The 140,732-nt window shown below is 41.1% G+C and overlaps 3 protein-coding genes and 1 long non-coding RNA gene across 5 annotated transcripts in view; 2 read left to right on the top strand and 2 right to left on the bottom strand.

Annotated features, from left to right (window-relative positions):
- Positions 1-15,264, bottom strand: part of LOC311256213 (uncharacterized protein) — a gene marked incomplete at its 5' end in the record, with an annotated part of 16,557 nt that extends 1,293 nt beyond the window's left edge. The window contains 5 exons of the mRNA XM_084351063.1: positions 1-1,807; positions 10,920-10,944; positions 13,634-13,791; positions 14,509-14,865; positions 14,961-15,264. The exon at positions 1-1,807 is cut by the window's left edge and continues 1,293 nt beyond it. Coding sequence (XP_084207189.1) covers positions 1-1,807; positions 10,920-10,944; positions 13,634-13,791; positions 14,509-14,865; positions 14,961-15,264 — 2,651 coding nt within the window. The remainder of the gene's footprint in view (positions 1,808-10,919; positions 10,945-13,633; positions 13,792-14,508; positions 14,866-14,960) is intronic.
- Positions 15,265-30,966: 15,702 nt separating this feature from the next.
- Positions 30,967-33,850, top strand: LOC311256040 (uncharacterized protein). The gene is made up of 2 exons (XM_084350791.1): positions 30,967-33,148; positions 33,233-33,850. Exon 1 carries the CDS (start codon positions 31,061-31,063, stop codon positions 32,864-32,866), a length of 1,806 nt encoding a protein of 601 aa, XP_084206917.1. The 5' UTR covers positions 30,967-31,060; the 3' UTR covers positions 32,867-33,148; positions 33,233-33,850.
- Positions 33,851-36,432: 2,582 nt separating this feature from the next.
- LOC311256436 (NACHT, LRR and PYD domains-containing protein 4A-like) lies at positions 36,433-64,955 on the bottom strand. The gene is made up of 15 exons (XM_084351518.1): positions 64,921-64,955; positions 59,483-59,641; positions 59,042-59,161; positions 58,134-58,247; positions 57,682-57,801; positions 57,461-57,573; positions 54,619-56,422; positions 52,905-53,081; positions 51,720-51,893; positions 50,386-50,562; positions 49,114-49,287; positions 45,998-46,171; positions 45,134-45,307; positions 38,188-38,361; positions 36,433-37,280 (listed from the first exon to the last, which is right to left on the bottom strand). The coding sequence occupies exons 2-15, from the start codon at positions 59,620-59,622 to the stop codon at positions 37,271-37,273; spliced, it is 3,645 nt and encodes a 1,214-aa protein (XP_084207644.1). The 5' UTR covers positions 59,623-59,641; positions 64,921-64,955; the 3' UTR covers positions 36,433-37,270.
- Positions 64,956-77,060: 12,105 nt separating this feature from the next.
- Positions 77,061-113,070, top strand: LOC311256068. 2 transcript variants are annotated; one of them, XR_014622437.1, is made up of 4 exons: positions 77,061-77,127; positions 108,545-108,862; positions 111,654-111,790; positions 112,091-113,070. It is a non-coding gene; the product is annotated as an uncharacterized lncRNA (long non-coding RNA). The 2 variants fall into 2 exon arrangements; XR_014622438.1 differs by lacking the exon at positions 77,061-77,127 and adding an exon at positions 101,389-101,439.
- Positions 113,071-140,732: the final 27,662 nt, after the last annotated feature.

Genomic DNA, 140,732 nt, shown 5'->3' with positions numbered 1-140,732 from the left:
CCACATGTTTGGCAAGAATACGGCTTCTCACCTGTGTGGGTTCTCATGTGGACTGTTAAGTGAGCACTTCTTCTGAAAGTCTTCCCACATGTTTGGCAAGAATACGGCTTCTCACCTGTGTGGGTTCTCTTGTGGACTGTTAAGCCAGCACTTGTGCTGAAAGTCTTCCCACATGTTTGGCAAGAATACGGTTTCTCACCTGTGTGGGTTCTCATGTGGACTGTTAAGCCAGCACTTGTGCTGAAAGCTTTCCCACATGTTTGGCAAGAATACGGTTTCTCACCTGTGTGGGTTCTCATGTGGACTGTTACGTCGGCACTTTGGCTGAAAGCTTTCCCACATGTTTGGCAAGAATACGGTTTCTCACCTGTGTGGGTTCTCATGTGGACTGTTAAGCCAGCACTTGTGCTGAAAGCTTTCCCACATGTTTGGCAAGAATACGGTTTCTCACCTGTGTGGGTTCTCATGTGGACTGTTAAGTGAGCCCTTGTGCTTGAAGCTTTCCCACATGTTTGGCAAGAATACGGTTTCTCACCTCTGTGGGTTCTCATGTGGACTGTTAAGTCGGCACTCTGAGTGAAAGCTTTCCCACATGTTTGGCAAGAATACGGCTTCTCACCTGTGTGGATCCTCATGTGAACTGCAAAGTTACTTTTGTCCCTGAAAGCTTTCCCACATGTTTGGCAAGAATACGGCTTCTCACCTGTGTGGATTCTCATGTGAACTGTTAAGTCATCACTTCGAGTGAAAGCTTTCCCACATGTTTGGCAAGAACACGGCTTCTCACCTGTGTGGGTTCTCTTGTGGACTGTTAAGCCAGCACTTCTTCTGAAAGTCTTCCCACATGTTTGGCAAGAATACGGTTTCTCACCTGTGTGGGTTCTCATGTGGTCTGTTAAGTCGGCACTTTGGCTGAAAGCTTTCCCACATGTTTGGCAAGAATACGGTTTCTCACCTGTGTGGGTTCTCATGTGGACTGTTAAGCCAGCACTTTGGCTGAAAGCTTTCCCACATGTTTGGCAAGAATACGGTTTCTCACCTGTGTGGGTTCTCATGTGGGCTGTTAAGTCGGCACTCTGAGTGAAAGCTTTCCCACATGTTTGGCAAGAATACGGCTTCTCACCTGTGTGGGTTCTCATGTGGACTGTTAAGTGAGCACTTCTTCTGAAAGTCTTCCCACATGTTTGGCAAGAATGCGGTTTCTCACCTGTGTGGGTTCTCATGTGGACTGTTAAGTTAGCCCTTGTGCTTAAAGTCTTCCCACATGTTTGGCAAGAATGCGGTTTCTCACCTGTGTGGGTTCTTAGGTGTACATTCAAAAGGGACTTAAACTTAAAAGCCTTTCCACATGTGTCACATTTGAAAGACTTTTTACCTGGGTGAGTGTTATGGGGAATGTCTGACGAGGTAGAGTTTTTTGCATTATCACTGTGACTTTTGCTTCCGTGATGTCTTTTCTTTTGTTTTGGCTCTCCATCTCCAGCCGATCCTGAATCTCCATGTTGTCCTCCTTTCTGATCTTGGCTCTCAGCTACACGAGAGTTGTTAGAGAGGCGCTGGTGGTCACTTTTTGGTTCTGCTTCACTGTGGTCACTTTCCTCATGAGTTGGAGTCAACATGACAGTATCTGTCTCAACCTTCAGAACAAGCTGCTCTCCCTCCCGACTGGTGCAGAGTTCCTCCTGTTCCTCTTTAATCTCTGGAGGCTCTGGGTCCTCTTGGTCCAGACTGGAGCTCCTCTCCTGGTTACAGACCTTCTGGTCAGCGAGAACCTCCTCCTCCTTACAGACATGTTGCTGTGGGAGCTCTGGAGGGACAGAGAACAAAAGGCAGAGATTATCTAATCAAACAATCAACCTTTATTTGTAGTAACTTGTATTATGTAAACCTGAGCACATTTCAATTCATCCTCAAATATGCATGTTCTTCTTCAGGAACAGTAACTGAACAGCATGCTCAGAGGTGAGTGCACTTCTCTGAGTGGTGATTAGCACCAGTATGAGTCTCCTGCATCCCTCTTGTTTGTAGTATGTAGGAGTGTGTTTCCCACTCGTTGTCAATAAAATGGGCAGTCCTCCTTGCTTCACGTAGGACTCTGTGGCCTGTGAAGTCCGTCCATCGCAGGTGAGCACAATTCTCTCTGCAGACTGGAGCGATCCTCCGCCTTTCCTCTCGTGTCATCATAAAGAGCTGGAATATCTTCTTCTGTAAAATATTTTCTGCTCTGTATTTCATACCTTGGTTCCAGTGTATGTACAATTTGTCAAAACATAATTTTCCTTGTTAGTAATGTTTTGAATGTAAAATCTACATTTTCCCAATAGTTTCCAGCTCATCTGACCCACTGACTCAAAATCAGTGCCGACATGTCTTCATAATAGGTTCAATGAGACACACATCTTTCTGTTGAGTTTTAGTGCTCCTCATATTTTTCTGAACGTTTTGTGTGTAAAATCAGCATTTTTTGAGTGGAGTTTCGCTGCGGTCTTCTATAGACCGGAGCCCAGCCGTGCAGCGGGCACTCAGAACCTCCGGAGTCCCGGAGTGGAATGAACCAAACGAGGGAAACAATCGTATGTTCGCTCCATGTAGTGAAACGTGGCTGCGATGGATATCTCCCCTCTATGGCCACTCCAGGGCTCTGAACATTAGTGTTATTAAAATAAGAAACTTTTCCTCACCTATCCTGTGTAACTTTACTTGGGGTTTCCAGCAGATATCCAGCATGACGCGCTGCCGATCGATCTCTTCCTCGTACTGGACGATAGTTGTTTTAAAAACTCGGAATATTTCTTCAGCAGCAGCAGTTAGTCGCTCGTTGACAAACACTCTCAAATTCTCAACTGAACTCATTGTTCTTTAATCACTAATTCAATAATGAGCTGCGCTGTGACTCAGTACCGTCCTCCACTTCGTTCATTACACACAGTCAGCTAATGCTACTAGCTGCTACTGTTTACTTCTGCTGGGTGTCACGCTGTTAAGCTCCGACAGGGGACGTGCGGAGGCTTTTAGTTCCGCTTCAGACTCAACACATTTTATTCAGAACTTGTTTAAAACATATCTGACTACACTTTTAAACTTCAGTAAATAATTTGGACAAAAAATGTTGTCCAGTTGTGAAGCAAACTCCAAAATATTTGTATTTCATTCTTTATCTTTTTCCATTTCTTACATTTATATATATTAATTTAATTAACTATGTTTAACACCATTTTTATACTGTTTTTACACCGTGTGTTTACACTGTTTGTTTTACTCTTTGTATTAAGTTGTAGATCTACTCTGCTTAATTCCACAAATAAATGTGCCACTCTTTTCTAAACTGCTGCTTTGAACTAACAGCGTACTTCTTGGTTACTTACATGGAAGCTACTGGAAAAACTACAAGTGTTTAACATATACAGTACAGACCAAAAGTTTGGACACACCTTCTCATTCAATGAGTTTCATTTCTTTTCATGACTATTGACATTGTAGATTCACACTGAAGGCATCAAAACTATGAATTAACACATGTGGAAATATGTACTTAACAAAAAAGTGTAAAACAACTGAAAATACGCCTTATATTCTAGTTTCTTCAAAGTAGCCACCTTTTGCTCTGATTACTGCTTTGCACACACTCTGCATTCTCTTGATGAGCTTCAAGAGGTAGTCACCTGAAATGGTTTTCACTTCACAGGTGTGCCCTGTCAGGTTTAATAAGTGGGATTTCTTGCCTTATAAATGGGGTTGGGACCATCAGTTGTGTTGTGCAGAAGTCAGGTGGATACACAGCTGATAGTCCTACTGAATAGACTGTTAGAATTTGTATTATGGCAAGAAAAAAGCAGCTAAGTAAAGAAAAACGAGTGGCCATCATTACTTTAAGAAATGAAGGTCAGTCAGTCCGAAAAATTGGGAAAACTTTGAAAGTGTCCCCAAATGCAGTCGCAAAAACCATCAAGCGCTACAAAGAAACTGGCTCACATGAGGACCGCCCCAGGAAAGGAAGAACAAGAGTCACCTCTGCTGCGGAGGATAAGTTCATCCGAGTCACCAGCCTCAGAAATCGCAGGTTAACAGCAGCTCAGATTAGAGACCAGGTCAATGCCACACAGAGTTCTAGCAGCAGACACATCTCTAGAACAACTGTTAAGAGGAGACTGTGTGAATCAGGCCTTCATGGTAGAATAGCTGCTAGGAAACCACTGCTAAGGACAGGCAACAAGCAGAAGAGACTTGTTTGGGCTAAAGAACACAAGGAATGGACATTAGACCAGTGGAAATCTGTGCTTTGGTCTGATGAGTCCAAATTTGAGATCTTTGGTTCCAACCACCGTGTCTTTGTGCGACGCAGAAAAGGTGAACGGATGGACTCTACATGCCTGGTTCCCACCGTGAAGCATGGAGGAGGAGGTGTGATGGTGTGGGGGTGCTTTGCTGGTGACACTGTTGGGGATTTATTCAAAATTGAAGGCATACTAGGGTGACCATATTTTGATTACCAAAAACCAGGACACTCGGCCCAGCAACGAGATATGATACTCAAAATTCACTTAAAGATGCCTTAAAATGAACATACTGTACATTTAAAGTATGCCTCCTCTGTATGGATAGAAAATGTATATATTACAAACAAAATACTATCTATAACCAAAGACACACATTCAGACATGCTTCTCAGAGGTTACTTAACATGTTTTATTATATTATTTATTATTTATATTTATTGTTTCAAAAACAACAAATTAAATAATGATAGAAATAATGTCTCTTCTGTATTAGAAAAATAAATAATAATAAATAACTGAAAAATACCTCTGCATCAATCCAACTACTACACTCACCTCGCACACTTTTTTTTTATGTTTTTCGGTGTCCATGTGGGCTTTGAGGTCCCTGGCACCCCCATTGGACACCGAAAAATATGTACCGGGTTTGCACACGGTGCACAAAGCCTCCCACTTGCCCCGACCGGGACGGTAAGTGGGGAATTTCTTTTGTAGCTCATCGTTAAATGTGCATTTACGCTTCGGCATGATGATGCAGGCAGGAGTGCTATGGCTGTCTGCTCGCTCGTTGTGAGCGTCAATTTAATGGCCCAATGAAAAACAGGACATTTCACCATTTTATAAAAATCTCCCAGGACGGCCAGGACAGGACGTGAAAACAGGACATGTCCTGGGAAAACAGGACGTTTGGTCACCCTAAGGCATACTGAACCAGCATGGCTACCACAGCATCTTGCAGCGGCATGCTATTCCATCCGGTTTGCGTTTAGTTGGACCATCATTTATTTTTCAACAGGACAATGACCCCAAACACACCTCCAGGCTGTGTAAGGGCTATTTGACCAAGAAGGAGAGTGATGGGGTGCTGCGCCAGATGACCTGGCCTCCACAGTCACCGGACCTGAACCCAATCGAGATGGTTTGGGGTGAGCTGGACCGCAGAGTGAAGGCAAAAGGGCCAACAAGTGCTAAGCATCTCTGGGAACTCCTTCAAGACTGTTGGAAGACCATTGCAGGTGACTACCTCTTGAAGCTCATCAAGAGAATGCCAAGAGTGTGCGAAGCAGTAATCAAAGCAAAAGGTGGCTACTTTGAAGAACCTAGAATATAAGACATATTTTCAGTTGTTTCACACTTTTTTGTTAAGTATATAATTCCACATGTGTTAATTCATAGTTTTGATGCCTTCAGTGTGAATCTACAATTTTCATAGTCATGAAAATAAAGAAAACTCTTTGAATGAGAAGGTGTGTCCAAACTTTTGGTCTGTACTGTAAATGTTTGTAGAAAAGAATGACACAAGGAGCGATAATAAGTGGGACCCATGAAACCGATTAACTCGAGTTTTTAATCATCATTTTCACAAATATGGACAAATCAGTATGAAGATATTGACACATGTGATGTGATCCCACTTCTTTAGGTAGCTACTTTAAATGAACAGTTCTGTAATATAAAATAAAAATAAAATAAAATAAAATAAAATGGGGTGGGGGGGCAGTACTGTACCATTGCAATTTGATTGTTCATTTCACAATCATGTTCATTTCTTAGTCATTTTCGAGTTAATTTACATGAAAACAAGGTGACAATGTGCCTTACTGTATCCCAACAAACAAATGAGAGGACAAGGAGAGAGTTCTATCTTCAGCATAAGTGACACTGAGTGGACCACATCCTCACAGAAGGATTTAACTGCAGGACATTGCCACAACATGTGGATCAGAGTTCCTACTTGACCACACCCATGCCAACAGAGGTCAGAGGAGCTGAGGTCTATTTTTGTTTTCATTCTTGCTGGTGTGATATATGCTCTATGATGAATTTTCATTTGTATAACTCTAAATCTGACCAATTTGGAAGTGGCTGCAGGGTCCCTCCATATTCTTTCCCACTCTGTTGAATTTAATGAGACCCCTAAATCCTGTTCCCACTGTAACTGAGTGTGGGTGTTAGGAGTTGAGGAGGAGCATATTAACCTCTCAATTTACTATCTATTTCAACATTGTACTCCAAATAATAATTTTGACAGTATTGATGTTAATTGTGCATATTTTAAGAAAGCATTGGCATTCAGACTACTAGACCTCTTTCTGAGCGCCTCAAAAGACAAAATCACCCCATTTTCTCCAATTTGTGAGATTACATTAATGTTGTGATGCTGCCATGTAAGGTCAGACAATAGATTCCCTGCTGCTTTAAATGCTGCATTGTACCATAATGGACATGATGCTAAGGCAGTCTTTGTTATTCCCAATTTTTTATGAACCTTTTTAATAATATCACAAGACAATACAATTGTCTATTTTTGGTAGAGCAGGATGGTACCACAGTGATGACAATGAAAATAATTTGTTCTTGTCCCTTATAATGCCTTCTTCCAACCACTCCCAACTACCTTGGATTCTTTTATGTTGATATCCCCACATTAAAGGGAATCTGGCATTAAATGCTAAATAATACAGGTACACATCTGGGATTCCCAAGCCCCCCTTATCTCTTGGCAATGATAATTCTGTCATATTCATTCTGGGCTTCTTTGCTTTCCACAAGAAATTGGAAAACAATTTATTTATATTATCATTTAGATGTATGTAAAGGAATGGAAGAAATTAAAAAGATTAATCTTGGCAGAATGTTCATCTTTAGCACCTCTGCTCTGCCCCATAAGGACAAAGGCAGGTTAGGTTTTAAGGTCTTCCTTTATGGAATTTACCAGAGGTTGAGCATTTAATTACATTTTTTTACCGATAGGTGTTCTAATCTTAATGCCCAAATATTTCATCCCCTCTCTTTTCCATATAAATGGAGCGGGTCCCAGATCTGTAATGTATGTACACTGATTTAATGGTATGGTTTCACTTTTGCTCCAATGTTACCCACCTTATTCCTAGCCCCATGATGCCTTGCGTAAATTATGGACGCGACTTCCGGTCGCATTTGTTAACATGGTAACAGTAGATGCTAATCCAGTTTTAATGAGGGTTAGAGAGGTAAAACATGTGGGAACATCAGCTGTCAGAGCTTGAACGAGACAACATTACAATCCCGTTGCCTACTCATATAGAGGGGTGGGAGGAGGACATGAAGTGGCCTAAGATAACATACAGTTGCATTTTTAGCTACTTTCTTAACTCTGACGCTTCGGACGGGGAGGCAATAAATAATCTGAAAAGCTCTGAGGCGTATCAGTGCCTGCACAGTAATAAGTAAGTATTAATAATTCATAATAATATTATAATATTATATACAATATAATATCTACTATAATACCAAGGTGAAAAAGTATTACACTTAATTATATTAAAAATATATTTGTATCAAGTTTATTATAAATTAGTATAAATATACTTATACTTTTTGTGCTTAATTTGTAGTATATTTAATATATACTTTTAGAAAGTGTACTATATAAATATATGTGATTAAGTTCATCTTCAATATACTAAAATTAAACATACTAATTATGCAATAATTAAAGTTTAAAGTATGAAGATCAAGAATGAGATCAAGTCATATTGAGGCAGAAATAACTTTTCAATAACAGTATTTGGCCTTCAATCAATTTTTGGCAGGTGAAAACATACTATTTTTTACTGTAATGTCCTTTAAAAGAATTTTAAGCTGTCTCTTGAGCTCAGATCTTTATATTATGAAGATCAAGAATGAGATCAAGTCACATTGAGGCAGAAATAACCTTTGAGTAACTGTATTTGGCCTTCAATCAATTTTTGGCAGGTGAAAAGGCAAATTTTGTGTTGTAATGGTCCTTTAAAAGAATTTCAAGCTGTCTCTTGAGCTCAGATCTTTATATTATGAAGCTTAAGAATGAGATCAAGTCATATTGAGGCAGACATAACCTTTGAGTAACTGTATTTAGCCTTCAATCAGTTTTTGGCAGGTGAAAACTGTTCGTTATTTTATAGGCTCATGTCTTTATGGTCTTGTCTCCAAATAGTAGGCATAAACAAGAATATTAGATATACAAGACACATCCAAACATGGGAAGCAAATGTAGAGCCCAGATCAGATAAAAGATAATGCAGAGTCACGAGGATAATTGTAAAAGTGATCATGTCTTTATTGAAAATCCACACCTATAAATCACATTCATTACAGTAATTTATAAGACAGGGCTAAACAAAGGCATCATACATACCAAGCACATAGAGACATTTCTATCATGTAATTGTCAGGCCTGATTTCACTACAAAATTTCTTATTTTTCACATCAATGAATTACTATAATTTTTTCTAAATGAATTTAAGGACCTTTTAACTCTTGTTTCTGAGAATTAACTCTTTGAAACCACCTGCACTGATGTGCTTGCTTTTAGAACCACAATGTTATATAAAGCCTTCAGAAACATCTATAAAAACAAATAAAATGAATGGGATCACAGTTCGCGGTTTTGTGTTGACAAACGCAGTCGAGAGCGTGGCTACTTTGGTGGTATCCTTATGGGGAGGGATGACGTATTTCCACTTTTACGTAGATCCCAGTGGAGAGCGTGCACTGTGATAGGTTCCCTTCTTTGACAAACACAACAAACACAGCTTGTGTCCAATAGTATTTTAGAAAAAAAAAAAAAGAGCAGACCTGAAAGTAACACGTACTTTTCAGCCTTCCTAGAAATTAACTCAATTAACTCAAGTAAGAGTAATAAGTACCAAAGAAATCTAATACTCAAGTAAAGTACAAATCCTCAGGATATGTACTTAAGTACAGTACTCAAGTAAATTTACTCCGTTACTGTCCACCACTGGACTTGACACACACACGCACTGTTCTACCCCTTAAAGAAACCACACCACTCTTCATCATGTAATAATATTACACTGTGCTACTGAAGCACATACACACAGGCGTAACTGCCGCTACCAAGAGCAGTAATAATAGCTTAACTAACAGTTACAGTAGCTGGAAAGCTGAAGTTAGCTAACGTTAACGTTGGTTATCTGGCTAGCTACGATGACTGAAGTTGCTGAATCACGTCATGACTCGCCTACGAAATCATAAAATTAGCCGGTGTGACGAATGGAAATAAAATGTATGACCATTCAATCAGAAAATAAAAACACTGAATGTACTTACTGTGAATCAGAAGTAGGCTTGTGCTTGCTTTGCCTCACGACGGAGACATTAGCTGGTCAATGTCATTCAACAGCAACGTGACCAGAATGAAGCGCCGTGAATGGTGGAGCTCAAAGCGGCGGAGCGAGCGCAATGCGCTGATTGGACGGCAAAGATGCAAACGTTGCTATTTGAATTAGGCGACTTTCTTTCCAGGGCCTGTACTATAGACTGTATATAAAAAGGGCCTGTACTCAAATGTGAAATGCATATACAGTATATATTAAAGGTATAGTTGGTAATCCTGTTCAGAAACACTTTTTGTTATACCGGGTGAAATGGTCTTCCCACCCTGAGAGTAGTCCATACATAATGTGTTCAGAAAAAGGAACGAAATAAATCAGACCTCTGTGGCAGCTGCAGGCCTGTAAAAACTCTGACCAATCCCTCCCTCTCAGTCCGAGTTGAAAGAACCAATCAGATGCCTTCATGTCTCGTCCTGCCTGCACCCCCCTCTGTCCCCCCCTCCTCCATGCGCGCACTCATCACGTGTCACGTGTTGCCGGATATATTCAGCACACTGCATATGGAGTTAGCAGCATAGACATATATACATAGACGCCGCATGACGTGCTGGAACGTAACCCAGCGTCGCCGCCATACTGGATGGGTCTCCTCACTCTAGGCTAGCACCATAGTCAATCGGAGTCAACGGAGAGCGAGCAACTTTGCCGGTATTTTGTGCAGCTTACAGTTGCAATAACCGGCGTAGTATTGACACCAGATCACAGGGGATTACCTTCACAAGTAAGATTGAACAATAATTTTGGTTATTTTACCATTTATAACATTTTGTCATCGTAACTAACGTCACTGACGTGTAACGTTATTACAGCAGGAACTGATACTCTCTCTCATTGTCTCTTGCCGTTATGTTTTTTCTTCACATTTTGAAGGTTTCCCAGTGATACAGGTTTGAGGAGGTAATGGGAAGTTGCTATAAAACGGGAGGATTTTGTTGTGACCAAGTTGTCAAAGCTCTGTAGTGAGCACTTCAAGCTTGATGATTTTGACAGGACGGGTCAGATTGTCAGAGATGGTGCGACCCCATCTGTCTTCAACTTCCCATCTCATCTTCTCAGAGTAGGTGTATTTTTACTCTACATGCTAACAGAGATGTCTATGAATCATATGTAAAACAAAATGTAGCGCACTGAAATAATATTCTTTATTTCTTTCTCTTTTCATATCCAGTTATGTCCAGTTAAAAAATATGTCTAAATAAGTGCTTTAATTCATTCATTGTGTTTTTATCACGATGGTTACAAGCATCATTTGTTTATACTTACCTGTGAGGAAGTTGGCGTACTTACCCTTTAAGAGGGAGAGACTCAGAAAAAGCGGTGTTAAAGCAGTAGAGCATATTGAGGCTAAGTTGTAGTGCTTGATTTTGAACCGTGGACAATGTTAATAAACGTTCATAAAAAGCAGAAGAATGCGTTGTCGGCCCGTCATTTTTGAGGGTGCAACAAAAAGTTAATATCACACTTTGCTAAACATGGTTGTTTGTTTTTTTTGTTTTTTTACCGTTAGTTCTTTCTACATGTTTAGGAATTAGTGATTTATTGTGTATTACAATACACGATGGGATACTAAAACATTTTCAAGTGTTTTTGATGAAGTTGTTTTTAAAGAATAACTACCGTTTTTTACAACCTGGACCTTATTTCTAGCAAAATATATGATCATTAACTCACCCAGATAACTTTGGTGTCATTTGAAGTTGTTCGGACGAAATTAGATCCAGTGTAGCGCCGATATATCCATATAATGCGAGTGACGAGGCACTGAAGCGCAAGCCTCTATGTAACGCATTATCTGCCACGAAACTAGTTCATTTCACTAATATTTTGTCATGATACGCTAGCGCTATTCCCCTCTGAGTCCGGGCTCGTCTGTTATCAACATCCGGGGTCAAACTAGGAATAGCACTAGCGTATCATGACAAAATATTGGTGAAATTAACTAGTTTCGTGGCAGATGATGCTCATAGAGGCTGCGCTTCGGTGCCCCGTTACTCGCATTATATGGATATATCGGCGCTCCACTGGATCTAATTTCGTCCGAACGACGCCAAATGACACCAAAGTTATCTGGGTGAGTAAATGATCATATATTTTGCTAGAAATAAGGTCCAGGTTGTAAAAAACAGTAGTTATCCGTTAAGTATTACGTTTCTTATATTTTAGCCTGTAGTGACAAGGAGCACAAAAACTTCAAGAAAAGCTGAAGAGAGCCTACCAGTGGACCTTCCTTGTCCTTTCTACCAGTGGACCTTTCTTTCCTTTTCACTCTCTGAAATCAACGTGTGTGTGTGTGTGTGTGTGTGTGTGTGTGTGTGTGAGAGAGAAATAAATTCAAATGAACAATCAAACTTGTTTCTTTATTAAAATATAAAATGAATTAATCTATACATTTTTTCAATATGCCATACCATATGTCTTTGTTAAAGAGCATAATACAAAGTCTTTCAGCACGAAAGCATGTATTTTTAATGTGTGACAGCGTTCTGTATCATAATTGAATCTTTGCCGTTCGTAACAAACAAAACCGTGTGAAAATCGGGTAAAAAATCATGGAGTTGTGATTAATTTAGTCGGGGTTTACACCTTCCTCAGTAGAAGTAAATGCACTGGGGTCGCATTAAAGACCCAGCCAAGATGGCGGCCGCGCTGATACGTCCGCTCCAATAGGCAGCATCAGTCAACGAGGCGTCTACGTATATATGTCTATGGTTAGCAGGAGATCCACATTCCAGAGCTATTTCTCAATATGTGTTCTTCTCTGTACCTCTGTTCTTGTGGACTTGAGAAACATCATCAGCGCCGGACCAAGTACTGTTCCAATTCAAAGTTCGCATCTGATCAAGTACGGTTGAATACCCCGGATGTGTTCTTGCCCTGCCCATTTCATCGAGGATGCATTGGTGGAGACTTGTGTGGACTTTTTGAAGTTACGTATCATTGCATTCGAAGAATGCATTTTGTGATAGCAATGGCCGAGGAGCGGATTCACAACTGTAAGTTACAAGTTTTAAACGTTTAGAAATTATACTGATTTAGGGTCACGAAATGTAAGTTTTAATTTTTTTGTACGAGAATGTAATTGTTATAACAGCAAGTTAGTGCTGTGGTCGATTCATTACTGCCGCACGTAGTTTTTGCCTCAACGTTTTCGGTGGTAGCCACTCGCTAACAGCTATCGTACTCCGCTAGCTGCTAGCAAATTGGCCCGGGTGCTTAGCATTACTTGTACCCCGCAGATTACAGCCGTGTCCCGGCGTGACCCTCTGAAATCAGCCGCCCGCTGGTTCTGTATCGTTGTAGTGGTAAAACGTGACCGTTCACTTTGCATTTAATGGGTAAGTGTCTAAAACGAAATACTTTAGGGTTTTTGATACCGGATAAATTGGTCTGTCTGGGGTTCGAGGGTTTTATTTAAGTTTTATATTTCATTTAACATGAAGCACTTGTCGCCAACCAAGACGTGTAACGTTATCCGCTCATACTCCCTGTTGTTCCCTATTAGCTTGACTACTTAAACACATCAGAAGTGTAAAAATGTACGGTATTGTGTATTAAATCTGTCGACCGTAATTTCATTCAAGGGACAGCTGAGGAGACCCGGGCCCTGATTAAATGGCGCTCATCATAGCCTGTATATCTGGGGAAGGGTTCGACTTTGCCAGTCCTAAACCATATTATGGAGGAGTATGCAATTTAATGTATTTATGTATTTTCCAAGGGACTTTGTTACAATCTGTGGCCTTTCCATCACTGCCAAACAGGCATAAAAATGGAACAACCTGAAGGACAAGTATAAGGTACCAATTATATCTTTGCGTTTAAAATGGTGATGGAAAGCTCTGTTGGATTTTTAGTTTTTTTGAAAAAAAATACTTGATTTTAATTTTTTCATGTCATAAATTAAACCAAACAAAGACTTTCAGTGTCACAATGTAATGATTAATAACTTATTTATAGGAGTTTAAAGACCCGCCAACTGGGAAAGGGATAGAGGCCGGGAGTGTGACCGCTGCCACCTGGCAGTGGTACAGCCTGATGTACGCAGCACTCCAGGGGCAGCATGCCATCAACCCGCCCCTGGTTGTGGCCAGTGCCACGCCAGGTGGCGTAGTCAGCAGCACCCCGGCCTCTACCTCTGCAGAGGAAGATGAGATGAGAGAGGAAAGAGAGGAAAGCAGGACAGGACGAAAGAGGAAGAGAGAGAATGAACTGTTGGACTTTTTAAAAAAACAAGCTGAGAGAGAGGATCAGAGAGAGAGAGGCCTTGGTGAGGGAGGAGGAGAGGGAGAGGGCAGCAGCTGATAGGGCCGAGACGTACCTCTCACTGTTTGAGAGGCTTGTAAATAAGTTTTAGTTGTAATATTTACTTATTTTTTGTTCAGTGTTCTTGTGTAACTAAATTTTGGAATGTTTAAAATGTGTTTGAGACAATTCATATTTAAGCGATACTGTACATATTCAATATGTGTAATTATTTACATTTATCCAAAAAAGAACATTGGATAGACAACATATATATACTATTATTAACAGTTGTGTTTAAATTAGAATGAACCAAAAAAACAAAACCAATTACATTGAAAAGAAAAAATATTATTTACAGTGATTTCATTGAATTTAAATTTGGGCTAACCAGAAAAAAATACAATATAAAAAAATACATACTACATATGTACATACAACATATTTACATAGTTTAGAATTTACACCTATACAATCTATATTCATCTGATTTACACAATATATACATTGACATCTTACCATATTTACATATTTGCACACTCCCAAGTGAACATGACTACATCTAAAGAGCGCAAGTGAATATTTACTCTCTAGATGTAGTCATGTTCACCCAGACATGCAGGCAGGTCCCGAGGAGCAGAGAGCTGGGCAGCCAGACGTCCCCGGACCTCCCCCCCTGCCAGGCCCCTTTCATCCCCCTCTCCATTTCCTGGGTCAGCCTCGCTGCCGGGGACCTCCACCATCTCTTCCTCCTCCTGCTCCACCTCCTCCTCCAGGATGTCCTCAGCTGCAACACATATGTTGTGGAGGATGCAGCAGGCACCAACCACCTTTGGGGCAAACACGGGCCGGATCTCAAGGGCCCTCAGGAAGATTGAGCGCCACCTTGTCTTGAGGATCCCAAATGTGCACTCAATGACATTCCTTGCCCTTGCATGGTGCCTGTTGTAACGGGCTTCAACTTGGGCTATTTAAGGTTAGAAAGAAATATTTATATGTAAAATGTGAAAACGTATAGTGTATTTCAAACTCACTAAATTATCTGTGTGTGTGTTTTCTTACTTGCTACAGGCTGGCGATACAGGGTCATGATGGCCACAGGGCACTGCAGGCATGGGTACCCTCCATCTCCCAGCAGAAAGTATCCAGCAGGTGGATACGGGGCCTGGTGGTACAAGGGTGACCTCGCTCCACAGGCGAGCCAGTAGAGCGTCACCAGCACCTCCAGCTCATGGCTCCATCCATGGCTTTTCTCCCGGGGCAACATCTGGAGCAGCATGGTGATGCTGTCCCTGGAGAGCCTGAACGCCGGCTTCACCTCAGCCCCAGAAAAGAATGTGGCCAGGATAGGCACCTGGGGCCTCATGTACTAAGACTTGCGTGGATTTCCTACTGAAACATGGCGTACGCTAGAATCCAGAAACGGTCCTACGCACAAAAAAAATCAGATGTATCAAATTGTGCGTACGCATCGATCCAAGCACTTTTCCTTTGTACATCCCAATCAACGTGGAATTGAGCGCACATGTAGACGTGCTAAACTCCTCCCCATGGACGTCGGAACTATTTTTTGAGAGGGGGGGCGGGATTTTTGTTGGGAGGGGCGGGGGAAGCACGCACACGTATCAATGATTAAGGATTTGAGTTGAAGTTATTTTATAATAGCATGCAGTTATAAGAGAACTAGATGGATGAACACGGCATCGTTATTGTTAAGAAAATGAAACTTTGATAACTAAATCAAGTCATTTAGGAACATAACAGCATTATTTGTACCCTTGAATGAAAAAAAGTCTGTGCTCCTGACTCAGGGCTTTCATGCATTTCCAAAAGTGGACCTTCTTCAAACAAGTCAGTTGACCGACGGATGAAGATTTTAAGCAGGGTCGAGACATCGTTTTCATCCATAAGGTCACTGTGAACGTTCATAACGGTCAAATGTGTTAGTCTCTCCTGCGTCATGGTGCGCAGCCAGGTTTTCAGCTTGCACAAGGCTGAGAAAGAGCGCTCGGATGCTGCGACAGATATTGGCAGGGCCAGACACAACATCCTGGATGGTGCTAACTTCTCGTCCCCTACACACATCCCTCAGTATGTCCAGCTCAAGGCTTAGCCGCTCTCGTGGAAAGGGGGTCAGTTCCGGGGAACCCACATCCACTCGTTTCCCCTGAGCCGCCTCAAGAACTGCCTGCTCTCGCCCTGCAGCTATGCAGAGTCCCTCCTGATCAAATTGCGCTCCACTTCGGAGCGCACCAGGTCCAGATGCAGCCTGACTCCTATGCCAGATGCCTAGGCTACTGTATGTAGTCAGGCAGGCTGCACATCAAAAGCTTAGATCTATGCATTAATTATATGAAAGAGATAAATGTAAGTCAGACAAATTGAGTTTAAATTCAGGTTCTTTATTTTTTTAAAGCGTAATGCAGTGTGTAGGGAGGCTGATGGGGTGCGGGGGGGCGGATGGGAGGGGGTGCGGCTGCACCCCCCGCACCCCTAGTTCCGACGTCTATGCTCCTCCCTGTCCACGCCCTCATTTAAATATGCAAATTAATTTAAATAGGGCCTGCACCGGGGATTCCCCTCTCTGCACCATCAGATTTACAAAATGAGTAAAGGGAAGAAGCGCAACTTCACCGAGTGTGAGCTCGAAACGCTATTAAATAAAGTCGAGACGCGAAGATCTGTATTATTTGGTAGCCTCTCGCCAGGGATAAACACCAAAAAAAAAAAAAAAAGAAAAAAAAAAGAAATGTGAGTGTGTGTGAGGCAGTGAACGCTGTGGGGTCGGAGCAGCGCACACTCACTGTAATAAAAAATGAAAAATGGTCCGATGTGAAGGTGGAGGTGAAGCGGAGGATTTCTGCCCAATAACATGTGAAATAGATTTAGTTTCCTTCGTTCATGCACCACTTGATTGAATCACTTACTTTTTTCAAAAGAAATAATATATATAAGTGCTACCGTTAGTGGGAAACAAACAGAGGGACAAAACAACTTCATTACAAGGACTGACAAGACGGATCACACTTATATTAATGACTGCAGAAGTGCGCCGTGGCTGCTGCAGTGTGACATCTCCAACTTTACGCACGTGTTTAATGACACAAATACTGAACACAAGGAGACAATAAAGGGCTTGTTAGATAGCTCTGCCGCTCTATTTTCACCAGGGAAAAACAAATGCACATATTTGAATGCACGTGCCCAAATGGGCATTGTGCTGGTTTTACATTCGGGGCGCAATTAAACGGATACATTATTTACTCACCAAGAAGCCACCCATCGCGCACCGTGCCAGCCTCCAGCCTGTTACCAACCATGCTATTGGTAAGCATGAACGAGTCATGCGTTGAACCAGGCCACCTTGCCACGATGTTGGTGAGCTGCATTTGCGCATCACATATTAGCCTATTTGAACATTAATTGAATGAAAATGTTTCCTGTTGACGAAAACAAATTCTTCCTGTGATGGCGCTTTTATAGCAACATGTGTGCAGTCAATAGCTCCGATTACATTAGGGAAACCGGCTCTTGCTGCAAATTGCGCTTTAATGTTGGCCTGTTCAACAGCATTGTATGGGAATTTGATGTACCAGGATGACATTCTTATGATCCCGTCCCACGCAGCTGGCATGGCTCGGCTCAGAGTGGACTGGCACACTCCTGACCGGTCGGCCAGTTCCCTCTGGAAGGCTCCTGTTGCAGGAACCCCAGAGTGGTCAGCACCTGTGTGGGCAGGGACAACCCCTGGCTCTGCTGTGTGTCGTTCTAGGGCCGGCCGCAGCTCTGCGCACAGCTCCAGTAACACTGGCCTCGGCAACCTACAACGACTCATGAGCCAGTTGTCGCCATTTGCCAACAGATCTTCCCGTTCTCTAAACACCCTCTCACGTCTGATGTTACCATTTGCGATGACTTCTAACAAGGCCAAGGCTGCCATTGTTAATGGCATTTTTTCATCACTTTGCGCATGCTTTTATGATTTATGATCCATATGATTGCAAACACGTGTGTTAATTGTCCATTACCGTGTCTCTGATGTGCACATTACTCTGAGGACTAATTGTTTTCACATAATTAACAGTTTCCCAGCATCACCTCAAAGTGTCGCCAAAGGAACAATAGCTGTAGAAACGTGCGTATGCCAGCCATGAAGCTGGCATGGGGCACCGCACATTTCCACGGTCATTTCACTTTTGATACATCTGAACGTTGGCGTGGAAAATGATGTACGCCACGTTTTTGTGCGTACGCAACATTGATACATGAGGCCCCTGGTCATTCAGCTGTGCATACATACGCACAGGGCCTTGGTCCTATATCAGAGGAAATATTTGATTTATTAGTTATTTATTATGATATTGTATGTAATCATCTATTTATTATTATGAAGTCTGTTTTTAATCATGTATTTATTATAGTGAATTCCCTTTTTTAATCATCTATTTATTATGAATTCTGTATTTAATCTATTTGTTATTATGGTTTTGTATTTAATATTTATTGGATATGTATTTATTAAACTGTGTTGAATGCCAAATGTCAATCAAATGTCTTAAAGACATTTATATGAAGTTTGCTTAGCTCCATATTCAGTTGCTGTATTTCCCGTTTGAAAACCATGACAAAAAGCTGTACAAGATCTTTCAGACTGAATATCAATATCTTCATGTTTGAGTGCTAAGACAGAGGACAGGTAAGTGTGTAGGGCCTAGGCTGAGGGTTATTATTAAGTAGTTAAAGTAGTTGAGTTAATTTGACAGGGACCACATACAATAAACAAACTGTTAGACTTGAAATTGTATGCATTATATAGTTAAGTGAATAAACCTATAGGTGTTGTAGTTAAACATAACAGCAATTTTCAAAAAGGTTATCATGTCATCATTTTTTAAAATTAGGACTAAGTGAAATATTATGATTACACAAACTAACCATTCCAGAGAGACATGCCAGGATGGCACGCCTCCTCTCTGTCCGTCGCCGAATGCCGGCTCTCCTCCGGCGGATGCTCCTCCTCAAACAGTCCCCTTCCTATTCCGCTTCCTTGTACATCGCCCCGGCGATTAAAGTAGCGACCAACTGTGCCATATGTCGTCAATTTGACAACAACAACCACAACAATATTAACAATAACTGTCAAAAGTCCCCATCTAGAGGTCACCTGATCTCACTGAAGGCAGGCAGTATATATAAGCTCTCATCAGGTGAAATGATTGCACCTGAGGTGGGTGTGTCCTTCTCAGGTAGGAGCGCTTGTATTTTCCTCCCTGCCTTCAGTGAGATCAGGTGACCTCTAGATGGGGACTTTTGACAGCCGCCACCAAAACTGATGTTTTGAAACACAAAGTCACCATTAATCATCCTCCTTGATCTCCGGGAGAGTCACCAGGCGGGCAACTGGACGGTGGTAAGTCCGATCCTTTACTTTGATCTCGGCGGTCCTCACACGGCCATCTGTTCCCGGATGGGTCTTCGTTACTCGTCCCACAGGCCATAGGGAACGAGGAAGTTGCGGATCGACAACCATAACCACTTCTCCCACTTTCAAGTTCTCCTTGTCAGCGTTATATTTTGATCTGGGTTGCAAGTCTGGAAGGTGATGCCTGATAAAGCTTGTCCAGAAGTGATCAGCTAGGATTTGAGTGTGGCGCCAGCGTCTCTTCCCAATCAACTGATTGTTAGCATACACAGCCTGAGGGAGTGATGCATCCCGCCGCCCCATCAAGAGCAGATTTGGGGTGACAGGATCTTCATCGGCGACATCTGAGGATATGTATCCAAGAGGCTTTGAATTAAGGATCCCCTCCACCTCCACTAGGACAGTGCAGAGGACTGATGCAGGTACAGATTGGCTGCCTACAACCACCCTGAGAGCATCCTTCACAGACTTTATTTCCCTCTCCCAGGTTCCACCGAAGTGTGGAGAACTGTAGTCCATAGTTTTCATTCTGTAAGTGCCGAGATATGGTTTGATGGACAAGGGGTACAGAAGCAGTGCCAAGTAAATAGTTAAACTCTTGTAAAAGTTCATCAACAGCAACGCTGGAGACAAGATAGATATGTTCAAGCTTCAGTAAGAGTGAAGCAACTCTGAGCTCTGCATTATGTGCCAAATCATTTAAATCAAAACTTGAATCATCCATGTCCTCTCTACTTACATCTGAGGGCTCAATATCAATCTGGACACTGTCATTGCTTTCGACTGAAAGACCTCCGCTTGACCCGTTTCACAAGTATTTCAGGCTTTAAGTCAATTACTGTGTAATTCTTATGATTTCTGCTTCTGTGAATCTAAATGAAGCATAAATATTTGTTCTGTACGAACAACCCTCAAACACACAATCAACCGTTTCACTGTTTTACAGATGCTGAGCTATATGTTGAAAATAGTCTGTTAAAGTTGAACGTTCATTGATGTGGCATAAGAGACATTTAAATGTGGTCAAGTCAGTTTGTGATGATGGCTGATGAGATCTTGACAAGTGGGTCAAAAGTGCCTTCCAAGTTTTGCAGGTACATCCAGTTTAAATGGATGCATGGGTAGGAATGGTGGCGTCCATAATGTCTGTGTTCAAGCTTGTAATGTTTAAGAAGCTCAGATCTTCGTGAGACACAGGCGCCACAGTCTTTGCATTTCCACATTCATTGGAAGTCTAGAAAAGAAAAAGAAGACCCACCTTACCCATTTACCACTTAATGCAATTGATAAAATGTCACATGGTAGATGGTTCATTTGCATTTAATCTAACGGAACAGTTGTTTGTTAGCGAGTTACTTCTTCAGAATTAAAGCAACACCCCTAAAAGCTAGTAGTTATTCATTTCATTATATTAATTCAGAGTATTTTAAAAGTAGTATTGAAATGTAAATCTTATGAATTAATCACACCATCCCGAAAATCTGCAGACAATGCCATAACTCAAAAGCTGGCGTAAGTGCGTGGCCATAGTGTATGAGACACAAAAAACTATGATTTATTTCTTGCCACAATAACTGCAATCAATCTTTTAACTTAAATATTTTACTTCCATTTTTAACATTATTTCAAACTGTATGAAATTATTTTCCTTTTTTATTGTTATTGTCTGATGAAATTTAAGTTATTTCTGTTTGCAATTAGTGAAATATAACAAATAAAAAAATGTCAATGACACTAATGTCACTTAAACATCCATTAAAATAATTTCCACAGTTGTTCATTTACGGACTTACCAACTGCAATCTTTTCAGGAGCAAACCTGTAAACAGAAATGAAAGATTTTACATTTATTTTTTTGTGAGGACAGTTAGTATTGTCCATGATTGTCACTACAGACTCCAATTTATTAGACCTTAGGCATTCTGGAATGTACTATACTAATGACAGATGAGAATGGAATTATAAACCCTTCTTATAATAAACTCCCTCACAATATCACTCCGTCTCCGTCTCCCGGCCCGCTGTCCCACGCGGGGGGGGGGGTGCCATGGAAAACCCACAACTGGTAGATGATCATATAACCTTCTACACCAGGTTTGAAAGGAACTCTTTCACACCCCTCACCATTCAACACAATCACCGACCTGCCCTACATACAGGACTCATACGACTAACACAGAGATGGTTTCTTTCCCCAGGCCATCACTCTGATGAACACTTCACAGTCAGTGTGAGAAAACTACTTTGCAATAACACCAGAACTCCATGCACCTTTACACATGTTTTTTTGTTCTTATTGTGAAGGAACAGTAAACTGCTCTGTACAATATAATAGAATTTATTAATGTTAGCAAATTGAACAAATGAATAATACTCCAATCAACAATATCCATCATTCAACTACAGCAGCTAAACTATGAAACTGAAACACTGTGACAAACTCAAGCAACAAACAGGCAGGTGTGTGCGTGTGTAAGTGTGTGTGTTTGTGTGTGTCAGAGAGACAAAGAAAGAGAGCCAAGATGGCGGGCTTAGAGAAAGAGAGCCAAGATGGCGGAGAGTCAAGAGTCAAGATGGCTAACGCGATCTCTTGGAAGATGACGTCACGGAGTGTTCAAGCAGCAACGCCATTTTCTCGCATGCTCTTTTGAAAACACACAAGACTGTTCCAAAAAGGTAGTGCTGCTACCACAGGACAGCCGTATCTAATGTTGTATCCGTTACCACGGGACACACTGTTCCATAAAGGTAGTGGTGATACTTCGGGACACACGTATTTAATGTTATAGCGAGGTCATCAACCAAATGTCTCCAACAAGTCGCTCATAAGATTACATGTATGTGTTACTCCGAACATGTGTGTGTACATGTAGGTTAGTGGAGAGAGAGAGAGAGACAAAGACAAAAGAGCTAATGCTTGGTAAACGGGGCAGTTTTGCCTCATCCAGCGAGGTTAAAGACCGCGGCCTAGGCGGGTAAAATCCAAACGTTTGTGTGCTCCCTTTCAGTAGAGCTGATGCTTCCTGCAACACGTTACGATGGGACTGCTATTAAATGGGCGTGTAGCTGTTTTTATCTTCTCCGTGTATCCAGTTGCTGCGGAATGGACGGTGCGTTCAGGTGGGCTCACAGACAATGGGAGATATGTGTTATCAAACCTTGGGGAACTGTTACAATCGGGCGACACCTACTGAACACCTACATTAGGGTCGGTGCACTTTCCTTTGCTTACCAGGCTTTGTTAGTAATTTGGTCTACACGCCGGGCGCTCTATTGTCAGAACCGTGTGGTGAGGGTCCCAACATTATGTAAAAAAGTTGCTGGAAGTTCTGCACTCTTTACATATGCACTATTTTGTACATATTAGTCTTAATGTTTCAAAATGTACATACATTTTTGGGATTCAATGTTTAAAAACTGTTCCCTGCACATTGAGGGCAAACTTACCCGGAGTCAGATTCCTTGTTTGTGTACACATACTTGGCCAATAAAACTGATTCTGATTTACAAACACACGTCATGACATTTTCAGCCATTCTGAGAGTTTTACATTTGTGTGTATGCAACAGAAGGACCTCTAACATATTCTCAAAATCTTGTCTTAAACCATATACACAGACATAAACATAGTATATCACTTATCTCTTTCTATCATGCATATATAAACACAGTCAAACAGGACTAGGGGTGTGACAAAATATCGATGTGGCAATATATTGTCGTCCTTCCACGTGCGACACCCGATACGCTGGCGCCAAATATATATATTTTGATTTTCAAAAAAGCCACTCTAAACAAATTTCCCTGCCAATTTGACTCCCCCATGTCGCTACTTCATGGCTCTTCCCAGTGGCGCTTATCACATGAATGAGGGAAACTTATATGGAAGTTAATTGACTGAAGAGGAAGTTTACAGTGGGATAATTGCAAAAAACAGCAATGTGAAAAAAGTTACGTTAAGAGATGCCCCAGTCACCTTTTAATTACACACAGAGACAAGTCACCACTCCCAGGTACTTGTACTCGTCCACCTCTTCCATCACCTCCCCCCTGATCCGTAGTGGCTGTGAAGGCATCTTCTTCCTCCTGAAGTCAATCACCATCTCTCTGGTCTTGTTGACATTCAGCCTCAGGCGATTCTGTTCGGACCACTCAACAAAGTTGTCTACCAGTGTCCTGTACTCCCCCTCCTCTCCCTCTCTTATACACCCGACAACAGCTGAGTCGTCAGAAAACTTCTGCAGGTAACACGCCTCAGAGTTGTACTGAAAGCCAGTGGTGTATAAAGTGAAGAGGAAGGGAGAAAGCACAGTTCCCTGTGGAGCTCCTGTATCACTGACCACCACATCAGACAGGACACTGCCCAGACGGACAAACTGTGGCCTGCCTGTCAAGTAGTCAGTAATCCAGGCGATCCATGCGTCGTCAACACCCATCATCTGCAGCTTCTCACCCAGTAGCAGAGGTTGAATGGTGTTGAAAGCACTGGAGAAATCAAAGAATGTGATCCTCACAGTGCCTCCTCCACCATCCAGGTGCATATGGGCTCGTTGCAGCAGCTAGATGACAGCATCATCGACTCCTAAATGGGGTGTTGCTGTTGCCTCAGCTCGGCTAAGACCAGTCTCTCCAGGACCTTCATTAGAGGCTGGAATCGGGTCGGGTACCCGCCCGGATCGGGCAGCCCGCCCGGGTATCGGGCCGGGCCTGGCCGAGTTTTTAATGAATTAATTCGGGCTCGGGTCGGGTCGGGCTGCACGGCGGACTGTGATGAGATAAATATTGACGTTGTGTTACGCCCGGAGAGGAGACTCCTCCTCATGAGCGCTAATTAGGCACACTTCATGAAATGATGGATGGCTGTTTTTCAGTTGGTGAATTAAAACGATGGACGGGTGGTAGCCTACCTCCTCCTCCACTACCGCTTCCCATTTCAAATAACGGAGAGGGAGGGAGAGAGAAGAGAGAGAGAGAGAGAGAGAGAGAGAGTGTGTGTGGGATTCAGTGTGGACAGAGAGCTGGCTCGCGTCTCATCAGGAGAAGCTGCGCTGCCGCTGTTTGTCGTCATTGAAAATAACGTGAATTTTGCATAATAATATTTCAGGTATCGGGCCGGGTCGGGCCTAGTTTTTAATTAATTAATTCGGGCTCGGGTCGGGTCGGGTCGGGTCTGAAAGTCTCGGGTTCGGGCCGGGCACGGGCTTAATTTCCAGGCCCGATCCACCCTCTAACCTTCATCACATGAGATGTGAGGGCGACTGGTCTGTAGTCTGCCGGGTCGGATGGTGTCGACTTCTTGGGGACTGGAACCAAGCAGGATGTCTTCCACAGCATTGGGACTTTCTCCAGACTCAGGCTCAGGTTGTACAGATGTCCCAGTACAGGAGACAGCTGGCTGGCACAGGTCTTCAGGATCCTGGGTGTAATGCCATTAGGGCCTGCAGCCTTTCGCTGGTGTAATCTTTCCAGCTGCCTCTTTACCTGGCCTGTAGTCACCATTGGGCGGGGGTTGGTGCAGATGTCTTCAGTGGAAGAGGGGGAGGTGGATGTGGGGGAGAAGGAGGCAGGGCAAATGGAGAGGTGCTGTACAGGAGAAAGCTGGGGGGTGGGACGAGCCATTTGGGACAGTGTTGGTATGTGGGGGGCAGGGGGTGTCGGAGGGGTGGCAGGAGGTGAGCTAAACCTGTTAAAAAACTGGTTCAACTGGTTTGCTCTGTCCTAGCTCCCTGATGTCTGCCTGTCTTTCCCCTTCATCCCCGTGATGTGCTTCATTCCTGTCCACACATCCCTCACACTGTTCTGTTGGAGTTTGGCCTCCAGCTTCCTCCTGTAGTTGTCCTTGCACATCCTCAGCATCTCTCGGAGAAGGTCAGAGAGAAGGTGGAGGATCGCTCCATTCTGCAGAGAGAATTGTGCTCAACTGCGATGGATGGACTTCACGGGCCACAGAGTCCTACGTGAAGCAAGGACTGCCCATTTCATTGATAACGAGTGGGAAACCCACTCCTACATACTACAAACAAGAGGGATGCACGGGACTCATCCCAGTGCTAATCACCACCAAGTGTGAATTTGGGTCTCTATTGATGAGCTTCTGTCTGTGAGATCTCATGTTTTGATTGTCGACAATTAAACATTACTGCACTCAGCTTTGGAGGAGTCCTGGAGATTATTTCCTTTTTATTGGTGACTTTTTGAAAGTCTGAAAAAACTTTTTTAACAATCAAAAGAAATCAGGACACGACAGGGGCTTTCAACTGAAGTGCAAACTTAACAGTCCACATGAGAACTCACACAGGTGAGAAGCCATTTTCTTGCAACACAACAGTATGTGATTCATCTAGTTTGAAAAGGCACATGAGAATCCACACGTGAGAAGCCATAATTTTGCAAGACCTAGAGGAAAAGTTACTCCGATCAGTCTGCTTTGAAGAGACATTTGAGAACACGTACAGGCGAGTAGCTTTTTATTTGCAAAATATGTTGGAGGTGATTCAGTTCTAGTGTTTCATGCATACTTGAAAAATCCTCAGAGGCTCAATATACACAGGAGAAATTATGAACTGAAAACTGAATGTGTACAATTTCCCTTTGAGACGATGTCACAATATGTTTATGTGTCAATATCTTCATGCTGATTTGCCCATATTTGTGAAAATGATGATTAAAAAGTCAAGCTAATCGGTCTCATGTGTCCCACTTATTATCGCTCCTCGTGTCATGCTTCCATGCAAGTAACCAAAAAGTAAGCTGTTAGTTTAAGTAGTAGTTTAGAAAAGAGTGGCAGGTCCGTGTACGTTTCGTTAGTTTGATTTTTCCTTTAAACCGAACTGTCAGAAAACGAAAGTAAGCTGGTAATTTGGTTTTCTGTTTCAAACCAAAAACCAAAAAACCAAAATTCAGGCTGGTTTTTTCGTTTTTTGGTTTTTGGTTTTAAAACGAAAAAACGAGGAAACCAAAATCAAATTACGGTTAAATTTTGATTGTCTTTTCGTTTTTTGATCTTAAACAGCACATTAAGGCCGATGACTGACCGGAAGTGTCTGAACTTCAAAATAAAAGCCCAGTGAATTAAGTTTTAGCCGTAGACAGATGAATGGCCTATAAAAAAAAATTCTTCTTTGTAAATGTTGTGTTTTGAGCACATTAATACATATTCAAAGCTGTGTTTATTTTTACACATTAGCGACAAGCTCATCGTTTAGTTCATCTTCTCCTCGCTGCGCTGGGTCTCTGTCTCCGCTGCGCACGCTGTAGCGCTTCGCTTCCATTCAGTCAGATCTTTTTCACAGCGTGTTCTGCCGCCCGTCTCCGGTCCCAACCGGGCTCCGGACACGGAGCAGAGACTGTCCGACAGGCTGTCCCTCTTTGAAGCAGAGGATGAGGTCAGCTTCACTCCCGCTTCTGATCTTAAACAACACTGAACTTCAAAATAAAAGCCCAATGAATTGAATTATAGCCATAGACTGTGCCGACTCAATCCGACCCTGAGATCTCCAACCCCGGGCATATTTGGCAGGTGGCAGCGGCCCCTTTATGGTTCTTTTCTACTGTCCTGATCGTCCCAGCTACACCCAGGCGCAAGAGGGCAAGAGGACTTCTTGTCCCACCACTCTCAGGAGTTGTAGTGGTAACTGTTAAGTGTAGCCTAATTGGCAGCTTAGATGAGGGGATCACCTCCGCCGTGCGTAATAGTCGCGCGTAATGACAGCTCTTCGCCGGTTACACACAATAAACTGCGCGACTTCTTGCATGTTTGTCTCATGACATGGTGGAACCTACACAGAGGTATACAGACAGGTGGATCAGGCGGCAAATTGATATGACAGCTGGTTCAGGACGTCTTCGTCCATTTATGGATAAATATGGAGTGGAAGTTGGTTCGTAGCTACATTAACTGAGTGTTAGCGTCACACAGCATTATTATATGCCGAAAACAGTGTAGGCTATTACTGGCTTTGTGTGTGCCTGACAGTCTTATCAATGAATCTACAGTTATCCCACTAGCCTACAGTATGTCCGCCCATTGCGAAACTCATTCCGTCGCCAGCAAGCATACAAATCATAATAGTATCATTGTTAAGATTATGTCAGTGACAGACTTCGTTCCAGTGTGATGTTTACAGGACATTGAGTGTAAATCCTCTCTCCACACTGGAGATCCAATCACAACCTTTATTTTCTCCTTTTAAAATCCATGTTGTTCATTTACCAAAAAACACCAGCAGGTGTCGCACTGCGAGCATACCCTCAAGGTCATCTCATCCGAAAAGTTTCATAATTTTTATCCATACTTTGTGCTAAACAGTTTAATTACTACACATGTGGAAGTCTGATTAAGTGTCATAATTCCTCTCTGTAAAAAAAACCAAAAAAACCAAACCCACCTCCCTCCACCTCACATCCATTGAGTCTGGAGTCTATAGGCAGCCAGCTCACCTGTGAGGCCTTTGCCATAAGAACAAAGGAGCTGGCTGGCCTCATCCACAATTGTTGAGCTGTGTATTTGATGTGACTTACCCATTTCTGTTCCACACACACTTAGTATATTTAATAGTTAAAGAAGATTATTGATGCTAATTTCTACCCTCTGTCATTACGCGCGACTATTACGCACGGCGGAGGTGATCCCCTCATCTAAGCTGCCAATTAGGCTACACTTAACAGTTACCACTACAACTCCTGAGAGTGGTGGGACAAGAAGTCCTCTTGCCCTCTTGCGCCTGGGTGTAGCTGGGACGATCAGGACAGTAGAAAAGAACCATAAAGGGGCCGCTGCCACCTGCCAAATATGCCCGGGGTTGGAGATCTCAGGGTCGGACTGAGTCGGCACAGTCTATGGCTATAATTCAATTCATTGGGCTTTTATTTTGAAGTTCAGTGTTGTTTAAGATCAGAAGCGGGAGTGAAGCTGACCTCATCCTCTGCTTCAAAGAGGGACAGCCTGTCGGACAGTCTCTGCTCCGTGTCCGGAGCCCGGTTGGGACCGGAGACGGGCGGCAGAACACGCTGTGAAAATGATCTGACTGAATGGAAGCGAAGCGCTACAGCGTGCGCAGCGGAGACAGAGACCCAGCGCAGCGAGGAGAAGATGAACTAAACGATGAGCTTGTCGCTAATGTGTAAAAATAAACACAGCTTTGAATATGTATTAATGTGCTCAAAACACAACATTTACAAAGAAGAATTTTTTTTTATAGGCCATTCATCTAGTGTCTACGGCTAAAACTTAATTCACTGGGCTTTTATTTTGAAGTTCAGACACTTCCGGTCAGTCATCGGCCTTAATGTGCTGTTTAAGATCAAAAAACGAAAAGACAATCAAAATTTAACCGTAATTTGATTTTGGTTTCCTCATTTTTTCGTTTTAAAACCAAAAACCAAAAAACGAAAAAACCAGCCTGAATTTTGGTTTTTTGGTTTTTGGTTTGAAACGGAAAACCAAATTACCAGCTTACTTTCGTTTTCTGACAGTTCGGTTTAAAGGAAAAATCAAACTAACGAAACGTACACGGACCGTGGCACATTTATTTGTGGAATTAAGCAGAGTAGATCTACAACTTAATACAAGGAGTACAACAAACATAGTGTAAACACACTGTGTAAAAACAGTATAAAAATGGTGTTAAATATATGTTACCGGCCTCAGGACTAGGGGTACCTGGGCCAGTAGTTATTTTGCTTCACAGTCCTGGATGACTGTGGAGCAGTGAGGAATAAGACAAGTTTGCCAGTATGTGTCCAGCTCAGTCGCCATTTTATTCTGCCTGTATTCAATTTCAGTCATTACTCAAATATGTTCTGTATCAAAAATAATAGAAAAATAAAATGACATGCCCTTTAACACCACTTCCTATAGTGCCTTCAATTCTCACTCAAAGATAAAATTATACTCCAGTCACATAATGCACATTTCACATTCACAGTATTGTTAACTGTTCCTCTGACTGTCACATAAGTTACTTCAATTACCAGTATGTGAGTATTTAATGAACTTCTATCTAACTAGACACTTTTACATAAATTCAGTGTCAAAATGTATGAAAGTGTTGACACAAAACAACAAAATTAACAATAAAACAATAATACATATATTTCTCTTCTCTCTAGAAACTAACTTACTTCAGTCTATTTACATGACCAACATGACCCGATGGCCGCCATTACAAAACAACGACGCCATTAATACTCTTCCGCGGTCATTTCATCCATAACTTATGAACTCAAAACTTGCTTCGCAACTGGACAACATTTTTTGTCCAAATTATTTATTCAGGTTTAAAAGTGTAGTCAGATATGTTTTAAACAAGTTCTGAATAAAATGTGTTGAGTCTGAAGCGGAACTAAAAGCCTCCGCACGTCCCCTGTCGGAGCTTAACAGCGTGACACCCAGCAGAAGTAAACAGTAGCAGCTAGTAGCATTAGCTGCCTGTGTGTAATGAACGAAGTGGAGGACGGTACTGAGTCACAGCGCAGCTCATTATTGAATTAGTGATTAAAGAACAATGAGTTCAGTTGAGAATTTGAGAGTGTTTGTCAACGAGCGACTAACTGCTGCTGCTGAAGAAATATTCCGAGTTTTTAAAACAACTATCGTCCAGTACGAGGAAGAGATCGATCGGCAGCGCGTCATGCTGGATATCTGCTGGAAACCCCAAGTAAAGTTACACAGGATAGGTGAGGAAAAGTTTCTTATTTTAATAACACTAATGTTCAGAGCCCTGGAGTGGCCATAGAGGGGAGATATGCATCGCAGCCACGTTTCACTACATGGAGCGAACATACGATTGTTTCCCTCGTTTGGTTCATTCCACTCCGGGACTCCGGAGGTTCTGAGTGCCCGCTGCACGGCTGGGCTCCGGTCTATAGAAGACCGCAGCGAAACTCCACTCAAAAAATGCTGATTTTACACACAAAACGTTCAGAAAAATATGAGGAGCACTAAAACTCAACAGAAAGAGGTGTGTCTCATTGAACCTATTATGAAGACATGTCGGCACTGATTTTGAGTCAGTGGGTCAGATGAGCTGGAAACTATTGGGAAAAATGTAGATTTTACATTCAAAACATTACTAACAAGGAAAATTATGTTTTGACAAATTGTACATACACTGGAACCAAGGTATGAAATACAGAGCAGAAAATATTTTACAGAAGAAGATATTCCAGCTCTTTATGATGACACGAGAGGAAAGGCGGAGGATCGCTCCAGTCTGCAGAGAGAATTGTGCTCACCTGCGATGGACGGACTTCACAGGCCACAGAGTCCTACGTGAAGCAAGGAGGACTGCCCATTTTATTGACAACGAGTGGGAAACACACTCCTACATACTACAAACAAGAGGGATGCAGGAGACTCATACCGGTGCTAATCACCACTCAGAGAAGTGCACTCACCTCTGAGCATGCTGTTCAGTTACTGTTCCTGAAGAAGAACATGCATATTTGAGGATGAATTGAAATGTGCTCAGGTTTACATAATACAAGTTACTACAAATAAAGGTTGATTGTTTGATTAGATAATCTCTGCCTTTTGTTCTCTGTGCCTCCAGAGCTCCCACAGCAACATGTCTGTAAGGAGGAGGAGGTTCTCGCTGACCAGAAGGTCTGTAACCAGGAGAGGAACTCCAGTCTGGACCAAGAGGACCCAGAGCCTCCAGAGATTAAAGAGGAACAGGAGGAACTCTGCACCAGTCGGGAGGGAGAGCAGCTTGTTCTGAAGGTTGAGACAGATACTGTCATGTTGACTCCAACTCATGAGGAAAGTGACCACAGTGAAGCAGAACCAAAAAGTGACCACCAGCGCCTCTCTAACAACTCTCGTGTAGCTGAGAGCCAAGATCAGAAAGGAGGACAACATGGAGATTCAGGATCGGCTGGAGATGGAGAGCCAAAACAAAAGAAAAGACATCACGGAAGCAAAAGTCACAGTGATAATGCAAAAAACTCTACCTCATCAGACATTCACCATAACACTCACCCAGGTAAAAAGTCTTTCAAATGTGACACATGTGGAAAGGCTTTTAAGTTTAAGTCCCTTTTGAATGTACACCTAAGAACCCACATAGGTGAGAAACCGTATTCTTGCCAAACATGTGGGAAGACTTTAAGCACAAGGGCTCACTTAACAGTCCACAAGAGAACCCACACAGGTGAGAAGCCGTATTCTTGCCAAACGTGTGGGAAAGCTTTTACTCAGAGTGCCGACTTAACAGTCCACATGAGGATCCACACAGGTGAGAAACCGTATTCTTGCCAAACATGTGGGAAAGCTTTCAGCCAAAGTGCTCACTTAACAGTCCACAAGAGAACCCACACAGGTGAGAAGCCGCATTCTTGCAAAACATGTGGGAAGACTTTCAGAAGAAGTGCTCACTTAACAGTCCACATGAGAACCCACACAGGTGAGAAGCCGTATTCTTGCCAAACATGTGGGAAGACTTTCAGAAGAAGTGCTCACTTAACAGTCCACATGAGAACCCACACAGGTGAGAAGCCGTATTCTTGCCAAACATGTGGGAAAGCTTTCACTCAGAGTGCCGACTTAACAGCCCACATGAGAACCCACACAGGTGAGAAACCGTATTCTTGCCAAACATGTGGGAAAGCTTTCAGCCAAAGTGCCGGCTTAACAGTCCACATGAGAACCCACACAGGTGAGAAACCGTATTCTTGCCAAACATGTGGGAAAGCTTTCAGCACAAGTGCTGGCTTAACAACCCACATGAGAACCCACACAGGTGAGAAACCGTATTCTTGCCAAACATGTGGGAAAGCTTTCAGCCAAAGTGCCGACTTAACAGTCCACATGAGAACCCACACAGGTGAGAAACCGTATTCTTGCCAAACATGTGGGAAAGCTTTCAGAACAAGTGCTAGCTTAACAGTCCACATGAGGACCCACACAGGTGAGAAACCGTATTCTTGCCAAACATGTGGGAAAGCTTTCAGCCAAAGTGCCGACTTAACAGTCCACATGAGAACCCACACAGGTGAGAAACCGTATTCTTGCCAAACATGTGGGAAGACTTTCAGAAGAAGTGCTGGCTTAACAGTCCACAAGAGAACCCACACAGGTGAGAAGCCGTATTCTTGCCAAACATGTGGGAAAGCTTTCACTCGAAGTGATGACTTAACAGTTCACATGAGGATCCACACAGGTGAGAAGCCGTATTCTTGCCAAACATGTGGGAAAGCTTTCAGGGACAAAAGCAACTTTGCAGTTCACATGAGAATCCACACAGGTGAGAAGCCGTATTCTTGCCAAACATGTGGGAAAGCTTTCAGGGACAAAAGTAACTTAACAGTTCACATGAGGATCCACACAGGTGAGAAACCGTATTCTTGCCAAACATGTGGGAAAGCTTTCACTCAGAGTGCCGACTTAACAGTCCACATGAGAACCCACAGAGGTGAGAAACCGTATTCTTGCCAAACATGTGGGAAAGCTTTCAGCCAAAGTGCCGGCTTAACAGTCCACATGAGAACCCACACAGGTGAGAAGCCGTATTCTTGCCAAACGTGGGAAAGCTTTCACTCGAAGTGATGACTTAACAGTCCACATGAGAACCCACACAGGTGAGAAGCCGTATTCTTGCCAAACGTGGGAAAGCTTTCACTCGAAGTGATGACTTAACAGCCCACATGAGAATCCACAGAGGTGAGAAACCGTATTCTTGCCAAACATGTGGGAAAGCTTTCACTCGAAGTGATGACTTAACAGTTCACATGAGGATCCACACAGGTGAGAAGCCGTATTCTTGCCAAACATGTGGGAAAGCTTTCAGGGGCAAAAGTAACTTAACAGTTCACATGAGGATCCACACAGGTGAGAAGCCGTATACTTGCAACACATGTGGGAAGACTTTCAAATCTTGTACTGAATTAAATAAACACATGAGAATCCACACAGGTGAGAAGCCTTTTACCTGTGACATTTGTGGGAAGGCTTTCAGCTTTCGTCCTCACTTAACTCATCACATGAGGGTCCACACAGTTGAGAAGTTGTATTCTTGTTAATTAATGTCAATGATTTAATGATTCATGTGATTTGTGTTTAAGACAGTCCACATTAAGCCATGGTGACATTCTGGGAAAGGTGAAATACAATTTGAAACATTAAAATGTTAGTTTAGTTTTAGTTAGTTTCTGTGAGTTCTAGACTTGGATTCTAATAATATTAAGTTAAAGTAGTTCATCAGATGTGGCTGAAAAATCTTAACTTGAAAATTTTCAAGTTAAGATTTGACAGGTGGAAATTTGGTCACAAGAGGAGGTTTTTTCTAACACTACTGATGAACTGCTGGTGTGACACTGGTTTAATACACTGTGTTTCTTTTAAGACACTATCATGTGGCTTTGTCTGTTGTTGTTATGGCACGTGTTTTATATATTTTATGTACAGTAGGCCTTTAAATGTCCAGACAGCTCCACGTAATGACTTTATAAAATGGTATAGATGTTTTCTGAACATATCACTGCCATTTGGTTGTAAAGCTTTATTTTTTTAATATGTTTTTTTTTTTTTTGTCCCGTTTTGAAAATAAACAGAAAAAAAGCATTTGAGTTCAGCTGAGTCCCGCTCTGCAAACACTCCACAAGCTTGTCGTCTTATTATGACACAGTACTGGCTCAGACAGATGGTTTTACTGACCTCTTCTGGAGGAGTTTCATGCCTGCAGCCTCTTCCAGCAGGGATTTCACCTCGACATGACTGCAGCGAGGTGACAAGTTCAGCCACCAGAGGTCCAAACAGATTCACACGTCTGACACACCCAGTGAATTCACAAAACACCACTGATTAGATGCTTAAATTAATGCACAAATTCTGTTTATAATTAAGACATAATATAGTAATATATTATTATTATTATTGTTAATAATAATAATAATAATAAAAAAAATATGCTACAAATCATCAGTAAAGAGGGAATCATGCTATTCTTTGTGGATTTTCTGCTAAAATGTATCATATAAAACATATTTACATATTTAAAATCATATTACATAATCAGATACAAAAAAGGTAACTGTATTCGAGTAAAGTTACAGAAATAAAATATGTAATTAGATTACAGATACATTCAGTAACAAAGGGGATCACTAACAAGATTACAATTTCAAAATAAAGAATGATATACTAGTCTGTAACTATGTATTCTATAAGAATATACACTCGTTATTAACATTAAATAAAAGTCATCTAATTGATTTTTCTTTTCTCTAGTCTTTATTAGCATAAGTAAAGGAAAGACATCAAGTTACATTACTTTAATATTGTGATACCTGGATTTCGTCCCTGAGTACATTTTTAACAGGTCATTAGTGACACTGTTGGAATACATTTTTAGAGTAACCAAACATGGACTCCATGTTTTGTTTTGTATTTGTTCAAAAGGTCCCTCAGAAAGAACCAACAATGTCATCAGTCAGCTGAAGTTAAAACAGGAGCTGCAGTCTTACACATTAACTGTGTGATATATAAAATTACTGAATTGTGAGAGAGTAACTCGTAAACTTTCACATGGTCTATTTCACACAATTACCTGTAATACATCATGGGAGTATTTTTTGAAAAAAGTGAGAATATCTGAGAAAAAATTGAAAATTCTGAAAAAGTCAAAAATTATAGAAATAGAGGGGGAACATTGCGTCTTTATTCCTCCTCGCCGTCAGTGTGAAAGTTACAGAGGCTGAATGGGGGGACAGTTTCATTCTGCCTCTGATCCACCAGTGGAGGTAGTATGTCACACTTCAACCCACAACACAACGTTATAGGACCAAACAACAGTAATGTGTTAGCAGGTCGTGCTAAATTGCCAGATTTATATATGGAACAGTCTCTGTCATCCTGTCCTACCGACTCTTCGTCACACTTTCACCTGAAAAACAGCGTCTGTCCCCGTCACTGAGAGAAAGGCAGCTCCTGCTGTTTGCTGGTGGTGATTATGTGACGGGATTGCAAACAAAATTAATTTAACTCACCATGTTTTTGTCTCCTTTCACTATTGTGTTGTTGTAGTTACTGTCTCTGGCAACTTATAGGGAAAAAACCCACTGCGACGGTCAGCCCTCCCTACCAAGACTTCAGTGAACTTCGCCTGGAAAACCGCCAAGGAGCAAGTAGCAGAAGTAGTCAGGGGTGGAAAGTAACTGAGTACTCAAGGACTGTACTAAAGTGCAACTTTGAGGCACTTGTGCTTCTTCTGAACATTTAAATGTCACTGTGCCTTATACATTTACTGCAGGACCTTTACCTGACGGCTGTTAGCCTACAAGTTATTTTACATGCACAACATGATCTCTGCTCCAATGTTTTTCATCCGGGATTAGTGTACTCTTTCCATTTAGCCAGCAGCAGGAGTTTTCACAACAGCTGCCAATCTTATAAAAAAACAATGGATTGTTAAAAATTCAACCAGTCGTTCCCAACCTCTTTGGTTCGTGACTCCATATGAAAAAGCAGAATCTAGTTGGGGCTCCTTGTCAAATATCAGAGGTCTGTTAGTTGTTAGTAGCCCCTAGAGCATGACACGGGAGTGGATTTTCACTCCCGTCCCATCCCACTCCCAGAGAAAAAATCCCATCCCATCCCAATCCTGTAGAATGACTCCCGCTCCCATCCCGCTCCCATCCCACTCCGTTTTTTAGTGGCCGGCCCGGCCGGAAGTCAAAGCACTGTTGGATGTGTAGTTCTTTTGACTTGCTAACACAAGTCAAAATAGTTTTGGCTCACTGAAAGATGACTACAAAAATGGATGTGTCTGTCCTTTTGGTTGTTTAACACGGCTGAAAATCATCATCTATTAATGGCGTTCCCGCTCCCGTTGATTTTTATTCCCATCCCGTCCCAATCACGGTATTAATAAAACTTTGACTCCCATCCCGCGGGAATCCCACGGGAATCACGTGACCCGCGGGAATTCCCGAAAAATGTCATGCTCTAGTAGCCCCCCTCTGAACCTCTGATCAACACAAGTGGAACCATCAAAATATTGTTCAATACATTTTTTGCTCATTACAGAAATATAATCATTTGACTTTAAATACAATTTTCATTTAATTCCATGCATTTTTCAGGGATTATTAGAATAAAAACAGTAATCCCACACACGTAGAAGAGATGCATTGTAATAGAGTTAGTAGTTTTTTCCATCTGCAGTCCAAACAAACATTAATTACTAATATTTTGAACATGTAACATTTAGAGAAAGTGATCCCATTCCATAACAATTGTTAGTGTTGTAACATTCAGTTGTAACACAGTAGTGCTTTCTACAAACAATGCAATCTGTCCCAGAATATAATGAGATTCATATGAAATAAAACATCTAAACATACAGAATAAAGAACACATCTACAGAAATAATCTTGCACTGATGAATATTATACTGCAGACTTCTGCATTCTGACATCAACCTCCATTTTACAGTATAATATGAAAATTAACAGGCGTTCTCCATCATCCAACAACCAGTAAGTGTAGAAACACAGACTGACTGAATCAGAAAAGAAAGACAGAACGTGATGCAGACTCACGTCCAGGTTCCAGGTGGAGGAGGTGCTTGAGTGTGGAGCAGAAGGAGTGGAGGAGTGTCAGTGTGTCTGCAGAGACTGTGTAGAAGGACAGAGCAGCAGCAGAGCAGTCCAGATACACTGATGATACTCTGTCACATCCAGAGGAACGCAGGGATGATGCTGGACTGGACATTGTGTGTGACAGTGGAGCTGATCTCAGAGCAGTTCACACTGCAGCACTGACGGTCGTCTCCACTTGTTGTGATTGGTCCGTCAGTCACTGCTGGATGAAGCTCTCCTCTCTACTCCACCTCCCAGTAACACGGCCCAGTCAGAGCCTCTCCACCCACCAGCTGATGGTGCTGCTTCAACCTCTCTGGATCATCAGCTGATCCTCTCAACACCTCCACCTTTCTCACCACTCTGACAGAGATCACCTCCATCTGATGAGAGAAGCAGAGAGACAGTAGAAGTGATAAATGAGTGTTTACAGAGACTCCCTCCATCAGCTGTCAGTCAGTGATATAAAGACCAGCAGGACTTCAGTCCTGTTCAGACAACAAGTGGAGCAGCTGTGTAGCGTAGGCAGCTTCCTTTCAGCTCTCATGTTAACGTGTTGGAGTGAAGCTCACAGACCTGCAGACACTTTGGACATCAAGTCTGTTTACTCTGCAGGTTTCACTGAATGACACAGTGGAAATAAATTGCTGACAGTCCCTGAATGCATCATTACTGCAGGAACACAGCTATTCACTGCTCTCTTTAGTGATGTTTAACTGCTTTCCAGGTTCAAAGCTGTTATAAACCAGCATCTCTATTTATTATGTTCAATATCAGCTGTGGTTTGTGGACTTCAGCAGAGGTTCTGGTCTGTATACAGACCACATGGTTAGTAAATGTAATGATGGTTCTCTGAAATAAGCGCCAGTGAGTTTCAGGCTTCAGTCGGACTGATCTGAGAGCTGTGACAAAGATGAACTGATCAGTTGTTCAGTGATGAAATGAGAGAACAAACACTTTGAGATCAGATTTGATGCTCCGACAGTTGGATGAATGAGGACACTGTCTCTATACATCCTGTGATGCTGTCAGCTGTGATCCAGCTTTACTTCCTGTAGACATGAACACAACAACAACAATGTCTTCACATCAACTCAAACACATGATCACAACAAGCTTCTAATCTGACTGGCTGACTGCTCTCTCTTTCTGTCCAATCATGAAGCCTGTCAGCGTTCTCCTCTCACAGCTTCACTGAGGAAAACAGGAAATACTGGATCTTTACTTTGATACTGTGTTTAGTACAATACTACTGAAACCAGCATGAACTGACTCCAACCCTCTACTGACCTCAGAGTCTCCAGTCTACAGTCTGGACTCTCCTTCAGATCAGACAGCAGCTTCATGTCTGAATCCTGCAGGTTGTAGTTACTCAGCTCCAGTTCTCTCAGATGGGAGGGGTTGGACTTCAGAGCTGAGGCCAGAGAAGCACAGCTGATCTCTGACAAACTGCAGCCCTTCAATCTGAATAAAGAATAAATGATGTAAGTTTAGAAGACAATGTTCCTGCTTGAAATCATTCAGTGATTAATAATGGAAAGTTCAAACATCTGAACCCAACAGGACGCAGGTTAAAGCCTCTAAAATACAAAAGGTGACAAAGTTACTATTACTACTCATTACTATTAATGACAACGTGCTGCTACTTCAATAAATAAAGACTAGATTCAATTCAAGATCACAAAGTTTCCAAAGCTGCAAATATGTCAGGATAAATTTTTTGTGAAACAAAAGTAATTTTTATTCTGGCTGTAGGGGAGTGATATAAGTTAAAAATAGAATTACTGAGCTGTTAAAGCCAAATCTTTGCAATCTCTGTAGTATGTTGTATCGATATGGGTCTGTATGAACTACACTCAGATTTATCTTATAATAACTGGGGGCTAGTTTGACCGTGGTTTTCGGAGTGGAGGTGGGCTTGACTGCAGTCGGGTCTCCCAGGAGAGCTCCTCCAGGTGTCTCATCTGCGCTAGCCCGGTGTGTGCCGACAGGTGTTGAGCCCTCGGTGGTTTGTCCATCAGGTGTTAAAATCCCCTTCCTCCACATGTCCTCCGACGCCTCTTTTGCGTTGTTGTATGTTGTAGGTCCTTCTTCAGAAAAGACTATGAGCTTTGCGGCGCCGGTGTCTGGAACCTGAGTCCTTTTTCCTTTAGCACCTTCCTCAGCGGTGCATATTCCTTTCTTTTCTTCATAATTTCTACTGGGTAATTGTGGTCGAAATAAACTCTTTTTCCGTTGAGGTGTACCTCTTTCTTTCTCCAAGCGGAGTTCGGCACCAGTTCCTTGGTTCTGTAGGCGAGGAAGCACACCATCATGGATCTTGGGGTGGCTTTGGTCCAGGTGATCTGTGACAGCGTTGTATTTTAAAGTTGATGTCAGGGAGCGATAACTCGGACTTGATCAACTTCTCCACAAACTCACATGCATTGTCTCCCTCCCCCCCTCGGGGATCCCAAAGATGGGAGGTTATTTCTGCGGGCGCTGCTTCTAAGTCTATCAGTTTGGACAGGACGCACTCTTGTTCCTGCAGAGTTTGTAGAAGTTCGTCTTTAGCATTAGTATTCCACTCTTTCAACTCGGCCACTCGGTTCTCCACTTCATCCATTCTGGCCTCCATATTTTCAGCTCTGCCCCTATCTCACTTAGCTTCTGGTTAACTCCTTCTTTAAAGTTCCCAAACTCTTCCTTCATGTGTCGTTTGATTGTCTCGCAGAAACAGTCTAGTTCCTTCTTCATGTCCTTGTGTCTTGTCTTTATTTCAGCGTGGACAGCGCTGATGCTGCAGCCAGAGTGCACATGTCCACGTGCTGCTAGCTTCACTTGTGCCGGCAGCTTCATCAGCGTCTCCTGCCGGCATTTCTTCGTTTGTCGTTCTGTCCTGATTTTTTTAAATTTTTAAATTTTTTTTTTTACTATTTTTCTAGAATTTTACAAATAGAGTACAAATAGTATCGCAGCAATGAATAGGTACATCAGTAAAAAGTTCACTTTGTAGAAAGTCACGATACATCTCAGTGATAACACTAGTGTAGACTATGTAGCCCTCTAGTTAAGCTAGAGAGAACAGAACAAACCAAAAAAGAGAAAAATACAAAAGACAAATGGAAAACAAATAAAAAAAACAGAAAACATTTGAATGGGGGGTATGAGCAGGCTGCCAGAGACTATAAGTTTTCCCTAATCAATGTATTTCAAGTGCGGGATAAGTTATCACCACTTTGTGTAAGGTATGTGTCCCATTTTTCCCAGAAGGCATCACCTTTATCCTTTTGCATTCTTAGACTGAGTGTCATATGTTCCATGCATTGAATGTTTTTAATTATAACTACTCATTGGTCGATAGTGGGAGGTTCTTCACAGAGCCATTGCCTTGTTATGGCCTTTTTACTTGCTGCCATAAAGATTTTTAAAAGGTATCTGTCATTTTTTGGTAAAGGTAGAAGGATAGACAGGTGAATTTAGTAAGGTAGCTTAGGACTTAATAATACTATGAACACCCTCCCAGAAGGGTATGAGAACTGGACAGCCCCAGAATATGTGTGCATGGTCTGCCACGCAGTCGCCACATCCTCTCCAGCATTTGGGTTGTGATCCGGTCTGTCTGGACTCTTGCTTTGGTGTCATAAAAAATCTAACACAGTTTTTCCCAAAAAATCCCTCCACAGTGAGGCTGTGGTAGTGATTTGTGTGTTAATTATATTTGTCCATTCCTCAGAGGTGATGACAACTCCCAATTCTTTTTCCCAGTTTACCTTTATGAAATTTGTTGAGTGGCCTCTTAGTTCAGTTATGTACTTGTAAAATTCAAGAATGATATTTCTAGACAATTTTGCATTATAAGCCCTAATAAACATTTGGGTGATGCCTGATACGTTTCTTGGCATATGTACTTTAATGGTCTTATCAGAATAACATTGGAGTTGGAGGAATCTATAGAAATCTTGTTGAGCAAGGCCAAATTTTTCTGACATAGTTTTGAATTCTTTAAATTCCTGGGTATCAACCAACAGACACAGTGCTGCAAGTCCTTGTCTCATCCACTGAATGAACCCTGTGTCATTCACAGCTGGCTTAAAGTCTGGGTCATGGGCTGGCCACATTAAGATTCGTATTTCATTCTGAATATTGAGTTGTTTCACTATGCCAGACCAGATATCTATAGAAAATCTAACCAAATGACTCTGGATTTCATATTGTTTAGCAGCCAGTGGGCATCCTAAAAAACGCTGTAAAGGTCTGTCCAACCGTGACAACTCCTTGGCTTTCCATTTTGCAAAATATTCTTGATTACACCAGAGCAGCAGTGGTCTTATCTGTGCTGCTAGATAGTAGTCTTTGAGGCTTGTTAGGCCCGTCCCTCCACTGCACCTTGGCAGTTGTAGAGTTTTGTATCTCACCCTAGGGGCTTTGCCATTCCAAATGAATTGAGATATCACTTTATCCCATTCTCTAAATTGCTTATTAGGAATATGAATGGCTAAAGACTGAAACAAGTAAAGGAGTCTGGGTAAAATGTTTGTTTTAATAGTCATTATTCTGTCACCAAAATCCAGGGCCAAGGAAGCCCATCTATTGAGAACCTCTTTTTTCTTAGAATCTATATGTTCATAGTTTTCAGAGTACAACTGAGATATGTCCTTTGTTAATTTCACACCTTAATATCTAATAGATGTAGAGTCCCAATTATATTTACTTATTTTTAAGATCTAATGATGAGGTAAAAATTGAACACTAGGGCTTGTGTTTTATCAATAGCTGCTTTTACACCACATTTGCAGCCAGGTAAAGGCTGCAATCTGCCGTCTTGTCTACGTGAAACGGAGGTGTAATATTCCTCCTTTTCAAAAAAGCTGCCACTGGGGTAGGCGTAAACATGTGACGTGACGTGAAGCACGAAGTTGGGCTGCTTCTTCTCCCGGCGAAAGCCACGTCGGCGAAGCTCACTCGGCGACCTTTTCATACAAAATACCATCTTTCACAGTCCCTGTGATCTGGTTATTGACGATTCTCTCGGCTGTGATGGTTAGCATCTGCGGATGAAGTGATGAACTGACTGCTGTGATCAGCTGTTTCCTGCTTTTAAAACTCCCGGCTGTGGCTCACACAACAGTGCACGTCTTTGACACCTCCGCCCATGTCACGCAATTGCCGGCACATCGACTCCTTGGATTTACATAGCAATGGAGGTAGCAAAAAGTGTACCCTCCGAGGCGTCATACTGGCGGTAGAGGGTGGCACGGGAGTGGATTTTCCCTCCTGTCCCATCCCACTCCCACAGAAAAAAATCTTGTCCCGTCCCAATCCCTCCAAGATGGGGGGAGGACTCCCTCCTTCAGAGTGTAGTTGAAACTTTTGTGTAATATTGGAATTAATTGCTCCCTCAGTGACTTGTACCATTTTCCTGGAAATCCGTCTGTACCCGGAGACTTGCAGGATTTCAAGGAGGAGATCGCTATATCGATTTCTTCCACTGATATTTCTTTTATCAATTTTTCGTTATGCAGTCTACCCAGAGAAGACAGGTCCAACTGGCTCAAAAACTCTTCAACCTTACAGGCATCAAATGGTTTGGACTGGGTGTACAGGCCCTGGTAAAATTTCTCAAATGCTTTTTGAATTCCCTCTAATTCATTCGTAATTTTTTTAGAAGAAGGGTCCCTTATTCTATAGACTGTATTTTCGGATTGCTGTTTTCGCAGCCTCCAAGCTAATAACCTAGAAGCTTTAGCGCCTGTCTCATAATATCTTTGTTTTGTAACGTTTTTTCTCCACTTCATCACAATAAATCTTATCTATTTCTTGTTTAATTGGTCTCATTTGTGAAAGTATTTGCGGTTCCTTAGTTTTGCTATGTTGCTGTTCAAGATCAAGAAGCTGTTTTGCAGATCTAAGAGTCTTTCCCCTTCTAACATAGGCCGTTTTCCGATTTTTCACTGGGTTCACATTTCCATCATCATTATCCTGCAAGTATGTTTTTAGTTCATTCTTTATTCTTTCCTTGAATCCAGTATTATTTAGCACACTTATATTTAATCTCCATGTTGTCCCTTTAGTTCTACTATCTAAATGTAATTTTAAGTGGACAGTGGAGTGGTCTGAAACATCTCTCTGGCTTTTTTCACAGTCCTTTATCCTGTGCCTCTCCGAATTGTGCATAAATAAATAATCGATCCTTGAATAGGCATCATGGCGGTTTGAGTAGAATGTAAACTGTCTACCCTGGTAGTTAAAATCTCTCCAAACATCTATCAAACCTAGATCCTGAATTCTTCTTTTAATCCATCTTCCAGTGGGGGTAGTTTTCCTTTTTTGATTAGTTGTGTCAAGCTCTGGGTTCAAAATCATGTTGAGGTCTCCAGCACAGATCTTTACTCAAGCAGATTGAAATGCAATTAAATCAAATATTTTCTTTATAGAATACCTTGTTGCTACCTGGAGGTGCATACAGTACACATTCAACAGTCACCTCTTTGTCATCTAATTTACCTTTGACCATGATGAACCTACCCTCCTTGTCTTTAGTCTCTGACATAGGTTCATTTTGAAATTATGTCAGAGACTAAAGACACGGAGTATCAGAATAGCCATACCGCTCTTGCGTCCTGTTCTAAAGGATGAATATTAAGTATGCCTAAAACCATATTCTTTATTTTTTGGTGTTCTTCACTTGTTAAATGGGTTTCTTGCCAGAATATAATTTGCGCCTTTTCCTTTTTTACCTTTGATATCATTTTACTCCTCTTGATTAGGCTCGTCAAACCGTTCACATTAAGGGTGATAACCTTGAATTATTTGTTATTCATTGGTAAACCAGTTCTCTTAGACACTCACTCGTGATCCCCCACAACAATGAACAAGAACTATGAACAGTAAGCATTGAACAGCTATAACAAGAACTACCAGTAAGTAAAAACTGGGCTTCCATCAAAGAGGTCTCCCCTTGACCTCTTGTGTAGGGGGATGCGCCGACCACAAGGTGGCCGGGCCCCATCGGGATAGTTGTGTGGGTGGCTGTCATTCAAACTCAAAAGACTGACTACCTTAATCTCAAATTAAAAGTAACATCCTCGGCCAGAGAAAGTCAGACAACGTCCTCCAAAGGGCAGTGGAGAGCTGATTCCCTTCTCTTTCAGCACCCTCTTAATTGGCAAATATTCTCTCCATTTATCCATCATACCTGTTGCGTAGCCGTGGTCAAAAAACACCCTTTTCCCATCAACGGTGATGGGTTTTTTCCACGCTGCGCTGATAATCTTCTCTTTGGTTGTGTATTTCAGGAACCTCACAACCGTTGATCTCGTGGTGGCAGTCTCAGCTGGTTTTGGCCCGAGTGGTCTATGCCCAGTTCAGTTTTTATAAGATTCTCTACAAAGTGAACCATTGAGGTCCATTCCGCCCTTCCTTAATACCATAGATCCGGATGTTATTGCGATGCGAGTGTCCTTCAAGTACGAAAACTCTCTCTCGCTCTAGAAGTCATATAGTTGGTTAGAGATGTTATTTTTGAGTTCAGACATTACTTTGGCCATGGTTTCGTTTATGGCGTCGTGAACGGAGGCTAGCGAAACTGTTTCTCCTAGCATAGCTTTGTCACTGCAGCCTGCACCTTCCGTGTCTGTGTCCTTCTTTTTGCTTTTAATGCCTGCCAAGGCCCCTTTCTTCTCCCCCTGGTATAATCATGTGTTAATAAGCACTTTCAAAGTAAATCTCCTTGATTAAAGGGGGGTTTCTGGTAGTTCAGTCGAGAGCTGAATTTTTTAGCGGGCATCTTCATCTTTCGCCACTGGAAGTTCCTTCCCCATATCATTTATGATAATATTGGTGTGTAAAATACTCTAAAATGGGGAAAGAACCGGACCCTTCTTGGAGCTCTCAGATTATGCTACCGCCAGTCTGGCCACCATAACCCGAAGTCTCACATCTACTGTATTTTTTATTCATTTTTTAGATTTCTTTTAGGAAAAGTGGAGTCAGAAGATCAAATCATCTTCAGTGTAAACTATTCAGTCAGTATAAGCATCATGTAGCTTCATAAATCTATCATTATCATTGATTTAAAAAAAACATGAAATCCAGTGTAGATTTTTCTTGTTATATGAAGGTTTTAAATGTGCAGCTCAACATTAAGATACTCAGTGAGGATCAGTATAATATCAGCCTTATGTCTGCAGTTCAGTGTCACCACAACTTTCACATCATCTTAATCTGAGCACAGAAGTAAAAAATGTTGTCTGACCTCAGAGTCTCCAGTCTGCAGTGTGGACTCTGCAGAGAAGCACACAGAAGCTTCACTCCTGAATCCTGCAGGATGTTCTGCCTCAGGTCCAGCTCTCTCAGATGGGAGGAGTTGGACTTCAGAGCTGAGGCCAGAGAAGCACAGCTGATCTCTGACAAACTGCACCACCTCAATCTGAATAAAGAATAAATGATGTAAGTTTAGAAGACAATGTTCCTGCTTGAAATCGTTCAGTGTTTAATAATCTGTTCAAAACGAAAATGAGAAAATGGAAAGTCCAAACATCTACAAAACCTCTAAAATAAAAAAGGTGACAAAGAGCTCTCATTAATATCAATGACAACGTGCTGCTACTTCAATAAAGACGTCATGACTTCACCTCTTAAACTCTGCAGCTCCACCAGTGGCTCCATCTATACAAACTCATGTTGTGAAGCCAAACAAATAAAAACTCACGAAAACTGATTTTAGATTCAATTCAAGATCACAAAGTTTTCAAAGCTGCAAATATGTCGGGATGGATTCTGGGGAAGAGTAAACAAAAGACATCTACTGTAGTTTTTATTTATTTAAATTTTTTTTTATAGGAAAAGTGGAGTCAGAAAATCAAATCATCTTGAGTTTAAACTATTCAGTCAGTATAAGCATCATGTAGCTTCATAAATCTATCATTATCATTGATTTAAAAAAAACATCACATCCAGTGTAGATTTTTCTTGTTATATGAAGGTTTTAAATGTGCAGCTCAACATTAAGATACTCAGTGAGGATCAGTATAATATCAGCCTTATGTCTGCAGTTTAGTGTCACAACAACTTTCACATCATCTTAATCTGAGCACAGAAGTAAAAAATGTTGTCTGACCTCAGAGTCTCCAGTCTGCAGTGTGGACTCCGCAGAAAATCACACAGCAGCTTCACTCCTGAATCCTGCAGCTTGTTTTTACACAGCTCCAGCTCTCTCAGATTGGAGGGGTTGGACTTCAGAGCTGAGGCCAGAGAAGCACAGCTGATCTCTGACAAACTGCATTTCCTCAATCTGAATATAGAATAAATGATGTAAGTTTAGAAGACAGTAATAATAATAATTGTTTTAGATGCTCAACCAATGTCAGTTGTTGAAGATGAGGGCCTCCGTCGCCTACTGGAATACTTCGAGCCAAGGTACTCTCTTCCATCACGCAAGTATTTTTCCCGAGACTGCACTGCCAGAACTGTACAAAAAAGTGTGCAAACACATCTCAAAAGAGATTAAAGATATAAAGGCAAAGAGCTTCACTACAGATATATGGAGCTCTGCTGTGTGTCCAATGTCGCTTTTAAGTTTAACTGTCCACTAGTTGGACACGAGCTGTACACCGCACAGTGCAATGCTTCAAGCTAAAAACTTCCATGGTTCACACACCAGCGATACCATTTCAGCTGCAATTAAGGAGATGCTTGACCAGTGGCACATTCCTTTGAATAAAGTGCATGTCATACTCAGGGACAATGCAAGTAACATGAAAAAGGCCATGGACAACATGGGGGTGCGGAGCTTAGGCTGCTTTGCTCACACATTGTAGCTTGTAGTCAATGAGGGACTACTGTCACAACGGAGTGTGAGTGATGCCATTGCAATCGGTAGACAAATTGTGGGATATTTTAAACATTCTCCACTTGCATATTCACGGCTTCAAGATATCCAGCTCCAGATGCAAATGCAACCTAAACGCCTGCAACAAGACGTCAAAACAAGGTGGAATAGTCCCTACTTGATGATACAGGGGGAGTCAACAAATACCGATTACCTTTTCTTGCTGCCACTGCCACAAAATACCTCTGTGCCCCCTGCACTAGTGTAGAAAGCAAGAGAGTGTTCAGCACAGTTTCCAACATTGTGGATGAAAAGAGAATAGACTTACAGCAGAGAGAGCAGAAATGCTTGCCTTCATGATAAAGAATTTGCCATTGCTGATTAAGTGAGCATTCACAGGTTAAGTGGGCATTCACAGTTCATGAGTGGTGTAACACTGCACTACATGTTTACAATGTTTGGTTATTATTTGTTCGTGTGACCAAGTGGTTGTTATACGGTTTATTATTAATTCAACAACGGTATCGGATCGGTGTCAACAGATACACAAAGTCCAGGCATCGGTATCAGGGCTCAAAAAGTTGGATTGGTGCATCCCTAATCAGAAGCTCCTCATATTGTGTTTATTTTTACGTTTGACTAATTTTTCACACAATTGAAATGCCACGGCCAACATCTTCTAAGGCTTCAATGTGATCAGAATTACGATGGTAAAATGAATCATGTAAATAATCAATGAATGAATTCCTTAAATGCTCAATGAATTAATTAACTAATCGATCAATTAATTCATCAATTAATTAACAGACCGACTGACTGAATAAATGTGAAATTTCATTCATAGGTTGGTGCTTTTATTTTGAATTCTGTTCTTGCACTGCATTACCATAATATCTACTATATACAGGCACCATAACTGGGGGCTATTTTGACCGTGGTTTTCGGAGTGGAGGCGGGCTTGACTGCAGTCGGGTCTCCCAGGAGAGCTCCTCCAGTCTCCCGCGGGGTGTCTCATCTGCGCTAGCCTGGTGTGTGCCGACAGGTGTTGAGCCCTCGGTGGTTTGTTCATCAGGTGTCAAAATCCCCTTCCTCCACATGTCCTCCGATGCCTCTTTTGCGCTGTTGTATGTTGTAGGTCCTTCTTCAGAAAAGACTCAGAGTTTTGTGGCGCCGGTGTCTGGAACCTGAGTCCCTTTTCCTTTAGCACCTTCCTCAGCGACGCATATTCCTTTCTTTTCTTCATAATTTCTACCGGGTAATTGTGGTCGAAATAAACTCTTTTTACGTTGAGGTGTACCTCTTTCCTTCTCCATGCGGAGTTCAGCAACAGTTCCTTGGTTCTGTAGGCGAGGAAGCACACCATCATGAATCGCGGGGTGGCTTTGGTCCAAGTTATCTGTGACAGCGTTGTATTTTAAAGTCAATGTCAGGGAGCGATAACTCAGACTTGATCTACTTCTCCACAAACTCACATGCATTGTCCCCCTCCTCCCTCTCGGGGATCCCAAAGATGGGAGGTTATTTCTGCGGGCGCTGCTTCTAAATCTATCAGTTTGGACAGGACGCGCTCTTGTTCCTGCAGAGTTTGTAGAAGTTCGTCTTTAGCATTAATATTCCACTCTTCCACCTCGGCCACTCCGTTCTCCACTTCATCTATTCTGGCCTCCGTGTTTTTCAGCTCTGCCCCGATCTCACTCAGCTTCTGGTTAACTTCTTTAAAAGTTCCCAAACTCTTCCTTCATGTCTCGTTTAATTGTCTCACAGAAACAGTCTAGTTCCTTCTTCATGTCCTTGTGTCCTGTCTTTATTTCAGCGTGGACAGTGCTGATGCTGGCGCGCAAAGCACACATGTCCACGTGCTGCTAGCTTCACTTGTGCCGACAGCTTCATCAGCGTCTCCTGTCACCATTTCTTCGTTTGCCGTTCTGTCCTGATTTTCTGTGGTCTAAGCCTTCCTTAGTTTATATTTCCCCATATCATTTATGATAAAATTGGTGTGTAAAATACTCTAAAATGGGGAAAGAACCAGACCCTTCTGGGAGCTCTCAGATTATGCTACCGCCAGTCTGGCTGCCACAACCAGAGGTCTAACATCTACTGTATTTTTTATTTGTTTTAATATTTTTAGGGAAAGTGGAGTCAGAAAATCAAATCATCTTCAGTTTAAACTATTCAGTCAGTATAAGCATCATATAGCTTCATAAATCTATCATTATCATTGATTTAAAAAAAACATGACATCCAGTGTAGATTTTTCTTGTTATATGAAGGTTTTAAATGTGCAGCTCAACATTAAGATACTCAGTGAGGATCAGTATAATATCAGCCTTATGTCTGCAGTTTAGTGTCACCACAACTTTCACATTATCTTAATCTGAGCACAGAAGTAAAAAATGTTGTCTGACCTCAGAGTCTCCAGTCTGCAGTGTGGACTCTGCAGAGAAGCACACAGAAGCTTCACTCCTGAATCCTGCAGCTTGTTCTGCCTCAGGTCCAGCTCTCTCAGATGGGAGGGGTTGGACTTCAGAGCTGAGGCCAGAGAAGCACAGCTGATCTCTGACAAACTGCACCAACTCAATCTGAATAAAGAATAAATGATGTAAGTTTAGAAGACAATGTTCCCGCTTGAAATCATTCAGTGTTTAATAATCTGTTCAAAAAGAAAATGAGTAGGCGAGGAAGCACACCATCATGGATCTTGGGGTGGCTTTGGTCCAGGTGATCTGTGACAGCGTTGTATTTTAAAGTTGATGTCAGGGAGTGATAACTCGGACTTGATCAACTTCTCCACAAACTCACATGCATTGTCTCCCTCCTCCCTCTCGGGGATCCCAAAGATGGGAGGTTATTTCTGCGGGAGCTGCTTCTAAGTCTATCAGTTTGGACAGGACGCGCTCTTGTTCCTGCAGAGTTTTGCAGAAGCTCGTCTTTAACATTAGTATTCCACTCTTTCAACTCGGCCAGTCGGTTCTCCACTCCATCCATCTTTAAAGTTCCCAAACTCTTCCTTCATGTCTCGTTTAATTGTCTCACAGAAACAGTCTAGTTCCTTCTTCATGTCCTTGTGTCTTGTCTTTATTACAGCATGGACAGCGCTGATGCTGGCGCGCAGAGCGCACATGTCCACGTGCTGCTAGCTTCACTTGTGCCGACAGCTTCATCAGCGTCTCCTGCTGCCATTTCTTCGTTTGTCATTCTGTCCTGATTTTCTGTGGTCTAAGCCTTCCTTAGTTTATACTTCCCCATATTATTTATGATAAAATTGGTGTGTAAAATACTCTAAAATGGGGAAAGAACCAGACCCTTCTGGGAGCTCTCAGATGATGCTACCGCCAGTCTGGCCGCCACAACCAGAAGCCTCACATCTACTGTATTTTTTATATATTTTAATTTTTTTCAGGAAAAGTGGAGTCAGAAAATCAAATCATCTTCAGTTTAAACTATTCAGTCAGTATGGGCATCATATAGCTTCATAATAATACATGTATCATTATCAATGATTGAAAAAAACATCACATGTAGATTTTTCTTGTTATATGAAGGTTTTAAATGTGCAGCTCAACATTAAGATGCTCAGTGAGGATCAGTATAATATCAGCCTTATGTCTGCAGTTTAGTGTCACAACAACTTTCACATCATCTTAATCTGAGCACAGAAGTAAAAAATGTTGTCTGACCTCAGAGTCTCCAGTCTGCAGTGTGGACTCTGCAGAAAATCACACAGCAGCTTCACTCCTGAATCCTGCAGCTTGTTGTTTCCACTCAGCTCCAGCTCTCTCAGATGGGAGGGGTTGGACTTCAGAGCTGAAGCCAGAGAAGCACAGCTGATCTCTGACAAACTGCAGAGACTTAATCTGAATAATGAATAAATGATGTAAGTTTAGAAGACAATGTTCCTGCTTGAAATCATTCAGTGTTCAATAACACTGAACATTGAGAACACTGAGAAAATTTAAACTCCAAACATCTGAACCCAACAGGACGCAGGTTAAAACCTCTAAAATACAAAAGGTGACAAAGAGCTCTCATTAATATTAATGACAACGTGCTGCTACTTCAATAAAGACGTCGTGACTTCACCTCTTAAACTCTGCAGCTCCACCAGTGGCTCCATCTAAACAAACTCATGTTGTGAAGCCAAACAAATAAAAACTCACGAAAACTGATTTTAGATTCAATTCAAGATCACAAAGTTTCCAAAGCTGCAAATATGCCAGGATGAATTCTGGGGAAATGTGAGCAAAAGGAAATCCATAAAACCAAAGTATCTTCAGTTTGAACTAGTGTGAGTATCATATAGTTTTATAAAACTGATGGAAAAAGAAAATACTGAATATTTGTTGTTGACTGTCTGTTGAAACAGAGATAACTTATTTATTAATTGTGTTTATGTATTTTATTATCACTTTCTTAAAAAACATGATGTGGAATATAAGATGACAATCAAGAGTTGAAGAGGATCACAGTGAGTTATCCAGTGTAGATTTTTCTCTTTATATGAAGGTTTTAAATGTGTGGCTCAACACTGCTCTGCCACAGTCAATGGTTAAAACCACTGTAAAAGAAAATAGACTTTATCATTGAGATAGTCAGTGTGGATCAGTACAATAACAACTTAACATTTAACTCAAGATCACAAAGTTTCCAAAGATGCAAATACGTCAGGATGGATTCTGGGGAAGAGTAATCAAAAGACATCTACTGTACTTTTTATTTATTTTATTATTTTTTTTAGGAAAAGTGGAGTCAGAAGATCAAATCATCTTCAGTTTAAACTATTCAGTCAGTATAAGCATCATATAGCTTCATAAATCTATCATTATCATTGATTTAAAAAAACATGACATCCAGTGTAGATTTTTCTTGTTATATGAAGGTTTTAAATGTGCAGCTCAACATTAAGATACTCAGTGAGGATCAGTATAATATCAGCCTTATGTCTGCAGTTAAGTGTCACCACAACTTTCACATCATCTTAATCCGAGCACAGAAGTAAAAAATGTTGTCTGACCTCAGAGTCTCCAGTCTACAGTGTGGACTCTGCAGAGAATCACACAAAAGCTTCACTCCTGAATCCTGCAGGATGTTCTGCCTCAGGTCCAGCTCTCTCAGATGGGAGGAGTTGGACTTCAGAGCTGAGGCCAGAGAAGCACAGCTGATCTCTGACAAACTGCAGTCCCTCAATCTGAATAATGAATAAATGATCTAAGTTTAGAAGACAATGTTCCTGCTTGAAATCATTCAGTAATTACTAATCTGTTCAAAAGAAAATGAGTTTATGGAAACTCCAAACATCTGAACCCAACAGCAGCAGGTTAAAACCTCTAAAATAAAAAAGGTGACAAAGAGCTCTCATTAATATTAATGACAACGTGCTGCTACTTCAATAAAGACGTCATGACTGCACCTCTTAAACTCTGCAGCTCCACCAGTGGCTCCATCTATACAAACTCATGTTGTGAAGCCAAACAAATAAAAACTCACAAAAACTGATTTTAGATTCAATTCAAGATCACAAAGTTTCCAAAGCTGCAAATATGTCAGGATGAATTCTGGGTAAACAAAAGACATCTACTGTGTTTTGTATTCGTTTTTATTTTTTTTAAGAAAAGTGGAGTCAGAAAATGAAATCTTCTTGAGTTTAAACTATTCAGTCAGTATAAGCATCATATAACTTCATAAATCTATGATCCCTCTCAGATGGGAGGGGTTGGACTTCAGATCTCTGACAAACTGCAGCTCCTCAATCTGAGTAAGAATAAATGATGTAATAAAGATCTGTTCATATTCTAATCATTGTTCAGTTGTTTAATGTGCAGTTCAACATTACTGTGTCCTAATCAATTAGCTGTATTCTAAAATGATTGAGTGACTTTGTTATTGTGGATCATCATGTTGTAATGTCAGCCTTCTACAGACATAATCTAAATGTCACCACATTCATGTCAACACATTATCAACATGCTGCTGAACTCTACACCCTCTTTAACACCTGTCCAAATACTACAGTATCCATAACAACATGAATCCAATTAGAGTCCAGACTGAATTCTACTGACAGACTAAAAAAAGAGCTGTTGTGAGTTGTGTTCAGACAAACACAGAAAACAAGAAAAGCAAAGGATATTTAAAAGTTCTGTTGTGGATTTAAATTAGGTAGATAAACACTGCACAAGAGAAAAATACATGAACTGACCTCAAGATCTCCAGTCTACAGTTTGGACTCTTCAGTCCTTCACACAGAAGCTTCACTCCTGAATCCTTCATCCTCCTGCTGTAACTCAGGTCCAGCTCCCTCAGATGGGAGGGGTTGGACTTCAAAGCTGAGGCCACGACTTCACAGTCAGTCTCTGGGAGTTCACAACCAGAAAGTCTGTGATGACAGAGAAAATAAAACTGAAGGTCAAATAAAATCTGACACTTCATCTAAAAAACAGACATTTGGCTGTAGCTCAGGTGGTTAGTTGTTCAGCCTGAGCTGGTCAGTCATTGATCACAAGGTTTGTGGTTTGAAACTTGAGCTCCTCCTGTCCACATGCCAAAGTGTTCTTGAGCAAACTAGTGATCCCTCAAAGTGTCTCCCAAACAAGGTGATGTGATTTGTGTCTGTTAAACTTTATTTGAACATGATGTCCACTGAATGCTACAATCACTGGAGCTTGTAACAGCACTTGTATGTATTTACCTCAGTCATGTGCTTGTATGTAGTCTATACATCTTTTAATATCACTCTGCTTTTCGTCAAAGATTGTTTTATTATAATTTCATAGTTAATAGTTTTACTCAAGTGGAGTTCAGCTGTTTAACGACATCATTTCTTCTAGTTTGGTGATAATAAAATCTCTCCACCGAACTAAACCTGCTGAGTTCTCCTTCACTGGCAGAATGAACCCTGATGTTTTCCCAGGAGCTGAATGTGTGATAGCTCTGGAGTATACCAGTACACCAGTCCATTCAAATACTACCAGAGAGAGAGACAGAGAGAGCATCCTCATTGTTGATGAATCAAACTCATTTATAATATAGAAACACATGAGAAAAGAAATTGATTATAAGGAAGTAAACAATGTAAAGTTGCTCCTTTTATTTAATGACAATGGAGAGGGAGATTTTTTTGCTTTTCAAGAAACATGTCCTCGATTGACATCCTCTCAAATCAAGCAAAAATAATAGATATGTTAAATACTGTCAGAATGGACAGATCAGTCCTTCATCCTTCCGGCTATAATACCCTGGTCTCTTCACCACTCCTGTGGCAGATTGTTCCGTCACGTTCGGTGATTATACCTGTGCTCTTGCTAAACCTCAGTACATTATGTCAGTGTCATCTAGTGTTTTGTTGACTACGTGTTTTGTGCTCCAGTGTTTTTTCTGCCTGGACTCTCTCCATCGCTCTATCCTGCCTGCCTGTCCTCCTCGCTCCCAGCACCAACTTGTTTACCTCAATAAATCACCTTTGAATTCATCTCTATCTCAAGTCTCTGCATTTTGGGTCCAACTAAAAACCTCAACCCTCACAGATCCAGCTGATCACAGATATTACATGTCTGTGTGTCTGTATATAATAAGAACAATAAACAGACACATTATAGAAACAAAGTGCAGAAACTCTATCCACTGTAACAATAAGACTGTTGTGATAAAATGACTGTAAAAACATGTTTCAATCTTCCATCACTTGAAGAGACTAAGAAGATGATAGAAGATACTTTTTTCTTTTAGATATTTATAGTGCAAAACACAAACAGTACTAACATTTCAAAAAGCAAGTTCTACTTGTTTGACTTTTATAGAGCTGAACTTTTAGATTGTGCATGTGTGTAACGTGTGGATCTTTAATACTGATGACGTCAGCTCAACATTGTTTTATAATGTAATAAACACACAATGATAATCTTATCTGGACTCACAGAGCCTTCCTGCAGTTCCTCACAGCTGGAATCAGTCTCCGTCGTCCCTCCTCTGATGTTTTGTACTTCTTCAGGTCAAACTCATCCAGAACCTCCTCTGACATCTGCAGCATGTGGGCCAGAGCTGAGCAGTGGATCACAGAGAGTTTCTCCTCTGATCTGTTCTCTGACTTTAGGAACTCTTGGATCTCCTGATGAACTGAGTGGTCGTTCATCTCCATCAGACAGTGGAAGATGTTGATGCTTCTGTCAGGAGAGATATTTGTCTTCTTTATCTTCTTCAGGTTGTTGATGGCTCTCTGGATGATTTTTGGACTATTGCCTCTCTGACCCAGCAGACCTCCTAAGAGTCTCTGGTTGGACTCCAGAGAGAGGCCATGAAGGAAGCTGACAAACAGGTCCAGGTGGCCATTTTTACTTTCAAGAGATTTTATCGTTACTCTGTTCAGGAAGACATCCAGGGATGATTTAACTGTTTTTTTCTCCAGAAAAGCCTTCAGTACCTCTGTGTTCCTGCTGGTGTGACAGTGGAACACGTAGACTGCAGCCAGAAACTCCTGAACGCTCAGATGAACAAAGCAGTAGACTGTTTTCTGGAAGATCACACTCTCTCTTCTGAAGATCTCTGTACAAACTCCTGAGTACACCAAGGCCTCTGTGACATTAAGACCACACCGCTCCAGGTCTTCTTGGTAGAACATGATGTTTCCTGTCTTCAGATGTTCAAACGCCAGCCTCCCCAGCTTCAGAAGAACTTCCCTGTCAGCCTCCGTCAGCTCCTGTGGACTCTTCTCATGTCCCTCATCATACTTGTTCTTCTTCCTCTTTGTCTGAACCAGCAGGAAGTGTGAGTACATGTCTGTCAGGGTCTTGGGCAGCTCTCCTCTCTGGTCTGTAGTCAACATGTGGTCCAGAACTATAGCAGTGATCCAGCAGAAGACTGGGATCAAACACATGATGTGGAGGCTCCTGGAGGTCTTGATGTGTGAGATGATTCTGCTGGACAGATCTTCATCACTGAACCTCCTCCTGAAGTACTCCTCCTTCTGGGTGTCAGTGAAGCCTCGTACTTCTGTTACCCTGTCAACACATGAAGGAGGGATCTGATTGGCTGCTGCAGGTCGGGAAGTTATCCAGACGAGAGCCGAGGGAAGCAGCTTTCCCTCGATGAGGTTTGTCAGCAGCACGCTGACTGATGACTTCTGCGTGACATCAGACACAACCTCATGGTTCTTGAAATCCAGTGAAAGTCTGCTTTCATCCAGGCCGTCAAAGATGAACAGAAGTTTACAGACAGCGAGCTTCTCTGCTGTCACCTTCTGTAATGTTGGATGGAAAACATGGAGCAGCCTGAGAAGACTGTACTGCTCATCTCTGATCAGGTTCAGCTCCCTGAACGAAAGCAGAATCAGCAGACTGACATCTTGGTTTTCGGAGCCCTCTGCCCAGTCCAGAGTGAACTTCTGCACTGAGAAGGTTTTTCCAACGCCAGCAACGCCGTTGGTCAGAACGACTCTGATGCGTCTCTGTTGGTCAGGTAAGGCTTTAAAGATGTCGCTGCACTTGATTGGAGTGTCATGGAGGGTCTCCATCTTGGAAGCTGTCTCGAGCTGTCTCACCTCATGTTGGGTATTAACCTCTTCACTCTGTCCCTCTGTGATGTAGAGCTCAGTGTAGATCCTGTTGAGGAGGGTTCCACTTCCTGTTTCATCACTTCCTGTTTCAGTTCCTTCAGTCACACGTTCACATCTCCTCCTCAGACTGATCTTATGTTCATCTAACACCTCCTGCAGACCAACATCCACTAAAAAAAAGGAGAAAAGTGTGAGACAAAACAAAACACAACGACAATCTGCACAATATATTCACTTTCATTTAAAAAGACCAAAATAAGAATATATAAAGCAGTAAAGGTGCTGCTGTATGTGCACTGGCCTTCTACAGGAGGGCTGTAACGGTAGAGCATCCCATTGTTTATTTTTAAAATAAACTTGATAGCCTTTAGAAATGGTACTCAACCACTGAGATGGAGGCATTGGCACTAATGGCTCCAGGACTTTTTGAGGTTTCTGTCAGCTTGTCAGCAATCGTCTCTTTTTATTGGTGCAGTAGTCGAGTTTTTTGGGGGATTTATTTCTGTTACAGTAGGTTTAGTTCTAATGTTTGTTTTGGCAGAAACAAGATCCTACGGCCCGTTGTGGGTTGTTCCGGCTTCTCTTCCCCTTTGTTGATTTTGGTTGGCCCATCGACCTTCTGTTATTTGTTGTTGGTGTTGATTTATGATGTCTTTACTGCAACTACTTGACTGTTTTGGTTATTTTAGACCTCTTTTGAAAAGAGCCTCTCTTGTGTTTGTAACGCACGTGTACTGTAAGTTAGCATAACCAAGTTCTCCCAGACTTAAGCACCTTCTACTGGAGACCAGTGGCTGCTGGAATCTGATTCAAGTCACTGGTACTTGCCTATCCCGCTGCAAATGGCTCAGACTCATCCTACATTCAAGTCATGGTCAAACCAGCCTGTCCACTATGCTTTTCTACTGCCAGTAAGCTCGCTACTCCCTCACTACGCAAGGGTCCAGCTACAGCTCAACAAAATCATGACTGTCAGCTGTCCTGGCTCCACGATGGTGGAACAAGCTCCAGACTGAGATCAGCAGGAACTGTGCACTTCTTCAGCCTGAACACTTACTAGAAGGCATTCAGTTTATTTGATGAAGCTGATGTACCTGCTTGGTTCTTGTGATTTTGGGGTCTGTGTCCACGTGGTTGAATGCACTGACTGTAAGTCTTTAAATAAATATAATGACATGTAGCAGGTGACATTCTTAATTGAGTCTTACATTGTACACTGCTGGTCTGACCGGCTGGTCTTGTTCTGGATCTTTCTCCACACTGGGGACAGGAGGAGTCCCCTGATGAAGCAGACTGGTCCCAGTATGAAGTGATGCACTGCCTGCAGAACCAGTGTCACCAGAGAAAATGTGTTTTACTTTTCTCTTTGAATTCACTCTTAATGCATCATCTTCCAACAGGTCGGTTTAAAGTAAAATCAGTCTCTTACTGTGTGTCTGAGGGTCCAGGTCCATTACTGAAGAATAGAGGCTCCCTTTTGGACCAGTCACTCCTCATAGACAGACAGCTGGGTACTGGAGACTCTGCTCTCTGTCCGTCGAACTGAACTCTGCAATAACATGTTTTTATTTATATCACATGAATCTTTGATAAATTCTCTGAAGACAAAGTCATTCAGGAGGCTCTAAATACACAAACTGTTGCTACTGTTGATAATTAGGAGGTTTAAAAGTTTGTATCACTTCTCTTAGTTTAGATTACAGCTTTTAGGTGACTGACAACTGTCAGATACTCAGAGGAAGATTGTGACTCATTTCTGTTTGTGTCACAAATTTTACTTAGCAAATACATTTTAGCGAAAATTTTAATAGATAAACACAAAATAAACTTTGGCAGAAGCAGCTGAAAATGAGTCAGATATATTAGTAGCAGGTCTCTTACTGTGTGTGTGAGGGTCCATTACTGAAATTGAAAGGAAGTTCTTTGGACTCATCACTTTTCACAGACAGACAGCTGGATACTGGAGACTCTGCTCTCTGTCTGTTGAACTGAACTCTGCAAACACCAATATGTTTTAATTAGAGCTGTCAGTCGATTAAAATAGTTAACTCGTGATTAACTGCAAAATAAATCACACATTTTTTATCTCTTCTAAATGTACCTTAAAGGATATATAACATGGGAGTGGATAAATATGTTTTATGCAAATGTATGTTTATTATTATTGCAACATGCAAAATAATGACAAATACTGTCCAGAATATTCTCCTGAATAACCTCAGAGGTACTGCATGCTCAAAAAATATGCTGAAAGCATAACATGACAAACTCAAGTCCAACAAGCAACAACTGATGGTCCCACTGACCTGAATGTAACATTCCTTAGTAATACTAACAAAATGTAGTGTCCAACTTTACACTGGTGAAGGTGAACTAAACAATGTTAATCGACCTGCAGGCTGTAGCCACACATTTAGCTATCGCTGTTGAGGGTTTGTCTCATGTACAGTTGTCCAGGCATCTCTGTTGCAAACTAAATAGTGTGGTCTCCCTTTGGCGAAGGGGAGGAGGGCTCTCTGCATCAGCTGTGTGCTTGACCAGCAAGTGTCCCCTGAGACTGGACATACACCAGTGGTGACTCAGTTCACATCGACAGTAAATGTCAATAATTTTGTTCTTGTACGTTTGTATCAGTTCTCTTCAGAGGAAGACGGCACGGATGACTTCTTTGTGTCACAAGTTTTACTCAGCAACTACATTTTAACAGAAATTTTATTAGATAAACACAAAATAAGCGTTGGCAGAAGCAGCTGAAAATGAGTCATATATATTAGTAGTGGTTCTCTCACTGTGTGTCTGAGGGTCCAGGTCCATTACTGAAGCATAGAGGTTCCTCTTTGGACCAGTCACTCCTCATAGACAGACAGCTGGGTACTGGAGACTCTGCTCTCTGTCCGTCGAACTGAACTCTGCAACAACATGTTTTTATTTATATCACATGAATCTTTGATAAATTCTCTGAAGACAAAGTCATTCAGGAGGCTCTAAATACACAAACTGTTGCTACTGTTGATAATTAGGAGGTTTAAAAGTTTGTGTCACTTCTCTTAGTTTAGATTACAGCTTTTAGGTGACTGACAACTGTCAGATACTCAGAGGAAGATTGTGACTTATTTCTGTTTGTGTCATAAAATTGACATTTTATTAGAAATTTTAAGATATAAACACAAAATCAACACTGTATGAAGCAGCTGAAAATAAGTCATATAAACCAGTAGCAGGTCTCTTACTGTGTGTCTGAGTGTCCACAATCATTTCTGAACTCTGGAGGTTTGTCTTTGGACCAGTCACTCCTCATAGACACACAGCTGGGTACTGGGGACTCTGCTCTGTCCTCCTCTTCCTCCATACCAAGTCTCCAGGAGGCCATCTTCTGGACTTCAGTCAGTCTGAGAGGTTAAACAGTTACACTGACGGTGAGCTCAGATCACAAGAATGGGGAAAATAGTTTGTTCAAGAATGGGGCTGGGCCGACGTAACGGGAGATAGTTTCCTCGTCTTTTTAAAGGAAAAATGCACACTGGATGATTGGCGTAGACATCGGGGGATTTTCTCATGATCTTAGGTTAGTGTGTAAATGTATTGACCACACCTGAAATAGTTTAATGCTGTCAATGTACAGACACAGGTTCAGATATCTGTCAGGAGGTGGCACTGTCGACATTTGATGACTTGTATTATTTCAGGGCATTAAAAGACACTAAACACCGAGCTGTCAACATTTTTCAGTCTGAATTATTGTTTAAAGGCACCTGAGTATTTTAGGCTAACTGGTACTTGACAGGGCTGAAAAACACAACATACATTATAGGGTGTAGTCATTTTTTACTTTTCAAAATACTCTCTCCATGACACATAAAACAGAAAAGTCATAGTTGGACAAAATAAAAAACACAACAAAGATGAACAAATAAACTTTCATTAATAAATAACATAAATGAAATACATATATGTTATGACTCAAATCGTATGTCTTAAGATGTAAGGTGATTAATATTGGGGGTTGTGTAGAGGAGGAATGACGGTTGAGCTGCAAACACCAACCAGCAAACAATATAATGTCTAAAAGACAGTAAAGACAGTAAACTTGACGTCTAGACTAGAACACGGCTACATTTGGGTTGTGACTGCACATTTTGTATAGGTCTATTTGAGGATGTTGATTAAATATTACACATTTAGATCATATTTCACCGGAATTGGCAATAATGGCTTTCAAATGAGAAATTTGTAAAATCAGCATAAGATCTAATTTGCACACTGTAAAGTATAAAATGTAACTTTATGGCACAAAAAGAAAGATGCATAAAGAAACTCACTGCACCCGTGCGCCTCATACCACAAACCTTCGCTTGTTGCCTTATTCTCTACAGTGTCGCTGTTTACAGTGTTTGCGCATGCGCTTTACAGCAGTAAGTATAAAACTACTCGCGTTACGGTGTCCAGGAAAGGTGTTGTTGGCTGCACACAGCCACTCATCAATAAAACGTCTCAGCCTGAACAAATGATCAGAAAGAGTCACCACATTTAATTGTGTTGTGACACATACATGTTGTAACCGCATCTTCAATCAACGTTGAAATCACGGCTGGTGGTCACTGGCTCAAGTTTCTGCTACCGATTAGTCAGACTGGCTACGCTGGCTAGGCTAACGTTAGCCATGTTAGCTAAGGCTAGCTCTTTTGTTAACTTTGAGTAGTTTATAGGCAGAAATGTAGCCATATTACTTGACTGTCATGTCATAAGCACCCCATATGTCCTTACTGTCTACATGCACACATCCCAACAACACAACATACAACAGAACCATTTGAGGAGCAAAATGTGTTTTCACATCAAGAAAGACAATGTTCTACATTTTACATGTTTTCTTCTTTTTATTCAAAATGAAGCTATTTGAGCAGGTATTTTAATTTTTTTCCATTTTTTATTCAAATCCAAATTTAAACAATTGTCTTGAAAAGTTGACAACTTGAGTTGTTGAAGCCATCTTACTTCTTCCACTTCGCTGGTTTCCTCAATCCCAGAAAGAGACGGGCTCTTTTCCAGACAGTCTTTTTTGGTTTGCCTGGATGATTCTCCTCAGATACTGGAGTCATGTCAAGAAGTTCAGGGCCGATGATGTAGCAATGGATTCTTGCTCACGCGGCTTCTCCTCGGAGACTTCAGTGTCTTTCAAGGCCTTAAGCTCTGTGGAGAGGTCAAGGTTGAGAGACATCTCAAGGTTAAGATGAGTTTTCAGTCCCTCCTTCTCCAGGGTGTTTTGCTGGAGATTATGGTTTTCCTGTGACGGAGGTCATCCTGCTCAGCCCTCAAGTTGGTAATCATCTGCAAGCCTTTTGACACTGTGTCTGCGTGAGACTTGACTTCCTTCTCAAGCTCCGACTGCAGAGCATCAGCCTGCTGTCTCAAAGTGATGACTTCAGTTTCATACCTTTGGCTGATACCACTGTTCCTGTCCAGTTTGCCTTGGACTAGGTTGTTCTTGTCCTCCTCCACCTGGCGCTCAGCTGTAAACTTGTCCTGGCTCAGTTCATGTGCCATTTGCAGCTCTGCATACTGTTTTTCAACAGTTGTCTTCTGCTGCATTTCCTTCACAAGATCGTGCTGAAGGGTGTCAACCTGCTGTCTGACTTTAATGACATCAGTTTCATACCTGAGTCTAATCTCATTGTGGGAGACACTGATCTGATCCAGATCTTTTTGAAGAAGCTTGTTCTTGTCCTTCTCCACCTGGAGCTCAGCAGTGAACGTCTCATGGCTGGATGTTTGGGCCTTTTTCAGCTCCTCCTGTTCTTGTTGAAGGAGCTTTCTTTGCTGGACTTCCTTCTGAAGCTCATGTTGAAGGGTCTCAGCCTGCTGTCTGATAGCGTTGACATCAGCTCTAAACCTTTGGCTGATCTCTTGTTGTGAAGTGCTGATCTTCTCCAGTTCTACGTGGAGGAGCTTGTTCTTCTGCTTCTCCACCTGGAGCTCAGCTGTAAACGTGTCCTGGCTCAGTTCATGTGCCATTTGCAGCTCTGCATACTGTTTTTCAACAGTTGTCTTCTGCTGCATTTCCTTCACAAGATCATACTGAAGGGTGTCAACCTGCTGTCTGACTTTAATGACATCAGTTTCATACCTGAGTCTGAGCTCATTGTGGGAGACACTGATCTGATCCAGATCTTTTGAAGAAGCTTGTTCTTGTCCTTCTCCGCCTGGAGGTCAGTTTGAAACTTCTCCTCATTGACTAATTGGGCAACTTGGAGCTCTTCATAATCTTTATGAAGGTCCTTCTTCTTCTTCTGCCTGGTGGTGTCTCTCACCTGAGTAGCTATCTTTGCATGACTGAGAGCTACATCATCGCTGTACTTTCTCAGCCGCTCTAGCTCTCTGGTTGTTTCTTTTCCCCTGTTGATGTACATTTCTTTCAGGGTTATCTACTTTTTCAGCTGCACTTTCGTCGCCTCCAGCTCCTGAAGAAGACTCTGATAAGTGACGTCTCTGTACTGCTGGCTGTAGAACTCCATTTTTTTCGTCTGGTATAATCTGTGTCCGAAAAATGCTGTTGTCTCTGATCAACAGATATTGTCCGTATATATTGTATATATTGTCCGAAGAAGAATCGGATGTTGAAGACTATGCTATAGACTTTATAGGTTCTAGTTGGCTTTGATTCTTTGATTTCACACACAAACACAAACACACACGCACACACACAAAAATACTTTTTGAAAACAAACATCTGTTATGAATTTTTGGACTTTGGGCCCTCTGAGCTGAATTTCAGCATTTTTGTGATTCCTTGTATATTCAAAACTTCACAAATCGCTCATTTTTCACTGGTTTGGTATGGAAGAATTATCCTATCTTTATTCAAGAGCGTAGATTTTCAGTTTGAGAGCATGATTTCATTCCTTTTCAGTGACACAGTTCCTTCTCGTGCTCAGATTTATTCTCCTCACGCTCACATTTTTTGCTCGCACTGAGATGTTTGCTGCTTTCTTTCAAAATGTGTGCTTGAACTCAAAAATCACGCGCACACACACACACACACACACACACACACACACACACACTCTCTGTCTAACACAAAATGTGCCGGCCAAGCTTGCTTAGCCTAAATATTATATTACTGTATTTGACGTGCATATAAGGCTATCGTAGTAATTGTAAACATAGTATAGTCAAACTTTCGTTACACTGTCAGATACATTTTCGACAAATTTTTTTATGAGATTAAACGAACAATGTGATTCACGTCGATACTCACGTTCCTGCTGCCATCCATATTTTCCATATATCTGTAACTATTAGCATACAAGACATGTGGCGCTGTAGCAAAAGACGAAGGGGTCTGACTGTCTGCAGACACATGCTTCTCCCAATTCACAACAATTATCCATCACGATGTTTCACTGTAGACATCGTCATATACCAACTCAGCAGACATCACCCTGACCCTGTTGTAGCCGCCAGAGGAAGGCGGGGTGATTAAGTTGAACAGGCAGATTTAAGGATGCCCTAATCAGGCAGATAGGGAGCTGTCTGTGTTGTGAGTCCTCACAGGCTAATCCGCTGCAGGCTGGTGAGGAGGAGTGCGTGAGGGCACTGGTGACCGAAAGTTTGAGAGTTTGGAACACACGGAGGTACACGACATTAGTTATTTGTTGAGTGTGTCAAGTGGTGGAGCCGTTTTCCCTGTGTTAAACTGCGTAAGGGCCCAGTGTGTGTACGGAGACGCGGAGCGTGGGCTGAGCTGGTGAACAGGAGGTATGTGTAGCTGTGTCCACGGTCCACTCTGCATGGCGTGTGTGGTGTTTGCATTGTAACTTGTATGTTGCTCACTTGCTTGCTACAGGATGGTTGTTTGAACAGTATGCGTTTTGTGTTGTAGGTGCATGAGGAGCAGCGGGATATGGCCTGACTGCTGTTCCTTTTCCTCTCTTTGATTAGTTTGATTGACGGGTTCAGTTGAGGAGCCACCGCAGAGCGGGATCGCGCTCTTAGGTGTGGCCTCGTGTTGAGACATGCGGAGCTGCTCGGCTGGACCGTCATTCATTTTGTTTGTTTCGTTGTTTTGTTTGCTCGTTTTCGCCACTCTCCCATCTATTTGGTAAGGTTAACAGTCGGCTTTTTTGCTCCAAGCATATTCGGCCTGCCTTAAAACCGAGGGGCTCAGAGGTTGTTTGCTGTGGACACGGGCAGGAGTGATATTCGAGTGTGTGCAGTGGATTGTGGTTACTCTACAAGAGGTGTTGTGTTATGAGAACTGCGAGGTGTGTGTGTGTGTGTGTGTGTGTGTGTGTCACCATAAGTCACTGTTTAATTTTTTCCCCTCTCTCACTCGCAGTAAGTCCGAGGGAGCCAGGCCGGCTGTAACCAAGTTTTATAGAGGAGATGTTTTAAATCATTGTTGCTCACATCATTTTTACGTGTGCCAATAAATAACTTAAATAAAGAAACAAGTGTTTTAAAACTTGATATTGGAGTGCTGGCTCTTCTCTTTAAACCAGGGTAACACTGTTCAAGAGTAACACAACACTGGGAGAACAGGAAGTGAGACACAATCTGTCTCTGAATCTAATTAATCAAAGTGTTGACTTTATTCCAGCATGTCTTTCCTCTACAGCCCTCATGGAGAGAATGACTTCGAGAATAATTAAAATGTTGGATTAACACTCACCCTGACACAGCGGTTAGGTTTCTGCTCCATCTGCTGTCGACTCATGATGAAGTCTGAGCTCAGTTTGGTTTCACTTTCAGAGTTCCCTCCCTGTTCTCATGTATCTGGATCACTCCTCCCTTCATCATTTACAGGAAACCATGTGTTGATCTCTGCTGTGTGTGTGTGTTCAGTTTGCCTCTGTATTTATTTACCTTTGTAGCTTCGTCTATGGGAATGTCCGAAAACTGTTTTATTACAAATTTTAAAAAATGTATAGGCGTAGGCTATCTACCATTTATTTAATTTGGTTGTTTTCTTCCCAAAAGTTACAAAGAAAAGCTTGCTGGGAATTTTTTTTTAACCAATGGCCTTGCAACAGGAGGCAATGTTGAGTTAACAGTCTCGAGACGTGCATCAACAACAGCAAGGTGTTCGGCCATCATGACCCTCAGTACAGGACAGGTGTTGCAGTATTGATTTGTGGAGCACACTGAAGCGGTAAGATTGACGTTTAATTAATTTCAGGCTATGGCAGCTGGTGTTTGGTTAAAATTAGCTTGAGCTTATAAAACGACCCCACTGACAGACAATTTGGTATTATCCTACTATTTAATGCATTGTGATGTGTTTGTTGTTATATTTGTTAAGAGGCTGAAATGTTCTGCCTCTGACTGTGAACTGTGTTCATAAAAACGCTTTAATGCAATGCAACTACCCACATGTTGATGTGTGTGATGTTTAAAGGCTTAATTTGTATCCTGTGAACTATTTTTTTCTTTCTTTTTAAAAAAGAAAGAAAAAAAATCACATTTATCACATTTTTGGCACTTTAATTGTAAATTACTATATATTTTTCGTGTGATATTTTATTTAAAGAACCACTGGCACACACTGAAATATAATTAGTTAGTTCTTCTTAGTTGTATGTTTCCCTTCCTCTGCTGTGTGTGTTATCTGCTGTGGCATGTCATAAATACTATTGCCAACTCTTTTCCAATGGAAGTAGCTGCCACAGGCTCCAAATGACGCCATATGCTCATTTGCACATCGATGACGCCATCACGCAGTTACACAAAGCGTAATGTTTGTGTTGCAGCATGGGAGAAATTGTTTTAAAGCCATTTTAATGGTAGATAGACCTTTAGCTAAATAATCACAAAATCACTACAGTGACACAATACATTTGAAGTAAAAACAATCTATTTATCAATTTATAAGACCAAACAAAGTATTGATTTACAAGCTATAGAACACCGGAATCCAGAGAGGAAGAGAAGCTCATATAAACCAACTTACTTTCATGTTCCACTGCAGAGAAAGTTTCAGTGAGACTGTATAGTAATAAAGTCGTTAAGAGGGTTTGAGAAGTTTCTTAATCAAACACAACCTGTTCCTGTGTCTCTTTCACTGAGGACTATTGACCTTGGCCGCGTTTCCCAGATTTGATCGTTCTTAAGGACTTAAGAAGGCTCTTAAGAAGGGTTCGGCTAAGAAGGGGCACTAAGATACGGGTGTTTCCCAGATGCGTTCTTAACTGCCTTCTTAGGGGAACCTTAAGATCAAGCCAAAGAAGCTTCTTAAGAAGCTCTTAGTGGGAGCTGTCCACCGCGCTGCTGCTGTGCTGAATCAATCAATGCCAGGCAAATCGATCACCCACCTCTTTATCAGCGCGTAAGTGTGTGTGCTGTCAGACCGGGCTGTCCAGGCAAAGAGATCCAACGGCCGTCGCATCTCCGCACGGAGCAGCTGGTACTTTGCCTGGACAGCCCGGTCTGACAGCACGTCCAGTGGAGAGAAGTGCTGACGCACGTCAGCATTAATGTAAACCGTCTGGCTTCGCGCACGGCGACGCTGATGGTTCGCAGCGAGAATGTGCTGTGCGTTTCTCACACGCGCGGACTTTGACAACGCATTTATATACTGTAGAGTAGCAGGTGAAGCCTCTCTGGATGAGGTTCAGCTGAGTTTAATACATCCGTTCCCTTGATATCTGTGAAATGCCACAGGGTTGTTGTTTTTTCATGTGTAGTACTATAAACTTACCGTACTATAAACTTAAATGTGTAATTCAATAAAACGTTTTTTTTTCATCTACCATTTTCTTATTGTTTTTTCTTGCGCTAGTGGTCCGCAGCTATGAGCGCATTTCAACACTGAGCATTGTTTTACTATTTCGAAAAGTGGAGGATATAAATTTCCCTGACGCGCTTGATCACTGAGCATTTGGTCGCTAAGAAGGCTGTTAAGAGTGGGTCAGCTCGATCTTACACTTCCTTCTTAGTGAAAGATCTTCTTAAGCTAAGCGCGACTCTGGGAAACACATCCTTCTTTCACAGCGTTCTTAAGAGCGCTCCTAAGAAGATCTTAGCACTTAAGAGCTTCTTAACAAATCTGGGAAACGCGGCCATTACCTTTTGATGGAGATTTAGGTGGCAGCTGTCATACATCTGCTTCATACAATGTTGGATAGTTTAACTGAAGCTACACTTTTTTTATATCATATACTGTATAATCAAAAATCTTAAAGGAACTACAAATTAACTTCAAAGTTGTCATCTATAGTGGCCCCTGATGTCTCAGCAGAGACAGTGAACCTACACCCCCTGCTGTCCAAAGCCAATGCCTACAGAATTTTACTACTGTGAAGAATCTTATTTCAGCAGCTTTTGCCACCTGGTAATAGACACAATAACCGTATGGTTCAAAATTCAGTGTGGACAAAAGTCTCATGTCTCCCACTGAAAGTATGACATCAACAGGAAGAGATAACTGACTGAAGGAGACTGTGATAAAGGATAAAATTGCTTCAGTTACTGCGATCAGAGGTCACAACTGACAACAGATTGCATAAACTTGTTGTAGATGATACTGGACTTGAGTTTGAAACATTATAGTCACTATAGTTACTTAGATGTGTTCACACACAGATTGTGATAAATTGTTTACATAGAAAGTTTCTGTACATCTTTGACATTTTTGAGCTTGCCTCCATCCTGACCATAACCGTGCACACATTATATACTTAGAAGGTAACATGCAGCAACAGCAAGCTTTTTTTTTTACCAAAAGTAAGCATTACAGAAATCATGACATGAATTGAAGATACATAAAATGTATTCTTTCCAGTCACTCTTTCAATTCTTTAGAACACCTGATAGGTCTATTAAATGACTTCAGAGTTATGACAACATCTCGTGTGACCGAAAGCTTATTTACAATAAGTACACATTAAAGTCTATCCTCATAGAAGAAGAGAGGTGAGACAATGTAAAAAAAAAAAAAAAAGAAGAAAAAAGATTATAACCAGGATAACTACATCTGTCAGTGAAGGCTGAGGTTCATTCTCATCACTGGCTTGTTTAGTCGAGACTAAATAACTGAGACTGATGATCAAGACAAATGTTTAAAAGCGCCTGATGGGACAGTTATTAATGATTGAACCCACAAGTATTCCTACAGAAATGCACAACTGATGCCGTAGTTTAGACAACCCACCACCTATTGAGGTGAAAGATGACTATGATAAAACTTCTGTTAAAACCTTGGAACACCCATGAATATGATATAATACAGAGCACAGTCTATGACAGCTTGGAGATTCATACGGTTGTTTCCCAAACCCATTTAGATTTATGCTATTATATGACATCAACCATGACATGTCCACCGCAGTTAAAACATGCTGTAATAAACCCCTCTGTTCAATAGTAAAATGAACATACACAACTTATTCATTACACTACATGAAACTATGCAAGTCATATCAGGCTTAGACTTCTGGGTCTTTAGCCTGATTTCAAAGGGAAATGGTGTCTGGGTTTTGCCTTTCAGGTCATGTCACCAAGAGAAGGTTTCCACCACGCAAAGTCCTGAAAGTCCAGCTGAAGCATCTTTTCAGATGGCTGTCCTCCCTCTCCCCCACACTCACTTCCTGTTGGACACTCTCAAAGCAAGTGAGAGAAAAATAAAGCTCTTCATTTATTCTGATGCTGATGAAGTCTTCCTCAGTTGTTTGTCAGCAGGACATCTTGTTCAACTGATCCATCACTGCCCTGAAAGAAGAACATATTATGAACATTATGTTGTTATGTTTCAATGGGACACTTTATTCAATATAGAATCACATGCACACATATTTTAGAGTTGAATCCAAAAGTCAAGTCAGAAAATTGTCTTACTATACCTTGTGAAAGACTTTAGACACTATCAAAGACTTTAAGTATGATTTAACGCTTGTGTTTAGTAAATGCAAGAAGTACAACGACTCAAGCTAAAACAGGCTCTCAAATTCAGGTGTAGTTTAAGTATGTAGTGTAGAAACAGCATAGAAAGAAAATCAGAAAATACAGTACAGACAGTATACTGATATTGATACTGATATATATATATGTGTATATATATATATATAATTTATTTATTACTTGTAAAGCTGTTAATTGTTTATTTTTGATTAGTCAGATGTATACACTGTATACCTGATCGCCACCTGCTGTATTCACTGTGTGCCTTTAATAATAGGAGCAGAGGACAGTTACACAAGTTTTTATACAAAAATATATGTGACATTTTCTGTCATTGATACCTCTGAAGCTTCGGTGGGCTAAGATGGCGTTCCTTCCGGCATATTTCCCAAACTGAAACAATCTAGAGAAAAAAAAACAAACAGGCACAACATTTGGCTATGCAGAGGCCTTGGTCCTTTGACAGAAAACTCTGTCAGCTATAATAATGAACAGTCAAAGATCAACATGAAAAAAAAAAACTAAGAAGAACTGCATTCACTTACCCCCTCCTTCCCTCCTTCGTCGCTTGCACAGACAGCAAGCCAGGACAGGCAATCCAAACAACACCAGTCCAACAACAGTCAATCCAGTAATCAACGGCATCCATTTAGGATCTGTAAATGAATGACAATGGTTAAACTGTTGCATTATTTGTATTATTATATTATCATTATTATTATTTTGTATCAATTTGACCATAAACATGATCATAGCCCAAACATCATCCCATCTAATCACAAAGTGAGTTGATATCCATCTCATCTAATTACACATTTACAACAGAATGATATAATTGCCATGCACCATTGCAATCACCATATATCATCATCAAACTATCTCAGAAAAGTCTTGGTTCATTTTTCAGAAACTTTTTTAGAGACATTCTGAAGTCTTAGGCTGTGATGTTATTGTCACTCAAATTAATTAGCTGCTTCTCTTATGATTGTTAAAGATTGAAATACGCTCGACTTTGATGGTTCTGCAAGGAGAGGTGACATCTCAACTGTTTCCATTAGGCCAAATTACATGTGTAGACATGCTTTTCATGTTGTGATTCATATAATTCATTCTCATAGGTTAATGTGACATACACTGTACATGAAGTGTAAGACCACATGTTTATTCATCAATAATAAATGTTCGCCTGATCTTTTCTTCATTCAGTGCTGAACGTCTGTTCTGCGTCTGGAATTAGTTTAACATAATTCAGCACTATGTGTTTAATGTTTCCATTCAATTGCCACATTCGGGTCCCTTTGCTTAGATTTTGTAAGTCAGTATGGCACTCTGGAAAAAAAATGTTGCCGATCCCTGGGTTATACTTATCAGGGGCCTCATTTATAAAACAGTATTAAGACCAATTTTATGACTTAAAGAAGAAATAATGTATTAGTAGTTATTTATAAACCTTACTTTGATGTGGAAATGATCTTATCTCTTAGCAATGTCTAAATTTGACTTAAAGGGGAATTGCCGTTTTTTACAACCTGGACCTTATTTCTAGCAAAATATATGATCATTTACTCACCCAGATAACTTTGGTGTCATTTGGCGTCGTTCGGACAAAATTAGATCCAGTGGAGCGCCGATATATCCATATAATGCGAGTGACGGGGCACCGAAGCGCAGCCTCTATGAGCATTATCTGCCACGAAACAAGTTCATTTCACCAATATTTTGTTACGATACGCTAGTGCTATTCCCCTCTGAGTCCGGGCTCGTCTGTTGTCAACATCCGGGGTCTATAGGTTGACCTACTACCTGTGACCTGGATGATGTCATCTCTGAGCTGCGCACGCACCCGCGACAGCCAGCTTGTTTACCTGTAGCTGCTACTGCTAGTTTGACCCCGGATGTTGATAACAGACGAGCCCGGACTCAGAGGGGAATAGCGCTAGCATATCGTAACAAAATATTGGTGAAATGAACTTGTTTCGTGGCAGATAATGTGTTATATAGAGGCTGTGTTTCGGTGCCCCGTCACTTGCATTATATGGATATAGCGGCACTACACTGGATCTAATTTCGTCCGAACGACTTCAAATGACACCAAAGTTATCTGGGTGAGTAAATGATAATATTTTATGCTAGAAATAAGATCCAGGTTATCGCAGTTTGGTACACGTGTCCAAGCCTCTTGTGGATTTTGAATATGCTATATGAACAATGTGCAGCAATGACACACTACCAAGGAGCGTGTGCGGCTTTGTTTGTCAACCCACTATGTAGTCCACTAAATAATATGTGTTCCCTCAACCATCGCTGTGATCTCCTCTCCCAAAAAGTTTGATTTTCTCTTTTGGTCCATCTTTATTCCTGACCAAACCCTCATTTTGGCTACATTATATACGGGGGAATGAATGGGATGCTTAGAACCTGCTTAAGGAAAGTTTTTTCATGCTCAACATCTTTAATGAATCAAACTTAAGGTCTCCATTGGAAATGATCATAAGATGATGTTCACGTACAAATACAAGAACCGTTTTATAAATGAGGCCCCTGCTCTACTGTACTGCCAGGAGGAACACATATAAAGTTGTTATGATAGCCATGATGTCAAATGATTGTGTATTATGTACACATCTAGCAATATGGAATAAAGTTTGCATTTATTTGGAGTTGCAGTTCTGCCCACCTGAATGTAACACAGATATTTACTCTTCCTTAACACTGATTTGGTCTCAATAACTTGGTGCTAAATGTGCCATTTCACCAGCTGGACACAAACTTTGACTGCCATGTAGTGACTTTCAGGCACGGTGAGTTCATCAGAGCTTTTTGTTGCATGCTGTGTTGGAAATGACGCTACTGAGAGCAGTGAGATTGAACTGAATCAGTTGAGTTCTTGAATGAACTGAAAGTAATACTGTTATTATCTGTGGCTTCATTCAAATGAGCAATGCTGTCTCATACATGAAGTCATTTCATCCATTGTTACTACAGAAATGTAATAGTAGCTGCTAACTTGCATCTGAACAAAACCATAAAGTCATCTGGAGGGAGAGCTAGCAGTACCTGTACCATGAGGTGGACACCATAGTGTGGAGTTGACAGTCAATGCTTCCTTACTGACAGGGTTGGCTGCCACACAGCTGAAGATGCCTTCATCCTGATTTGTGATCAACAGAGGGAGGGTGAGGTTGAATGAAATGTCCTTGCTACTGGTCTGGCTTATGATATCCTTTCCTTTGAACCAGGTAACATTAACATAAGGTCCATTTTTCACAGAACAGGTCAGGTAACAGTTCTCATCATTCAGTGAATGTGTTGATATATTGGCCCGTCCTGTAGAGATGTGTGGTCTGGAAACAGGTTCTACAAGACAAAAAAGGACATCATTGAGCTGTTTCATAACACTCATTCAAACTTATTAGTAGCAGTTAATTAGTGTTTAGTTGATTTTTAAATCAGATCACACATGTCTGTCAAACTTAGCAAAACCACTGTGCCACTCTGCAAACATTACCTTCACATTACATTACATCAACCTTCCAAGAGATAAATTCAAGATTTAAATCCTGACTCATTTGCAAGACAGCATAATCTTGTCTAATCTTTATCTATGAGAACATGCACCTTACAACTTGAAGAACTACACAACATTTTATTTTTCTTTATTTTCTTTATTTATTGTACTCTCCTAAGCATTTTTCCATGTGTGAGTGTACATTTGGGGAACAGTTCACTGTCAACATTTTAAACAAATAAGGGAGTAACAGTTGCATGCCCTGGCAGTGAGAGATATTTAGTGCGATCGAGTGTCTCACACACTCAATCGAGCTAAATATCTCTCATTGGCAACGATATACACACACTGTAGCGGTAATTATAAAAGTAACTTTAATGATCAATTGTAATGAGTTACCTATGCTGGTGTACACAAGCAACCCAGTTAATCAAATGTATTCAATAGAAGCAGCATAACAACTTATGACAGAACTCAAATCTCTTCTCAATGCAGGCCAGGTCAACTATTTGACTGGGGTAAACATAGGCCCAGTACTTAACAAAGCTACATGGCATGCATTTCAATTATTGTTGTATCGTGTCAAAAGTTGAATTACATTTGGGGAATTCAAAAAAGAAAAATAACAAAACAAGTCAAGTCAGATTATTGTTTAAGAACAATGACCCATCAAAAGAACGTAGTCCTGTGGCACAACTTGCCCCAAGGTGGGGGACATGAGGACAGGGTAACTTGAGGAGCATTCTATCTATTGAAGGCAGTGGCTCTTGAGGGGTGTTGGTCAATTATGAGGCAGCTCTTTTACACTAACCGGGATCAGACGAGAGCCAATTTTGAGGTTCAGCGTGATGGGTGGTGGCGCTTTCTGAAGATCTAAAACCAATCGCAACCTAGCAGAAAACCCCTTAAAATAATAATTTTGCATGAAAATAATCTAGGGTTGTAATTTAGTAATATAAAAATAAGTTATTAAAATAGAATGAACTGCTTTTTTGCTTGGTCCACTCTGAGTATAGAAATGCCATTCTTGCTTGCTAACTTACATGCATGTTCTCTGTATTTCAAGGGAGTTAGTCCATGAAACTGGTCTGAAAGTTTCTTGATGTGGCCTACAAATTCAAACTCCATGTTATCATCAAAATCTGATGATCTTTTGCTAGTCTGGCATAACCTGTTCTGTAAACTTCCACTACTTGTTTTGTTGATATACCTCTAAAGAGTAGTTCTGTCTTTCTTGTGACTTTAACACTTGTCTTTCTGCTCTCTTTTATGTTCTAGACCACAACTAAACACACCCACACCTTTGCACCAACCCGCAGGAAGGAGCTGCAATACCAGATTTTGTGTGATTTCAGCAGAAGCACTAGCTTCAACCTGTTTTCCTCCCTGCTCTGTGTGTGAGTATCTCAGCCCCTCCCCCACTCTTGGTCAAACAAACCAAACCAGACCAGACACAGACAGTGCAGAAGAGACAGCTGAGCCTGCAATGTAATGCCTTGGCCACATTACACAACTTTCAAAGTTAAATGATCGCTGTACTGTTCACACTACACAACTTCCTGCCTCGTAAAGAAGAGTCTGTGTGGTTTGCACACTACATGACTGATCAGCACCATTACAGGATCACACACGCAAGACGTGACACTAGACTTAAGTTGTCCGAGCCATCCAAGTTGTCTGTTTGCTGACACCAAAAAAAAGAAAAGAAAAAAAAAGAGGAAACAAAAGAATATGGGTGAGAGGATGGGTTAGGAAGTGTGGGCAGCAGGTATAATTTTTGCACTGAAAACTGAGTTTTTGTGGTTCCACGGATGACACAGCTACAAATACTGAACAGCTTTTATGTATGTATTCTGATATTAACTATCGGCCATCGTTGTGCCTGCTCCATACACATAGATGCATAGTAAGATCAGGGCTGAAATCCCGTAGCGTGAACAAAGCTTAACCTTGTTGCTATGTTTACCCTGTCCTTGCACTCTGTTATTGGCTGTGGGATACACACCACTGCCAAACATTGACGCCTACAAATGTCCTGAATGCAGGAAAATAAAAAAAAATAAGACAATACAGACAGAAGGCGCAATCTGTGATATAGACACCACCACAGAAGTGATGATTTAGAGGGATTATTTTTGTATGGATCGATACATTGTTTTTTAGTAAAATCCTGCATAGTAAACCTTTAAATACACGGGTTACTCTGTATATATGTAGCCTATTACACTTTGTTTAGGGTTAAAATGAGCCATTGACTCAACTTGCCCTAACAATAATTGCAAGTATGACCTTTTTTTTACTCAGTTGCTCAGATACTCAGTGTGTTGGTTCAGCTGTACGTCAAAGCTTTTCTCGATATAGATGGTGAAGTTCTTCCACTGAGCTATCTGCTTCCCAACAAAATCTTGACCCTGTGTCCAGCTGACAGTATGTTCTTTCTGTAGTTGCTTTAATCCAGGATCCAGAGTGACATTCGTCCCCTCCAGTACATTAACAAGAACTGAATTATCTGAAAAAACACACACAAAGAAACAAATAATACAGTGGGAACATTTAGTCATCATTAAATCACTGAAATGTATTTATAACCCAAGGCTGCAGTAATATTTCTGAGAACCTTTGCACCTGCTCAGATCTTCAACAACAGGTGTCGACAGTTTTTAAGGTGAACGGCTAGATGTATTACATGAAAGAAATTGGAAGTTGTGAGGTCACTCACCAAGGACAGTGAGGTTAAATCTCTGTGGATTGGATCCTGAAAGGAATTGAGGAATGAAAATATCCCACTGTCACCGATGGTAAGGTTAGAGATGGCAATTGACACAGTTTCTACATGTGTGTGTAGCCGGTTTTCAAATCTGGTCCCATTGACAAAAGTGACTTCTCCGTTGGTGATGATGATAATTGCTGTAGGGCTATCTCTACAATCTTGCCAATATAAGATCACTAGACTAACAGGAATCATCGATTTGTCCATCTGTAAGGTCACAGTCTCTCCATCCCACTTTGTTATCTGTGTCTCTGTAGAAAAGACTGAAATAAAGGAGAAAAAAGTCTATCAGCACATAGAGACAATATTTAAGAAATTTCTGCTCAAGGTTTTTGAACAGCAGAATTTCTATCCTACACTATTCCAACAAACACTCTGAACCTTCACAGAGTAAAGTTACAACAACAAATCTCTCAAGTACCTCAACGTGATGATAATATTTATTTTGCCTTCACAAAGGTTACAACCATCATGTATGTTTATGCTCTTTGATGAGGGAAAGAATGCGATCTAAACTAAATGAGAACTTAAAAATTAATTATTTGTTATCTATTTGGTTATCAATCTGTGTAGCCACAGTAGATATTTTTTTAATTTACTTACAGAAGTTCCACACACACAGACACACACACAGACACACACACGCACACACCTGTATATAGTACATGTTAGTTGGATTGTGTGTTTCATTTTGTGTTAAATAAAATACTGTTTGAACCTTCTTGCTGTCTTTTTAATATTGTACAAGAGTGAATGTTGCCAACCTCTACTCTGTCAAGGATTCCAAAATCCTTAGACAATACAGCTGTTATGGGACAAAGGAGGAGGATGCACACTGCAGTCCCTCCCTCTCAGCCCTGTCGATTCAAACACCATAGGCACTTAAAGCCAACATTATTTTACATGTAGCCTAGTCCCCATCCTTTCAAACTCTTATATATTTCATAAAACAAAGATCATAAAAATAGCATGAAAATAAAGCAACACTGTAACTTTTTTTTAAACCTTCAAATAACAGCATCTAAATCATGTTGATGGTACAGTGTACTGCAACAGGATGAATGGTGTGCCTGTCCCTTGTTTCTGCAGGATCACAGTGTACAACACTCTACGTCAGTACATCGCACACAGCACCAACCATCAATGATTTGGTTGAAGCTGGATCATATTTAAAAAAAAAAAAAAAAATGTTTTCCCTCTGGCGTTCGCCTGCTGCTCGGACTCAACTCTCTTTGATTTACAGTTTCCTGAAAGCAGTCTGTAACTGCTGCAGCTACATGTTGTTAACAGCTGTTAGCTGACTCTGCTCAGAGTGTTCACACAGCTGTCACCGCAGCTTTTCACCACTGGATGGGCACCACCATCCACAATCTGCTATCCAGTAAACTGTTTCAATCATTGTTAGAACCTCTTTAAAGCAGCATGCAGAACCCCCAGTTTCACCCCCACTGTACTTGAGATGGTTTTATTTACTGGAATAAGCCTTCACTGCACACTAAATTATGAGGTTTTTATCCACACTCTGTTCCAGTACTCAACATAAAAAAAGAGAAGTAACTCCACTTTCCTTTCCCTCTGTCTGCTGGCTTTCTTCCCAGTGAAGTCGCCAAAGACGGAAGTGAACAACTTCCCGCCCTTTCCACAAGCCGCTCCTTCAGTCTTATCTGGTTGTAAACACATTCCTTCTGCTGCAGATCGCACTGCTGGTAAGAACTAACTGCATGAATTTACTTTGCAAAGTGTTTCATGTGGCTTTCTTATTTATGTCTGCTGTCTGTGTGCGTGTCAGAAATACAAGCTGGCACACTTTTTTTGTATTTAAGTGAACAAAAAAGTTCACTTAAATCTGCAAGGTTGGCTGCATGTTTCTGTGGTGTGCACTTGTCAGTGGAGTGGACACTCTATGATCCAGGTGCAAAGTTCAGTTTAGTTGTCTTTTCTTTGTATGTTAGGCACTAAGTTCAAGTCTCAGCCTGGCTGACGGACTGATCTCAGTACATGTGGGAGTATGGTAACATTCATTAGAATGAGAACTCATAATAATATCGAGTGGCTGCTAGTTTATGTTTGCTTTTGGTTTTACTTCTGCTTTTGTCCTTCTAAGTGAGCTGCAGGGACGGTTGTTCCAGCTTGTTGTTGATCCAGTCTGACATGCATAGTGCAGCACTTGTCATTAGTCATTACGTCGTTTTTTTATAGTTGTTTTTTATCCAGCATACAGTGCATTCAAACACTGTTGTAAGTGTTTGCCTCGGTAATGAAAAAAAGCTCATTAAAACACTGATCTCTAAATAGAAACAATATAGATAATAGTTATAAAATGAACCAATATTTTTAAAGAATTTGTCACAAATTCTACTGTAAAAGTCTGAATCTTTTATATATTTTAACTTTTTAGGGCCTAAAGATGTAAAGATGTATTTGTGGCTGGCAGCTCTTTGAGTGATCATGACTAAGAAAGTTCTGAAGAAAAATACATAATGTGAGAAAAAGTCAAATTAAATGTTTTCAAACTTCTGTTCTGTGGTCAGAGAGGAACCTTCATCACATTAGAGCTGGATGTCAACATGACCAAATGAGGTGGAGAATAACTTGCACCTCTTCACCACCAGATGGCGTCATTGTTTTAACTTTACACTGAATCATGGCCCCTCACCTCAGATTAAATGATGTTCATATTTTAGTGGAAACGTGAGAATATCTATATGATATGAATGATGGGCTACACTCGCAAAATAAAACTAAAATAAACTGGCAGTTTTAACTACTATCATTAGACTTCACTTGACTGCACAGTGTAATGGCTATAGTATAATGACACCATCAGCGTTTAGATCAGTTCCCTATAAACGTCACTTTCACTGTGAAACCAGACATGAAATCTCAAAAAAATTAGGGCTGACAGGAGATCGATTCAGGCTGGCAGCCTGGCACTATTTCTATCTATATGAATGAATGAATAAATGAATGAATGAATGAATTGTTCAAATGAATAAATGAGGTTTTGTTCTGAGATCTGGGTTGTCAACAATAATGCCACTTGGAAACACTAGGGGTGGAGGAAGTTGTCTGTTTCCACCTGAAATAAACACTGTCTTTTAATGTCAGTGAATTTGTCTCTCAGCAGCTAGCTGGAGCCATTGCTTTAAACCAAGTGTTGAGGTGCTTTCACACCTGAACACTTCAGTTATATTAATTCTGGTGTTTGCTTGATTAGTTGTTGTTTATTCTGGTATGAAAGCTTTCACTGGAACTCTGCTGGACTGTAAAGGAGGGTCTTGTTGCCTCCATGAGGACTCTTGTACGGTTTGTTTGTAGTGTGAAAGGAGAGCAGACCAATCACAGGACTGTATGAGATGTGTTTTGAGCTAATTTACTATTATATCCATCAGCTGATCTGTGGCCTTCTGTGGCTCAGTTCTGTTTGGTGGCACCTGAAAGTTGCTGGATCACAGATCCATATTCTGTATATATGTTGACAATCTATCATTAATTTTGTCATTCTGATGGTCCATACTTTAAACTTACAACGCTATTCTACTCTGCACACACATCCTCTATTGCATGTCTGTCCTGGATCGAGGCTTTAGGGACAGAGGGTGTCGTATGCTGTATGTTAGGTAATATAAATCAAACTGTTCTTGACTCGCTGATTATAAACAGTCCTGATCTTTACAAGCAATGCAGAGCCCTATATTTAATATTGCTTTATGTCCATGGTAACACTGATGTGCATCACTGTGTGAGTGGTGTTTTTTTCCCTGATGCATCAGAGAAGTCAAAGAGAGTTAAAACAGAAGTTTGTTGAGCTTGTGTCTCACTCTGTACTTTAACAGTTCCCCAATAAAAAGTGAATGAAACAAATTAATTGTAACAACCACACAGTAATTGTCCCCATCAATATTATGGTACAATATGCTTAGCTATATAAGCTATATCTTTTTTTCATTCCATTTCTGTTTGTCACAATTTATGAGGTCCAGTTGTTCTGAACAGAATATTTATTTCTCTGTCCTCTATTTGTGACACCAAACTGACTTTGAAACCCCCACATGGCTCCATGTAGTGCTTAAGATGCAGGATGAGATTACCAGAACTGACCAGTGAATGACTTACCTATCAGTCTGCATATATTAGCTACAGCTCTTAGTTTGTTGAACACAAACCAGACCAACTTGAAAGCAGCAATGTACAGTATTTTTCCCCTTGTTAAGGACCAAATGCCAGATGGCAGCATTGTTAACAAGTTTATTAAAGATGAGCTCGGTGACCTTGCTGGTGTTACTTTAGGCAGTCAGTATCATTAGTTTCAAACTCCACTTTAAAAAAGTCAAATTAAAGTGTAAATGAGGCTCAGCCTTTCAAAAACTGAAACAACATGCTAATCATCTTAAAGCAGGGCTCTCAAACTCAGATTAACTTGGGGCCACTGCTGGTATTGTCATCTTGTAGGAGGGCCACTACAACGTTCAAGTACTACAAGAAACCACAATCATTCTGAAAATTTAATTTTTATTTCAATCATTGATATAAAAATACAAAAATGCAAACAGCAGTTTCTATACATTTTTATATGATTCGTTTTTGACAGGTAGTGCAAATCTTTTTCCCTTCTCTTAAATGACTTATTGAAACTAACAAATGAAATACGATTGCACTTTATTTCTTGCCAGACACCAGGTAGCACTTCTGCTCATATTTCTTCATATTTTAAAAAAACAAACAAACAAAAAGAAAACAAAAAACTTTTTTTTTCAGCCTCTGCAAACCCCTTTTGAGAACACATAAACGGCACATAGGCCCAAAGCACAGTAAAATACCACACACAAAGTCCAAATCATCACAGAGGACCTTTGAATGTCTGTACAGTATACTGCGCCAACCTCTGTTCCTTTGGATAGTTTTTGTTGAGGGCAAAAGACGACCGATCACCTTGGCAAGCTCCTCTGCAAACTGCCTGCAGTCACAGTCTGCTCATTTAGAAATGGACAACAGAAACAGAACAATGAGAATCTATCACAATAAGTGATGAAATTATTAGGTACCGTACTTTTACTTTTTTGTAAACAACAGCAGTTGTGAGGTACTTGACTAGTACTTCCATTTTTCTGCCACTCTATACTTCTATTCACTACACTATGGAGGCAAATATTGTAAATATTGTATATACTGTACTTTTTACTTTATTAAATGTATTTGCAAACTTTAGTTACTACACTGAACAAAGATATAAATGCAATTGTTTTTGTTCCCATTTTTCATGAGCTGAACTCAAAGATCTAAAACATTTTCTATATACACAAAAGACCATTTCCCTCAAATACTGTTCACAAATCTGTCTAAATCTGTGTTAGTGAGCACTTCTCCTTTGCCGAGATAATCCAGCCCACCTCACAGGTGTTGCATATCAAGATGCTGATTAGACAGCATGATTATTGCGCAGGTGTGCCTTAGGCTGGCCACAATAAAAGGCCACTCTGAAATGTTCAGTTTTATCACACAGCACAATGCCACAGATGTCCCAAGTTTTGAGGGAGCGTGTAATTGGCATGCTGACTGCAGGAATGTCCACCAGCCGGCCTCACAGTTGCAGACAGGTGTAACCACTGGCTACATGCTGGCATTCCGACAGACCGGGCTGCAGAAAACAATTTAAGGGGGGGCATTACATTTTTTCAGGGGGGCAAACTTTTTCAACCTACATTTTATTTGCTTCAGGCTGAACAATGGCTCTGTGACCACTCCTACAGTGCGGAGAAATAATTTTCCTCTTACTAAAAAGGGGCAGTTCATCCCAAAATCTAAAAAACAAACAAACAAAATAGTGTAGTGCTGTGTCCATTTATTCAACTCAAGCATTTATTCAAATTCTATCAAGTTTTACTCTTTCAAATAATCAACCATCTACAGAACTTTTCAGTACGCTATTTTTCTACTTCTTCTCATCATCATTATCATTAATTATTATTATTAATAATATTGTTTAAAGTGAGCCTCTTATCGTTTAACAGAAAAATACATCATACAAGCAGCAACTTTTGCAGCCTTGTCAGTCTGATGGCGAGTTCTCACTTTCTGTCATCACTAACATGTTAATGATCAAAGAAGCTCTGAGGCTTTGTTCTATATGTTATAATACAAGATTTCAGCATTGAGCTACAATCAGGCTACATTCATGACTCTGTACAGTCAAACTAACCAAAAGCTTATTATTGATCATCAGTATAAAGTTTCAGGGCTGTAACCATGGTAACTCACGGTGCCAGAGGGGAGGGAGAGACGCTGAATGAAGCCGTTTACACTGATACACTGCAGACAAAGTCCAGACTATAGTTGTTATTTCACACATGTAGCACACAACAGGAGACTCTCTGTGTCAGACGAGTTCTCACGTGCTGACTAAACTCAGCTGATAACGTAGCAGCGCGACGAGTCCTTGCTAGCTAAGCAGCTAAACTTTAGCGCCGCTCCGTGTTGAGATCCCGCCCTGTGTGGGTCTCTGCACTGTCATTGGTCAGGCGAGCACACTGTTAACGATACCATCGGCTGTAGAGTGTGACAATCTGTCAATAAACATCAGCCAACAGTTCTCCGATCTACATTGATCTCACAAGTCGCCTCTGTGAAGTTTGAATGACGGAAGTCCGTCGTAGCGACGGAGAACTTTAATCCATGCGAACGCCACAGCTAACTAGCGAGTCTATGAGCAACTGCGACCATGAACGTCAAGTACTAACAGCGTTACCCTCTCATGAGGATGACTCAGTGACCCGCCCCCCCACCACCTGTAATTGGCCAGCACGTTTCCTTCGTTCGTTGGTTGAATTGTATGATCGACAAATCGAGATAGGAATAATAGAGCGTTGGCCACTCCGAGGTAATAAACAAAACCCAAATAAAATAAACAGCTTCCAGCCCAGGGCGGGCACGGCTGACTCTGTGGGCGGGCACGGCCCGCCAATGCCCGCCCATGCCGCCGGGACTGCATTCCGACATCCCAAAAGTCCGACATACCGCCATTTCGACATGTCACCATTCCGACATACCGCCATTTTGACATGTCACCATTCCGACATACCACTATTCCGACATGCGAACGTCCCGGCATTCTGACAAAGTTTAACCATAATCCGCAACCCATAACCCTAACCCTATTAAAATATGTGTCGGAATGGCAAGACATTTAAAAAAGAAATAAATACCACCATTCCGACCTTAGGAGGCAAAAAATGTCGGAATGATGGTGTTGTAATACAGTAATATGACAATGCAGGTTAATGCAGGTCAGGATGTGAAATACTGCCACCTTGTGGTGCTATGTATGCTCCGTGTTTCAGTTCAATAAATGCTCGTGAAACCTCAATAGGTTATGGGCCCAGTCGGTCCCAGTCAGTTCTAGTAATAAGCTTAAAAACAGTTGTTTTACACGGATTCTGTGTGGAGTACTCGGTGTTGTGTGATTCACAATGGAGGACAGACTGTTTATCGACAAGCTAAGTGGACCAGACAACTGGGCTACGTGGAAATTCCAGATCGAGCACCTGCTGAAAGCTAAAAGTCTATGGGGCATGGTAATGGAGACGGAAACATTAGCACAGGATGCTAACGCAGCTGCACGAGCCGAATTCGCTAGGAAGAAAGAAAAAGCGTTTTCAATGTTGGTGCTTAATGTAAGTACATCTCAACTGTACCTGATTACAAGTTGCCAGTCACCTAAAGAAGCGTGGGATACGCTGAAGGGACATTTTGAGAGAGACACTCTAGCAAATAAATTGTTTCTAAAGAAGAAGTACTTCAGGTGTGAAATGAAGGAAGGAGAAACGATAACCGAGCATTTGAAGCGCATGAAAGAATTAACAGATCAGCTCAGTGCTATTGGTGCTGTAATTGAGGAGGAGGATCAGATTGTGACATTGCTAGGTAGTCTTCCATCCAGCTATGCAACAATTGTCACTGCCCTGGAGACAAAGATGGACAGTTTGACTCTTCAATTCGTGCAGCAGTCATTAGTAAATGAGGAACAAAAGCGAGTGCAGGCAAACGGCAGTACCAGTGTTGCGCCACCAGGTGCCGCCTCTGCGATGCAAACTCAAGTGCGTGGGGATCCACAGCCTGAGGGAATCGACAGATCCAAGTGGAAATGTTTTAAATGTGGGAAAGAGGGACATCTGAAACGAAATTGTCCAAAGTTAAAAAATAAAAATCAAACCCACAAGGCTAAACAAATGACATATGAGGATAATGAAAATTCTGAGAGTGCAAACGAAAGTGCATTTGTTGTCAGAGAAAATCAGAATGAAAAAGTGAAACAGGTCGAATGGCTAATCGACTCTGGAGCGTCAAAACACATGACATGCTCAAAAGAAATACTGCAGGATTACCAGGAATTCACAAAGCCACAGTCAGTGAAACTGGGCGATGGCAGAGTAGTCGATGCACAAGGACTCGGCACTGTAAAAATGAAAATGATTTTCAAAGTGAGTGATGTCAAAGATGTCACAATGTACGATGTGCTGTATGTTCCCAAGTTGTCAGGGAATCTTTTCTCAGTGGGAGCTGCTGTGAAAAAAGGGAATACTGTGCAGTTCAAGAAGGCCCGGTGCTACATTCGTGGAAAAGATGGAGATCTTCACGGGATGGGAACACAACGATCCGATGGACTATACCAGTTGGATGTGGAAGGGAGTACGCCTGTCCCTCATACAGCAGGAAGTGCATCAGTTGCAGCCAGCCTATGGCATCAAAGACTGGGCCACACTACCATGCTGAAGGAGCTGAAACCTCTGGTGAGTGGAATGGACTTTTCTGCCGAAAAAGAGAACTCCTTCTGTGAAGCGTGTGTGGAGGGCAAGCTGGCTAGGAAGCCATTCAAGTCAGTGGGAGCAATACGCTCAAAGCGAAAACTGCAGCTGATTCATAGTGACGTCTGTGGTCCCATGCAGACTGAATCCATAGGAGGGTCAAAGTATTTCGTGACATTCATTGATGATTACTCAAGATGCTGCAAAGTATACTTCATGAGGCAGAAAAGTGAAGTGCTCAGCAAGTTCAAGGAGTTCGAGAGAACCTTCTCCAATGAGTGTGGACAAAGAGTTGCAAGACTGAGAACAGACAACGGTGGGGAATACACGTCGAAAGAATTCCAGGAATACCTGAAAGCTCAAGGCATCCACCATGAAATGTCTGTACCCCATACACCACAGCAAAACGGTGTAGCTGAAAGAAAAAATCGGACTTTAGTTGAAGCAGCAAGGAGTATGCTGTCTCATGCAAAGCTGCCAAACATGTATTGGGCAGAGGCTGTGGCAACAGCAGCCTACGTGCAGAACAGGTTGCCCACATCACTTCTAAAGCAACAGACCCCGTACCAGAGATGGAGTCGCAAAAAGCCGAACATCAGTCACATGAGAGTTTTTGGCTGTGTGGCATATGCACATGTTCCAGAAGTAGAGAGGAGAAAGCTGGACAAGAAAGCGGTGAAGCTTCGCTTCGTGGGATATGCCAACAATGCAAAGGGCTATCGTCTGTGGGATGAGGAGAAAAGGAGAATTCTGATTCGCCGGGACGTCATCTTCAATGAGACCGACTTCGACTGGAAACAGGAAGTGGAAGTGTCTTGTTCAGACAGTGATGCTGGCAGTGGTCCTGATGAGAGAGGAGCATCAGTCAACGATGACACACCAGTCAATGAAGCTCCGAGAGAGTGCGGCAGAGTCAGAAAGCCCCCAACAAGGTATGGCTATGATGAATATGCAGACACAGTGACTGTTGAACATTATGCAAATGTCTGTAGTGTAAATGAGCCAAGTACACTGAAGGAAGCAATGATGAGCTCTAATGCTAAGGAATGGAAGGAAGCAGCTGATTTGGAGTACGAGTCCCTGCTTGAAAATGATACTTGGGACTTAGTGAAATTGCCAAAAGACAGAAAGCCGATAGGTTCGAGATGGGTGTTCAAAGTCAAGCACCATAGTGATGGAGAAGTGGAGAGATACAAGTGCAGACTTGTTGCCAAGGGTTACTCACAGAAGTATGGCGCTGACTATGATGAAACGTTCTCACCTGTTGTACGATTCAGCTCAATTCGTGCATTGCTGTCCTTTGCTGTTCAGAATAACATGCATGTACACCAGATGGATGTCGTTACTGCATTTCTAAATGGACATCTAGAGGAGGAAATCTACATGGAGCAACCAGACGGGTACGTCAAGCCAGGCCAAGAGCACTTGGTGTGCAAGTTGAAAAAGGCAATCTACGGTCTTAAGCAGTCACCTCACTGCTGGAGTAAGACTTTCACAGAGTTCATGAAAAATCTTGGATTCAACCAGAGCACATCAGATCCCTGTGTGTTCGTGAGAGCTCGACAGGAGCTAGAGATCTTAGCTGTTTATGTCGATGATCTGATTCTGATCACAGAGTCACTGCAGAGCATGAGTGAGTTGAAAGTTGCTCTGAAAAACAGATACAAGATGAAAGACATGGGTGAGTTGTCTTACATACTGGGCATCTCAGTGATTCAAGACAAGACAAACAACTGTGTGTACCTTCACCAAAAGCATTACATTGAAGCCGTTCTTCAGAAATACGGCATGGATAAAGCCAATCCGGTCACAACCCCAGCTGATGCAAATGTGAAGTTACAGAAAAATGATGGTGTCAGTAAGCCAGTGAACCCAGGTACCTACCAGTCAATTGTAGGAAGCCTGTTGTACGCAGCAATGGCCACCAGGCCAGACATCGCACAAGCAGTGAGTGCTGTGTCAAAGTTCAACGCCGAACCAAACACTGCACACATGACTGCTGTGAAGAGGATTCTTCGCTACCTGAAAGGTACCGCAAACCTCGCTCTCAAGTACCAGCGGTCAGAGTCTGGAACTTTAGTCGGCTTCTCAGACGCTGACTGGGCAGGAGATCAGGATGATCGTCGTTCTACAACCGGGAACGTCTTCCTACTGAGTGGAGGAGCAGTAAGCTGGCTCAGCAAGAAACAGAACACAGTCGCACTGTCAACTGCTGAAGCAGAATACGTTGCTCTCAGCCAGGCAGCACAAGAATGTACCTGGCTTACACGACTTCTCAGTGATCTAGGAATGGACGTTACACCAACAGTGATTCTGGAGGACAACCAAGGAGCTATTGCCATAGCTAAGAATCCAGTTGACCATTCAAGAACAAAGCACATAGACATTCGGTACCACTACATTCGTGAATGTGTGCAGAATGGACAAATTCAACTGCAATACTGTCCTACAGATGATATGAGGGCAGATATCTTGACCAAGCCCTTACCAAAGCAGAAATTTGAGTATCTTAGGAGAGAAATTGGACTTTGTGCTGTGTAACTCAGATAAGTACAAGTCGTAGGCCAATGTTTAGTATTGTTAGAGCCCAAGTTAAGACTACTGGTAAGTAAGGTAAAAGGAAATAAGGGGAATTAAAATGGCTTGCTAGTATTCTAGTACTCTTTTACGTTTGTTAAAAAGGGGACTTATAGTCTAAGAGAAGAGTCTAAGTTAAATACATCTCCTAAGTGATTTAAGTTAAAGAAAGTAAGACTTAAGTTTATTGTTAAATTAAGTGGGAGTGTTGTAATACAGTAATTTGACAATGCAGGTTAATGCAGGTCAGGATGTGAAATACTGCCACCTTGTGGTGCTATGTATGCTCCGTGTTTCAGTTCAATAAATGCTCGTGAAACCTCAATAGATGGGATGTTTCATTAAAGGTTTAAGTTGCCATTCCGACAATTAGGGCCTAATGTCGGAATGGCGTTATGTCGGAATGAAGGATATAATATGTGAAGGGTGATGTGTTGCAAAACTGCACATTTCAGAGTGGCCTTTGCTGATTCAGATTAAAATAAAATAACAATCAACTCATGAATTGATGTACTGTTATAGATTAAGGTATTCTGATTCTGATTCTGATCCAGCAGTATAAAATAAATCAATATGAGCTCCCCGTAATATGCTGCAACATTAGAGTGATGAACACATGAATCCTTTTTATTATTTTTTTTATTGGTGAAATAGCATGTTAAAAAAAGAGAGTGACATTGGGAGTTAACAGAAATAGACATAATAGACAGAGAAACAGACAATTACATAAAGCAGTTATAATGGTATATGTAATGACATGATAAGAGTGAAGGGAGTGAAGATTAGTGTGTGTGCGTGTGTGTGTGTCACAGCATGAGTAAGAGAAAAACATAGTGTTGATGTTATAGTAGCCCCATTCACATTGCCGTTTGAGTGTATGAAGAGGGATAAAGAATTTGAGTATTGCGACCATACTATTAATAATTAACTGAAATACAGGGCTAACATCAGAGTCATGGAGAATACGTGACTTTTTTAAATTTTCAGTGGTGGATTGTATTGCTTACTCAGGTTTACTCAATGTTGGTAAGCACAGTGAGGCACTTTAGCTGCACACGCACGCACGCACGCGTGGAGGAAGTTGCCTTACACGGATTTACTGTTATGCTTATTCGTATTAATCATCTGTATATGTATCCTGCAGCACAGTACACACAAATGAGCACAGACAGGTTAAACAAAAGCTGCAACTGATGAAGTCTGTTTTTCCAGTAACGCTGTGAAAAAAGGCAGCAAAAGTTAAAACAGGAAGTTTAAAAGCCCTGAGACATCAGGGCCTGTACTTAAAGTGAAACTCTCGCCAAAAAGCAACCGAGGCTTTATTTATGATTGGGTATGAGTCAAACCTTCACGTACAAGCACACTCATGACCAAAGAGGCACTTTTAAGATTTACCGTAGTTTCGTTTTGGGGCAAGCTCATTTTGAACGGGAGTACATAGGGCATACCACGACGGCATCAAAATGTCTATTTTTAGACCACTAAGAAGGCTCCACACATCATGAAACTTTACTGGTAGCATCACCAGGGTCTCTACTCATGACACGAGCAGTAAGAACATTGTTTGTGTACACAAAGTGTGTGAAAAAGACGGTTTTGAACTACTTACGCTTAGCTACTGGGACTCCGGCGCGCCGCCGCCATTCCAGGCAAAAAGTGTCGATCTCCGAGTGCGGCCATCATGACGGAGAGTAACGGTGGGACGCTCCCACGCGAGAGGTTACGTGACATCACCGGCTGTTGATGCCGTACTGTTTGTAATATGTGGCTCCCTTGTCAACATGGACGTCAGTGTTGCTTTTGACTAACGACAGAACAACGAATTATCCGCGAATTCATCTGGAAATAAGCCCGAGGAGCGTCCCACCGTTACTCTCCGTCATGATGGCCGCACTCGGAGATCGACACTTTTTGCCTGGAATGGCGGCAGCGCGCCGGAGTCCCAGTAGCTAAGCGTAAGTAGTTCAAAACCGTCTTTTTCACACACTTTGTGTACACAAACAATGTTCTTACTGCTCGTGTCATGAGTAGAGACCCTGGTGATGCTACCAGTAAAGTTTCATGATGTGTGGAGCCTTCTTAGTGGTCTAAAAATAGACATTTTGATGCCGTCGTGGTATGCCCTATGTACTCCCGTTCAAAATGAGCTTGCCCCAAAACGAAACTACGGTAAATCTTAAAAGTGCCTCTTTGGTCATGAGTGTGCTTGTACGTGAAGGTTTGACTCATACCCAATCATAAATAAAGCCTCGGTTGCTTTTTGGCGAGAGTTTCACTTTAACTGATAAAAGTATAATAATGTACAATGTAAAAGTCAAAATCATTCCCTTTTCATACAAACTAATAATACATGCCATTTGTCAAATGTATTTTGTTTTGAAACACTCAACATACAGTTTAAATTATATACTGCTCACCATGACTATTGTTAGTCACAGGGGCGGTTTCTGGCAGTATGGGGCAGTCACCCAGGGCAGCATTTGTGGAGGGGCCGCATTGAGCGCCCCCCCACAAAAAAAAACAAAAAACGAGTGGACAGTTGCCCAGAGTAACCGGCTCTGTAGCAGCCACCTCTGGGCTTATCTCGTCATCTCGGCGGATCGACCCTGGTGCCGACCAGTACCGGCTGCCTTAAATTTGTTTGAATTAATTTCATCCGGTTTTTGTATTGCTCATCTACACATCAAGTCAACTATGACATGTTGCCGTGTGGGGAGCGGGCGGCTGGGCGCCCTCTGTTTTGTAAAGGTGCGTCTGCTGCTGCTGAGAGAGTCTCACATACAGAGGCTGTGTAAGAAGTGGAAGGGGGAGGGGGGTGGATAGGTTCACCTCCTGGACCTCAGCTTTCCCTACTGGTGCAGGGGAGCGGTGAAGCAGGGGATTCAGAATCAGAATTTGCGCTCCCTGACATGTACAATAAGCAGCGGGCAGTGGTCGAGGCAGAATTGCGGGAAATCGATCATTTTTCCGCTAAGTCTGATTTATGGTCCAGTCGGATCATGGAGCTGTATTTGAGCCTGACGGCTCATTTTATAGCGCCTGATTTCACTCCTTTATAAAGTCACAACAACAAAAACAATAATGAACTGTATTGTATTTGTATCACCACAACAAAAATTATGGTAATAATAATAATAATAATAATTTTAAAAAGGCTAATAAGTTGATGAGGTATTAAGTCCATTTTAAAAAAAATGTCCTTGTAGAGAATACAATGAAAGATTCAAGAGTTGAGCGTTCAATTCTGAAGTGCTGTGTTCAGGGCCATATGCTCTAAGTTCTAAGGAAATCAGACTGTTTGATGTGCACATGATGATAAGGGGAAGTTGTTATCAGCCGCATGTCTCAATTTTTTTTTTTTACTTTTGTAAAAATCATTTATCTTCCAATGCTAGAACTACTACTATGCCTCTGCCAAAGCAATGTTTTTTTTGTTTTGTTAAAGTTCATCAGTGCAAGAAACATTTTGTGAAAAAAATCGTGCCAGAGAATCGTGATATAAATTCAAAGCAAAAAAATCGTGATTCACATTTTTTCCAGAATCGTGCAGCTCTAGTTAACAGGAAGGTAAAAGGCCATTAAAAATGCTAAAATAGCCCGTAGAAACAATATTGAACAAACATTTAAACAGGTTAACCTTCAGGCAGCCTGACAGGTGGTTAAGACCATTGCAGCAGTTAACTCTGTCAGAGACTCCAAACCTGTCTGTGTGGCTGGAGTATTGATGACTCCCTCCCAGATGATCATGGCAGATATCAGCAGCAGTCTAACCACGGGCGACCACATCATTATTAACACTAACACTGTGGTCAGAACACAGGCCAGAAAGCTCAGCACAGTGTTTCAGTATGTGGCCCAGATAACATCTGTGGCCACATATCGAAACACTGATTAAACAGCTAGAATGAGTACTCAGTAACTATTCCAGTTCTTGCCAGCTGAAGGCACAGTCTGACAAAATATTTACTGTCACCCCCGAAAAGAGCAGCCCCAAGGTCCTGAATGACCTCAGACCTGTAGCCCTCACCTCCATGGTTATAAAGGTCCTCAAGAGAATCATAAAAATTCAATTAGCATTGTAACAGTAACACAGATGAACCCTCTCCAGTTTGCATATCATGCCAGAGGAGGGGTGGACTGGACGCCTAGAGGGCACAAATACATCCGCTCTGCTGCTGCTCATGAGCTTCTACCTTTACCGCCCTACAACCCCACATCATTTTGGCCGAAAAAAAATATAAACTGCCTCCACCTGGACGACCAGCTAATTCTGTAGATCACAGATTTCCTCACTCTTAGAACACAGAAGGTGCTGCTGACAGAAGATGCACTGATAGCAATTTTCTTGACACATTCTAATTTTCCATATTTTTAAAAAGGCTGACCTTCAGTTGCTCTGTTGTCGGATGGATTATTTTGCACAAGTAACATCCAACTTCACAACCTTATATACTGGAGATATACTGTCATTGTAGCCTTACTAGTCTGCTATAGTGCATTCTCTACTACTTTGTTATTCACAGTGTATTTTTCTAAAAATAGCATAATTTCCAATTCATGCTGAATGGACTTGCATTTCTGTAGTGTTTATCCAGTCTACTGACTGCTCAAAGTGCTTTACAACACTTATCCATTCACACACAATCATACATTGATGGCAGATGCTGCCATGCAAGGTGCCCACCTGCTCAGCAGGAGCAATTTTGTGTTCAGTAGCTTGCTCCAGGATACTTCGACATGCCAAATAAAGGAAATAAGTAATAAGCAAATAAGTATACCTTCACACATCATTTATTTTCATAAATATGAGGACATTTCAATATCCTTTATTTAACCAGGTAAAAAAACTCATTGAGATTTAAAACCTCTTTTCCAAGAGTGACCTGGCCAAGACGGCAGCACACAAGCAGATCAGTTGCACAACACACAAGACAAAAATAAAATACAATCACACATTTCAGGAAAACATGATTAAACAATGCAATCACACGATCCGATTGAGCTCAATTCTCTGTCTATTATAATTGACTTGAATTCCCCCAGAGTTACAAGATGTGTCAGTTTCATATCCTTCTGCACATCATTCCAGGTAGACGGGGCAGAAAATTTAAAAGCCTTTTTGCCCAGTTCAGTTCTCACTTTCGGGACCTGCTTCTGTATAATGTCCTGAGAATGCAGGCCATATCGGCTGTAGTGTCTACACATGTGTAAACACAAATATGTAGGCAAAAGTCCAAGAACAGATTTATAAATGAAAGTCAGCCAATGAGAGAGTCTACGGACACAAAGATGGACAATGTGCGATGGCATATAATTGTCAAAGTGCACACCATTTGGCACTGCTTCTGACACTAAACCGAATCTAAAGTCAAGTCTTCTGTCCTTACAAACGTCTTCTAATCATCTTTAAGTCAAGTCAGTTTTACTTGTATAGCCCCAAACCATAGAGTTATCTCTGGGCACTTTCCTTATAGAGCAGGTCTAGACCGTACTCTTTATAATATTTACATTAACTGAGCAAACCTAACTGCCCGACCTGGAGCTATGGGCTCATGGCTGGCGCTTGGAACTGGCTCTTCTTCACTGTCACTGCCAGCAGCAGGCTGGTCTAGTGCTGCTGCTGCTGAGGGGCTACAGGACAAAGTGCCTTACACTTAGGTGGTGTCACAACATACCATTTGCCAAGCACTTTATCGTATTATGTTATATGCCATAATGCTGCAGAATTCATTGATTTGAGATCGGTGGTTTGCAGGCAGCGTTATGTTATATTTTGTTTGTTTTGCGCGCCTGGCATCTTGATGTTCATCACTGCTAGCTTACCTGTCTCATCGTCTCCATCTGGCGCTTATTCTATGACGTTACTTTCACTCTCAAACTGCGAGCTTGTTTTAATTTTAAAGTTAATGAGTTTGGCACATTAGCCACATCAGCTTGTAGAGCTTTTCCTATTGTTATTAAGGTCTTCTCAGCGCCCCCTTGCTCTCTCTATTATCCATCTTGTACTGTTTTATGTTCTACTTGCATCTTTCACCACAATGCGCCCCTCACTCCAGTGTGTAATTGAGGGTGGCGTGATTGACTGAAGACAAGAGTCAAACGAAATCATGTCAACAATTAGGGGACCAACCCTCACCATCCAACAAAAAGCCTGGCCCACTCCAGGCCTGAATTGCAGTAAATTCCACTTTATCAAACATGGTGTATGCTAAGATATTCAGTGACCTGTGAATTTAAGTTAAGCATTTATGCAGTGTATATTGGTATCTGGGACTCTTATTGTGAAAGGTAAAAACGGGAGGAGTCTCTAATGTGCTGCAGTAAAAGATTTGTCCTAGTTCAGACAACAGAGCCCCCATGTTGTTATTTGGCATTTATAACCCTCGACTACAATGTTTTACTTTCCCAACACATGGGCCATTCAACACAGATTCTCACTGAGCAGAAATGAGTACACATAAATGAGGTAAATAGCACATATTCTCAATTAGTGAAATTAACCGTGAAATTAACTGTCTGATTCCGATCCCTGTCCAATTGACGTGCACATCTCTACAAGACTCTCCAAACTCTGGTACACATCCACTGGCTCCACCCAGGGTTATGTCCTCTCAGCCCTGCTGTTCATCCTGAACACTAATGACTGCAGAAACATCCATCCAAATTACCATCAGCTGAAGTTTGCAAATAATTCTGTTCTCCCTTCCCCGCACTCCAACTGAAGATCACAGACCTGTCCTCAGTGAGTCTGTTGAATGATGTGACAGCTCTTGCTTAGAGCCAGATGTTACCAAGACCAAAGAGATGTTTGTGGACTTCACCAAACGCAATATGTAGAGGACTCCAGCTTTAATTCATGGAGAATCTGTCCATCAGTACAAATACCTGGGCATCATAGCTGTTTCTTGCTGTATGCGGTTACATGCTGAATTGATTGACTGAATTGACAACAGGTGTGTCTGATAACAAGGCGAGCACCTTGTTGTGGTGGCTCAGCACCAGGATGACCAGACCTCCTCAAAAATTTGGGACAGTTCAGTATTGCGAGCTGTTGTCCCAAATCCCTAATCTGGTCCGATTGTCTGGTAAATAAGTTGATAAAAAAAAAAAAAAACTAAAGCAAAACTGTCTGTATTCTGTGACTTGAGATTTAAAGGAAATAATGGAACTGGGACTGCTGACTTGGTGACAGTAATATTGAACACATTGTGTATTTTGGAGTGGTGCCAAGTTGTCATGAATAATGTTGCAATTAAAGGGGGATACTCTTTGATTCATTAATGGTGATTATCAATGTTCATTAATAATTACTGAAGCACCACCCTGGAATTAGGGATCAATAATGGCTGGTTGGTTGGTTGGTTGGTTTACTTTATTAATCCCTCTGAAGGGAAATTGATTGTCACTCTGTACGTACAACATCCAACACACAATACACAATACTACAACATGACAAGCATTGACAACTCAGGCAGTACAATAAGTGCAATGCAATGCATTACTTAGCATAGCACACAACAGAAAAACAACAACAATCAACAACAATGTTCATTAAAAAACTTCACTGCACCAGGTACAAAAGACCTCCTGAATCTATCTGAGGAACATCTTGGCATCACCAGTCTGTTGCTAAAAGAACTCTTCAGTTCATGGAAAAAAACATAGAGTGGGTGGTCCTTATTGTGCAGAATGCACCAGAGTTTCCTACCAACCCTCTTCTCCATGACCACCTCTAAGGAGTCAGGAGGCAAACCAATGATAGAACCTGCCTTTTTTATCACTTTGTTAATCCTGTGTCTGTCCTCAGACTTCAACCCCCACCCAGCAGACAACAGCATAAAAAAGCACACTAGCTAAAATACTATGAAAAAACACATTCAAGAGTGGCCTGCTAACATCAAATGATCTTAGCTTCCTGAGGAAAAGCAGCCTATTATCCACAAGGATGCCGAAGTATCTGTAGTGGGGGACAACCTCGATAGCCACATTCTTGATAACTACCGGAGTGACTGGTGTCTTTTTCCTTCTAAAATCAATGACAAGTTCTTTTGTCTTGTTTAAGTTTAAAATAAGGTGGTTATCGTCACACCATTTGACGAAGCTGTCTATTTCTCTTAAGTAGGATGTGTGGTTGTCTCCAGTGATGTAACCTACAAGTGCAGTGTCATCAGAACATTTTTGTAGATGACAGTCAGACAACAGGCTTGACCTACAGTCTGATGTGTACAAAGTAAATAAAAATGGAGACAAAACAGTACCTTGTGGTGCCCCTGTATTTGTTAAAATAGTTTTAGATACCCCATTACCCATTTTCACAAACTGGGGTCTACAAGTGAGGTAGTCCATAACCCATTGGGCAGTACAGCTATTTATATTCCAATCGAGTAATTTCTTAACTAAAATGTGTGGCTGGATAGTATTAAAAGCATTCGAGAAATCAAAAAATAAAATTCTTACAGATGCACCAGCTTTCTCCAGGTGACTGTACACTCTGTGTAGCATATAAAGTAAGGCATCATCCACACTGACTCCTTTCTTGTACGCAAACTGTAATGGATCCTGGTATGCAGAAACCTGCTTACTAAAATGCCCAAGGACCACTCTTTCAAAACATTTCATAAGCTGAGAGATCAATGCTATTGGCCTAAAATCCTGTATGTCATGAGCATTTGCTTTTTTAGGCACAGGCACAATACATGAAGTTTTCCAAATCACAGGGATCTTAGACTGAGTGGGGGAAAGAGAGAAAATAAACTGTAGGACATCACAGAGTTGTTCTGCACATATTTTCAGGGCTCGTGGCGAGACCCCGTCTGGGCCCGGAGCCTTATTTACCCTGAGCCTCTTCAGCTCAGAGCAGACCTCATCAGATGTAATAGCAATAGGGGGGCTAAGATGACTATCAAATCCCCTTTGAGAGATAGTGGCGCACACTGCATTCCGTTCAGCAGAGAAGTCAGTATTGTCAAACCTAGTAAAAAAGCAGTTTGCCTCATCAGCACACAACCCTCCAACCAGTAACTTAGCAGAGGTAGGGCCATAACCTGTAATTAATTTAATGCCCTTCCATAAACCTTTTGAGTCTCCCTGCTGGAGTTTGCTCTCCACTCTGTCCTTATACTTCCTCTTCCCCTGCCTGATGGCCCGTTTTAGGTTTTTCTGTGCTAGTTTGAGCTCATTCTTGTCGCCCTTAAGAAAGGCTCTTTTCTTCTTATTAATAGCAGCTTTAATTTCCTTGGTTACCTAGGGTTTATTGTTAGCAAAACTTTTAATTGATTTACATGGGATAATCATATCAACACAAAAATTGATGTACCCAGTGACACACTCTGCAATGTTATCCACATTACTGTCCTCATCATCATAAAACACAGTCCAGTCCGTCTGCGCGAAGCACCCCCGCAGCTCCTCACACGCCTCCTCTGACCAAACACGCACCGATTTGGAGGAGATAGATTGTCTGTGGACAAGTGGTGTGTATTTAGATGACAACAGCACCAGGTTATGGTCCGAGCCACCCAAGGGGGGCAGGGGGAGCGACGAATAGCCATCCTTTACGTTGGAATAGAAAAGATCAATGGTTTTATCTTTCCTCGTGGGGCAGGTAACGCATTGCTTGAAGGAGGGGAGGGAGCGCGAGAGCGTGCAGTGATTGAGGTCACCGTTAATGATGGTGAGGGCGTTGGGTGATCTACTCTGCAGATCATGAACAACTTTACTTATTGTGTCTGTTGCCCTCTTAGCATTTGCTGACGGTGGAATATAGACCACAAGGACAAGCACATTGGAAAATTCACGAGGTAGATAGTAGGGTCTACAACTCACCGCCAGCAGCTCAATGTCCTTCTCGCACACTCTCCTCCGCTCCGTGACATGACTTGCATGACACCACTGTTGGTTTACGTAAATGCATACTCCCCCACCGCATTTTTTGTCAGTCATGTTCAAATCACGATCGAGTCTCATTTCCTTGAATCCTTCGACTTCTATGTGCGAGGAGGGAATTCGATCCGACAACCACGTCTCAGTGAAGCACCGCAGGCTACTTTGTCGGAAGAGCCTATCATATTTACACAGAGCCGCCAACTCATCCACTTTTTTAACCAGGGATTGCACGTTGCCCATAAGCACAGACGGGAGAACAGGTTTGAACCGTCGCTGTCTGTTCCTCATTCGAGCACCTCCTCTTCGGCCTCTTTTCCTAGGACTGATTTCTGCTGGTAGATCCAGGATCAAATAGTATGCTTCAGTCTCAAGAGCAAGAAATCCACCAAAAATTGTAAATATTCATAAAATACTTATATACAAAATACTTAATTATTAAATGGGCAGAAGGCGTGAACCCAATCACTGACTGTCTCAACCAGCTGTTATTATTATAATATTGAATGTGCAATAATCACTTTTCTGTTACAGTCAACAATGTTTATTTAAAGTAAACATTGATTGATAAATCAACCTGCTTGAATAAGCAAACAGCTAGAACAACAATACAAACAAAAGCAAACACGAGCAAGTGCAGAAATGTTGTTTGTGTGGGCAAGATGGCCGATATGGACAAGATGGATGGTGTGTGTGTGTGTGTGTGTGTGTGTGTGTGTGGTGTGGGTTAGTGGGGAGAGACAGAGAAAGAGAAGAGGGAGCAGGCATTCAAAGTAAAGCACAAACTACTAAACTAACACACTATTTCCTGTGACTCAGAGGCCAGTGGGTGAACTTAGGCTTGTCTACCGGCAGCTGGTCTTTGTTCCAGATAGCAATCTGATCAATAGCTTTTAAAGTCTCTGAACCTGATCAAATCACTTCTCTAATCTATAATGTCTGCTTAAAGTCATTACACATGTCCTGTTTGTTTTTGTAAAACATGCAAGACTATTCATCCGTCACAGATTATCAGCCTGATGTTTCTCTAAATTAACCTGTACATTTTAATCCTTGTGAGATTTAAAATGAATCAACCTATTTGAGTCACATTGGTTCAGTTTGTTCAACATGAACATGTGTGTGACTGCTATAAAACTGAACTGAACTAGTATCATTTACATTGTGAGGTACGTGAGTCAACCAAACTCAGCAATACTGTTTGTTTCCAGAGAGGTATTAGCTTATAAAGGGACTTTTTGAGGTTAACATTACTATTGCTGCTCTGAAAATATGAAGTCATGTTTGAGATAGGCTAAGTACAAACTTGAGTAAGTTTAGTACAATATGAGAAGTGTGGCTGTACACAGCGAATGAAACAGTAAGGATGATCTAACGTGTCGTGCTGTGGAATGAGTAAAATAAAGTGAATCTGATGTAACGGATAATGATTCACACTCTTAGCACAGTCATTGTTTTTCTGCCTACAATCCTATATTAAAGTTTAGTGATTTGAATGTATGTGCTGATATTGTAAAATAACATCAGTTCAAGTAAAATTTAATTATAATATATGACCCATCATTCTACCATCCAGTAAGAATACAAGGTGGCCGTTATGGGCGGCTGGTTAAAATCATTGTGCCCAGCAGCCATGTCACCATCTTGATTCCACTCAAGTTATTTTTTCCAGTGCAGCCTCACATATTTTAGGTGTACAAGCAAAAATACTTATGATAATTCAGTGCATGATCAGCAAATTCTCCAGAAAACCCACTCCATCCTACAGGACACCACCCGTGTCCTCTGGCATGTGTCTGTGCTGCCTTGCAGCCAGGACTAACCTGAGGAAGGCGGCTTTCATACATGAGGCTGTTTGCCTGCTAAACTGCAGTTTGCTGTAATTTCCAGTTCGATGAATTGGACTTATAGGCACTTAAAGACTCTTGGTTAAATGTTTATTATTGGTGCTCACTGACACTCTCCCTTTTGCTACATGGTCACTGTTTGTCATGTGTTGCCTTTACTATGCATGCCTCAGGAATTACCACACAAGGATAAATAAAGAACTTGGAGGTTAAATGTTGACAGGCTTTAACAGTTTACAGTTTAAAGAACAAGGTGTGGGATTCATTTCCTGAATGTCACTGCCCTGCTTTGTTTCATACCACAGACACCAGATACCTGTTAAGTTCTATCTATATATAGTGACAGCCACTAAAAGACACCGTGATCATGAAAGCAGTTTGTCTCAAAAAGACCTTGAAGTGGTAGATTTCATGTCAGAGGGTGTAATAGCATAACTTGAACTCTCAACCTCATAATCCCTCGGAATCATTTGAGTTAAAACTGGTTCTAATGTAATTTGCTCCATTAAAGTCCTGTGATGGTGAAGTTTGAACCTTTAGCACAGCAGTTTGGTAGAGCTGCACGACACTGGAATAAAATGACATTGCGATATTTGGATTTAGTGTGATATACAGTATACGCAACTGCAGGGATGGTGTGATTCTTGAAGTGAACCCGGAAGTTAGCATTGCCCTGGCTCCACCAAAAGTCTTATGCAGTCTTACAGCTTCAGACATTATGTGATTCCTGTGCACTTTGCTTGCAAGGCCAATGTGTCTCTGTCATGGCTGACAATGTCTCAGGCTGTCTGTACAACCCAGACACACACACAGACACAGTCTCACTCACATACGATCTCTATATGGTATGAACTGAAAACAAATGAGAAACCTACACAGAAGCCAATGTAACATCTCAGTGAAACAAAAGGAGCACAAAAAGGGACTGCTGGCACTCAAAGTAACACCACAGGATGCCATTTGAGAAGCTTTGTCCATATTTTGATAGCTATTATTTGTTTCAAAAAGACGCTCACCTCTGCAGTTTTACTGTCAGGCTCACTGTGGCCCAATTTAACCCCTGCTCATAACTAAAATAATATCAGTGGCTCAGTAGAGAATGCAGTTGTTACATTACTCAGGCTGTGTGCACAGATTAACGAGAAAACACACTCCACCTTCTTATCTACAGTGCCATCTATACTTCATGTCAGCTCGTGGCCACAACAACTGGCTGAAAGGACTCCCAGGCACCAGGGATGTACCTGAATCGCAAAACATTATTTGAGAAAGTACAAATCATGTAACTGATAATGGTTTAATTGATGATCAAACTATTAACAACATCGTCGATTTATTATAGATTCATTTATTCCACTGAACTCCTTGGCATATTTTATTTTTATTTCAATTTCATTTACTTTATTGCTTTTGTGTCTACATGTTACTGTATGATTTAGTCTGTGTGCAAGGCGAGCTGTTGCCTCTGGTGGGACTGATAAGGTTGTCTGAATCTGAATGTAATGGAAACAGATTTTTCTTCTACCAGAGTTGTTGTTTCTAAGGTCAGCCCCATGACTGACATGACTGCATCAGCTATGATGTTTCTTCAAATCTATTTATATCATGGTGGATGACCTCAAGATAGATATGTCCATTATTTATCTGTAGTCTGACCTGACATATTGGAAAAGCCCTGGTGTTTTGTACGTGTGGGGTTCCTCTCAAGAGAGCTATGTATGTCGCACATACCAGTGTACACGGACACATCAAGTTCAAGTTCCATCCAGTACAGTGTAAAAACAAAAGTGACATTTAAAAGTCCTGATACACTGTGTGACAATAAAAAAAGTGAAGGCTGCTGCAGCTGCAGGAGGAAAGACATGGCAGAGCTGTCACAGTCCTTTGTTCTCCCTCTCTCCTGCATAGACCCTTTTCTTTTCTAGGTCACTTGTTGAACACATGCTAAAGAGCATGAAGATCACAATAAGAAGAGGGATGCAACAGGTTTGGAGGTATTACTTTGTCAGCCACCATTTAGCCAGGCTGAGGAGTTGTAGTGCAGGCCCAGGGATTGGACTTGTTCCACTTCCAGCTTCTTCCGTCAGTACGTAGGCATAAAAACCAGTCAGCCCTTCTGTCACATTAGTACAGGCTTCAACTACTTAGGCACCATGAATTTAATCATTTCTTAAAAGCTTCAAAGGACAGCAAGTGCCTAACAATGTGCACTTGTGTTAAACATGATATCTGAGGTAATACTGGCCATGTTTTCAGTCATGTATGTACAAGCATATCACACAACATAAATGAACCCACTTCCTCCCTTCCTTGTGTCATAAATGTGTGGTTTATTTCTTTTTCCTTTCAGTCTGTCTTTTCTAATGTTTCTCACTGACAAACTAACAAACCTGAGTACCTTAACAGCTGAAGTGGATGATAATATAACTCAGTTGAATCTTTAAGAAGTTTGAATAGCCCACCTATTAACAGCCAGTATGACATTCAGTTCAAATCAGCTTTTTGACCAGACTGACAACCTGACAAAGCTGAACTGCTGACCCAGAGCTCTGAAAAACAGAAGTTACATACAGACATGATAACCTCCATGATGATAATAATTTACTTAGCCTGTTCTGCTGCTGACCAAAATAATGACTCTAAATAAAGCCACTAGTAGAGAATGTCTGATCAAACCAGAAGAAAGCACAGAGCAGAGGAATGTGCCTGCACATTATGTGAAATCTGCTGGCAGACTCCACTCCTCCCAGCCAGCCAACCAGCCCCCCCGCCCCCACCACACACACACACACACACACACACACACACACATCATAAGCAGCACAGGCGCGCAGCTGCTCATTCGCTTCCTTCTGTCAGTGAAGAAGCCGCCTGCGGCTCACCATGAATTGCTTTATTGCAGCTTTCATAAGTAAGTACTTTTACTGAACTTTTGCTTGTTTTAAATTGAGTAGATCCTCTCATAGATCCTATCATATTAGATCACTAACATATTAGTCGTACATCCAATCACGTGATGAGGTGCACCGTGCGCTCGCCTCCATCCAATGCTCAAAGGCGTTTTAGCATTTTTGTTGGGAGGGGCGGGGGAAGCACGCACTTTTATCAATGATTAAGGATTTGATTTGAAGTTATTTTATAATAGCAGGCAGTTATAAGAGAACTAGATGGATGAACACGGCATCTTTATTGTTAAGAAAATGAAACTTTGATAACTAAATCAAGCCATTTAAGGAACATAACAGCATTATTTCTACCCTTGAATGAAAAAAAGAAAAGTCTGCGCTCCTGACTCAGGGCTTTCATACTTTTCCATAAGTGGACCTTCTCTCAGTTGACCTACTGATGAAGATTTTAAGCAGGGTCGAGACATCGCTTTCAACCATAAGGTCACTGTGAACGTTCATAACGGTCAAATGTGTTAGTCTCTCCTGCGTCATGGTGCGCAGCCAGGTTTTCAGCTTGCACAAGGCTGAGAAAGAGCGCTCGGATGCCGCGACAGATATTGGCAGGGCCAGACAGCTTACTGAGCTTCTCCAACTCCGACAGCATGGAGCGGGTTTGGGGCTGCAAGGTATGCAGGATGGACACATCCTGGATGGTGCTAACTTCTCCTCCCCTACACACATCCCTCAGTATGTCCAGCTCAAGGCTTAGCCACTCTCGTGGAAAGGGGGTCAGTTCCGGGGAACCCACATCCACTCGTTTCCCCTGAGCCGCCTCAAGAACTGCCTGCTCTCGCCCTGCAGCTATGCGGAGTCCCTCCTGATCCAAACGCCGCTCCGCCTCGGAGCGCACCAGGTCCATATGCAGCCTGACTCCTATGCCAGATGCCTAGGCTACTGTATGTAGTCAGGCAGGCTGCATGTCACATCAAAAGCATAGATCTATGCATTAATTATATGTAAGAGATAAATGTAAGTCATATTCTTTTTTTTTTTTTTAAAGCGTAATGCCGTGGGTGGGGAGGCTGAGGCCGCACCCCCCGCACCCCTAGTTCCGACGTCTATGGAGCAAACACATGCAAGCCACCAGCGCGAATAAAATCGATATACTATTTTTACAATACTGACCGAGTGAAATTTTCGGAGTTTGAATGGTTACGGCCGTTTCAGGGAGACAATTTTTTCCGTGTGTGTGCGCGCGTGTGCGCATTTACCTCATCCCAAGAGTTTATCATAGTTCAAAGTAATTCAGATCAGATTGAAAAATAGAAGTTTTTCCCGTTGTGTTAATACAACACATTGGTTATTATTCTCTTTATGAATAAGTGTATTAACACATGATTAAAATTACTGTGTGTCTGTCTCCTCATGTTGATTGGTCCCCCCGTTGGGTCAGTGTCCCTTTTTTCCACAAATCCAAGGTTGCAACCCTAGCTGCAAGGTGTGTGTATCAAAACCTGTTATACACCCACACAGTCTTATTCACACACCTTTCACTCTTTCATTCACTCTGACTGTCTTGGAAGAATGTCGCAGCATCGAACTGATCCAGTGCTGATGAGTTAGAAGTGTTAATGTGTGTCTGTGGTTCGTTGTATGAGGTAGTGGCTGTCTCTCCCCATGTCTGTCACGGTGTACTCTGGGTACTCTGGCTTTTCCCCCTTGACCTTGAGTGTGAATTCTACATTAGCATGCTGATGTTTAGCAGGTATAATGTTTTCCATGTTCCCCACCTTAGGTTGGCACATTAGCATGATAACATTTGTTATTAGCACTAAAGAGAAAGTACAGCCGAGGCTGAGGGGCATGTTATTAGTTTAACAGGAATTTGGTCAGAAAAAATACAGAAGCCAAGAACTCCTGTGCTTACAATCATTTTTCTTTAATGGCATTATTTTGAGTGAGTGAGGTGAATTATTTTGTTATCTTAAGATAACAAAGCTCGTCTTCTCGTGATAAGGGGTTAATTTATCTCATTATCTTGAGGAAACAAAAGGCAGATTTCGAGATAACAGGATCATTTGTCACAAGAAAATGACTTCATGAATAAGATTAACAAGAGTGGACCATGAAACACACACTGCTTTGTGGTTTGGACTCAGACATTTGAAAGCAAATGATAATTAAAATGAAATGATGAACTTGTCAGAATCTTTTTCCTGGTGATTTGATTTGAGAGTGTTCATGAAATAGCTAATTATTGTAGGGACAGACTAGAGCCATGCTGCTAATGGGTGCTAGTAACTCAGTGACAGTTTCATACGAACAAGTTTGCACATGTTCTGATGTCTGGTGAGGGCAAATGACCCTGTGTTGCTTGTGCTTTTTCTTTTGAGTTGGGCTGTTGTTTATTAGTGAGTGTGCCACTGCAGTCAGTGAAAAAGAGAGAGAAACCACCAATGTGTCATACCAATAATGACTATATACGGTGATCTTTGTTAAGCTGAAGATGGAAAGAAAAAGAGGAAGGATGTGCTTTTACTGTTGAAGGAGAGTGGTGGTGGGGTGGGGATTTAAGATACTAGGTGTGGAGACTTACATGACACCATAATCTCTGCTGCTTTTTTAAAATAAATCCTGGTCACTTGTAAACCTTATCAGTGGATAATTATAAAAATATGCCACTTAACTGGTTTCAATGAATCTCATGATTTCAGATGTATAGTTAATAACTACAGATGCTGTTTCTCATGTATGTTGGGGACAGAAGGGGACTGTGGCATACTTTGACCCTGTTCCCTGATGACTCATCACCAGCAGCAACAACCGGTTCTATCGTGTTTCTGTCCAAAGACATGAGTTTAAGATGAGGCCCTTCTGTAAGACAGAGTGATTTATACACACAGTCAAAGGTAGAATAACTTTAGCTGCATGACGAGTGTAATTGTGTTGAGCAGAGAGGGTAAAGGTGTCTGTATGAAGGTGTTTCTGGGAAGCTTGGAGAATTGGAGCAGTGGTAGACCGGCCCCATTCCCCGAGTGCCCCACCCAAGCACACAGAGACACACACACGGGCAGCAGCTCTGTCACTTCTGCCTCTGCAGCTAAAGCAGCAGTCAGCCTCTGTGTGCTGCAGTGTTCACCATGAAATGCTTTATTCCAGTGTTCATATGTAAGTACTCTTACTGAACTTTTTCTAATTTTTAGATTGAGTTGATCCTCTCATAGTTTGATCACAGAGTCTGACAGACAGCAGCTGGGAAGACTATTTTTTTTATCAGATTGTGGCATCAAACCGCTCCAGTACTGAAGAGTTAGAAGTGTTTCATTGTTAATTGTGATTTTGTGGTTAGGTGTATGAGGTAGTGCCTGTCCTCGGCACCATTACTGTTACTGTTTCTATTTCTGTGTCTGGGACCCAGAGTTACAACTGTACTCATATCTCTGTTGTGTATCTGATCCTGTGTCATTACATTCATCAACTTCAAGGTCCACTAAGCCTTATGCATACTAGATCTTAGATCTGGCCCAAAAAATCAAGCCCGACCTCACCCGAGCGCGTGCACGTTGTGTCCGAGCCCGGCCGGCCCGACACATTAACTGTAATTATGAGCCCGAGCCCGATTTAAACCCGACATTTTTTTAATACGTGGTGTAACAGTCAGAGTTATTCAATGTAGCCTCCTTTTGTTTAGTGGGTGATGTAACCTGCACGGTGAAGAAGAGCAGGTGTCCCCGTGAGACAGGATGATGCCGACAGAGCGAAGACTCCCCGTTTATTTAGTCTTTATTTAGTAAAGTGTTGGTGCAAGAACCTCGGCCTGGATCGTTTGCGTATGCCTGTACCATTAGTGCCGCAGAGACCTGGCATGGTGTGGTCAGTATTATGAATAAAAGTGCTGTGCGGAAACCCCCACACGTTGCCTGCTGTCTCTTGAGTAACAGGATGCACCGCACTAAAGCTGACCATCACCTTCCCCTTCACCAGCCCACGTTACAGTGGGCTGTTATAACTGTTCTCAACTACAACTCCGAGTTGTATCCGCATGTAAACAGCGTTGTTTGTTTATTCAGAACGGAATGGATCGCAAATGAATAAAGTCATGATTTAAAAAAAAAACACAAACACAAACACAAATGCTTGATCAAGGGCCAAGTCTAGAATCTAAACTCTACGTGCAGGTTTAGTTCATTGAGTTTCTGAAACATGTCACTGAGGTATGCAAGTTTCATGGGGAAGTTGTTGATTCTTCTGATCTCATCCCGCAGTTCAAACACTCTGGATAAAACCTTCCCCTGACATCCATCTGGACTCGCTTTGAAACAAAACAGCTGTGTAGGCAGATCCCATTTCCTCACACAGCGCGGAAAAAATCCCGGATTTGACGGGTCTTGTTTCGATGTAGTTTACAGTGGCAATGATGTCTGTCATTACATCATTCAGCTCGGGACTCAGCTGTTTAGATGCTAGCGCCTCTCGGTGTATCATACAGTGTGTCCTGTTGTACATTGGGGGAGACGTGCTTGATCAGCGCTTGCAGCCCTCCTTGTTTCCCATTCATTGCCTGCGCCCCATCTGTGCAGATCCCCACACAGTCCTCTCATTTCAGATCAGCCTCTGTCAAGGAAGTGTCAATGATTTTGAACAACTCGTCAGCAGTGGCTCTGGCAGTTACACGTTGGCAGAAAAGCAAATCCTCCCTCAAAACTTCACCATCAATGAATCTGACGTATGCTGTTAATAAACAGTCTTTGTTACTGTCAGTCATCCATCTGCAGAGCAAAACAGTTGTGTCGTATCTTCTCATTGAGCTGCTCCTCTAAGTCTTCTTACATGTCATAAGTGCGCCTCGCGATAGTATTTTCTGACAGTGGAACAGCCTTTAGTTTGCTGGCTGTTGCTTCATCAGTCACAGTTGAAACCATATCAATAGCAGAAGGTAGTATTAATATCCGCTATTGTGTGCGGCTTTTCACACTGAGCAACTCTGTAGCTACTTTGTAGGAGGTGAGTTGAGCATTTGAAAGCACAGATGCTGCTTTAGTAAAGCAACTTCTTTTCTTTCTGAAGAAATCAACGGGCTTCTGTTTGTGCTCGGGATGTGAAGTCTCCAAGTGGCGTCTTAACTTGTTGGGCTTCATACTGTCAGAAGCTAATATTTTGAGACACACAACACACTGTGGTCTCTCCTCATTACCCACCGTTGTACTGGTGAAGCCGAGGGCGAGATATGCCTCGTCATATTTTCTTTTCTTTGTTTTGGTAGGTGTGACATTTGGTGTCTTCATCTTCTGCTTTACGTTTACCTGGCAGTCCTTTCACAAACTTGTCTATGATTTGCTAGCTAGCAGTGCAGAAGAACGATGCATCATTTATATTTATCCTTGCCGCACACCCCCTGTCACAACACCGGGCCCCCAGTTTGAAAACCACTGTGATAAGGGATGGATGATCATACTTATTTTGTACAAGAAAATCACAGTGAAGAAAGTGTGAAGAAAGAAAACTCCAAGACACTTAAAAGTGACAGCATTAATATGAATAAATATTGTTATATATATTGTTATATATATATACTATATATATATATATATATATATATATATATATATATATATATATATATATACTATATATATATATATATATATATATATATATATATATATTGTCATCATCACTTCTTTAGGCCGACAGTGATTCTTGCATTCTCCAACAGTAAAAATGTGTAGCCTACACACAGAATTGTATCTGTTCTATCAAGTTGTTATTAATTGAATTAACACATTGTGTTTTATGCTCAAGCCCGAGGGTTGATTGCTGTATGTGGCTGAGGATAAAAAAGAAGGATTAACTCACACTGAAGTGGACTAAAATAAATTTAAACTGTCCTGTGTTTTTGTTTTTTTTTTTACTTTTACTGCCATGCCACTATGTGTTTTATTTATTATCAAATGAGGCTACTTTTTATTTTGTACATTTTCACACACACAGGGAGGACTAACGTAGGTCTAGTTCTGTATTGCTACTCTATTTCTATTTATTGTAGGTTAGTTCTTCTATTTCATAAATGCACCAAAACATGGCATCATTGAAATGGAAATGCAAAGTTCAAGTACCTTATACTGTAAGCATAAGTAGCCCACTGCAGAGTTGCCACATCATGTGGAATTATAAATGAACGCTCAATGAGGCTGATTAATAATCTTGATAGGCTAATTTAGACTTTCTAGGCCGTGTTACCTTCATTATAAGACACAAATATGTTTTGCGGCTCCAGACATATTTTTTTGGCGAGGGAAGGTGGCAAAAATGTCTCTTTTGATCGTAAAGGTTGCTGACCCCTGCTCTAGAGGCTCAGCCAGCTGCTGCAGCGGCTAGTAGCTGTTAGCTGTTAGCACGTCGTCCCCTGCAGCGTCAGAGCTCCGGACTTCTGTGAGCCGAGCTGCTTTCACCAGATGTGAAAATGACCCAGCATTTCATTTTTAAGCTCGTACGGTTCGCATTTACACACGTTTGTTTTCTCTGGTCCAAACAGCAGATTACAGAGTATCTCTGGTAGATCCGTGATTGTCACGTTTCCATGACGACTGACCGGAAAAATATGCGTTGCTTGGGCACCGTGGGGCCGCTGGTGGGCCACCCTACCACCGGGCTTAACAAGTTTTCTGGGGGAAACCCTGCAAGATACAGTCACAAAACTTCACAGCTGTGTAGTTGGGCTCATAATGAAGGCTGGGTACGAAGATGGGTGTAGTCCAACTCATGAGAACTGAGTCGTCATGTAATAATGTAGTAATACTGCTAAGTAGTCATGGGTAGCAACGTAAACATGCTGATGGTTGTTGCAGCTGGTGTGATCCAGTCGCAAGTTCACTAATTGTGTTCTGGTTCCTGTTGCTGCTTGGCTTTAGGTTTAGGGAACAAAAATAACTTGTTGTCGATAACAACATGGTTTGCGTCGAAATAGACCCTTTTACATGTTTAACACATGTTACATCATATTTTTATTTTCGGTTTTGTATTATAGTCTTTGCTTGTCTGTGTTGTAAACCTTTGTAAATACAGAATAATTTTTATCTGAATAAATGATGCATAAAAACTCACCCTCTCTCTCTCTCTCTCTCTCAGTGGGACTTGCTTTACCAGGTGTACTGAGTGAAACCAAAACAGTGACAGGCACAGCTGGTCAGAGCATCACTCTGCCCACTGGAGTTACTGGACTACATGGTGACTATCAGATCCTCTGGTCTTATGGTCCAAGGCAACGTGTCCTAGCCGACTACAGTGATGGAGAACTGGTACGGATTGAATCAGAAAGATTCCAGCTGGACAGAGAGACCGGATGCCTCACCATTCTCTCTCTAAGCCCAGAAGATGCTGGTTCCTATACGGGACAGATTATCAATGGGAATGGGTCTACGCACTACTTTCACCTGATTGTTGAGAGTGAGTAATTGGAGACGTGTGTGTGTGTGTGTGTGTGTGTGTGTGTGTGTGTGTTCGTGTGTGTGTGCATGGAGGTGCAGGCAGAATAAAAAGCAGCAGGAGCAGTAACAGTCTAAAAGAGCTTCTGTAATTTCTTGGTGGCTCAGATGGCAACGTTTCCAGATTCCTACCATTATTTTTATTATAAAAATGATTATTATTTATTTTTAAAAACCAGGAAAAACCTTTTTCAGCATGGGATGCTAGGTTAAGATAGATATGAAATAGTGAAAATATTACACACTTTTATTATATATTTATTTATTTTGTTTGCGCTGCACAGATAATCAGATACTGTTTTTGGCACGTTGTGAACAATACACACACTTTGTGTCAAAACTGACTTCTGCTCAAAATCAGCCTCTGTGTGTCTGCTTGTATTTGAATTCTCTCACCTCCTGCGATGAAGACAACCGGAATATTTCATTCCTTAACACTAAATCTGACATCCTGTCAGTTAGGGAATTTTGACAAGGTTATTACACAAAAAATCTGACATGATATTTCAGAAATGCCCTGAGGGAGGCAGACATACTGTACATATTTGGCCATTACTCAACAGTTCATATGATAATTAAGAAAATGTTTCTCAAATGTCTAATAGGACAAAATGATGAAGTAATGGTGTTTTTTATCCAAAAGGTCTGTAGCACCACATTATGTAATAATGTAATACATTTTCACTTCATTATGTAATAACGCCACATTTTGTAATAATCTGCCACATTTTGTAATAAAATTCTTGAACGCAATATGTAATAAACTTTGCTGCATTATGTAATAAGTTCATACATATTGCATCAGCAATTACAAAATTCAGGTGTTGCACATTTTTTATCAAGAAAATGTAATAATTTGGTGCATTATGTAATAAACCACCAAAATGGATGTCTTAATTAGAAAAAAACATTATACCATCAGAACGACATTGACTTCAAGCATACCAGCATGAATCGTCATGCATCTGCTAGTTTAACTTATCATTGCTAATCAGATCGTTAACTTAAAAGTTTGTTCTTTTATCTGTTAGCATTTCATATTAGTTGCAAATCAATCAACACAAAATTCTAAAAGACATTTTCTGAGTCTGAAATCTGTTCTTTGTTCATACCTTTTAGAGCCCGACTGCTAAAGGATTTTTAAGGCCGATACGGATACAAATATTTGGTGATTTAAAAATCCGATATTCTGATATATCGGCCGATATGTACGTATATATATATATATATATATATATATATATATTTAAAAAATCCAGAAACGCATAACAAAACATAAACAGATTTCCGTAACATTAGTTATTTGTAGTTATTTATGAGTCCTCACTGAAATAATATGATAATGCAGTTTAAAAATAAAGTTGTTTGTTTTATTGTCACAACAGAACAGAGGACACAGAACATCAAACTAGCTAATTCAGTTTCACTCTCGGCTTACATGTAACAGCAGCAAAACTGGGCATGGTAGTCACAAATTTTGTCATGCTTATTTGAGTTAAGAGACCGGATTCACGTTATAACGTGATAAGTTGGTCTCGGGTGGAGGGGGCGGAAGTGAATCCATGAATCTACCTGGATAGTCTCAGTTTCATTGACATATTTATGCTGTCATTGACATTTCATGCTGACTGTGGAGGTTTGTCCGATCCGAGCGTCTGATTGGAGGCTGCAGCGTGTCCCTCCAGCTGATCACGTTATAACGGTTATAATGTTATATGATTTTTTTTTTTCTGGAATGGCAGCAATACCCTTTGGTACTTCTGTATGTAAGTCTACTACAGTAAACAATTTCAAATGTATTGAATGAGTTACTTTTTTCTTTGCTAGAATTTTGAGAAAAAGTTGTCAGCTCTTGTCTGTAGACTACTTTTCACTCATATATATTGTGAGGGTTTGTTTTTCATATCCTATAACTACAGATAAAGGGCAAAATTTGTTACATTTTCTGTTCCATATTTGTTTTCGTGTTTCGTCTGCTTTCTATCACGTATAATATTTGCATAACATAATCCAGATTGCATGTGTGTATGTCTTCCAACATTTCAGTGCACCGATAATGTTCGTGCCAGTAACACTCATTTAGTGCAGTTTTTGTCTCTATGAGCTTTCAAACACATTCTCTATGAATTCAGTTGTATTTAATTTAGATTTGACCAATGAAACATCCTACTAGTTTTTAAAATTAATTCATATTAACGATTCATGCTGGTGTGCTTAAAGTCAATGTCGTTCTGATGGTATAATGTTTTTTTTCTAATTAAGACATCAATTTTGGTGGTTTATTACATAATGCACCAAATTATTACATTTTCTTGATAAAAAAAAGTGCAACACCTGAATTTTGTAATTACTGATGCAATATGTATGAACTTATTACATAATGCAGCAAAGTTTATTACATATTGTGTTCAAGAATTTTATTACAAAATGCGGCGTTATTACATAACGAAGTGAGAATTTATTACATTATTACATAATGGGGCGTTACATCATAATATTTTGAAAAAAATGTTCTGGCCATTATTCAAGGTCGCAGCTCAGGACCAGCAACTTGCCTGGTGTGCATACAACAGCGAGGTGTTAATGCTAGTCTTATTTCTATAGTGAACCTGAAAGTGCTGGAGTGTATTTCATTACTGTCGGCTATATGGAGCTCATATGACACATCTCCACATAGTCCAGTCCAGGGTTCTTTCTGTTAATCTTAGTTCCACAGCTGCTAAAGAAGTGTTTTGTCTCCTGTTGTTTCACAGAGGCTGCTGAACCGTCCACTGACACTGAAGGATCTTCCCCTGACAGTGCTGCTGACCAGAAGACTCACGTGGTGGCTGTCCTGGTTGTTGCTGTTGGCGTTGCGCTGTTTGCCTGAACAAGAGCAGAAAAACTTGAGGTCAGTATGAATAAAGGCCTATATCTTATAGAAGCTTAATTCACAAGTGTAAAACATTTTTTATAGAAAGCTTTTTGATGTACATATTTGTAATACATAGCAAGGCTAAACAGTAAAAATCTCTCTGAACTACTGTATGGCCTCTGTTTGATCATTATCAGGAAACTGGGCCTGAACTTTATATCGAGCTATTGAAAGACCCTCACCACAGTCTGCCTGTGTTTGTTTTCCACATAATGCTTTCAGCATGTAGTCCATATTGTGATCAGCAGTGAGAGTGTATGTTTTCTCTCTTCACAGGAAGTTGTTGCTTGTCTGCCTGCTTCGCTATCCTTTGACATGGAAGATCACCTCCTCACCCCATCTCACCCAAGTGCTTCTGAGAACGGACATATTTGAAAGAGTCTTATTGAAATATGATATTTGATGAGTTCACACGTTTGCACAACTTGAGGACATTTGCCACTCTGGTAAACTTCCTGTTTTACACTGTTCCAATGGTGCCTTCAGGGTCATTCCACTGCATTTATACTGGAGTTAGTTAAAGCTGCTGTAAGTGTTATCTTGTTATTAAAATAAGTGTTAACAGCTCTACATTCCAACAGTAATCACTTTTACAGAGTGTTTGGTCAGTAACCCATGTATCTCCTCCTCCTGCTCATGCAGTTAAAGAGAAAAGAGTTTTTCGGGTATCCCTGGTATCCAACCAGGAAAGAGAACTCTATAAAGAGGTGTTGATGAAGGTTCTCAGTCATTCAGGTCATTGTTATTCTAAGTGCTGTATGGTAGGTAACTGGACTTGTTTCAGTTTGTTGAAGACGTTTCACCTCTCATCCAAGAGGCTTCTTCAATTCTCACTAACTGGAGGGGAGTTGCAGGCTTTTAAACTCTGGGAGTGTCCTTGTCAAGTCATTAAAGGCACGTGTGAGTTCTGAGTTTCAGAGTTGTTGGGGCCACTTGTGGGTTGACCTAACCCAACCGGCCTTCATGTGGGTTGCTAAGACTAGGTGAGCCCAGGTGTGAATGGTTGTTAAGCTGTCTGGGGAGAGAACTCAGTGTTGTGCAGTCTCTTGGCAATATGCCAGACTCCTGTTACAGTGTGTGCCTTGTCAGCCTTGTGTCTCTGCTTCTGGGTGTGCCCGCAACAAAAGCTCCCTCACAAATTGCGTGATTTAAGACTCACTAGTTGCATTAGGGAAAATGTAACCTTTTTGAAACTGCTGCAGCTAATTCTAAGTCATTGGTACCTTTGTGTGAATTTGGCATTAAATACAGTAAATTAAAATGTTTCTTTCCTTGTAAAACCTGTCTGTTTTTCATGTTTAAAGTGCATTCTGTCTGCTTAAATATCTAAAGTATGTCCTACCTCCCAGCATCTGTTTGAACCCACTGTTACAACTGAATTAGCTATTTACATCACATTTATGAAAGAATAGCATATTGACAATAAACAGTGTCAAATTTTACAAATCCAGTAAACAGTAACTAATATTAGTTACACACAGGCAGGGACGGACTGGCCATTGGGCAATGTGGGCAAATGCCACTGCGGCCGCCCAGTGATGCGGCCGCGAGGCGCATAATAATAAAAACTAAAGCGGAGCTGAAGGCGGCCACAAAAAAAGAGGGAAAAAAGCAAACAAACAAACAAAACGGCCTGTTGACTCTGACAAATAATAGGCATACTAAACTAAATAAAAATAATGACGTTTTTTATTTTTCCTGTAAAGGACAACTCGGCTAACCGAGCCGGCGGCGCGGAGCGAGGGTGTGTCGGTCTGATGGTGTGGGTGTCTGATAACTGTACAGATCCTTCACTCAACAAAATAAAGATAAATGTCCCACAAAGCAACGTTACATTACCATACAACAGTAACGTAGTAATTGGTCATGTCTTTGGCAACTTATATGAGGAAAATAATACCGCAGTTATTCGTGGAGAAGTGTCCGTCAGCCTGTCGGTCCGGCCGACTCTTCATCACATCTCTGCCCGAAAAACAGCATCTGTCCCCGGCAGAAAACTTTAACTCACCAAGTGTTTGTTGTTGGCTGACGGTCAGCCCTCCCGACTGAGACTTAATGAACTTCGTGAACTCCCCGAGTGAAATGGTCAGACAGCATCCAGTTTACTGATGGCGATTATGTAATTATGTAAATTATAGAAAAACGTAACTTTGTCACTTTCCACGATGTTTGGTGGGTCAGGATCTCAATCACAACACATTATAACAGCATCATAAGATTATAAACAGACAGCTGGTACATGTTTAGATTAACAGGAGGACACGGGGAAACACCTTGGAAAAAACACATACGTCATCATCATCACGTGAATCGTCACGCCTCCGCATCACTACAGACAATGGTGCTAACATTGTTGCTGCAATAAGTAATCTTGGCTGGCCACAACCTCCATCTTTATTTACTTTGGATATTTAAAATGTCTTCTTCACGTTCCAATGTTAAATATTCTTTAGAAATTAAGGTTTATTGATCTTTGAAAGGGTGTACTTGCATTATTATACCATTATCATTATATTAGTTGAAAAATGGTCTCAAAGCGACAATATTATCGTTTATCGCAAAAATTTCTAGGACAATTTATCGTTCAGGAAAATGTGTTATGGTGACAGGCCTAGTTGCTACTTCCTCCTCCAGCAGCTGAAGTTTTTTTCACATGCGTAGCCTACCACAAAATACAGTTGGCCTACAAATTTTTGTTGACCTTGTCCTGCACACAAGTAGCATGTGAAAGAAACTTCTCGACACTGAAGTTCATTAAGAGTCGTCTCAGGAGCAGAATGCGAGAGGAAAATTTGGAAGCCTTCATGTTGATGGCAACAGAGAAGATCCTCATGAGACTGGACACGGATGATGTGATTGATAGAGTGGCAGAGAAAAGCACATTATTGCGCAACCTGCTAATGTAACTACATAAAGGTAAAACATTTATTTTTCATGTTCTGGTTAAGCCATACTATTATGTTCTGTGGCAGTGTAATGTTTATGTTTCTGTTGGTTGCAGATGACCTGAGAAGACAAACGTGGCCTCTCTCTGTCAAAATTGCCAGGGCCTCTTTTTGGTGCCAGTCCGCCACTGCACACAGGCTACTTCCCTGGTCAAAGATGACTGTGGTGAAGGTCAACAGAATCCCATAAGGAAAATGCTCGACTGGCATGAAGATGTCCACACTCAGGATGGATGGTAAAACCAATTGCGGCCAGTACCGCTCTTTCAGGACGCACCTGTTCAGCTATCAGCCTATTCTTTAGTCTCGGCCCTAAACGTTAGTTAAGGGGTAAGTTAATTTAGAGACCCCCACAGAACTCAGAAGAGAACTCGAACTCTGACTGAATAGACAGCCCACTTATATGCAAGGGCCATCTTTGTGGCGGTTAAGTACTCCTTTAAGTGGAAGTACCACAAAAGTAAAAGTGGGCCTACGAGCACTCTGTAGTTCTGAGGAAGACATTTTAATCAGAAGAGAAAGATCTTCATTGACTGATTTTCTCATTTTAATAACTATATACTGCTGGACGGCTTGACCTATAATAATATAACCTACAATTTAAGATTATTGATATAAATATAAATGAAGTTGGTAAAGTAATGAAACCAGTAGGTCTAATGCTAACTCAACTAACTAAAGGTTTAAAATAAATGTTGTGGAATAAAAGTGTAATATTTGAGTGGAAGAAAAAGGTTTAGGTTTCATGGTTATTCATCCTGTATATGTTTTTTGTGAGGGGGGCGCCATCTCATGGTTACACCCCGCAATTGAATGAATGGCCGTCTTCACAGTGGAATCTAGGCACACCTCCAGGAGGTGGGGGGAGAGGGTGTGGGGGGACTCCCAGTGGCTGGTAATCGACTGGGACCCTAAATAAAAGGTCTTTTGGTTGGGAGGTGAACATCGAGATGGTTGTAACTGTATGTGTGTTCTTAACCTCACCAATCACTTTTTTTCACTGGATTGGGTTGACATTTGTCCTGAACATCCAAGGGACCCTTAGTTATTGCTGAATGGTTACTGTATTTTTTTTCTTTTTTTTTTCTATTTAACTTTATGCATATATGTCTGATTCTCCTGTACTTGTTGCATCTTGGGCTGTTGTAACAAGTGAATTTCCCCATTGTGAGATAAATAAAGCCTATGTAATCTATTCTAATCTAATCTAATCTAATTTAATCAAATTGATAACAAGAGGTCTTATTTTATTTATTTATTTATTTTACCAGAACAAAGAATCTGTCATTTTCAAAAATTCTTACCTCCATTAGCTTTTACTTTCTTGCAACCAAGTATTGGTTCTGTGTAGTATTAATGTAGCTCTATCACATGTAGAAGTTATTTGCTCCTGCATAAAAAAATAGAGTGACCGCAATCTTGTTAAATATAGCTTCAGAGCTGAGGTTATTTTGACTGTTGATTTTCCTAAGAAGGATTTTGAATTTACTTGAAACTTTAGTGTGTGAAAGCGTTGATATTCATTATATATATGTAAAAACTTCAAAGATGTTATATTACTCATTCATTGTTTATATTTTTTTTAAATGAGCTGGTTTTTAGTACTTTTCACTGGCTGTAATATCACCTTCAGTGTATTCATTTCATCAGTAGATATTTGTACTGTGTTCATGTCATGTTCAGGTTTCTATCTGTCTGATACCTACTGAGCCTGTTTTTCATTGGGTTCTGGAAATTTGCAAGTTACAGTTTGTAATGGCTTGATTTGTTGAATAAAGGTGATGTGCTGTGTGTCAGGACAAAATAATAAAATTAGTTCCTTAGCTCAATACACATATATTGTTTTACAATTTCAAACTCTGTAAGCTAAGAGTTAGGGTTAGGTTGAGGAAGTGGTTCTTAAATTGCCACAGTTGTGGATCCAGTGCACTGGCAACAGAGGTCTGAATAAAGTCGCCATTACTCAAATGCCCCACCTGGGTATAGAGATCCTGCAAGGTATGTACGAGTGTAGCTGTGTAGTCAGATCCTGCAAGGCAGTTATCATAGTAACTGGCCAACAGTGACCCTTAAAGTCTGGAGTAAACAGCTGGGGGTAAACTATGACCCCTACGGGTCAGTGGTCCAGATAAGCGCTATTACATGCAAAACACAATAGTCATATAATTCACATTCAATTTAATTCATTTCCTCCTTTCACATATTGGAGAACGCACATATCTCCATATTTCATGCATATTATATACAGATAATAGCACTCAAATGTAATAAAAAAATATCTCTAAATAATCTAATTAAATATTTTGATAAATAAACAAATATAATTTGTAGTCCTAACCCCATGTGTATTACATGCAGACAATAAGGGGGTTGTATAAGTTAGAAGTGCTAAGGTTACAACCAGATGGGGGCACTGTTGAGTCAAAGTAATAAGGTAGGGGGGTGTCCCCTCTATAACCACATGTTTTATAGTTCGTCAAACTCAATAAATGACTTTGTAATATTATTATAAACAATCATAAGAAACATATTAACATTCTCAGCTGTCTGTCAGTTAATTTCATATAACTGCCTATAAATGTCAACAAACATGTTCAAACTGCTTTTATTAATACTTAAATAGTCTTATTAACACATGATAATGTTAATAGGCAACAAAGGACTTTAAGGGCCTAAATAAGACAGTAACTGTCATATTCTGACTGGTTTCTCATTGTGTTTTCAATAAATACCTTTCTAAATCACTCCCTGATCCACTTCTGGGTCCTATAACAACCAACTACAAATCATCACAGTAAAATCAGAATTGTAGTGTGAAGGATAGTGCATACTGACATGTGACATGCTTACTATGGACTCTGTATGGATTCATTGATTTACAGTTGTAGAAATAGAAGGACATGCTTTGTGAGGTTGGTAATCTTGACAAAAAAACAAAAACCCACTAATAAATGCTGGTAATGTGGTTTGACCTTCACCGTTAACATGGCCATCATACTGTATGATAAATGACTGTAATTTGTGTATTTCCTATCACTTGATATTGTGGATATTATTGATTTGTCAGAAGGTTTTAGGAGTACATCAGGTACTATTAATTTGCCCATTAGTAGATTTTGGAGAGATGAAATGAAGAGTGGTAAAACCTTATGACTGTATTAAATAAAATGACTCAATACAGCTATTAATATTGCACATTTTCTCACAGCAAAACCCCTATGTGTAAAAAAAAAGAATTACTCTGGTGAGTCCAAAAACTGGACAGCTGGGAAAGAGCAGCCGATGCAACTTTTTTTCTTTTAAACAAAATAATTGTCTATTACAGTAATCACATGGTATTTCTACACACATGGGTAAAAATAACACAAAAGCACTAATCAATGTCACACTTTGACACTTCAAATTTTCCATTCTCAAAGGTACTTATGCTTCACAAGTGTAATATTAAATACAATTAAAAGATTAAATAAAAACACCTCAGCATACTTTCTTTGCCCATGTCCTCTAAAATTCCCTCTGTGGAGTCAGCCTTGCATTGTGCTCCATCTGACTGACATGTAAAGGCAAAAAAAGAGAATACTTATGTAGTAACAAATCATTGGTCTTCATTGCTTCAACGCTCTCTTTTTTAGGGACGCCCTGATCACATTCACAGTTACACATTCACACCTGGAAGCCACTGGGCAGCTCCACTGGAGCAGTTGGGCTTATGGGCCTTGCTCAAGGGCACCTCAGTGATGGTAATGAGGGTGGAGCAAGCGCTGGCTTTCTCTTTCCAATGATCCTGCTGGCCCAGGGGCCTGGCTCCATTTGTGTGGGTTTTCATATCACCCATATCTTGATTTACTTTGAAATGCAGGGCTAAATGGGACAAAGTGAATGTTTCCACACCGAGAGCCTCCAGCTTATGGATGCTATGTCGTGGAAGCTTCATAAACCAGCCAGACAGATGACGTTGAAACTGAACACTTTACTAATAAACATACTGCAGTTAACAAAAAGAAAGGCGGACATATTCTCCTCTTAGACCTATGTTACACAAAAAAAAAACCTCATTACTTCCTGTCACTTCAAAATAAAAGCGCTTTTAAAGGGGTCACTTCCTGTTAACACAGGACACAGTCAAACTGCATTACAATTTGCTTTTAACAACATTAAACAATTTCACAACAATGGAGGATTGCAAGTGTCACGGAAATAGTAATAAAGCATTAAACTAATTGTACAATAAATATAGACATTAATAAATATGTTAACAAATTAATATATTAATCTATTAAAAAATAGACTAAATTACAAAATAATTAATTATTTGATATTTTAATGGCCAACAAAAAGAGGAATTATAAATATAATTTATAATTGAAATATTAATCATCAATAAATATTTCAAATTAAAAAGGGATTTACAAACACAACATAAAACAATAAGTACATCATTTAAAAATACATAAATGAATTCATAAATAAATAATGGAATTCAAAAGTCTTTTCCTCTTCCTATTAGCTATTCGTTTGCTGAGTCATTTAGCTTCTCCTTTTAGCCTTTCCGTGACACTTTGGTCCTTGAGCTGGTAAAACGAGGTAAAACAATGCAAATTAGACATGGGATGTAACAAGCTCTGTGATTGGTTGTTGTCACCTGCGTGTCTGAAGCGAGTGCACTATAGACTTCCACCGACTGAGCCGGCTAGCTTACGGTTTAGCTTAGGCTAAAATAATTTAATCGTGCGGCTCTTCTGGACTTTCCAAATGTTATTAGACCGATGGCTCCAGTCATTTCTTGGGCATAGACGTCGGAACTAGGGGTGCGGGGGGTGCGGCCGCACCCCTAGTTCCCTAACCCTAACCCTCCCATCAGCCTCCCCACCCACGGCATTACGCTTTTAAAAAAATAAAGAATATGACTTACATTTATCTCTTACATATAATTAATGCATAGATCTATGCTTTTGATGTGACATGCAGCCTGCCTGACTACATACAGTAGCCTAGGCATCTGGCATAGGAGTCAGGCTGCATATGGACCTGGTGCGCTCCGAGGCGGAGCGGCGTTTGGATCAGGAGGGACTCCGCATAGCTGCAGGGCGAGAGCAGGCAGTTCTTGAGGCGGCTCAGGGGAAACGAGTGGATGTGGGTTCCCCGGAACTGACCCCCTTTCCACGAGAGTGGCTAAGCCTTGAGCTGGACATACTGAGGGATGTGTGTAGGGGACGAGAAGTTAGCACCATCCAGGATGTGTCCATCCTGCATACCTTGCAGCCCCAAACCCGCTCCATGCTGTCGGAGTTGGAGAAGCTCAGTAAGCTGTGCCTGGCCCTGCCAATATCTGTCGCGGCATCCGAGCGCTCTTTCTCAGCCTTGTGCAAGCTGAAAACCTGGCTGCGCACCATGACGCAGGAGAGACTAACACATTTGACCGTTATGAACATTCACAGTGACCTTATGGTTGAAAGCGATGTCTCGACCCTGCTTAAAACTTATAACTCTTATAACTGCATGCCATTATAAAATAACTTCAAATCAAATCCTTAATCATTGATAAAAGTGCGTGCTTCCCCCGCCCCTCCCAACAAAAATCCCGCCCCCCCTCTCAGAAAATAGTTCCGACGTCCATGTTCTTGGGGGTTGTGACGCTCAAAAAAATGTATCGAACCATTAGTCCAACACACTGGTTCACACTAAGTAAATTACCTGCTTTCTTTTCAGCAGACACAGCAGTCTTACATTGACAAATACATCCTATGAAAAAGACTATATGGTGACAGCTCCTGTGTGTTTCCAAAAAGTTTCCTCTTTGGGCGTGAGGGCTCACATGAAGTTTTAAAAGACATTCAGCAGTTTCCAATCCACTTCTGAGAGAAATAAAATAATCCAGTGACACTGGAGTTTAACAAAATGCTTGTTCCATTTTGTAATTTGTTCCAGCAGAATGATCTATTTTCATCCATCCATTCTCTATAACTGTGCATCCTTTGTAGGGCTGAGGGGGCGGCTAGAGCCTATCCCAGTTAGCATTTGGTGAGAGGTGGGTTAACTCTTGACACATGGACAGGTCGCCAGTTCATCACAGGGCTGACACAGAGACAAACAACCATTCACACACACTTTATGGGCAGTACGTCACCAATTAACCTGCATGTCTTTGGACTACAGGAGGAGGCTGAAGCTTGCAGAGGAAACCCACGCAGACACAGGGAGACCATGCAAACTCCACATAGACACCAGGCCATGGGTTCAAACCCTAAAGTTTTTTGCTAGGCTGCGATAGTGCTGACATCTTCATTGTTAGCACAGCATCAGAGTGACCCTCACTTCTGCACAGCCTCTCATCAGCCTTCAGTATTTCTGATATATTCATCACCAGATTGTTGTTCCACCCCGGCTCATTAAGAGTATTTCTCTTCGTGCTCCAGGATCATCAACACATGTGCCAACCTAACATTAACCTCCCATCTCATTGTCTTCCTGGTTGTAATAAAACTTACTTCTTTATCACCAAATCCACCCGCTGTCTGTGTCCTCCTCTTGGTTTATAACATATCTAGGAAGCACTTTATCGTTTCAGTTCTTTTTTACTTTAAAAACAATGTTCTGACAAAAGAAACTCTTCTCACAAAAGCTGGTAATTCTCCCTGGAGAGTTACTATATTGCATTTTTTCTTCTCTATCTTTGCATGTGTTGTAGTTGATGCACTTCTTCGGGCTTCCACACTTGGGGCTTATTATTCATGTTGGGATGGAAGATTCTCCGGGACAGGTCAGGAACCTGGTTTCCCCTCCAGGCCCACTGGACCAAGCAAGGTTTCCCTGTTTTAATATATATCTATCTATTTTACATTACAATGTGTGTTATATTCCCTGTAATGTCGGCACTTCTGGGGCCTCAATCAACATGTCCCTAAGCAGACTGAGCCAGGTGTCCATCCAGTTGGATGATGATTTAAATATTAAAACTGACTGTTTTTTAAACCCTGGTGTTTTAAAAAATGACATTCACCTTGTAACCTTGTAATCCTGAGCTGAACTTTGACCTCTGAGAGAATGAACCTCAATGTCAGGAACCCAGATCTCTTCATAGGATACTGTAAGACACAGATTTAATCTATATTTAACTTTTAACTGGTTCAGTATGGGAATGAAGAGCTGTGTGTTGGCCAGTGCCATTTCAAACCATAATTCCAGCGAGTATACAGTTCCAGTTCAGCCCCTACTATAGATATTACACTGTATTATCATTTTTATTATATTCAGTAACCTGCAGCACCCAGTGGAAGAAAACAAACAGACAGTCTGAAGCTTTTAACTCTCTTTATGAAGTATTTCATACAGGTGTCATGTTATTCAGGCCACAATGAAAGAGCATTGTGCAAAGTGACACACAGAATATATTCTAAGTGCATAGTTCATTGTTACTCCCCTAAACCCTTTAATATAGCTGAAGCACTTATAGTTCCATTGAATCCCTGAATCAAAGGTAAATTTGACACCACAGATAATTGATGAGCTGCTGTAGACACAGAGCAGAGACTTACTGATCAACAGAATAAGACATCTGAGCTGAAAGGAACCTGGTGATCTGAAGGTAATCAGATTACTATGGTGAAAGAATTCACCATGTGAAAGCATCTTAAGAAGATTCCTGTCATCCACACTGTGAGTGGGTTTTATCAGTCAACTTTTCTCTTCATTCAGTCAGCAGCTCAGAAACATCTCGAGCTTTATCCTGTTATATTTCCCATAATTACTTCCCTACAGTACATCATTTTGTAGAGTTAAATTATTCTTAGTTAGTTTTTCTACATTTTCTCTGCACCTTCTGTGATTTCTGTGAGCTTTGTCCACACACCAATTGAAAGGAAATTAAAATGGTAATACATAGAGATAAATAAATGATAAATGCAATCCAGTACTCTAATATTGATCATTCACCACAGATTGGAAATACAGTTAAAAAAATATATACTATGGCAAGCACAGAAAGAGGTAAAGAAAAAAGAAAAAATATTCACTCTAACTATTATCTGATAATGGTGGAATATTTTTTATCTTACATTTCATCCTGTTATATTTTATGAAAACTAACAGCCTCTGCTTAATAAATGTATGACAATAAAAGTGTTTCATATTAATGGATGTTGATCAAACTCAGTTAAGTCGTGCACAGGAAAAATCTGTTAATAAAAACTAAATTAATGAAGCTGAATAAGCCTGACTTTAAAAAGCGGTGCTTCAAATAAATTGGAAATTAATAATCAAAGAAAGCATGGAGAGACTTTTCCTAGTGATGCCTGAGTGATTAAAAGATTTCAATACACCATCCCCTCCATTGCAAGTAAGACTGAGAATACATATGAATATCACTTATATACTATTTATATAATCACATTTACATGTGAAGTTTCCTCATTTTGAATGTTGTCAATGAGTGTGTCCTCATCAAGAAACATCTTAAATCTGAAATCTCATTTAAGGTTATCTTAACTGTAAAACAACACCAGCCTGTATTAAATGCAAAGTTGAAATCAGCTGCCCAACTCTATCTATTTGGCATAATTGATAAAAGAGTGAAACATAAACATGCTGTGACAATTACTATGACTTTTCAAACATTACTCACAGCAATAGGTTTTTAAAAAAACATGATTTCCAGTTAAAGTTATGTTCCATACTAACCATGTACCATTGAGAAATCAGCTGTCATCACAAAAGCACAGTCATGTAGTAGTGCATTCCAACCACTCACAGAAAGACATGGCCAATGATCCAGCTGCTATGATGTAACTTTAACAGTTATGTAGCTTATAAATAGTCAGCCAATGACATAGCCCTTTTTTCAATATTAGAGTTCAAATGGGTGGAAAATTAGGATTTTTCCTGTCTGTCACCTTTGTGATGAGATAGGACAAGCAGTTAGGATTTTGTTAACCAAAAAGAAAAGTAATCTTCATGATCCAGACAGTTTTCTTGATGATGATCAGGCAGGTGGAAGAAAATGACTGGGCATATTCTCAGTCGTCAATACACTGTATAAAATCACAAATCCACTTTGATCAACTGCTCTCCATAATGCAAAGTATACAGTGTAAAATAGTCCATTAATTTGTGTTCACTCAATATAAATATTCATATTATGTTTTGTTAAACTTAAACTAAAGTAGCTGAACACAACTGCACTGTGTCTATCAACATTTATGATTTTGGACAGTGCAAATAAGGCTCAGATCACATATTCCAATGATGTCAGAGATCATAAAACTGCAGGTGCCTGGCCAGCCAACAGTTTAACTATGCTAACAACATAAACACTCATATATGAATGATGTATACGTGCTGTGTTTTTTAGGATCATATTAAATATGATGTTACCTTTTCATTTGAGGAGGTTGGAGACTTGGTTCCTGAGTTGATCATTTTGATCATTGTAGCCCTGCCTATTGATCCATGCCTTAATAGTTTCATGATCGTTGTTTGTCATTACTCCTGGAAGCAGGTTGAACCATGTGTCTACCATCTTTTCACTGTGTAGCTGAAAACTGTTTTCAAAAACTTGAAGCCTGGTTTGACTCATGTTGTCACTTGGACTGGTCTGAAAGTCATAGAAGTTCCTGTTGCTGTTCAACCTGAATCTGGGCATTGCACCGATGATCGTCAGTTTGAAGGTGTCCACAACATTATTTTGGTTTATGGCTCCAGCTAATAATGATCTGAACGCTTTTGATTTTGTACTTGGAAACTCGTAATGTATTTCTTTAGGCACATAAACAACTGGAAGTTCACGGCCATGATAATCTTTCACTTTGTGAATCAGGTTGGGATCCAGAGGATGTGACTTTGTTGCCACTTCAAGCATGGCTTCTGCTAATCTGCTATTCTGGTTCAGTTGTCTAGCATCCAATATACTCTGCACTGGTGGCTGGTGATCTCCATTGATAAATTGTCCAAGTCCACCTCTGTTGATACAATCCTGCTGCCACTCTTTGTACAGTTTAATTGTCCCAACTTCTTGCTGAAGAACTTTCTGGGTTTCTACCATGAGTATTCTGTTTTTTGGTGCAGCTCCTTCTGCCATGTACCAGTCTCCTCCTCTGATTGATTCAGTCCACTCTTTGCGCTTGATGAAAGGCTCCCATTGGCCTGGGTTTCTGAGGAGAGTGTTGGCCTCCACAGATCGGAGACGTTGTGCTTCCAAAGTGATCTCTTCTTCACTGGCCCTAGGTTTCATGCCTCGTGCCAAAGCATGGAACAGGCAGTTCTTGTCCTCACTATTTATTTTCACTGTCTGGTTACTAATGTGCACATCATAATGTCCGTCTGGGTATTGGTCAGTCTTTGGTCTGTAGATCAGTGTCACAGTTTGAATGGCAGGATCAGTGTTTGGGCTCAGCTCCTGCATTTTGGTAAGTCTACCATGGCTGTCTTGTGTTAGGAGGACAACCTTGGTGCCAGTGGCTTCTGAGAGGACTCTGATATCGAGGATGTTGCCTGCAGTCTCTGAATTCTTTATGTTTGCAGCATGTGACTGTGAGCGTTTACCTGCACCACTTGCATGTTTTGAGTCTGTGGGCATGTGTGCAATGTATCTGTTGTTCTGTCCAGCTCTGAGTTTTTCCTCTGTTCTGTCACTCTTTAAGCCAGTTCTTACATAACGACCAATGATGCCATTTACTCGGCCTTGAACATGCGAAACAAAGTGACTGGAGAACTTCTGGTGGAACACTTCTACTGAAGCATCGGCCACTAAAGCACTGATGGTGTTGGCTAAATCGTGCTTGAATTCCTTCAGCAACTCAATGTCTGAATCAGACAGCTTACTCAACTTCACTTTCTGTGAAGAATTTTTTTCTGTTTTAAATATATTTAGCTGGTCGTGAAGGTTTGAGAAAAACTTGCTGGATAGGGTGAGTGCTGCACTGATAGCGTCTGCTGCCAGCACTCCCATGTGGACATGTTGGATCAGTGTCAGAATTAATCGTGCTCTTCCACTGGCCTCTGCTTTAGCTCTGTTAATCACTGCGGAGAAGGATGAGTTAAGCTTGTTTTGCCAGTCAAGGTCTTCATAGAAAGGTTGTACTGCAGTGCTGCTTAACTTTCTAAAGATGGCCAGCAGTTCACTCCTTCTCTTCTCATTCTTCAGGAGGTCATGAAGTTGTTTTTTATCTTCAAGATGTGAGAGGATGATGTCATCTACTAATGTAGACAAGGGCTCCTTTTCCATGTTGGATTTCACCTCAACAACAATTCCTCTTTCCACCTCATTTTTGATGCTGTTTAGTATTTTTTTCAGTATTTCGTTTTCTGCCTTACCAAATCCATAGGTAATGATTTCCTCGACCATTCTTTTAGCAGTGTGCTTCACTGCATTCTTCATATTTGTCTTTGTGACAACACTCAAACTGTCTTTAGCCTGTTTGGAGAGAAACTTTGGCATCAACTTTAGCTTTTTGCTGAATCCCTTAATTAACATTTTAGATGCTTTGAAGCCCTTCGCAATCAGTTTTCCAACTCCAAACCCAATGAGAGAAACACCAATGGAAATAGCTTTTTCTATAGCCCACGACTTCCAGCTGAATTCTCCTGTCACCATGGACTCTATGCCATAGATACAGTCTGATATTCCCTCAGTGATGAGTCCCATGCCGACCTGAGCAAATGTACCAAGCGTAAAAGCAGTGAGCAATGCTCCTCCAATAATCTGTAAAACTCCAAGAAAGAACACCAGCAGACCTTCCCATGAGAATCGAGGCTCCTCCTCTACAGAAAACACATATTTCAGACCTTGACTGTAGAGGTTGTAGGCTTCCACTTGGAGATCTTCATCAGCAGGTGATACCAGGGAGAAAATTGGTGATTTTTTGGCAATTGCATCTCTCCCTCTTTCTCTTACTTCATCGAGCCTTTGGATGGCCTCACTAATGTTTTTGTCGAAGTAATTCAACATGCTGCACTTGGTTGTCAACTGTTTTTCGAGGCTGGTTGGGTCACTGTTGGCTGAGTTTGCAGGAGACATTTTTGCAAACTGCAGGCAGACCATGGGTTCCTCACTGAGATACTTCAGAGACTCCTGTGCCTTCATTAGATCATCTCTCAAAGGCATTCTGAACCCACACTGACACTTTCTTCTCCACCAGATTCTTCAGGAATCCAGGGATGCTGATTTTGTCTTTATTGTTTGGACATGGGGTGTACTGAATCTTCTCTGACAGTAACTGTGCAATAGGCATGATGAGAGTTTCTTCTGAATCATAGAGAGGACAACACAAGCCTTCCTCCAAGACAAGAAATGTAAGCTCTGGGATGTCCAGGTTGTTGTACGGGCTATGCTTTCTAGGACAGAGCATTCCCTTGTTGTCTAAAGTGTAAACAGTAAAGCCATAGGGGACATAGTCCTCAAGTTCTTGGAAAAAATCTATCACAGCATCCTGACTCACAGTTCTCAGTTTCATAAGAACTTCATCCTTTTCACTTTTGCAGATATCCTCTGTAAATCCTTTTGGCACAGTGTTGCATTCTTCAGAGATACGTAAAATATCTGTTGGATCTTCAATGTCAGTTTCTTCTGTGTTTATTGAGTCAAAGATGGCCTTGAAGAATGAAGCAAGAGGACCACGTACAAATGTCTGGTGCCCTGCAGACAGAAGGCCATACTGGCTGACGTGACCCCAGATCATGGCCAGAATAATGTTCAGGTGCTGCATGGAGATCATGGGGCTGGACAGGTAAGTCATCTGCACTCCTTGATCCAGCAGCAGTGAGTCCACTTCATCAATTATGATGCACTGATAGCTGCGATCAGGCCTCACATCTTTCATCTCAAATGTCTGTCGAAGGTGATCTGCAGCGAAGGCTTCAATAGTTCCATAGATGATGTCCTTCTGGTAGCATTGTTTTCTACCTTCATCTGTGGTTTTATTTGTGTTTGTGTCAGCTGTTATGCCAAAGAACTTGTAGAAGTTGTTCCATTCTTCTGCATCTCTTTGACATAACACAGAAGAACTGGACACCACATCCACTTTCTCACCTCTAAGCACTCGCAACGCTGCGAACATGGCTATAACACAAGATTTTCCTTCGCCAGTGCCCATCTCCAGGAGCTTCCCAGTGTCAGACAAGGCCAAGAGGCACCAGCTGATCATCTGAGTGGCTCTGGGCCACCACTTCCCTTCAGCCATTTTCAGGTGTACAGCATTACATAGGACTGCCAGCAACTCCTGAAGGTCTTCTGTTTCTGTGCTGCGACTCAGTCTCCTTGCTCGCTGCACATCTGTGTGCTTTTTGATTTCATCTGTTTTGATCAGGTTTGTTACGTGAGTGACTACACTGTATGATTTAGTCAGTGTTTGTTCATCAATGTCTTTCATCTGCTGGATTTCACCAAAAACAGTGTCAATGCTTTTTATCTTTTCATTGCTGAGACTCTTTTCTAAATGCAGAATCAGATTCTCAGTTAAAAATGAATCTAAGAGCTTAAGGAGGGTTTGGTTGTTCTCATCTTTCCAGTTGGAAGACACCTGATATGTTGCCATCAAATGTAAAATCTTCATGATAGAAATGCAGCCTTCATCGTGTTGGTGGTCAGTTAATGCTCCAAGGAGGTTTAAGGCCTCAACTGGTGACCAGAGTCTTTGTTCTCCAAGACTTGAAACCATCTGGAAGAGTTCTTTGGTTAGCTCGTTTGAGGTTTGGAATTTCTCCACATAGGCAAATAAAACCTCCAAACACCATTTTCCTGCAGGGAATGTGTTTTTCTCACTTCCTGTTTCTTCAGTTACCACTCTCAGGAGAGTCTCAAGAAAATTCAGCATGAAGACCTCATGAGAAGACAATGCCTTTCCAGTGATTTTCGTTGAGATGGTGATGAATTTATTGTCAGTGTTTGTGTCTTTGTTGAGATTGGTGTGGAGCACCTGAAAAAGAGCCTTAATAAACCTGTGTCTCAGTTCCCCCTCTTCACTGTAAAATTTACCCATGAGGCTTTGCAGGACCTCTGCAGCAAACACCAGGGAGTCTTTGTCCTTGAGCCTTGAAAGTTCCAGACTATGGGAAGCACTGAGACATTGTTCTTCAATGATGAATCCACGACTGAGCTGAGAGTTCCCTGTTTCCATCACCTCTACACCGTGTTGAATGTAATCAGACATAAAGTCATCCATGGTACCATACACAATGTCTGCTTCATAGACGTCCCTGTATGATGCACCAGTTGTCTTCATATTTGTGTTGACAGAAATTCCAAGGTGCTTGTAGAAGTTGGACCACTCCTTAGTTTGCTCCTCTGAGTGAATGTCAGAGCTCAGCACAATATCCAGTTGGTTTCCCATGCAGACTTGTCTGGCAGCAAACATAGCTGTGACACACGGATCTTCTTGCAGATCAACCAGCTGAAGCGCTTCACTCTTCTGAGTTAGCACCAATGCACACCATTGCAGCATCTGCTTCATTGTGGGCCACCAGCCTTTTGTGTCAAAAACTGCTTTGCACAGCTGAGACAGAGAATTCTGCAAGTCTGCTGCATTCAGTGTTTCACATTCAAAGGACTTGTTCATTGATGGTGCATCTTTTGGTGCATTTTCTGAGTATTGTAGGACCCCAGTGGTAATGTTTCTAATCACATCAATCAGAGAATTGTCAAAATTATGTGACACTTTTAATTCTGCTAAAGCTGCAGCCAGACTGCTCTCATCTTTCCTTCTGAGAGTCTTTTGAAGATCCTGATGGAATCTCTCAGGGCCGGCAGCGTCTAGAGCCTGGACGAGAGAGCGTCCGGACTCATCCGTCCACTGTGGGGATACGTCATACACTTGTACCAATGTCAGGACTTCAGTTATTGAAACAGGGTCTGTATATTTCTGTGACAGAGCTTTGAGCAGAGTTACTGCCTCCGTCGGGGTCCATTGTTTGGTTTGCACCAGTCTGAGGAGCATTTCAGTGGATTCTGAGTGGGTTGCATTTAGATGTGTGAGTGTGGATAAGAGAAGCTTCAAGCACTGAATCTCCATCTTTAAAATAAACACAGCCAACTGCACTCTGCAATGATGATGTGAGGGTGCCCAGGAAGACAATCAGAAAGAGTTGCTCAGTGGAAAGCTTGTCTTCAGCCCATTGCTTGGCGATGAGAACTGCATCAGTATCACTGCTGCCATAGTCAGTGAAAAAGTGTATCAGGTTCAGATACAGGGCTTGAGTCAGCAGGAAACTCTCAGAAACGTTACATGCTGATTCACTGATGGACTCCACCAAGGACTGCACATGACTGGAGACGCTTTGTAGGGAAACTCCCTGAGATATCTGAGGACACAGAATACACAACTCTGTGATGAACACCTGAGTGTGCTGCAGAGTGCTGAGGGATGGATGAGCACTTATCCATTCATCAAACAGAAGTTTGTCCAGGACGGACAGGATGTTCCCCAGCTGATCAGCTGTCAGTCGAGTCAGACTGAGATCTGGAACTGGGATACTGCATTTCACAGAGAGGATTTCCAGAAGTTCCTCACTGTCACCACCTGGTTCATAGTCCGCCTCAAACTCCAGATGTGTTATCAGAACATCTCGTCTGGACTTGTGTTCCTCTAAAACGTCGCTGCACTGTTGTTTCTCAAGCTGCTCCTCAGCTCGCTGATGGGATTCTATCAGTCTTTGATTCAATTCTTCTCTTGTTCTCTCCTCCTCTCTTCTCTGTCTCTCCTCTTCTCTTCTTTTCTCCTTCTCTCTCTCCTCTTCTCTTCTCCTCTCCTCCTCTCTCCTCATTTCCTCTTGATCCCTGATTGGTTTATTAAAGCAGTATTCACACTCGTACAAATCATTGTAGCCAATTGGTCTGTAGTATTCACCTCCATTGAACACATGTACGCTCTGCCCATGAACAGTACTTTGGCGTAAGTCATTGAAGGATTTGCATGGAGGTAGGACCTTATTACACTTGCAGCATCTCAGACTGTCGCCCATGTGACTTTCTTTCGGTACTTTGTTTCCCATTTTTGATGATTTTTTCAGAAGCTAGTGGTGATTTTTCTTCTGCAAACTCTGTTTTCTGAAAGAAAAAAAGAGTTCATACCCATTAATATTTTTGTGGTATGCAATTTAAAGCCACTTTGATTACTGTGGCTGCTACTACTTTCAAGACTTCTTGCATTATCCTTTATTTATGGACTGTGGCAATCAACAGTCATTACCCCTTTCTGCTCTTGTCGACTCTGGTGCAGATTAAAAACAAGACTGGTGTTTCTATGGAACCTCTTGATTCTTTAGATGCAACACTCCTTTAGATGGAAGACTCTTGGCCAGAGTAAGTTCATCTCATTCTTTCTTTAAAATCACTGTGAACTAGGGGTGTAACAATACATGTATTTGTATTGAATTGTTTCGGTACAGGACGTTCGGTTCGGTACAGGGCTGTGCACGGGTGAGTTTCCGGAACGGAAGTTGCGTGTGTTTATTTTCTGCCTGCAGCTACACGTGCAACCCGTCTACATCATGGCTAATGCTTGCGCGAAACCAGAGCTTGAAGACCCTCCCTTGTCGCTTAAGTCTCCTGCTTGGGAACACTTCGGCTTCCTGGTCAAATACTGCAACGGAGAAAGACGAGTCCGGCACGGCGCAGTTCCGCCAAACAGCTGGAGAAACAAAACCGAGGTATTCCCGTGATAATTACACAATCACACGCGACTGCAGTTATACATGTTATAAACACAACAAAACGAAGTGTTCCCGACTGAAGGGTTAGAAGAAGATCGCGTATTTGACTCTTTTTTGAGGTGTTTGTATCAACGAGTGTTTTATTTTGAAAATCAACCGGATGTATTGTTGTTGTTTCGTGTCTGACTTCCTCTCTGCTCTGTGCTAAATTCGGCTGAACTTCTGCATTGTGGCACTTGAAACGGCACCACCGTTATTTTGTGCTTGTTGGCACAAAATAACGGTGGTGCCGTTTCAAAAAACACGTAAGTCCAGCTCAATGTGCTCTTCAAAATCAGTCAAAATCAGTCTTAAAACATGGCTGCTATCAAGCAAAATATCCTTTCTAGCACTACCCATAGGGGCTGCCACAAATACCAAAATCACATATCTTAAAATCTGTGCACTTTAACCATTCTTGGTTTGCCTAGTCTGAGGGGGATTATTAACAAACATCTGAGGTGACGTATTGATTTGTGAAGTTGGGTGTGGCCTATCACTTCATTAATTATAAATTGGCCATAGATCAATAACCATTGGTCCAGTCATCATGAAACTTGGTAGATATCTTCAGGACCCCAATGGGTATAGGTTTACTAAAGCATTTAGGTGCGATTGGTGCAAGGGAGCCTGGCCTATCACCTAATGAACAATACATGGTTACACCATCATAAAATTTGAAACATATTAGCACAAAATTTGGAACGACTCTACAAAATTTGACACATATCTTCGGGCTGAGTTTGGGACTAGGTCTACCAAATAATTTTGTGCCACAACCATACAGGGTGCCAAAAGGGGTAGACAAACCCAAATGGCAAATTTCGCCGAAACCCACTCATTGCCTGCCGAATAGTCACATAGTAATATCAAGACAAATGATATTAAATATCATTTGTCTTGTGCCTCGGCTCAAATTGTTGGGAGCTGGAATGAGCTAGAAACATGAGACTTGGCACATAACTGGAAATTGTGTGCAAATGCAAAACACAGTGAGGCCAGTTGACTTCAAATTTAACGCATGTCCAGGTCATAGGACTCTACAAAAAAATCCTCTTGGAGCATGTAGGTCCGCCATATTGGATTTTTGTTAATAAGCATAAGGCAATAAGGTGCTTACCTTCCCGGATAACACGCCTGAGGTGATGGATAAATCTGGATAAAACACAAGGAGTGGTTCAAGGTCCTTAGTACACCGAGTGAGGCAATGACTTTTATCAACACTGACTTGAAGAACTTATCTTAAGATGGTGCTACGTTTCTCATTCAGATAACTGTGTTCAACACACTGAGAGACTGTCAACATTGGTGTAAATGAGCAGCGCAGGTTGAGAGCAAATTGGATCTCCCAAGTTTATCAAGCACCTTTTACCCGCAAGTCTAGGGGGGTTGCTATTCTTTTCCGAAAAAATATACCATTTAGTCTTGATTGTATGACAGCAGACCCGTTTGGCAGGTATTTGATGATATCTGGACACATAAACTCCCTTCCAATAACAATGCTTAACATCTATGATCCAAATATTGATAATCCTGATTTCTTCCGTAAAGCATTTGATTTGATACCGGACTCCACCCCGAATGTTATTATTGGGGGTGACTTTAATTGTTACCTTGATCCGGTCCTAGATAGGTTCTCTACAAAACGGATCAATTACTTTCTGATAGCTTCTGAATTACTGCCTAGTGTTACTAATTCTACGTATCATAATATTTTGATAGCTGATCACAGTCCAGTTTCTCTTCACTTTAGAATTATCCTATCTAGTCCAAAATACAGCTGGCGCTTCAACCTTCTTCCTCTTGAGGACCAGTCTTTTATCGAGCATATGACTGCACGTATAGACACATTTCTTGTTACAAATGATAATGGGGAAGTCTCGGATTCTGTTTTGTGGGAGGCTTTCAAAGTAGTTATGAGGGGCCACATTATTTCATTTGAATCAGCCAAAAAAAGAGAACTAAACAACCGCCTTAAAGACATTGAAAAAATGCTTCCAGGACTGGAAGAGGCGTACAAATCTTCCCTCTCATCCGCTGATTAGAATAAGATCTTGAAATTGAAATATGAATATAACACCATTCTTAATAATCGTGTTGGTAGTCTTCTATTAAAAATTAAACAGAAATATTTTGAACTTGGAGATAAACCAGAGAAACTGCTAGCTAGCCAACTTAAAGGCGAAAGGGCTAAACAGGCCATTCATAGGATAAAATCCAAATCAGGCAGACTCCTAACCAATCCGAGAGAGATAAATGCTTGCTTCAGGGATTTCTATAAGTAACTGTATTCTAGTAAAGTAAAGGCCACTGAAGCAGATTTCTGTAACTTTTTTGCTAAATTATATGTTCCCCAATTAGATAGTGTGGCGAGAGATGACTTAGATGCCTCATTTTCTGAAACTGACCTCTTGAATGCTATTCGAGCCTTCCCCTCTGGAAAAACATCTGGCCCAGATGGCTTTGGCTGTGAATTTTATAAATCATTTCATGACAAAATAGTTCCACTCATGCTGAGAATGGCAAATGATTCTATGAGAAATAAGACGCTCCCCAGTTCATTATATGAGGCAAATATCTGCTTGCTTTTGAAAGAGGGAAGGGAAGCGGTGGATCCTGCAAGTTACACACCAGTTGCTCTCTTAAATTGTGATCTAAAAATAATAACTAAAGTTTTGGCTACAAAATTGGGTAGGCATATTTCCACAATTATACACCCTTATCAGACTGGATTTTTCCCAGGTCGGTTTTCTTTTAGTAATGTCCGTCTGCTTATAAATACAATATACTCAGTGCATGGGAAAAATACACAGGCTGCTATTTTATCTCTTGACGCCAGAACGCATTTGATCAGATTGAATGGCCTTACATGCTGAAGACTCAAAAGCAATTGGGGTTTGGGGAAAGTTTCCTTGAATGGGTGAGAATAATTTATCTTAAACCAGTATTCTCTATTCTCTAATTCAGATAGGTCCCAACCCTTTGAGTTACAGCGGGGTGTGAGGCAGGGTGACCCTCTTTCTCCTCTTCTCTTTGATATTACCTTGGAACCACTTGCAATAGGTATAAGGGGTCACCCAGGTATTCATGGTGTAAAGTTTGGTAATGTTGAAAGCCTTGTTAAATTGTATGCTACGGTGGCCCTGAAGTGCAAATCACAACGGCAAATCAAAACACACAACAGAAAATCAGAAAACACAACGGCAAATCAGAAAAAACACAACAACAAAACAGAAAACACAACAAATCAAAAAACACAACAACAAAACAGAAAACACAACAACATTAACCAAACCGGAAAAGGTAGGTACCCTTGGGCGACATGAATCATCGCTGATTGGACTGGTCCGTCCTTTGAACCAGAAGGACATGGTTTACATGTTTTAAAAACAAGAGCGCTGCCAGTGACGACATACACGCTGCTATTAAAGAATATTTTGATGCAGGACATGTATATGGGTCCGTGTATCATCTGTTAATGTCGTTGTGTTTTCTGAATTGCCGTTGTGTTTTCTGATTTGTTGTTGTGTTTTCTGATTTGTTGTTGTGTTTTCTGATTTACCGTTGTGTTTTCTGATTTGTTGTCGTGTTTTCTGATTTGCCAGCGTGTTTTCTGTTTTGTTTTCTGATTTGCCGTTGTGTTTTCTGATTTGCTGTTGTGATTTCTGATTTGCTGTTGTGATTTGCACTTCAGGGCCACCGTAGTATGCTGATGATTTATTGATCCGTTTAATCAGACCCAGTGGTCTCAGTTCCCAACCTCCTGAATTATACAAAATCATTTGGTAAATCGTCTGGGTACACAATTAACTGGGATAAATGTGAGTTCATGCCATTGACTAACATGTGGCCTATTTTCTTGAAATCTTTGCCATATTAATTATCTTGGTCTTAAGATCTCCAGAAACCCCAAACTTTTACTGAAATTGAATTTTTTGGATATGGTGGATAAACTAAAAGCTAATATTAGGAACTCGAAGTTGCTCCCTCTCTTGCTTTCTCATACTTTTGGGGCAGTTATTGACTAAAATCTTAAGTGCCACACACACACACACACAGTGTACACTTGTGTACAATGAAAGGAGGAGCAAAACGAGAACAATTGATGCTTGTAATTGTGTGTATCTGGGCATGGTCTATTACATATTGGTTCATATCTCAACTTGTACTTTCAGAGTTTCAGCACTTAGTTGTCTTCTGATAGACTCTTATAATATGTAAAGAGCAGCTTGGGTGGAAAAAGCTCCCGAGGGGACTGTTGTTGGGTCATCATTCAGTGTTGCAGATGAAAAGAATGTCTGTTTGTATTGTTATAAAAACTATTTTCTACTGATTACTGAGACCATTTTTTGGCTTAATAATGGTGAAAATATTCTGAGTGCACTTTAACTTTTACCTACATACAAATTAAACAAAAAATTTAAAATTACATTCCAAAGTGCAGAATAGTTATTGTTGAGTTGAGCTGCAGTCCGCGCCCATCTCTGCCTGAGTGCATCAGGTGTGGGCGTGTCTCCAAGCCTGAAGCCAGCTGATTTAGGGCACCAGGTGAAGACAATCTGGAAATCAGGGGGTTTGGAGGCACTCACTCACAGGACAGTGAGGTGTGAGCAGTGTGTTAGAGAGTCTGGATTGGGGAAAAGGAGACTGCAGGACTAAAAGCTTAGTTCAAAGAAGGAAGAAGGAGCTGGTGAGCAGTTCCACATTTTTTCAGTTGTGTGTCTGTGCTGCTTGCATTGGGGTTGTGGGCTGTGAACAAGTTATGTGATTGAAATGGTTAAAATGCTATATATTTAATATCATGTGGGTTGAGGAGTTAAAAGATGACAAAGTTATAAGGTTAAAATCATCATTCAATTTAAAATGTATTTAATTCATTTTGGGGTTTAAGTATGGGTATTTTCCACTTATTTTCAAATTTGGTTTCTAGTGCCTTTAAAAATTAAGTAGTTGATTTGGGTTATGGTGATTGATTATGGATTCTTGGGTTACATTTTTCTTGACCTTTTTGTGTTTGTGTTTAAGGTTTTTCACTCGTTATTGGCCTTGGCAACTTTAAAATAAAGAAAGAAAGCTGAATCTTGGTCATTGAGTGAATTCCAGTCAAATCTTCTGAAGCAAGCTGCCTTTTCAAGTGGGGGAAGCTGCAGTTAAACCTCACAAGTGTGGGCCACTTGACAGTTATTGAAATATGCATTAATTAAATGTTGAAAACAAATACCGGCAGTATGAGTTAACCTACATGAGCATTTAAGATGTTAAGGAATGCCAGTCAGCATTAAAGACAGACATATTCATAATTGTACACGGATTGTCATCGAAATGCTTGATTACACTTCATTTATAAATAATGATGTTATCTTTTGTCTTAATTTCTTTAAAGTGTTGAATTCAATTGAAGATTATTTCATATTCAAACCTCAGAAACACTTGGTGTGATGTCATTTTTCTGTAATGCATTTGGAATATTTATATATTTATATATGACATTAACAGCTACGTTTCCTTCTAAAGTTGTCCAACAACCTTTATTCTATCTCAAAAGGCACAAGGTAGGGTTTTCTGGTATTGGTTTGTTTTAATGTTATTTACTTGATTATCAAGGTGAACAATAGCCTTCAGTGATCTTCAAAGACTATGTTATGTTTCAAAATGTATGCCATGAAAGCTTAACCACTGGCTTTTAAGAGATGTTTCCATATTTGGTACAATCCTGCTGTTTATGTCAGAGGGGATTTCATGTTTAAGGCAATCTTGCAGTATGTAATGGTCTTACATAATTCTTATTTAATAATAATAAATAATATCCTTCTAGGGATTTCAAATAATTTACAACATCCACTTAAATAAAGTATTGACTATTTCAAGCCATTCTAAAATCGATGCATGAATGGAATGGAAGTGTCATGTTCTGTCTATACTTATCAGGTTTTCCTCATCCTTTCAGTTCTGTTTCCTGTTTTATTTTGGGTTATAACTCTGTCATTGCAGATCTCCTTCCTACCCTTGTGTTTCCTGCCCTTGTCTACCCTTCCCTGATGTGTTTCACCTGTGTCCAATTATCCTCTCCTCCCTCATGTACAGACCCTTTCCAAAAAAGTAGAATATCATGGAAAAGTTTATTTATTTCCATAATTCCATTCAAAAAGTTAAACTTTCATAGATTATAGATTCAGGGCCCAGGAAAACAGGAATTCAAAAAATTAGAATACTGTGAAGAAATCACCATTTACGTCTCAGTTTTTGCAGAAAAAAAAGATAAATTAGGATCACATCAAATCAATCAAAATATGGTACTTTCAAAACGATATGTCAATCTTCAGTACTTGGTTCGGAATCCCTTTGCCTTAATCACTGCCTTGATGCGCCGTGGCATTGCCTGGGAGTTATGGAAGCCCAGATTTCCTTGATGCTTGCTGTCAGCTCTTCTTTGTTTTTGGGTCTGGTGCCCCTCATTTTCCTCTTGATAATACCCCATAGATTCTCAATGGGGTTTAGGTCCGGCGAGTTGGCTGACTGTCAAGCACTGTGATGGCATGGGCATCAAACCAGGTTTTGGTGCTTCTGGCGGTATGGGCAGGGGCCAGGTCCTGCTGGAAGATGAAATTTGCATCTCCATACACATCCTCAGCAGAAGGAATCATGAAGTCCTCTAAAACATTCTGGTAGACTGTTGCGGTGACCTTGGATTTAAGAAAGCAGAGTTTACCAACACCTGCAACGGACATTGTACCCCAAATCATGACTGACTGTTGATATTTCACACTGGACCTCAAGCAGCTTGGGTTCTGTTCCTCACCCGTCTTCCTCCAAACCCTTGGACCTTGATTCCCGAATGAAAGGCACACTTTACTTTCATCGGAAAAGAGGACCTTGGACCACTGGCCAACAGTCCAGTCCTTCTTCTCCTTGGCCCAGTTGAGACGCCTCATATGTTGGCTCAGGCTCAGGAGTGGCTTGACCCGAGGAACCCGACAGTTGTAGCCCATCTCCCTGATGCGTCTGAATGTGGTGGTTTTTGAAGCTGTGACTCCCGCCTCATTCCACTCTTTCTGGATCTCTGCCAGATTCTTGAATCTTCTCTGTTTGATAATCGGCTGAAGCCCACGGTCATCTCTTCTGCTGGTGCATCTTCTCCTGCCACATTTTGCCCTTCCACTAGACTTTCCATTGATATGCCTTAGCTATGAGCTTTTGTGGCTTACCCATCTATGGAGGGTATCAATGATGGTCTTCTGGCCAGTTGTCAAGTCTGCAGTCTTAACCATATTGAACCGAACTGAGACAATTGAACCAAAGTGAAGCAATTTAATGACACCTGGGGAAACCTGTGCAGGTGCTTTGAGTTTAGTAGGTGATTAGTGTGTGACACTCAGTTTAAAACATTCATGCCCTGCAAAATTTGGGCTGATTTCTTCACAGTATTCTAATTTTTTGAATTCCTGTTTTCGTGGGCTTCATGAGCTAGAAGCCCAAATTATGTACAAATAAATACTCGAAGTAGTTTAAATTGTGGGCCCTGAATCTATAATCTATGAAAGTTTAACTTTTTGAATGGAATTATGGAAATAAATAATCTTTTCCATGATATTCTAATTTTTTGGAAAGGGTCTGTATATAGTCGGTTTGCTCCCTGCTCTTGCTGCCTGTTTGTTTCAGCCCTTCATTGCAAGTGTTGCAGAATTTGACTCATGTTTGTTTTCTTAGTGTTTTTTGACCCTGGTTTTGGACCCGAGTTTGCCTCTGCCAACATCCTTTTTGTGCATGTTTGCCATGCTGACTAATCTGCTGTGTACTGAACTGTCTTCGGTAAAGCTTACCCTTTCTGGAAAAACTGCCCTGTGAACATGTTGTGCATTTGGATACACATCTAGTGTGTCAGATCTTTGTCAGCAGTGGAATGTGTCAATATTTGATTGGCCAAATGCCATAGAAGATAAAGATAATCTCAAAATGTAACATAACGCCTACTGGGATGGAATATAATAATTTAAAGACAAACAGCTATAAATGTTTTGCCTAAAACATTAACTTTCACAACATGTTGGAACATTTTGCTAAATTTCTGGATGTCTATGGAATCAATTATTTTATTTGGTCCCAGACATGGTCTAAAATTGAGCCCAATATTCTTGTTTCACATAACTTAAGGCAATATTAAATACATAAAAAAAGGTCTGTCCAAAGTCCAGAGTCTGGGAAGTGTCTTTTTACTTCTATTTACTCAGCCTCGCCTAAAACTGTTCAGAGCCCCATCAACAAGTGAATCTAAATCTATAGCCCCTAAACCCACTTGTTTCATCACTATTAACTAGAGGGGATTTACAAATATAATAGTACATTTTTAAAAAAAAGTGTGTTTAGCACATTTTACTGCCTTTGCCATATTAAGAGGACACTGATGTGAATGATTTCTATTATAATTTCTAAACCTGTGTGACAAACCCATGGCTTATGAGTCAAGCCACGTATCACTACAACTTTGTCATTCGTGCATTTTTACTATTTAGAGCCACATTGCCACACACTTTTGAAAAATGTGGAAAGGTTGGAAAGAGTCAGAATGACTAATCGTACATCTAGGTCACTGCCATATTGGACTAGGCAAGACTCGCCTGTGAACAAATACAAGTACATGAGGAGCAGTGGTTTGTCTGGATAAACAGCACTATAACCTTTGAATCTCAAGGGATTTCAAGGAGTCTGTTAATGTTACAGTTATGGCAAATTAGATGAGGACCCAAATGCAGACAACTCACGAGAGGCAGGATTAAGATACTAAGGGCAAGCTTTATTAAACAAAAGCTGATATACACACGTATATCCAGGCAAACCAAAAGTGAGTCAAAAGGACAAAGTATCAACAAAAGAGCTTAAACAAAATCAAAGTGCAAACAAAGGCAGAGTACAAGTCAATGAAAACTCAAGGAACAAAAATTAGAAACATACCAACAGAGAGACACTGGTGTGGAACACAGGGTGGCATCACGGGGGAAGACGGAATGAACTGACGAAGACATGAAGGAGAACAAAAACTATATACAGACACACTAACGAGGGGATCAGGTACAGGTGGAGTGACGTGGGAAAAGGACAGGTGAGGGAAAGGAACGGAAAAACACTGGAAGGAGGAACTGAAAAGCTAGATAAGACACATAAGGGCAACATTTTCAAAATAAAACAGGAAACAAGAGAACATAAACTGGGATCTTAACAGTTAATTATTATTATTATTATTATTATTATTGTTATTATTATTATTTGTTGACGCCCTTACTCATTGTATTACACCAGCC

The sequence above is a fragment of the Pagrus pagrus genome (assembly GCF_965226575.1).
Source record: "Pagrus pagrus genome assembly, chromosome: 4".
NCBI lineage: Eukaryota > Metazoa > Chordata > Actinopteri > Spariformes > Sparidae > Pagrus > Pagrus pagrus.
This window is presented reverse-complemented; position numbering and strand designations above follow the sequence as displayed.

What these genes read in the sequence shown, in the direction of transcription:
- LOC311256436 (XM_084351518.1), bottom strand. Translation starts at nt 59,622, where the DNA reads ATGGCCTCCTGGAGACTTGGTATGGAGGAAGAGGAGGACAGAGCAGAG. An exon ending in TGTGGACACTCAGACACACA is followed by an intron (nt 59,162 to 59,482) that starts GTAAGAGACCTG and finishes ATGTTGTTGCAG; the next exon opens with AGTTCAGTTCGACGGACAGA. An exon ending in TGTAGACTGGAGATCTTGAG is followed by an intron (nt 51,894 to 52,904) that starts GTCAGTTCATGT and finishes TTCATTATTCAG; the next exon opens with ATTGAGGGACTGCAGTTTGT.
- LOC311256040 (XM_084350791.1), top strand. Translation starts at nt 31,061, where the DNA reads ATGTTGACTCCAACTCATGAGGAAAGTGACCACAGTGAAGCAGAACCA.